The sequence below is a fragment of the Netta rufina genome (genome assembly GCF_964035555.1).
Source record: "Netta rufina genome assembly, chromosome: 2".
Lineage (NCBI taxonomy): Eukaryota > Metazoa > Chordata > Aves > Anseriformes > Anatidae > Netta > Netta rufina.
Genome location: NC_140124.1, coordinates 38,815,569 through 38,959,747, shown reverse-complemented (window position 1 = coordinate 38,959,747; position 144,179 = coordinate 38,815,569). Strand labels below are relative to the sequence as shown.

Below are 144,179 nucleotides of genomic sequence, written 5' to 3'. Positions count from 1 at the left end.
AACCAGGAAGAAAGCAGTCCATTGATTTATTAATGGCTTAACATCTAAATAACAACTAAACATTCAAGATCAGCAATACAGCACATAAACCACAATATTAGACACTTCCAGAATATTAATACCAACAAGTTTCTAACCATGTATCTATTAGTAATCTCAGATTTCCACCCCCCAACAACACCCTCACACACACACACTCACAGCTGCATACACCATCCTCTTACAGGGTTTGAGGGTTACAAGCCCTCACCACTCTCCTCTGGGAGTACAGATTCTCCTCCTTGCACACACATCTTGCTGGAAATGCAGGTGCTTCAGCTTTTTGTGAACCCATACTGCCATCTACAAATGCGCTTGTGGTTGAGAAACAATCCCATGAGTTCACATTCACATGTCTTTACTTTTGTACCCTGTCCCGTGAGTCTGATGCACAGACCACAGGCTGTTCATGGCCTCTGACAGGGAGGATGCTCTGTTAGGCCTGGACAATGGTCATGTTGCCAGTCAATGACTTGTGGCAGTATCAAACTAGGTTTTGTCTGCTGCTCTGCTCTCAGTACACTCTTCTCACCCCTCTCATACTTTATTTTTCATGCTTCTTTTATACATCTTTCCAAGCTGATTCCTCCATTTATTTCAAGTTTCCTGGTTAGAGATGGGTCTGTGTGGATACCCTCACAAGGGTATACCAATTGGTCCGGGTGGAGAAGGATGATGAAGGCAGTGATGAAGCTCTTCTTTTGAGAAAGGATTTGACATGTTTCTACCTCATGCATTTAAACAGCATCTAGTCAGAGAGAGCTCAAACTCGATCTGTTCAAAGTATGCAGCAAGCTCAACACTGACAGTACCTGACTGAGGAGATGGTGGCTTGTATTGCTACCAAACTGTGCCTAATGGATTCCATTCTCCCTACTTGGACTGGGCGTCTGGGAAAGTGCCATTTATCCTTCTGCTCTGGCTCTTGCTTTAATTACTCCTCAAACTGCCTCAATATTTAGACATACAAATTACAAGGATCTTGTTGTGCTAAGGCAGCTAGCCCTTAGGAATATAACCTCCATATATCCTCTAGAAGTACAAACTTTACTTTAGAAGTAGGTAAACACTGAGGAATGGAAGCTGCTCTCTTTTTGTGAGAGCAAGTATGCCACTCTCTAATTAAGATATAATTATATAAGTCCTGAGCACATCAAGTGCCATCAGAGGCCTCCTAAGAGATTTCTGTGTAATAGGCCAATTAGTAGTCCCTAGATCCTTATCCTAGAATTTGAAAAAAAGTGAGAGGATCCAAGAAAGATCGATTCTGACACTATTAGTAAAACAGACCACATACTCATCTTCATGCATGATCATCAGTAACCACTATGCTGATGATACTTGTACAACATCTGTCTGAGAAGTTCGATTTCAGCAGGCTTTTCATAAAGCATAATTAGATGAATTAAACTGTTCCTGGTAAGTCTGCAGGCTTCAGAATGCCACTGTATGGTTAATTTAAATGTCTTAGTTCTAGTTCCATTTTCATCATTTTTCTATTTTCTAATTCAATCTGTGTAATTGTCTATAAACATGAATATAGTCCTGGCATAATTGGGGGGGAAAAAGCATCAAAATAGAAAAAAGTTTCTGCTGTCACATCAAGGAATACCTTCATCTCAGGATGGTGTCTCACAGCAATTTGTCTGCAGAGGATGGAAGCAGCTAGGAGAACCAAGCAGCCTCTAAATGTTGCTTTTGTACTCCATACTATGGCCAGGGAGCAGAAGATGCAAATTAACACTTTGATCCTCTTCACCAAAGATTTAAATCTGGATACTTTTACTATAAAGTGCTACTGCAGGTTTTTTGTTTGTCTGGTTGTCCACCCACCCATCAGAGCCATGGTCCTCATAACAGTGAAACAGAGTGGGAACACAGCAAAGATCAAAAGCCTCACAGGTCAGTATAATTAATACTAAATATTTCATCAAGTCAATTAAAATGGATATTGTTGCAAATCATCAGGCATAAGAAGAGGAAAGTTCATTTAACAGAAGAGAATTGTAAAATAATTTTCAGAATCTGATTTTGTAAGCAGAGTAACCAAGCATCAGAGACTAGCCAACCCTTTGTTCCCCCCCCCCCATTCTCTTTAGGTATGTTTCTACTCACATTCAAGATTAGCACAAACCCACCCATACCAATATGAAATCACCTATTTGTCACCTTCTTGGACAACATTCTGCCCACAATCCCCCACAAGCATTAACACACTACCTCTAATTTAAGTCCTGTTTCTTACAATAGCAAGTAGTGTGATCCCAGAATCACTTTGTGAAGTTACGGACTACTAATACTGGTAAAAACTAATTGAAGAAAAGCTTTCATTAAAAAATAAACTACCTAGCTAGACAATCAGCTATCTAAAACAAGTATTTACCATAACTAAAAGAGCATAAGACTCTTGAAATTGAAGGACTATAAGTAGAAGCATAGAGAAGTGCAGAATTACTAACAAATCTCATGAAAAAAAACTACATGCAGATTCTGAAATGCCCAGCTGTTGTCAGTGAAGCTGAAAGAACCATTCCCTAATAAAAAAAAAAAGAAATAAATATACAGGGTATTTAAGAAAGAAGTGACCAGACAGAACAGAATGATGTTTAGGAATCACCTGAGTACATCTCAACCTCACAAAAATTATCAGCATTTAATTCTGTATTGAAATATCTTGTTTACACCAATTAAAACACAATTTACACAGTGCAGAAATTATTTTAAGTTACAAGTCATCATAAAACTCTTCCTTTCTGTGAGGTGATGAATTCTACAAACACTAAAATCTGCCTAGTTCTTCAAGCATGTGATTCAGCTGGAATTTCAAACTTAAGCTCCAGTTTCAAATATGTTGCCAAAAACTCCTGGCCAGCAACCTTGAAAATAAAACATGCTATGCACTGATTCAATTGCACTCTTACTGTGAGTTGGAACAAACCACTTGTTGGTAGTTCAGGCAGAGTTTGTGAGCCTAACCCAACAGGCTATTTCATCGGCTCAGAAGAAAGTGTTGTTAATATAGCAGTCCATGTGGCAGCATAACTTGTTTTGATCCTGTTTGCATAGACAAGATCAAAACACTCAGCTTGCTGTGGTGTTTGGAAGCCAACCAAAACTTGCATGTCTGATTACTGTGTGCAAAACATGAACAAATCATGTTTTAAGAATGTTTCTGAAAATGCCAGATTTTCTTTCGGACCAGAGAGGGAAATACATAAACAATGTTGTGGACATCTAATCTGAGTAATATTAACCAGATAAGCAATTTATAGGGCTCAGAAGAATAAAAATTAATAGCATTTAATAAAAGCACGATTTCTATCTTACCAATATAATCTTAACATGTGGGTTTCTAACTACATTCAGGTGACACTTACTGAAAGAGAAGGCACTTTCTTGCACTCTGTCATTATTTAGTGATGGACACTTAACAACCTAGCTAATCTGATGTGCATTAATGAGACACTAAAATGTTTTAAGGAATAAAGTAGATTTTAAGATTTCTTTGATACATTGTATTAATTTAAAGATAATTCATTTAAAGTTTGCTGGTCCTCTTGATAGGCATATAAAAAGGTTTGCTATACAGAGATTTTACTCATTATTCATCTTCAGAGTTCATTTACAGAATTCATTTATTAATTCAAGCAGGCTTCGCTGTTCTCAGAAAAGGAAAAAAGGGTGTTTCATACAGCTTTGCACATTTATGGTGGATTAGCAAAGAAAAAGACAGGATATAGAAGAACAATTCATAACCCCAGAAGAACAATGTACTTTATCTATATTGCTCATTTTTCAGTTTCCTCTAATTTTTCTATCCCATAACAATGATGTATCTAAGGGCTGAATCCAGAATTCTTCAGAAAAGAGAGTTTCCACTCCATTCAGTGTCCAAGGTGATTTCTTAGAACTGGCCATATCTTTTCCAGTGATAACTTTGTTTCAGTGAATGGTGAACAGTTTTCAATGAATCAGTTCATTAACTGAAATTCAGCGAGATTTTTCTTTAGCACAAAATAACAAGAGGGTTGCTTTATTTCCTAAACAAACAAGCAGAAGTTATGAAACTGAATTAACTGCTCTTAAAGAAGATAAGAAAGAATTAAGTAAAACTCTGAACACTTATCAGCTAGAGAAAGAAAGAAGCATTAAGAGTTGGCAAGCAACAACAGCAAAAAAGTCTGAGTTGCAACTGCTTGCCTTACCTATATTTAGAGAAATATTACAAATGGAGGTACAAAGTTAGGGAGGTTTTCTGGAAGGGATCCTTAAAGTCTAGATGCTTAGGCTCATAGATAGTATCATACAGTTTCTTTTTTAACCTTGAGAGTTCCACTTCAAGGCCCCTATAGAGTTGTGCTTGCCTCACTGTCATAGGCATTTATAAGCTTCATCCCTCCTTTTCTTTCTGGGCAGATTTTATTCATGTGCCTTTATATTAATGTTAGCACTTATCACTCTTTTTCCTTTATTTTTTATTTTATTTTTCTATGATGTATCTAAACTCACAAGTTTTATCTCCAGTCATTTTTTATTCTAGTGAACTACAATACAAGGTTTACTGAGATGCAGAAATCACTATCTTGGCAACAGCTGACCACAAACAATATAACTGCATCAAGATTGTATTGCTGCTGAGGCAATTAGCCCTGCTGAGAAACACTGCTCATTAGCCCAGGAATTCAGCTAACATACCCGTGCTGCCTCAAGACAAACTCTGATCCTTGGCAAAGTAGGCAGATATTGAGAGTTACAGAACAGGTGTAATACTATGCTTACTTTTTTATGTCAGGCATCTGGAAAACCAAGCTAATAAATTTTTCTGAGGGAAATATTGGAACATGTGGACTATTGGTTGGGCTAGTAAGTTAGATGAGTCTGGCTCTTCCTCTATTTTCCCCTCCTCTGGCCAGCCTTTCTGTAGTGACAGCAACTTAGCCATTTCATCTTAGCCTTCAGATGACAGAATTAAATTTAGCCCACAATGATGAGAACCCTTGAGCTAGCACTAACACTGCCTTTAAGATCAGTACTGTTCTGTCTGCACACCACTGTGATGGACTGTTGCATTCTGCTATTTCTGGGATCTGCTGACATATCCCTAGTTTCTTTTTGTATAACAAACTTTCCACGGAACATGCCAAAATCTGACTTGGCTAACTTATCCAACAGGAAAACCATCACACCTCTGTCAAACTATATAAAGGACAGAACAAGAGCAGACATTAAACATAGATAGGCCAAGAATATTCCTTTCTTTAAATATGAGTTATTGATGTATTGGGTTGTGTACTGTTTCAGGGTAGAATTGCATGACTGAGTTCCGTCCAGAAATGAATCTCCTAATGTTTTACTTGCTTGACTTTTATTGGTTGCAATTTTCTATTTGTAGCTTACTACACTGGAACAAAAAGCAGAAGAGGGCATGGGCAGTGGTTACTTTTTCATCATTGTTACCTTTATTTGGTAGGGATTGTCAGAGGCTTTTTTTTCAAATAATAATTGTTGCTTTGAGAAGATAGTCAAATAATAATCCTCTGGTCATGTCATAAATCTTTTTTGTTAGGCTAAGTTCTACCATTAGCATTTGGCCTTCCTATGCAATTACAGTTTATCAGGCATTAAAAAAAAAAAAAAAAAAAGTATTTGTTAGTCTATTAATTTTCTACTGGAATTCTCCATTATTGCTCACTTGAGTGTGGAGTGTGAGCTTCGTTGGGATCCAGCTGGTAGTGACCACTGACAGTAAAGAGAAATTCCAACCTTTGGTCAACCCTCCCCTTCTTCGGTGCCTCCTAACTTTCTCAGAAAAATCTATCAAGCCAAAAATGTCTGTGATTGTTTTCAGCCCAGTGCTGAATTATTTTGGAAAGCATGAGTAATACCAATGCAGTCACTTGAGTTAAACTAGCATGAAAAATAAACTGCACTTTCACCATATGTCCTGATTGAAATTTTCAAGCATGGAAATCTTAAAAATGGCTAATTCTCCACACATCGGTCCAGGTTGTTTTATAAATCCTCTTAGAGGAAGGAAAAATTATTCATGGCTAATGAAAAATGGTTCAGTAATTGTAAACTTATGAGCATTTAAAGTCACACATTTGTCTAAATTTTTCCTGAAATAAGGAGAGAGTTAAAAGTGTTTGAGTTTAGAACTAATCAATTACCAGTAATGCTTCCTTGGTGAAGTCTGTTTCAGCATACAATTAAAGTGTGGTTGCATCATATTTTTTAAATATTTTTCTTTAAAAAAATACAATAAATAACACTGACACAACGTTAATGAAGCAAGGTTTCCCCCAAAATATGGTTCTTCTTCCAGTATGAGCTCTGTTATTCAAAACATACAGTACTTACACTCATTTTCCTGCACTGTGTGAATCTCAAAGTACTACTTTTTTTTCCTGTTGTTTAAATTGTCAGCTTGCATACAATATACAGAAATAATACAGTGGCCAAAACAGAAAAATGACTTTACTTACGACATATCAGGGATGGTTATAGGCCCCATCTTCACAGGGAGAGAGGAAGAAGGTCTAAACATTCACACAAAATGACCGACTTACCTACCAGTCAGGGTATACCAAGCTCAGGAGTCACTGATTAGGGAGGAAGGAGGAGAAAGCAGCTTTCGACCCCCCTCCCTTTCACAGTAAGTTGACATTTGCTTATACAATGCAGGAGCCAAAGTTTCCCTAGGACTCCATAGAAACAAATGGAAGAAAAGTCTTGCTTTGAGACCTTTTATCTTTGAAGATAACTGCAAGCAAGGGAAAAGGACTTATTGCATAAGTGGATTGTTCAGTGTGTGACAGTGCCCATCCTGTCCTCCTGGATATACTTTGTTTAAAGGCTGGAGGTAAAGTCAAGAGTTATGGCTGGTATTGTGTTAAAGCAGCCAAAGTATAAAAATAAAAGTATGTTAAAAAATAATTAGATGAAGCACACGAAAATACGTATGGTGGAGTATATAATAGGAGGTTAGAAAATCAACACTCTTTCAAGGAAATACCACTACATAAAATACAAATCAGTGGAGAGTATAGAGCTAAAGGTTATTTTTCTCTCCCAGTTTCCTAACCAATCTCTCTGATGAAAGCTTGATCCATCTAGGATCAAGGAGCAAATGGAGCAAGAATTTTATAAAAATGAAGCATATATTTCTGGATTTGGCCTCTAGCATTTTCATCTGACCTATTTTTCACATTATCACTAGCAAGCTACAGCTTTAGGTTAGAAAGGTAAAGCATCTGGGTAGTAGTAGTCAATACTGTTCTCATTAAGTCTAATTAACGTTCTTAGAATTGCTTGAAACACTTTATTTGCCATACCAGCAAGGTCAAAGACTTGCAGAAGTAAATTAATTGTAGCAGTGTTTGTCCTACTTGAAAACACCTGCAGCTACTCTTGAGACCAGGTGGTCAATGCCACTAACCTAATCCAGAAAGCAAAGATATGAAAGTTAATGATCTTGATAGAGAAATGATCTTGTTGCTTTTAAAGTTGAAGATTAAAATGTGAAAATAAGACTCACAACCTCTACAATAATTTTTTAGCTTAAGTAGTAACACAGAAAAGTCTCTGTAGAATGAACATCATGGGATCTGTATGTCCAATGGTGCGTTATCACCTACATTTATTCTTTTATGTTTCCTTTGTTTATTTGAGTTGCATGTGCTCAACTGCATTAAATATTCAAGTGTTCAACAGCTCTATATTTACATTACAAGCAGTGTTAGCTGAGCTTTCCATATAGGTCTGCTCACAGATCTATTGAATCTGACCACAGCATAGGTTGTTTCTGCATAACAGCATCCAAATGCTTTTGTAACCATTCATGTTATAGTTGAACTTGGTCATGATCTCAGTCTGTATGATATAGAGCTAATTGTTAGTCAATCATGAAACGTTTCTCAATGTGTATATATATGTGCTGCCTCAGACTATGTTTCAGACAATTTAAAATCAGGTACAATATTAGTTTTTTTATGACGTTATATACATTCTTACTTTTTTTCCCTGAATGTTCTTATAGCCAATAAAAATAAATGATATATTTTAACAGTTTTTATATTTTTGCCTAATTTAATGTCATCCTGACAAGTAACTACTTCCTGTGAAAGTCAACACATACACACACACAAAATCATCTTGTTAATAGTGTGAACAGATACTAATAGTAGTGAATGCTTCTATCTTTAGCAGAGCAAACATTGCTGAGTAGATCAGTCTGTCACATGAGAAACTTGGGGTAGGAAACTTGGCATATATCTTCCCTGTGTGACTTGCTTTAGCAGGGATTCACTGAGAGGTCTTACTGCACAGGATGTTGCATCAACACATAGCAGCTGCCTCTTTTCAGTTTAAGTGGTTTTATTATGGCCCTATTTTTCTTTCAGGGAGGAGGAGAGTGGGATGCAGTTTTCTTTTACTTTAGGGGATTAAGACTCGCATTGCCAGGAAATGTAGTCACTTGCCTACAGGTTACTCAAGGGGAAAGGAGATATTCTGCACTCTTGGTGTGGTTGCACCACTGTGCAGCAGAGAACAAAGATTCCTTGTGGCAATATTTCAGCAAAACTCTTGCTAAGGGTTAAAGTTTCTCACTTAGGGATTACTTTGTCTATTTAATTAGCTGGATTGCCAGTTCTCCTACTGAGAATAGATTCACTTTTTTTAACTCACCTCATACTTTCCCAGTATGACCTTTACAGGATGGCAACCAAACAGCTTCTAGAACAGGTTGCACTCTGCTGCCGTGGTCCATCACCCAGCAGCATATGGCTACCAACAGTACTTTCTTAAAGACATATTCATCATATGTCCAAGTAGCACCCATGCCTGATAACCCTATGTATCAAATTTCCTGGAATGTGACATGACTGGTTTAGCTGAAATGCAATTAGTGAATCTAAATCTAGCTTTTAATTTGTGGAGCTATAAATATTGTTTGAATATCTAGATCCTCTCTATTGGGGACTTGAGAGTCTCACTCAACACAAGGATTCAAAATATCCTTGCTGTGGTGTCTTTTCAGAACTCTAAAGATGAAAACAGAAGAACACACGGGGATCTTTCAATTAATTGCACATATTTACTTAAATGTAAACATTCATTCTGTCATCCTTTCTGTTAATTCAACCCTTCAGCTCCAACACTGCAACTCAGTATCAGATCTAGAAATTATAAAGCACTGCTGCCATCTTACAAATACATTTGTATATCCTGAGAACAGACTGCGCTGTTTATATCAGATACCTTATATTTAATAAATAACTTGTATTTAACATTAAACCTACTTGTGCTTCTGATGTAGTTGCCTAGTAGCAAATTCAATGTCAGGTATTTTTATCTTGTGCAAGCTATGCTTCCATGAGCAATTATAATCTAATTAAAGTCATTAATGTTTATGCCCTAGGGAAACATTCAGTTATTTGTAGGCATCTGAGTTTTTCCTGTCTTCCAATCCTTGTTGTAATTTATGCTCTGTTGAGCACTTCTAAATATCCACAAGTTATTTCACTGCCACCCCAAAGCAATGCCACCCTGTAGCCTATGGCATTGTTTTCAGTGCTCCTATTTAGGGTTAAATTGAATAAACATGAGTAATATAACTATTAAATTTTCAGGACTGGAGCTACGGCTTTGGAAGGCAGATTTTATAAAGTTTTCCTGTACACCAAAGGATGCTCAAGCTTTTCAGATCATAAATCATGCCTTAATCAGTGTTAAGAACTCTCTCTTTCAAATGCAAGCAGGTATACAGGAGTGCCCAAAAGAATACACTGGTGATTTCAAAACCTAAAGCAAATATATGAGATGCTACAAGGCAATATAGGCATTATTTTGGAGCTAGGAGGAGCACCTAGCAAAGTATCAGTAAGGTAAAGATTTTAAGATAGTATTGGAATTTTTCCTGTAATTTCCCAATTATATGCCCAATCTTTTCATCACCAAATGAATAATGTTTTATAAAGCAATAAGGTTTTCTTTCCAGAGTTCTACAAGGACTTGGTCTATAGACATTAAAGACAATATAAAAAATCCCACTGATAGAAGTAATATGTGGAGCAAATTTCTGCATCTCTTAAAGCCAGTACACTCGGATTATGAGACAGAAGAAGAAAAGGTGGCATCATTACCGAAGGGTAATGATAGCTTCCCAGGTTTGAACCTTTCCTTCTTGGAACTGAGAATGTTTGGGTGCTAGATGAAACAGCTGGCGAAACAGCACATGATTTCATTTCAAGCAATCTAATTCAATTACTACAAAGGGTGAGGGAAGTGGTCTGTGCATATCATTGCTGTCAGCCAGAGGAAGGATCATTGCTGATGGCCTGTGACAAGCAGAACATTTTCTCAACTGTGTCTGTACTAGTCTACCATCAAAATGTTCCCTATCACTGCAGAGAACAATCTATTTCAACTACAGCAATGAAAAAGTATTTTTGCATCCAGTGTAATTCTAGTTTTCAAACATTTTTCACTCCTTGGTGATGTGGAGTACCCTGAAAGTTTTCACAAAGAGAAAGCATGCTTTCCCTGGCATTCCCTGATCAGGTTCAGCACGTTCTACAACCTGGTCTAAACAAGGGATGTAAGACTAGGCCTTTTTCTAGTGTATCCATGTTAGGGTGGATTTTATTCTCCAACATTAAAGCTGTTACACATGTATGCTAGCTACAAACACTCAAACATTTCACTCCAGGTAGGACTTGATACCAGTAGAGTTTATGAATTATAATTGTTCTGGTTTGGGACTAGAACTATTTGTCCATCTTTATGGTTCTTCTGTGTGGGGCCAACATAACTGTCCCAAACTAAGCTCAATGTACTTCAGTTTGAAAACTAGTTGTTTTATGACTAAAGCAGTTTTAGTAATTCCCAATCAGTGGCAAAAATGCTTCTTTTGGAACAGTTTCTACATGGAATTCAGCATGTCAAGCTGACCTTGTTTGGAATCTGCTAGGAAGAGTTTTAATTAACACAATATTAGAAAGCCAGAAAACTACCAAATGTTTTCCCTCTTCTGACCAACTTTTGAAACATTTGAAAAAAAAATAAATGGGTAAAATTTGCAATAAAAGTTCTTTTTTTTTTTTTTTCCTTTCCCTACCTGCTTCCAGAATGACTTCATTTAAAATTACTCATTAAGAAAAACAAACAAACAAACAAACAAAAAAAACAAACACAGATTTATGTAGTAAGAATTTCAACTATTCTGTGACAGGGTCAGTGGATGAAATACCTCTTCCCCCAAACTATTTACGACTCCCATTGAGTTTACTAGAATAAACTTCTTACATAATTTCAATTAGCTGTGCATAATCCGAAGTCATTCTGGAATCACACACACACCCTGCTTTATTCAAATAGAGGAATATTCAAGTCCCACAGACTTACATGGCCTGTATTCTCCACAGACAATTTTTTTAATCTGAAATGCTTTTTAGTAGGGGTCTAATGCCCATAGCCCCATGATCAAAGCAGCCCTTAATTGTGTCTTTAACAAGAAATGAGTGGTACTTAAGCACATATTGTTATGTACCAGTTGTTCTAAGTATGGATAAAGACCTCAGTGTTCCTTGGGAGTTACTTTTAATATGAGTAGAATTCAGAAATGCAAACAGATTTTCCATGGGGCTTTAGTCCCAATAATGTATATATCAATTTATCTTCAATGTTTTAAAGCTGATTTGGGAACATGTATAGAAGTTACACTATTTTTGCATGCTGGTCCATTTCCCATCCTGGAGGAAAAAAACAAAAGCTAAAACTTGGTTGTTTTTTTTTTTTTTTTATTTTTGTTTTTGTTTTTATATATATTTTCAAAATAGGAACGTATCAAACAATTCTGAACAGCTGAATTGCTTATATTACTCAGCAGAAATGCTTGTCAACACTGAAATATGTAAAGAACACAGATTTTAGGTTCCTTCAGCCTACGTTGTTCAGTGTGCATGTCAGTAAGGACACCATAAGTTTAAGCGCTATGCTGAGAAGATTTAATTATCTGCTTTTTCCATTACATATCTCTAACCCACACTTTATTGTCCAAGCTATTAAATGAAAATTTGGAATACATCTAAAGATGAAAATGGATTTATTTGATTAATGTGTGTATACAAGTGCGGGTTCTCTTGTGAACTATTCAAGTGTTGAATTTAATTGAGCTACAGCTGGTGCTGACTATGTTGTCAGAGAGTAGGGATTTACTGACTGATTGACTGTCTCTCCCTTTTAACATGGAAGAAGATGCATTCAGTAAGAAGTGAAATTTCCTGATGATACAAAACCACAGGGATAATAGTAAAAAAGAGAAGAACAATGCATTGAGCAGAAATAAGGGCACATAAAATCAGGTAGCTTATACAGAAAGAGAGAAACTAGGCATACCAGTTAGAAAGTACATTAAATTGGGGATTTTATCTGTAAATCTCCAACTTGAAAACAAACAAACAAACAAACAACAACAACAACAACAACAAAACAACAACAAACAAGCAAGAGCTGCTGTTTTAATTATGATGCAAGTCTCCTTTGCAGAGGCAGAATTAATTAAATTGATAAACTTTTAAAACCCTTCAGCTAAGAACACCTCTCCATTGTTGTCAGAGTTGGATACAGTCGTTCAAACGGCATCACAGAAAAAAAGCTAAGGAAATCAGAATCATAAAAAGGAAGAGAGTAAATATTGGTGTCCCCTGTTCATGCAGGTCAAATGTCCTATATGACCTGAGGTAACTAAAGTACTGCTTATCATGAGAAAAAGGGATGTAACCCAATGCAAATTTCCAGAGTGCCAATGAAAGTATAAAATAAAATAAAATAAAATAAAATAAAATAAAATAAAATAAAATAAAATAAAATAAAATAAAATAAAATAAAATAAAACAAAACAATAAAACCATCTACATATCTACAATAAAAATAAAAAATAAAAAAAGCACTCAAGCAGCCTTCACTGTCTAGAATATAAATAATAGTCTAATAAAATAATCCCACACTTAACCCTTATAACCATTTCGGCTGAACAACAGTAGTTCAGGACAATCATCCAGAAATAGGCCAACGCAGGGCCTCTTCCCAGCTATTCAGGGTATACAGAACCTATGCTTTATTTTCATCCTGCCCCTACTGTATTTTCCAACAATATTAAGAGAGTCCATAGTGTCTTTCTTCATGTGTGAAAATCATTTATTTATTTCATGTGGTCTCATCAAGATCTCTTTTTGTTCTTATTTACCAGTAATTCCTTTCATGTCTTTCTATAAACTGTGATCTGTTCTTTACATGCAGGTTTAATATACTCCTTTTTTTTTTTTTCCCTCTCTTGCAAGGGAATAATACTGTACTTTTAAATTCTAACTAATATACAAATCTTATTGCTGTACAAAGTAATAAATCAAGATGTTCTACAAATATAATTTGCTTTCATGATTTATGTTTTTATTCAGTTGGAAAGAATGGGTCCTACAGAGAAATAATTGGGGAAATGTAATTGTTTACGATATCTTAGTAGTTTTGAGCGATGTCCTTAATATGCTTTTATATGCAGAATCCCGGATGCACCAGAATTTCCTGTTCTTCCTCACTTTTTCCATATAACAGAAGAGGAACAGTTTCAAGTAGACTCTGTGTCAGGTTTGCCAGTACCTCGAGGGCATGAAAGATGCACTTCTCAATGGACATGATAGAGTTGTGAATCAAGGCATTTGGAACTAGGATGCTATTATGCCACTGGGCATTTTGTCTTCTAAGCTGTTTTTTCAAGAACAAACCTCTCTACCTGGCAAATCCTAAGCTACACTCCCTTGATTTTCTGTCTCCTCCCTATTCTACAACCCTTATTAATAATCTGTCAACAGCTGTCTGATTGGGCCAACCAGCTTCTTCTGGCGCATGGGGTCACCAACCAGCAAAGAGCTTTCTCCACCGTGTATATACATTATATATAAAAATATATTATGAATAAAAATATAAGGGTGGAGCCCATCTGACTGAATCCATTACCAATAAATTCTCATTTAGTATTAAGAATATATGCAAAGTATAAGACTTCATTCATGTGCTAATCCTTTCACCTCTTCAAAAATATCTATCCTTACCGCTCTGTCTTGAAGCAATTCAATGAAAAGAAATACTAAGCCACAGGAAAAAAAAAATATATATATATATTTATATATATTCTATTATTTGATCACTGAATATCAAGATGGCAGAAAGAGCCCTAAATTCTTTGATTCCTTTGTTGCAGTGTGCTCAACAAATACAATGCAGAATCAGTGGGAGCTTCTGCCACTGACATTTCTCTAAATAGTGTCTCTTATGTCTGGATAGAAAAGAAAAGAAACAAATTGTGAAGAATATTCTCAGCAGAATATAGAGAAGTTGTTTATAGTTTTGTGTCCTCCCCCTTTTTTTTCCTCTTAGGATGTTCTATACACTACACTAGAAATTAAATGTGTGTCCTTCTGGATTTTACATAGAATATTTAAAAGTTAGATACTAAAATGGCATGAATTAAAAAATATTGGTAGTAAAAAACAAAAATAAAGAAAAAAAATCGTAAACTGTTAACAAATTTAGCATTAACAATCTGAATTTATTTAAATTGTACCAATAAAAGAATGACAGCTATCACCTGATCCTCACACATTTGCACATACATTACCAAATGTATCTACTGTGTGTTTCCATTTTATTCCAACAAAAGGAGATACACGTAGTCTTTGCTTCAGCCAGCAAGTCCTTTATTTCTCCTGTGTTAGAGTAATTAACAGCAAAGCTGTAAAACTTCTGATTCCTCCAAGGATTTATTGAAATCCTGCAATTTTTGATTATCTTTCTCCAATGCACTATTTATAAATCCTGCCTTTGAGACCTTTTATGCAAGCTATTTGTAAAGCATGTTCAATTTGTAGAGTGATCTGGCTCCACCAAGTGACAACTGCTGTTATTGCTAGTCTAAAACTGGACCTAAAATTACACAACTGGGTGCTAAATATTAATCTGGTAATGTCAGGATTTTGTTGGAGAGCTTTCAACACTAGTAAAGTCTGCATTTTAAGCAGATTAGGTTGATGCACTGTAGATGATAATTGAAAACACTGAAACAATGGAAAAAATTTATTTGCCCCATTTATACTGGATTATGTTGAAATCTGGTTTTACAAGTGTCCACACTATTAGTAACTGCAACACTAACACTTATGAGAATAATAATAGTAGGGTAGAAACAAGGCAGGAGAGCAAATTATCTCCTTGAAATTCATTCATTCCACAGTCTTCTGGATGCTGGACAGGTAGATAAAAGAGAAAGGCTCCTGGAATATGAGGAATGTGTGTAAATGAGTTTACTATACAGACTTTAATATAAAGGTCTGAAAGGAGATGCTTTGGAAGGCTCAAAACAAAGTGCTGAAAATCACAGTTTTAAGGAAGGCTATTTGTGTATACTATTTTGAAATGACAGGATATTCTGAAAGGAAACATTTTTAAAGCACTCCAGAATGAGGAGGCTGAAGGCCAGGAACAAGCCACACACAGACAATGAAACTGAGATTGCTTTGGATGCTGTCTGCATCAGTTCTGCGTGCCCACACAGAGATCCTGGACTTAGCTTTTGCAAGCTCACAGGAACATGAAAAAGTAGAACTGCTTAAACCTGACACTACCTAAGGTATTTGCTACATTTCAGATTTCCTTTATTATTATTACTACTCGCAGGTTTGTGTGTGTGTGTGATTTTGTTTTGTTTTGTTTTGCTGAGAGAGACTATTGAAAGACTGAACAAGTTTTCTTTTGCCTAGTTCAAAGTTCTACTTCAATCAATTATTGCCAGAAACACCAATAAAGTGAGTCAGCAGCTACTGGAAACTATCATGAACCCATGCACACAGATAGGCACATACCCAGAGAACATAAACTATTTGAAATAAAATTAGTATCTTTGGCATTATAGTTCTCTCTGCCACTGTTTCTCTCTATAGCGGAGTATACAGGATATGGGGTAACACAGATAGTATTTGTTTTACTTGTGTTCATTTGAGAAGACCAGAGGAGGAGGAAGAACCCAGAAGCACTGTCACAGGCGAGAACATTAGAGAGATCACAGGAAGGAATAGACAGGAGATTCGCAACAAAGAACAAACAGCCTGTGTCCAGAAAGAATGGAAAGAAATTCCTAGATAGGACTACACTGAGATTGTGGCTACACAGCAGCAGAAATCCAGGAACAGCCTACAAAGTCATGGTGGGTGAGAAGGGAACAGTACACAGATCTTATTTCTGCCCTGTCATCTCAAATTGCCTTAAATTTTCTTAAGTAAAAATGCAACTTTTTATTTAAATTAAGCATGGCTTCTTTTTGGTTTAGATTTTTTTTTTGGTCTTTTGGGAGAGCTCATTATAAGATTAAAGTCTGAGGCATTTCCACATCAAAACTGTACTAGACTCTGTATCTTGTCACAGGAGGGAACAGACAAACTTGCAGACCAATAGAAGCTGTTAGTGTCCTCAATCCTAGTATTATTCTGAAGAAGGACAGCAGGCTGTGAATAAAATAACAGGGAAAATCACCTTTGGGTATGAACTGATTCTTTTTGAAGAACAGATTGAAGTACTTTTGTATATATTCTTTGTCATCTTGTGTTAATCTGTCATTGAATATAAATAAAAAGTAAAAAGAAAGAATGAATCTTACTCTCCTTGTTGAAGATCAGGAAATATATATATATATATATATATATATATATATATATATATATATAAAATTTGTTTACTTTTTTTCTCCAGAATTCTGTCCTTGGCTTTCTCAGATTTTATTCCTTTGGAGTTACATACTTAAGTACCATTTATATATGTGTATCAATGGCACATAAGAGAACACCAATTCCAGGGTTAAAATCCTGTTTATCCCAAACTATACGATGACTATTGAGCAAAGAGCAGCTTAATCAGGCAGCAGAAAGGAAGAGAATAGGCAGGTAGAACACGGTACAAATAAAAAGAAAGTGTAAAGTACACCAGTAAAACCTGTCCTGAAAGTCACACTGAAAGAAAGAAATAGTGAGTTGAAATGTTTGGGGAATAACCAATACCACAGCAGAGAAAACATCCTTAGCAAAGGACTGAGGCAAATGCAGTCTCTATCTCTACTTGCTCGATAATAAATACTTCCTGCTTATCTACAGAAGACAACTGAGTAAGACCTGAGCCTTTTTACTATCAAATAATGAATAATTTGATACATTAAATAAAAATAACATTAAAAATGGGTTGGCAGATGGGTAAAATATAGTAGTTCAACCTACAGGCAAGCATATAAAACATGATGTGCACATTAAGCTTCTATACTTTTTGTAAAAGTACCATTCTCCTACATCTGGGACTTCTGTATTTCACCTGTTTTGCCCAAAATGGCCCACTTTAGCCATCATTTCTCAGCTAGTGTAAGTTGACAAAAAGTGTGTGCATCTTTCTTTCCATTTCTGATTGGAGGAGCAGCATCCAGCATATCTGATGCAAGACAGACAGTATCCATAGGAATGAAACCAGGAAAGCCGGAAAGAAGTAGTTTTACCTAAATGAATATAATAAGAAACTAGACAGACTCTCCTGTGGCAGTTTGCACCTACTGTTTCGAAAACAAAAATGACAGTAGAGAAATGTAGGGAGGTGACAGAACACTGAGTGGACCCAGTCTCTGCATTTTCATTTTCTCTGCACCACAGACGCAGAAAACTGTCATCTTAGAAACTCAGTTTAAATAGTTTTGTGTTTGTTTCTCAGCAAACAATTACTCAATTCTAATTAATTTCACAATATTTCTATAACATTGCTTTGTATTGCAGCATTTTGAAAGTTTTCTAATAGATTTTCCAGCCTGTTTATACCAGAAATTGCTGGCTCACCTGCAGTAAAAAACTGTGAACATTCATTACATCCAAATTTGTGGCAAAATAGGTTAATTAACTTTTGTATTAATATTTAATTATTTGTATTCTTTTTAATTATTTTTAATTAATTATTTTAATTATTTAATTACTCTTTGTATTAATATTTAAATATTTCACAATGATTTTGTAATGTCAAATGCTATGCTCCATTCCAGTTGAACATTAAGATCAAATCAAATTTGGTCAAAATATCTAATTTTTCAAATGTTCCTAAATTTTAAAATACTTCTCAAGTCACACAAAATGAACCAAAAGAACCATGAAACAAACTTTAAAGCACACTCTCTTTTTCAGTATGCTGCTTCTATGCTTCCTCTTTCTTAATGTAATCTCTAGTTCCTACTAGCATATCTGCATATAAATATAAAATAACAATATTGATATTCATAGAATCATAGACGCATAGAATGGCTAAAGTTGGAAGGGACCTTAAAGATCAGCCAGTTCCAAACCCTCTGCCATGGGCAGGGATGACACGCACTAGGTCAGGTTACCCAGGGCCTCACCCAACCTGGCCCTGAACACCTCCAGGGATGGGGCATCCACAGCTTCTCTGGGCAACCTGTGCCAGTGCCTCACCACCGAGTGAATAATTTTCTCCTAACATCTCCTCTCTTTTAGTTGAGTGGAGAGAATATACTGAAAAAATAACAGCAACAGCAACAAAAGACATTGCAGGGAATTAAAAACTGTAATAATACAGTTCTACAGGTCTCTATAATACAGTTATACTGGTCTCTATAATACAGTTGCAAAGTAAGAGAATGATAGAGAAGTAGAGAGGTTAAAATTGGCAGAAGTAGAAAGAAGTGCAAAGATAAGAGAGCTTGGAGAATTCTGCCACTGTTCAGCTTTTCTGTCAGTCAAAAATCATGTCATGTTTGAAGTCCACATCAGCTGCAGTTCAGCTGCCTTTCCACATCTCTTTACCACTGCCATGCCACTTACAGCTTTCTCTGGTGACAGATTTGCTTTAACTTTTAAATAAAGATCAGAGTGTTACTGGCAGGCTAAGCTGCAGAACCAAAACAACCCCAACACTTATAAGCTATTTTAACGCAAAACTTTGTAAAGTCCTTTTGGCCATATAGTTATTACTCATGTTTATCCTCACAACCTCACAAGTGCTAGTCTTTCAAGTCCGTTATTTTTACAAAAAAAAAAAAAAAAAGTCTTAGCATGGGCTGAGATACATTATCAACAGAAGCTCCAAATGAAGGTTAGGGTATATTGCTTGTTTATAACACTGACCATTAACTTTTCACCTCTACTTTTGGTTTTATATTACCCACAGCATTTCCTAGAAATTTGCTTAAGTAATTTAAACAAATAAATAAATAATAAATAAACAAACAAACCTTCTTATGTTAATATGGGCAGAGTACCTAGAGCAGGCCTGAATTGACTGGGTAACAACATTTGCTTCCTTGTATGTCCTTAGTTATAAACTATGCCTAATCTTTTCCCCATTATTCTCTGTGGTGGAGGGAAGTCATTAAAAAGTGCTTGTGTGGGACCTGTTGTGAGAGAACAAAGTGTCAATCTATATCTATGTCTTCTACCTACGAACAATGATTTGCTCTTTGAAAACCATTCACCCATGACCAAACCTCTGAGAGCTGACTGCAGCAACACAACCCCAGCAGGAAGGAAAATTGCTTTTCCACACTTCATAAAAATCTTCCTTAACTGAGTATTCTGATCTAGAAACAGAGCTGATTGTCCACACATTTTTCCCCGCCTGATGACAGTGTGCTGTAGTCAATGCACATGCAGTGATGTTTTTAATTATTTTTGTCCTTCATTTTGTTTTTCAGTGGCTTTAGGATTGTACAGTACCTATTGCTACAGACCTCAAAAAAAATACTTGCATTTGATGTCTACTAGAGTAGTCATGTTTAAAGAGAAAGCTAAAAGAGATCATTTTTAATCCGAGGTTTGCCCATATAAATCCAGATCCTTTCCACTGACATCACAGTCCAGGGAGGGGATAGAGGCATACAGCAGCAGGCTGCTGGTGGCACTCTGCTTCACCAGCACCCAGGGGTTCTGCACACATTACTCACCTCTGATTATGACAAGTGTGTTAGCATTAAAAAAGCTACACCAAGGTACTCTATTGTATCCAGGAATGAGTTTCTTTCCATTATGTTAGACAGCATCATCATAATCAAGATGCAAATTGCATATAAGAGCAAATTTTTGCCTTTGTCTTTTTGTGTCACCATTCTACTAGTGTATCTAAGCTATTTAATCATTCACCAGGTAAGGAAAAAAGGGTCATAATTAGTGGAAAGCAACATATTTATACAAACACTATAAAGAAAACCAGTTTTGTCAGTCAATATTCCATTCAACATATACCAAAAAAAAAAAAAAAAAAAACTTTGAAAACATTTTTTAAAAGCTTACTTCCTGAAAAATACCTGGAAACTCAGAACCAGTGCTAAGTCTTGCTTCATTCATGTCAGGCAGATATTGGTACAAGTTTTGGGGGTAGAGAAATTGTGGTGGGAGTGGTTGTTTCTGACTGCATGCTCTGCAACTGCTGCATGCTAGAGAAAGTCAGGGTTCTAGTCAACCGACAGGTGGCAAAATGAAATTAAGACATATATTCAAAGGAAATATTGAGAAAATGTTAAATGTTGATGAACACCTTATTGCCTCGTAATTCCTCCTTTGCTCATTATATAATGTGTTTCAAGATTTCAGGCTGTTACTTACATTGTTGTAACAGGATTAAGACATCCATCTGGGAGTCTGGATTTTCCCTGGCACTGAAAGTAAAGATTTTGTGGCAAATCAGGCCAGTATATATTACAGTTTTTTTATACAAATTATGTCTGTAGTAAAAGGGACAGTTGTATCTGACCCATATAATAATCATTGCATATATTTTCATCTCTGGAATCTCTCTCATAAATGGATTGAGATCCTTATTAAGCTTTCACATCCTCATTTATATTAAACTGATGAGTAATTGAAAACATTTTAGAATATATATGTACATCAAAAAGACATTGACATAATTAATACAGCTACGATGATTTATAGCTTCTTAATTTTAGCTTAATGAAACACATGTTGTCTCACTCTTCAGTTAGCTCATGCTTGTTTTCCTCATCCTGTATGCTGTTCTAAATGTAAGTAGGGCAAAGTATTTTAGAGAAAGAAAAAGATACAAGAATTCTTATTAGGAAATGGTTAGGGATATTTTGGACAGAATCAGGAATATACTACTAACAACATATTCCAAAATAGAATTGGTTTGAATTTTAGCACCATATGGGCCTAATTTGATAAATCCTTCTAAAATGTGAAAATAATAGAACACTAGGACACATATTAAAAAAAAAAAAAAAAAAAAAAAAAAAAAAAAAAGATGACACCGGGATGACATGTAATTCTTTTCATTCTTGTTGAAGGATAAATATCAAATGGCTGGCCGTCAAGATCATTTTGGCTCATTATTTCTATGGGATTTCCACCCAAACTTGGTCAAGTTAGTACAACTAACTTCTTAGTATAACAATTTTTGCTCAGATATGTCTGTGCCAGCTTCTTCAAAAAATGTTTGCTGCTTATTCTGATTTGGGAAGCAGTGGGTGCGTGTAGCTCTCACGTACTAAATAGACTCCTTACACGACACTTTCAAGCTGATGATATCTACACATGTCCTACTCAAAACTGATTAGACCTGAACAGTGTGAAGGCGTTTCACAAAGAAGTCATCTGACAATCAAGGAAAAAAGCGCTGTGAAGAAGAATGGGTGGAGTGTGCCAGTCACAAGACTTGAGGACACAGCTGAGTCAGGAAGCCAGTGGTGCTAAAATGATCCTCCACAACTCCACAGGTAATGGAAAGCATGACAGTGCTGCGTGCCTCTGATCGGGTTCACCCTCCATCTGAAGGAGGGAAGTACTAGCACTATGTGAGAGCCACTTCAAAGGTTGTCTTAACAGAGAACACTGCAGTGTTAATCAATTTTATGTTACACATAAAAACATACTGTATATATATTTTGTCTTCCCAGTCAGTACTGTGTTGCATACATTGTATTTTCCATGCCAAAATCTCGCTGTCACTCAACAGAACATGGCTGCTGTTCAGTTCCAGTCATTCCCTACATGGCCAATGAGAATGATGTTGAGTTATTTTTGAGTTAAAAATGACTCAAAAAGAGGAGTCTAATCATCTGTCCTTATAGAGACATACATTTTATCTTGTTACTGAAATCAATAGGAGTTTTGAAGATGTTTTCCAGCAAGGGCTGGATAATCTATACCTCTCATAAGCACCCACTAACAATGTTAAGATTCCTTTTATTTGAAGACTTCGATGTAGGTAGCAATAAAAGCAACTAATTAACATTGTATAAGATATTTCATGTCCAATTGCCTGTTCAGATGGTGAAGACAACTATGTATGAGCCCTTTACATAGATCACTAACAAAAGTGTTGTATGACAGGATATAACACTATACTCAGAGTTGAGCTCTGACAACATGCATCAAGAACACTGCCAGAATCACAGCTCTGATTCCTTTAATTTGCCGTAAATATATGAGATAAGTCTTTCCTTTTAGTGTAAGTCAGTAAAGCTAAGATGAAAGAACATCTTTTAATTCTGCACCAACTTTAGTAACAGTAGCAGCTGTTTTGCCACATAAGTACATCCGCTAGAATTAAACTAATCTAGTGCATCGCTGACATCAATCATAGCATCAGTCTTCATAGAGGAAATTGTTTAGAGCAAGAAGAATCAGTTGAGCAAGAAAAAAATCTCTACTAGAGTGTCATAAATTCACTACTGATGCTATTAATACTATGAAATAACATGGAGGGTGCAACCTGCCAATAATCTCATAAAAATAGACATTACTGGAGAATAATATAGAAATAAGTATACATTGGCAGTAGTTAAAAGCAGATTATCGGGATATGTAATTTGGGCATTAAAATAAATAAATAAATAAAAATAAAAAGAGAGAACCTGGAGAAACATCTCTAAGTGTTTCTGAAATAAATGTAAAAAGCTTAAGTAACATTAAATACAATAGGAAAAAAAAAAAGTGATGAGAGGTTCTTTAATTTTGATACAGGCATACTCAAGGAAAAAAAAAAAAATAAGTAATCAAGAGTAACAAACGTAGATAGCAATGAGGAAAGCATTCTTTTTCAATCAAAGTATGGTTCATTTAATCACAGTCAGTGTATTTGTGCCAAGCAGATGAATGACTAATGGTTAAAAGACCTTACCAGCATTGTTGGAAACCACTTTGCATTGCTGGTTGGGCAAATGCAAAACAGGTTTTAGCTATACATGAAGCAAAGCTTGTAGGAAAAGGAATTACTTTTGGTCAGACTAGTTGGTGCTGATATGAAAAACAAACAAATAACAACAAAAAAAAAATGGAAGCTGAGTTCAATTAGATAATTCCATCCAACACTTGGAGAGAGCTGCTTGCAAGGGTCCTGATAAGGCTGTTAGCCACTGTTGAGCAGGTATGCCTAATTATTGCCCATAAAACTGTGAGAGGCCTGTAGGAAATAGATGAGGGATTAATTGCACAATATCAGAAAACCAGTATTTCTATTACATGATTTTCAATATTTGATACATTTCTCCCCCAAGCCTATGACAGTTTTTGTTTAATTTTGGGAGGTTTGCTTGGGGGCTGGAAGGACAGGTCGATAAGTATTTGGTAGACTAAGCAAGCAGAAAGAAAGGAGAAAAACATTGTAAAGAGAAGCTAAAATTGTGTTGTTCTGACCTTGTGTGACCCCATGAACTCAAAAAGAGGGCCTAAGGCATTTAGCCTGCTAATAACTTCTCACGCTAGCTCCTAAAGAAATTATGAGTCTTTTGTCTCAAAAGGGGGAACTTCTTTCCTGACAGGAAATGCGAACACAACTCTATTGGTATCTATTGATGAAATAAGAGAGGAAGGTGAGCAAAGTTTATTTACATTAATATAAAAACTACATAGATGAGGCGGGAGAAACAAAAAATATAAAATCTTCCAAGATGTAGGAAAGGCTATGTGTGTGCATCATGGACTATGGTTTGACATAATCTATGAGAATTTTTCCAGTTTGAAATCAGCTTGCCACACTACATCTAAACAGTAATGAATAAAATCAAGTAGGCAAGAAAGGCTGTTTTTAAAAAGTGCAGGAGCTATGAAATGCTCATTTCTCAGATACAAGAACACCAATTATTTCACTGTTAATAAGCTGCAGCTTAGCTGATTTATTTTTCTCCTATAATAGAGTGAGTTTAATCAAAGTTCAGCAGTCCATGTTCAATGAGCTTAAGCGTATAATCAGCCAGTGCAGTCTATGCAAAATGACACAGCTGAGGAAAATGCTCCCCTGATCAGGTGGATCAGGAGAAGTGATATATCCCCGTACCTGGCTTCAAGCCTGATGCTCCCTAGCGAAGGCTGCTATCCGGGTCAGGCTGCTAGCCTAGGGCAGACTTTGTGCTACGTTTAATGGCCTCTCCCCACATAAATCTCATGTTATGGTGGTTTCCATCTTATCGATGCTCTTTTTGAACAGTTCCTTTCATAAAACAAGTCTTTGAGAAGAGGTTTTCCTCAGCAGCCCGTACGGTACTTTCATTTCGAGCTGTGGTGTCTGGGATGGGGACCATGACCCAGAAAGCCTGGGAAGGGCTCACCTCAACAGCGAGCGCAAAATACGTGCAAGAGACAGTTTCTTTAAGTAAAACGCACAGCTCTAACGCTAGCTTTCCCCCCTAGCTTTGCTGATTAATAAACACCTCGCGTTCCGCCCCCGTTGAAGCCCAACCCCACGGGGCAGCGCCGCCGCCCACCGCCTCAGCGCCGAGCGCCCCCCAGCGGCCACAGCGGGCGCGAGCCACCACAGCGCCAACGGCCGCAACGGCTGCGCGAGCCGCGGGAGCCGCGGGAGGGAGGGGGCGGAGCTTCGAGCGGCCTCGTCGGCCAATGGGAGAGCGCGGCGCTGCAGTTTGAACGCCGAGGACGCGGCGTTAACGGTCGGGTCGCGCGCGGGGCTGCTCCCGTCACCCAGCGGGCGGGCGGTGGCGGCGGCTGGCGCCGGGCTCAGGCAAGTGGGGCGCGGCCTCCGCTGGGGGGAATGGGGGGAGCGTGTGGGGTCCCTGCCCGGCACCTCTGTGGGGGGAGGCGGCCCCTCGGCCCCCGTCCCGTCCCCCTGGGGCCGGTTCTGAGGCGCTGAGGCTCCCTGCAGCCGGCCTCAGAGCGGGCATCGTGCGGCTCCCAGGCCGGAGGGGCGTCGTGGCGGTGGGCACGCAGCCCAAAGCGGGTGGCAAAGGGGCACTTCTGGGTGCCCTTCGCAACTGTGGGGCTCTTATGTGGCGCTTATGTGTGCGTGCTGATTAAAAACGCCTCAAGTTTTACTCGTATTTCTCTGTTCCTTTTCTGTTGGCGTTGGGGAGCGCTGCGGAGCACTAGCTTAATGAGCGAGCTCGTTGCCCTTTATGTTTTTAAAGGTAGAAGATGGCCGAACGCTTGAAAAAGCCCTTCAAAGACAGCCTGAGCGACATAAAAGAACGAATGAAAGAGAAGAGAAATCAGAAATGGATAAGGTTGGGTAAAACTAGCCAGATCACGACTATAAAGTGCAAAAGACCAAGTAAGATGCTTGAATATCCTAATTCATAGTTTTTTATTTATTTATTTTTTTTAACCAAGTTGAAATACACACTGTTCCCTTGTAGCCAACAGCTCTGTGCAAATGAAGAGCATCCAAGCAAACAACAAAGCTCTGGCTCAGGCTTTGCAAGAGGAAAAGCTCAAACTGAGGGATGCCCAAACTACCATTCTTCATTTAAGGAAAGAGTATCAAGATCTGAAGTTTCGAATGTTTGCCTTGCAAAGAAATCTTTACTTCAAGCAAGCACAAGAACTTGTTGAGGTATTTTTAATAGTATTTTATAATTCTGTGAAGCTGACCATTAGAATTTGCACCAGATATTCCAATGATATCTTTATGAACTTAAGTGTTTCATAAAAATTAACTTTTTTTTTTTAATCAAAGCTGAAGATACCTAGTAGAAGTGTCTTCTGATACAGTTATCTATAGTTATTCATAATATTGGTGAGAGTATATTACGTTGGTAGTTAATACCTAAATTTAACAGCAACGATGTTGTGGGCTTTTTTTTGTTGTTGTTGTTCATTAGACTAAGCTGTCAGCCTTGAGTGAGATAATCTCAAAAGTTTCTAAGAACTTACTGGAGTCAGTTGATCTCCTTGGCCCAGCAAAGGACTTCTGTGCCATAGGTGGTGTAGTAAGTACCTCTTGCTCTCTATTTGTATGATTGGGGTAGTTATTACTGTTTTGATGGAGCTGAGCATGTGAGATTTCACCGCGTTTTGTGTTAGCCAGCCACTAAAAAAATAAAAGCAGCAAAGGGTCTCTCTGGCCCTTCTGTGTGTAACTGGTCTATTGTCTAAGATGTGGGTATGGGTCAAGCTTGTTTCGGCTGTTTAGTTACAGTAAGACTTATTTTCTTGACAGAACCAGAGAGTGCTTTCTTCAGTGCTTGAAAATAATTCCAGTGTCATAAGAAAAATAAGTTCTGTGTAAGTATCTTTTGCAGATATGTATTTATATTTGAAAATCCTGTTACAGTAAACTTATTACAGAAATACAGTATAAGAGAAGTAGTTCATATTGTTATAAAGTATATTGCTATTCAGTAAATACCACCTTTGGTATTTTCTTTAGAGAGCTTCCACAGTGTGCTGACGGAGATGATCAAGTACTTCCAAGTAGAATGATGGCTGATAGTGAAACAAACGAGCCGGCTCATTCTGTGACAGATACTCGTCAGTTACCTGACAATGCCATTTCTTCAGTCAAAATAATTCTAGACAAAGGTAATTAGATGAAAGCATCTGATGTTATTTTATTCAGAAAAAGGGGAAAATTGTGTAAACGTAAGTTTAAAGCAGAATTACTGCTTTTGAAGTAATTGTGAAATCATTTTCGTTTGTTGTAAAGCTTAGGTATTAATATTGGCAATTGGCAAATCTTTTGAATGAAGACTCATAACAATAGGGGAGCAATTTGAAAATGTAATGCAATCTAATTTCATTTATCTACCAAATTGTTAATCGGGGTAAATTAATCTTGAGTCATGCGTTATTTAAGAAATTAACAACTGTTAACAGATTAAAACATTTAAAATAAATGACCTGGGGATAACCTCTCCAAACAAAACAGTTTAAAGGAAAATCCTGGTGTAGTGTAGTATAACTGCTTTCTGTCTGGAGACTGTAGTAAACATCACTTATCAAATCTCTGGAGAAAATTCTAAGATGGTCTTAATTTTTGGCACATTTAGAACTTGGAAAAATTCTACAAATTATTATTACTCGTTATTAATATGGTTTCCCTTTCAATTACAAGGGCAAACGTCTGATTTTGATGTGGACAACATAGTGTCAGAGCTGGAAAGTGATTCTTCAAATGGAGATGGATTTAGTACCGTGTTAACAAAAAATGTGTCCACCAGGCGTCGCTGTTCAAAGATGAGAAATCAAGATGAACTTCGCATGGGTGTCTTGGGCTGCTTGGAAGCACTTGATTCAACAAGAATGCCTTCTAAACAGGATGAAATTGGACTTGAAAGTCTGTATACATGTACTGTAGAAAACATAAATTCAGATATTTCTCACGTAAATGAGGTAGATTCTGAGCTGGTGTTAAGGCAGTTGGATTCTGAAACTGCAAAAGTCAATTCAGACAACGGTGCTGATCTTAAGCAACATAAATATAAAAGTAGAGAAGCCTCTCAACTAGTAAGAGAGAAGCATCAGAAGGTAAAAGTGGAAGGGACTAAAAATACTTCCAGACCAAGACAAAAGAAAAGACAGGGTAAAGAGAATTCCAAAGTAAAACTGGATTTCTTGGGTGGCTCCAATGATGCTTATGACTTCAATTTTGAAGAGAGTGTCCATGTTACACCTTTTCGACAAAATAAGGTCAATGACACAGATGATGTTGTGGATAACAAAGAAAATTCATCTGAAACTAATACCATCAAGTCAAGTGATAGTGAAGAAGATTTAGACGATAGCCTTTATGTACCTTATAAAAAATCCAAAAAAAGGAAAAGCTCAATGGACAAGACAGATATGTCACCAGTCCCTGTAAGGCCAAGGTCTAAAAGATGTTTGGTACAGCGTGATCAGAAACTCTACAATGAAAAAGAGACTGAAAGCAATAAATCAAGTGAGAAGTCTGTTAGTAAGTATGGAAAGTGTTCTGTAATTATTTCATTTATATAAATCATTGTGGTGTCTTTTTTTTTTTTTTTGGTAGGGGGGTAGGCTTTCTTCATTTTTCTTTTTGCAACATTATGCTGTTTCTATGTATTAAAAAATTTGTTTGGTTCATTCTACCTTTTTTTCCTCACAACTGAAGCAGGAATTAAAGATTTATTTATTTTAAGAAACTGCTCGACAATTAGCCAATACTGTATTTCAGATGTGTTTCAAGATGTATTGAAGCTGGGGGAGGAAGCAAGATCAAAAGTATAATTTGAAAGAAATGAAAAGGATGGAGATAATAATTATAGCTGAGAGTTGCTTCATATCTAGTACATTCATTGACATTCCCTTTTAGTTCCCTTTTAGGACATGTTTGTCTGAGTTGTCTTGAGCAACTATTGATATAGTATGCCTCACTTTTTTTTTTTTTTTTTTTTCCAGAGCAATCTTCTGAGCTGTCTCGTGCTCATCTCTGTGATGTTACCAATACTGCTTCATCACTCCCTAGCACTGGGAGTGCACCTATTATCCCTGAAGGTGAAAGACCACCATCTCCAAAACACAAGCGTAGCTGTACTCTTATTAGGAGCTATAAAGAACCAAGTATTTCAGGGTAGGTGTCTTACTTTCTAGGATGATATCAAGTTTATGATCAAATGAGGGGTTTGAAAGGATTACTTAAATATTGGAAGTAAGTTCTTATTAAAACATTAAAAGAGAAGTCCTGATTAGTAATAGTTAAATAGTTTGTGTGACATTGAAACATTGAATTTACTACTTAGAAGATAATGTTTTTAATAAAGGAGGGAAGTTATGTGCTTTTTTTTTTTTTTTTTTTTTTTTTACAGGAAACTTAGAAGAGGAGATCCGTTTACAGATGTGTATTTCCTGAATTCTCCAATTTTCAAGCAGAAAAAAGATTCTAGAAGATGCTCTATTAGGAAGAGATCTCTATCAAAATACAATGAGAAATTTGTTGGTTGTTGAGATTTCTTGTCATGCTCACAGAATTATGAACAAAGGAAGTCTTTCATCCAAGAAACTATTATACTATGCAATTATGTCTAGTTATCTAGTGAGAGTATAGAACAAAGTGTTTTTTGGTTTTAATCCAATAACTTTGTTTTTAATGACATACGAGACATGACATTAAATGGAATCACCTCAGTTACCCCAGGTAAACTCTTTGGGGAGGAAACATTCCTACATCCTAAATTTATGATTTTATCAGAAACATGATGGAAAAGATGGGTGAGTGAAATTTTATGACTTATAGGCTTCATCTGACTGGCTGGCACAGGTGAACTTCAGGCACTGAAGATCTAACTTTTTTTTTTAATAAGCGTGTTTGTACAGATCTTATTTATGTAATGGTTGTAGTTTCATATTGAAGCTCATAATAAATGCATTTCTATTGGAAAGTCAGAATTGGCTGTTCTTCTTGCAGGGTTTCCATAGTTGGTAGTAGAGTCAGCTTGGGCATGCTGTGAGCCAAGGTACTACTCATCTTACACAGTATAAGCATGATTAGAAGCAAGATTGTCAGTTGTAATCTGATTATGTAGCTAGGACTCTCAAAAGTATCAATTAGGGTTGGCTGGCATAGCTATGAGCATAAACTTAACTTGCTTTGCTCCTATCTAGTTAACTTATCTGTGAATGGTGTAAAGATTGCTCAGTTGTGGGGACTGAGGAAGTAAACTGCAAACAGTTCTTGACCTCTTTGCTGTTAGGGGCTTCATAATTCTGGACTTAATGCGCAAGTGCCTTTACAAGAGGAATACCTGCCACATCTGATACCACTTAGTACAAAACAGTTGGCAGTGAGCTAGAAAAAACACTATTAGAAACCCTCCAATAAGATTTCAAGGTTGCATAGCACTTAAACTGACACTTTGTATTTCACTTCAGAAACAGAAGTGTTAATGCATGCATAGCAAGAGGAAAACTGCATTCACGATAAATGGGGAAGTACAGAAACAGAGGTTGCTCATTTGTTTTGCAAGACTGCCTGTCTCACCTGTCCTACTTCAATAAGTGTAAGAGCTCTTTTCTATAATAAAAACGTAATGGTTTACTGGTAACTTTAGGTGACTGGCACAGTAGTTCTAAAAAAAAAAAACTGCATCTACTTCCGCTTTGAGAACATCTAGTAAACTTTGAGAACATCCAGTAAAAATCCAGTAATAAACAGCCTTTGGAGGCTAGAATTAAAATTTAACCTCCTACTGATACTCTAAAATTCTAGTTCTTGGCATTACCATTGGCATTCTGAAATTGCCATTATCGAAACTTAAGCAGAATGTCAGGTGTTGTTTGTTTTTTTGTTTTATTTTTTAGCAAATGTCTGCAACAGCTGTTTATCAGGCATTAAAAAAGTGATAGGCTGAACAGCCCAAAGCAAACACATTTATTTTTGGGTAAGTTTGAGGAATCACAACTGTAGGAAGGATTCTGAGTCTAGCTCCAATCTGTTAACTAATACTCCTGGAAGTCCCTAAGAAAAAGATTATGCCTTTTTTGAATGCTACTTTCTGCCCTCTGGACCGTACACTTTTTGACATGGCACAGGACTAAATCTTACTGGATAGAAAAAAAATCATTTTCTAATTGTTTGTCAAATTGTAGACAGGTGCAGGTTTTAATTACAATGTGCAAAATTATACCCTCTGAGTAAACTAATGATCTCAGTAGGTAAGTACAAGTTCAAAACAGACTGTTTGCTTTTGTGTGTACTGTATGTTGGTAATAAAAGGCTCTAGTGGATAAAAACTAAGCAAAGGGCATTCAGACTTTGGGGGAAAAAAGTTTTTGAACAGATAAATCCCCGAATTGCTTGAGTTGTTAAGGAGACTGGAAAAACAGCACTTTTGCTCAATTAACATGAAGATGGGACTGCTTGCAATGTTTGGAATCTTCACAGCTTTCCCTACTTTGCCAGCTCAGTGTGGTACACCATAGTCAGTTAAATGCTCCCAATGAACTTATGGAATAATTTCAACGGTGCGTGGAAAATGCATTGATTGCAGTCTTACAGCTTGGTTGTGCTCCATTGTGAAATTATTTGAGTGTATAATGGAAGAATTAATGGGAAAAAAAAAAAAGAGACCAAAATAAGGTAGGGTTTTGTACATATATAATTTAAAACTATTCTGTACCAATACAATATATTAATTTTACAAATGTAAAATTCATCAGCTGTTAAAGCATTTGCAAAACCACATATCCTACTGTAACTTTATTGCACAGTATCTATGAAAATATTAATTCTTAAATTAGAAAACATGTTTCAATATAGAAGAGACAATCTGATTGAAAGACAATAAGAAAATCTACTCTGAAAATAACAAAATTTCACAGGATACCAAGCTTAACAGGTGCATCTGTAGGCCCAATCTACAAAAAAAGGATCATAGCATCTGGTACTGGCTATTAAAGAAGGAATAAACTCACTGTACCTTAGTTATAGATCCAAATGTAGGTCAGACTAATCTCATGTGAAACACTTGAAGTTCTAGTGTTAATATTTTTGAATACCTTATATACCACATTTACTACTTCCAGGTAGTTTCCGACATCTACTCACTGTATTGATTTATGACTTAACATTGCACAGGCCTTTTGCAGGAATAAATTCCTTGATGCAGCATAGGATGTTCTGTTTTTCAGCCTTATAACTATTGAGTTTTACCAGTGTATCATCTGTAAATATAAAACACCAAGAATGAGAATTGAATTTGTTTTTCACAAAAACAGTTATAGGTTATAGTTACAAACTCTAATTAGAAAACGTCAAGTGACAACTTTTTGGCCTATACTGATGATCTTCATTAGGAAGTTAGGTGTACCTCTTAAAATGTAGTGTAAGCAGCAAAATATATATATTATATATATATATATAATGTGCCCAATTTGAAGATATGCTAACATGAATTGTAAAATGTTAATATGCTCCTGGGTCTAAATAATCACAGTTAATAAGTATTTACAATAAAGCTTGGTAGAAAATCCAGTTTACCACAGAAGCAAGTATATAGGATAGAAGCTGTCATATGTTGACTTTTGTGTACAATAGGCTTATCTCTGTTGAATAACCTACAGAATTTATCAGTGAAGAGTAGTAAATGGGGTGGATCATGAAGTGCATCAAAATCTAAATCTTATTAAACCAATTAAAATCAAATCTAGTATAACTAAATTGGAGTCTCTGAAGTTATTTTGCGTACTTATGTCCTGCATAAGCCAAGTCATCATGACATTACATATCTAGCCAGATATTTTTACTTTTTTAAATAGTGGTTATGAGATTACAATTTGCAGGTTATATATTTATCAAAAAAGAAAAAAAAGAAATAGAAAAACTTGCATCTATCAAAGGTTATTTTTTTCAGAACTGGCTGCTTTTATCTCACAGCTTCTCAACCAGCTGAGTATTTTATTTTAAAAAATAATATATTATAAAAAGACTCTATAATGAAAAGAGTGTTTCAGATGCTCCCTCCCCTCCCCCCACTGTTGTTCTTTCTGACTGTTTTCTTTTTACTGGAAAAAAAAAATAAAACTTTTCAAATAGGTACTGCATTAGGTAGGCTGTAACATTAATTGCCTGGAATTTTCTTCATATTTCCAAACATATGCAATTTCCCATACTTTGGGTTTTTTTTCTGAGGCTGTGGCTGGTAAACATATGAACATATGATAATGGGAACACAAAAAAAAATCAAAAATTAAATACATTAAAAAGCATTTTAATAAAATAATTTTTGTAACTTCAGTATAATACATGTTTGCAAAACTGAAAGGGTTTTTAAAAGTGCTAATTATTGAACAGAAGTTTTTTGAAACGTTATAGTCCCACAACTGACATATAATGGTTTCCTCTGCCCATGATGTAGGCACACTGATTAGTTGTAAAAAAAAAAGAAAAAAAAAAAAAAAAAACAGTGTCACTTGTCAATTAATCCAGCTTCTTTAATTTTTGTATAGAAGAATTTCTCCAGTATATTGGCACATTTGTAGTATTCACTCTCGGGGGGGTTGTACTCTCTGCAATTTGTAAAGACTCGCTGCAAGTCTGCCATGAATAATTTCTTAGACACGTAGTACCTATTCTTGAGTCGCTCACTCATTGTTTTGAGATCTGTACGGGAAAAAAATAGATTAACAATGTTTGATTCAAATATTCTTGTATGCAATATCCCTTTATATTGATTTGTCATTTGACATAAAATGGCAAAGCCATGGTTTAGAATTTCTAATTGCTTTAATGGTTTAGTCACTGGTTTAGCTTCAAAAACATCAGTTGGGCCCCTGAAACTAAGTAATATTTTACTGTAAAAATGATTTTGTGTAGAGCTCATTTTTCCTTCTTTAAAAGATGAAAAGACTCATTCTCTTCTGTTCTCATATTTGTCTTGAGTTTCCTGTGGGTATCAGGTGTCCCTAACTCTCCTCTAACTGCTTTGTGAGGCAAAGCTGCTGTGAACTCTGCTGGAGGAGGCCTGAAGAATATATGAGTTAAGAATTTAGACATCACAAAACATGTGTTAACTTAAAACTCTTATTTCTGTGTGAACATAGGAGAGAACAGACATCTGTCTGTACTACAAGCAGTACAGAAACAGCTGAAACAGAGAATTTCTGCCAACGAGTACTGCTAAGAAGCAGAGACTAAAGACCTCCAGTGCAAAGGACCTTACAACTTACTACAGTTACAAAAGCGGTCTATTGAGTTATTGTGACATCCTGTTTATTTCCCGTGAGGTGTGGTTTTGTTTTTTTTAAAAAGAGATTTCACTTTGGTAAAATAGAGAAAACCCTGTCATACTGACAAAAGAGCTTGCTGGATGCTCTCCAATACCTCTGACAAAAGAGTTTTTATAAAAAAGTTTGCTGAATGCTTTCAGATAGCTCTTTAAATGAGTAACTTGTAAACTAGTAACTTGCCACTTACTAGTGATGCAAAAGCAAGGTTGTTTTTTTTTTTGCAAAAGCAAGGGTTTAATCAGCTGCCATTAAGTCTGAAATGTAGGTGCCTACATCTAAACTGTATGCCCATAGTCTTGAACCAAAAAGGCTGGTCAGTCCACCCTAAAGCAGACATTGCCTGGCTGATCAGTTACACCACTCTCCTCTACAGTAAAAGTATGGCTCCTCCTCTTAAATCAATCATACAACTTTGGTATTGCAGATGTGCAGATGGACAAGTAAAAAAAAAAAAAAAAAAAAAAAACAGTACTTATTGAAAATAAGCAGTCAAAAGAACACTTAAATACAGTGTGTTTTTTGTTTGTTTGTTTTTGTATTTGAAATTATGTCTGTGATTTTTACATAATATCTGTATGCTGGCAGTGAGAGCAAAAAGAAAGCAGAAGTTGATCATCAATCAAAATGCAGGTTGTGCTGGGTTCCTTTGCTGGAAAAGAAACAAAGGAAAACTAAACCCAAAGACCTCAACTTAATTCTAAAATGAGACCTGCTTCCCCCACAGGCAATGTAATAAATTTGAGCCAGAATAGGATAGATAGCATTCCTACTTCAAATTTATCAACCCAGGCAGCAATTTTTTTGTATTTTTTCCAGTGGTTACTGAAAGATACATTCAGATTAAATTGTCATCTAGATCTAGTCTCTGCTCAGGAAAGCAGAGAAAGAAAACTCTGCCAAGGGATGGTAATCAACATTCTTTTTCTTCATTGCTAGAAAATATGTTTGTGTCAGGGATACAGGAAGCCAACTGCTATTTTATGAAGTACATAAATTGGCATATGCAAGGTAGGAGTCTATACAAAGCAACGTGAACACTCCTTCACAAAATAGGTTGACAGAAGTCAGCAATGAACTTGTGTTTCCTTCTTTAATAACATTTAAAGCAATCAGAAAGATGGAGGTATTTTATAAACAATGCAGGTGCACCAGGATTCAGTTTTAAATCTGCTGCAATACCAATTAAAACAAGTATCTGTTCAGAACAGCACTGAATTGTTATAGAAATTACATGACAGACATCAAAAGCAAAGAAAAACGCTATCAGCATTTGTGTACCTCCCTTAGCAAGTAACCTTGCATAAAAAAATAGCTGTATGAAAAAAAAAAAAAGAAGAAAAAAAAAGAATACAGACAACTTTGGCATATCTAAAATACAAAGATAAAAGTTACAAGAAATGATTCATATAATCTGTTGAATAAAATATTCTTCCTAAAGTTAAATTGAAGCAAGACCTTTGTTAAGGGTTAAATAGAAAATCCTGGTACTTTTGAAAAGGTCTTCTTTATGTGATTTGGAAAGTTTTAATCTATTTTTCAAAGCAATTCAAACACTCAGATGTTCCTGAAAGTTTGCCAAGAGACTTTTTAACATACCAGTAGTTAACGCAATCACCAGTTACCACACATATTCATACAACTCATAAACCAGATAAATACCAGAGGGTTTGAGCTGACCACATCATTTAAGAGCTCACTTCCTAGGGTATACTGAGATTTCACATGTATACACCAAGAACGCTTCACAAAGGTCACTAGTCATAAATTTTCAAATGACAGCATTGTACTCTTGGCACTTCAGAGCTGCAAGCTACCCAGCTGCAAGTAATATATCTTTTAACATAAAACAATGAGACTACAATTTGACTGCTATGTCTCTAGTTATAAAGATTTTTAAACTCTATACTTAAAAAATGTTAATGCAATTACCCATGGGAAACCTTATAACTTCATAATATCCAGGAGCTTCTGTTCTCTTCACGGGTTCCATGAAGGGCCAAGCGCTTTGATGGCTCTTTGGTAAAGAAAAAAGTAAGGTATCTAATATGGAAACTCTATATTAGAAATCATTTTAAAATCTTTACAGAAGATAAACCAGAACACTCACCTTCACTTGTTGCAGGATAGTTTTTAATGTGCTGTAAAGTTGGTCAGGATCCTTGGGCTCTTTACTTGAAAGAAAATATTAATACAAAAAGATTAGCTTGAACCCCTCATCTTCATTCCTGTGAAATACATCTTAACTAAAAGCAATTCCATAACTCAAGCATTTCATGGAAAAAAAAAAAAAGAAATAAACAAAACACTTAAGAACACATCCATGGCAGACTGTATATCTATTTTCCAACAGATGGAAGGAAATTTCATATGACTTTGTTTAACAACTTTTCTCAAAAGAATCTCAAGTCCGCTTCACCATTTTTCACTGTTCAGCACTTACCCTCTTTCTTTTCCACTTGGTTTCCAGCCAGTCTCTCCTGTATACCAACAGCATGAGAGATTACATGAGAACTACAGTAGGCCAAAACACTGAGTTATAGCAGCTCTAAAAATACAAGCCATTTCAGCATTGATAAAGTAAAATGGGTTTGTTTTCATAAAAGCTATTCCTAATAAAAAACACTACAATCTAGCTTACAGCCCCATTCAATTTCCTGCATGGCCCTCCCTCCAGACTGCAGAAAAGTTTCTAAAATATTATTATATGAAACACCCATTTTTAAAAGTAATTCAACATGTATTGTACCACAACCTCTATAAAGAATAAAGATGGCAAAGTTATTCTGTTACTCTGTTTGATTCCCTAGGGACACAGAATAAACTGCAGAAAAACACAGCTGAGGGGAAAAAAAAAAAAAAAAGAAAAAAAAAGATACTTAGATGTTCTAATTCTGTTTTGTCCTGTTCTACGTCCATGTTTAGCACATCCTTGTACAGGAGTGCTGCACATCAGTGGTGACAGAGGGAAATTGATGACTATATTGTGATACAAATCAAAGAGGGATCTGATGTAAATAAAATTCAACACATGTACATAAAGAATCATCACCCTGGGATGCCTAGAGGAGTACTGAAGACAGTACTTGTGATGGAAATGCAACAATCTTCATAAGTATCAAATTAACAGACTAAAAAACAACTACATATTAATGAAAAATAAATGAATGACTATATTAGTATTTCTATTTTTAACCTTTCTTGGATTGTTCTGCTTCTGTTCTACATTAAAAGAGGTTGATACATACTTATTCCAGGAATGCTTTCTATAGGAATCTGTCGTACTCCATCTTTGAAGCAAGAAAGGCCAGGATAAACTTTTCGAATCTGAGCTTGTTTCCTTTCTATGAGCTTTTTAATGATCTGTAATAAAGCAGCAGAGAAAACACAAAGGAGTTGATTTGTTCAGAAGCAACTCAGAGGATTAAAACAAAACTCTAATGGAAAACATTCGCTTCCCAAACTTATGGTCCCGTATAAATACCAAGCTGGTAACAGGGGCAAACCACCTGGCCAAACACCGATTCTGTAGGTGAGGTAAGCAAGTCTCCCTAGGTAGGCACAGATCAGGAAGAAAAGGAGTCATGGCTTGCTGTACTGATCACAAGCTGCAGGTGCCAGCAGATGTAGGGAAGGAAATTTCCTGAAAGCAATTTGGGGAACTGGCTTTAATTGCAACAGCTGATACTTTTGGACTGCTTCTGCACCTCCTGGTCAGAAGTTTCAAGGTACATACTAAATGCACATATTTCAATAAATATATGCTCATATTGTGAAGTTTTAGAAATACCTGTTGGTTTCAAAGCCTCCATATAACTGTAGGAGCTGTTTAGATATCGGTCAGAGATGCTCTTACTGAAGATTTTATCTTTAGAAAGTCAAAACTGATGCCACTCTTTGTAACCAATATTCTACTCTAGTTGTAAATGACAGAAAAGGCTTCCCCAGTCCTGAGGTAAACTCTGTTCGGCTCTGCAATCTCTTTACCTCAATTTTAAGCAATTTGAGGTGGTGCTTTTGATATACACTTAGACATCTACCTAAGTTTTGTGTATCCTGAATACGTCATTTTCAATATTGCTTACTTTAAAACTGGGTAAACAAATGCAAAATTGTCTAGACCACCATAGAGTCTAAGAGAATTCTTTCTTTGAAAATAGTAAAGATGGATGTATTTTTTATTGTTAAGCACCTTTACCTGTATACACATAGTATATTCTCTCAAAGAAGATGAAAAGAAAAAATCAGACTTTCAATAGAAGTACCAGATTAAGGGCCTACAGTATACAGCAGCACCATGGCCACATTCTAGCATAACACAAAAATACCTTCAAACTAGTTGTGAAATGCACCTTAAACTCATTTTATAATTTAAGAACTCCTGGCTCTTCCTGATTAAAATGAGCTGTTCAGTCAGTAACATCAATTATTTAAAAGTCAGCAGGTCACAAAGCTTTGTGTAAAGGGATTTTTCATATTTTTCAGAACGAATGTAAATTAGCTACAAATCAGACAGGGCAGACTAACCAATGGCAGCCATAGCAGCCATAGGCATATACTCTAATTCTTTAAATAAAAGCTTAGAACCCATTAAAAGTTTGATTTTTAAAATAGACATGACTAATAAAGTCATGTCAGACTAATGTCCAGTACTGGCCAATACCAGCAACCAAACAAATCAATCTATAATCCAGATTGGGAACATTAAAAACTTTACGTATGTCCACAAACCATCTTCATTGCTTTTGATATGACCAGAAAGGCAAACATTGAGAAAACTGCAGACTATGAGGGCTATTTCTAAGTTTCCTTGGAACAGAAAGAATAATAAAGCCTCATCTGTATTTTGAGTATCAAACAAGCAATTCTAAAATACAATTCACAGGACTGTATATTTATTCTCAGAGAAGATACAATGGCAGTAATAGACCACTGTATAATAACAGCTTGCTTTCTGATAATGGTAGACATGGGATGTCCAGAGGTTCAAGGCACTTCATCTCCAAGGAGAATGTCTCCAACTGATTGGGACAACATGGAATGCACACCAAATAAGAGAGTGAAGAATGTGTTGTAACTTCAAAACTAACTTTTGGAAGCTACATGCTTCCACTGCCACTAGGTGTGCCTCAGACAAGCCACTTTAGAAGACTAATAGTCCACTACATGCCCACCCCAACAGCATCCTATCCCTGAAGGGAAGGTGATAGATCTGTAAGATGACTGGGATCTGAAGAGTAACCCAACCAAGCAGAAATGAGAGGTAAAAATTGGCTAAAATCATGATCTGTGCTATATGGGCTTTAGTTTTAAAGCCTTCCTAATAAGTGGAGTTTAAAAAAAAAACACTTGTAAACTAAAATCATTGAACATCCTGAGTTGAAAGGGACACATCAGGATCATCAAGTCCAACTCCTGGCTCAACACAGGACAACCTTAACATTAAACCATATTTCTAAGAGCACTGTCCAAACACTATTTGAACTCTGGCAAGCTCAGTGCCATGATCACTTCCCTAGAAAGCCTGTTCCAATGCCTGACCACCTTCTCAATGAAGGATCTTGTCCTAATATCCAGTGTGAACTTCCACAAATACAGCTTCATGCCATTCCATTGGGTCCTAGCCCTCAGATACTTTTTTTGTGCTAGCAAGGGTTGAGTAGTTCTACTGGACCATGACTAAAATAAGCATTTTAACAGGAAAGAAAAAAAAATATGAATTTTAATAACCTTTGAAAGAATAAAGTTAAACTTGTAATTTCAAATTTCTTTAAATATCCAAGAAGGTATCTAAATAGGAAGGTATCTAAACACAACTGGAAATGTCTTAATTATTTTGCTAGAAAAAAATGTGTTATTATATGAAAAATTATGATAGAATAACTAAAAGACAGCCCACATTAGCTGTGATTCAGAGGGTCAGTGGACAGGAAGAAGTCAACAATATCAGAAAGCTGCAAAACAAATTAAGTCTCAGAAAAAATCTGTTATCTGTAACTAATAAAATTAGCTATTAAATACTACTCAAAATATCATTACTTTTCAACATTTCTTACCCCAAGCTAGTAAGGTAGAATTTAATTCCTAAACTACAAAATTATGGCACTGAGACTTGATTAAAAGTATTTCTCAAATTTAAAATATGCACTCCAATATTTAAAGCACCTAAGAGAAGAACAGAGAAAACTTGATGCTAGCTAAACTGTTTCTAAACAATAGTTCTAAACATCTAAACAGATTATTATGTTCAGTGCTTCATTTCAGCCTTTACCTCCTTTTGCTTTTTAATAATAACAGAAAATTCTGTGTAGGGGATCCTTGGATTTAGTTCACATCCCATTAATGTGGCACCTTCATAATCCTTGATGTAGCCAACATATTTTGCTTTTGGTACTTTAATATCTTTGGAGAAACCCTAAAGAAGAGATAAACTTAAGTTATTATTATGCCATTTTCTTTTTTTTTTCTTTCTTTCTTTTTTTTTTTTTTAATTAGAAAGCTATGATGATTTAGAACTAAATTCATCATAACGTTAAAATAAAATACAGATAATACAATGGAAAGAGTTACAGATCAAGGCTCACAGTGCTTCAAACACCTTCTTATGGAAGTTACTTTATACAAGAACAGTTAATTGCTTATATATATACACATATATATAAGAAGAAGAGGGAGGTATGGGAGATAAAGAGATGGAGGAAAAGATTTTTACTGCAGACACATTTTCAAAAGTTTGGCATTTTAATATTAAAGTATGACAGTCCTGTAAGTCATTAAGCAAGAAAAGTCAGTGTTGAAGTCAATGAAACCTTTGTCCAAAGATTACAGTAACTTCAGAGTGTCAGACAAAAATATAAAAAAGTATATAATGTGTATATATATATATATATAATTTTAACTTTTCACTTTCACCATTTCAAATGGAAAAAAACAACATATCCTATTAAAAATTCCAAAGTTACATTATAGTCTTCATACAATTCTAAGTTGAAAGGATAAGAAACTGACAAGTGTTAATCAAGACACTAAAATACAGGGTAAGACTCACTCTTATTCTTCTGTTGCAGTGATATCTATGAAACCTTCATTCATAATAATAATAACAATAATGATAATATAACAATAATGATAATAATATAACAATCATAATAATAAACAGGAACACAAACAGGATTTCTGCCTCACCATTTATAATCAGAGGCTTCTGACTTACTCAGAGACTACGCAACTTCAAATTTCTGAAGGTACATTTCAGAAGTGAAAAGGAGTCTGTCTGCACAGGTATGATAATAGAATTACAAACTCAACCTTTAATTTATGTTGAATGTGTAAACAATGAATTGTACCAGTTTTGTGAATAGAATCATAGAATTGCTCAGACTGGAAGGGACTTGTGGAGGTCATCTAGCCCCGCTCCTGGTCAGAGCAGGTCTCATCAGATTTGCTTGCTCAGGTCTGTGTTCAGTTTTGAAAACTTCCCAAGAATGGAAGTTCCACAACCTCTCTAGGCAGAATTTTCTATTTCACCATCCTCATGGTATAAAAGGTAAGGATAAAAATCCTTATTTCTAGTTGGAATTTCCCACGATCCATCTTGTGTCTGTTGCCTCTAGTCCTATTGCTGTAAGATTTTCTCTCTGAGAAAAATCTTACTCCAACTTTACTTTATCCTCTGACTAGATAGTTGATGCTTAGTTATCTATCAAAACTATTTGACAGATTAGACATCACAATCTTTCTTGCACATCATGAACATCTTGAACATAATGCTTCATTTCAGCAGAAGCAGCTATGAGCATGAGTTCAGGTAAATCCTAGTTTGTTGAGAGTATGTATGGTCCTTCTTTATACTTCTAGAATCAGTGAAGAAAGTGAATGAAGTCCAGAAGCAGCTAATCTGTATCTGACTGTTTTTAAGACTTGACAAATGGTAGGCTACATCATGTAGTGATATAATACTCTTATATTCAGATGATTCCTTCAAATTAAAGTGCATTAAATACCAATATCATTATAAAAAATGAGCACAAAGTACATTTTACAGATTTAAAATATACATTTAAAACCACACTATGCATTTTTAATCAACTACTTTACTATATCTATTTGTTCAGTTCAATCACTGATAGATGTTGACTTCTTGTGCCAAGTAATTTCTTAGATTGACTTACTTGTTTTTTGAAGTAGCCAATAGCATATTCATCTGCATATGTGAGGAAGTTGAGGATGTTATGTTTGATGTGGTACTCCTTCAGATGGTTCATTAAGTGAGTTCCATAACCCTATGTGAAACATATGAGCAAAAAGCCATTATGAAACCTTTGAAGACTGCACATATTAGAAAGCGTGGACCAAGAGTTATTACAGACTGGTTTTCAAAATGCAGTACTTCCCCTAGATCCTGTTTTAAAGATTTTATCATAAGTAACATGGTAAGCTATACTCAAGATCAAACTGTTTTCAGCCTTGTAAACGTATCTTTGTGACCCAACAAGGAACAAAATATCACAGCTTCTGCTGCCTGATTCACTTTTAATAAGAGAGACCAAAACCTAGACACTCTCTAGGGGTAAAGTGTGCATCTAAAGCAATACGTTGTCCTGGGAGGTGCAACTCAAGGTGCATAATTTTTTTCTTAGTTAGTTATCATCTACTAATAGACATATTTCACCAATAACAAGACTGTGTATGTTGTAATAACAAGGCATTCTTTCTTTGCCACATCACTTCAAATTTGCAAAGCAGTGGGACTGTCAGAATGGCTCCTTTTAGGGGAACCCATTCTGACATGAGGCCTCTATTTTTCTGAGTTCTGTGCACCTGCAGAAAAAGCTTCTGCCTCAAAGATTTCATCATCTGATTAGATCATAGGGTATAAAATGAAATTGTGAAAAAGTTATTACCATAATAAGCAGCAGAAAATTACTGAGTCCCCAATCAAATAAATAGCTATGCCTTCTGACTGTACACAAGAATAACTTCCGTTTTCATTCAACCCAAAGTAAACAAAAGGTTCCTTTTATTCACAGTTCCAAGTAAGCTATAGTCTTGCCCTTCTGTTATGTGTTAAGAAATGTATAACAGACAGGAAAATGCATAATAATGTGTTGTTCTTGCATATATTCAAATTTTAACATCATGGAGAATGACTGGATATTTATACAAATATACATGGAATGTTTTGGTGTACTCCGTTCTTGAAGAAATTTTTATTTCTGTACGTAAAACAGGAAAAATAAATTAGAAAATACATGCTTCCAAATAATAATTTAATAGCCTCAAACATGGAAACAGCCAGATAAAAGCAAGTTAGTTAAATGCTGAAGATCAGTACAAAAATTTCATAATGACATGTTCTTGAAAAGCCTAACTCTTGGTACAAAATTAGTGCGTTAATCCAGGTAGTGTCTGGAAGGTGTGGTATTCAGACCTCATATTCAAAATGAAGCCTCGTGTGTATAAAAATAAGTTCTTCTGAATTTGAGGAAGTTCTTACAGTCATATGCTCATTTGTTAAAGTGGCAGACATCATGCATCAAATACAAAGAGGTGTTTTGATGACTGACGACATGTTAAATGGCACAGCATTTCTTAGAACTCAGAAGTGCTCAAGACAATGAAGAGGCTTTCTAATTGCAAATTTGAGAACTCAAAGAGGACGAAGTCTGAATGAAAAAAATTAATGAAAAATGTTTTCCTTAAATGCAAGTACCTGAACCATCCAAGCATTTCACTTCCCTTCTCATCAACAGTATGAAAGGAACAGTGTATGAGACTGACATTTTATTTACACCTGAGCCATTGCAATTTATTTCAATAATTCTAAGACAGCTAAGCTCTAACAGCAAACGTCATATTTTTACCTCTAAGAAATTCCAGCAATTACAATGACAATTAACTCAAATATTTTCAGCTGATCTATTATTTCCACAGCCTTCCCAGGATTTATTCATTCTCACAAATGCTTGCCAAAAATCTAAGAATTCTAAAGGGAAACTAAGTCAGGTACAGTAAAATTTAAAACAATTTTATAACATAATATCAGACTTTCTCAAAACCAATTTGACTTTTAATGATCACATATAAAGCAAAACTTTATCTGTATTTCTTGCTCCAGACTCAAAATAAATTAAAATATGAGTTTATTTTTCCCAAGAGTTTGCAGTGACACCCATGGATGAACACTTTTATTTGTTTTGTTGTTCTTTCCTGTTTTCTGCTGGCGGGGGTTGTCTTGCTCAGGAAGGAATGTAGGAAGGCCAATTCAGAAGTAATCAGCTGAACTTCACAAACGATGAGGCACCCAAAAGGTAACAGAAGAAATTGTGCATTATGTGTGCATCTGCAACCTAGTCAGGCGCTCTGAGGATTCAGAATATAATGGAACAAAAAATCTGATAAGTTAGCCCTTGAGAATCAAAATATAGCTTTGGCAGCTTAACTTGTGTAGCATGTTTAGTTGTTTAAATTTAATGAAAATACCTTTTACAAATTATTTAAGCATTGAATAAACACACCTAAAGCAAGATCTGTTATTGTTCATATTTGCTAAAACACTTCAAATATTTTTATGACAGGTGACTGCTATGTACATGGGAATGTTCCTTTCTAACACTAGGGTTGTATAAAATCATATATAACCCAAGAACTAAAAGTTGTCACAGGCTTGCACAGTTTCCACCTTTTCAAGTGCTACAAACTCTAAATTAATCCACATCTCAGCTGTAACAGTTTCAACTGAAAAACATGTAGCTACAGCACCATCTAAAGGCAAAATCCTCAATTAGATACTTACAGTAGATCTACCTGTAGCCCTAGGGAAAGGGAGTTTAATCTCTTATATATTTATAGTGTTCTACATTCTTTCAACGTAACAGCAAATGCTCAGCTCTGAGAATATTTTGTAAAATTGACTCAAAAAAGGGCCTACAGAATAGTGTGGTTTTATTTTGAGATGCATAACTATACCTAATTTCTTTGATATATCACATTTTCATTGAAGTTGTGTAACACAACAAAGTGACTGAACATAAATTACAACCACATACAAACCGTACTTATTTCAGCCAACCATAAGTGTTATTCTACACTGAGAGACAATTGCTGAAGAAAAAGGAGTGAATAATTTTTCTCCCATTCTTGGACTAACACTATTTCTGTTTTGAGGAAGATTTTATTTGTATTATTTCTTAGCAAATAATCCTACTATTATTGTAATGATTCTAAATCTGCGTGTTGGTTTAGGTTTTCCATAGTATTTTCAAAATCACTATATCTTTCAAATCCTACTTCTGTTTGGTAGCTCAGTATATCCAATGTGACTAGCAAAATTCAGAGAATATGCAGTGGTGAATGGAACTCAAATGTATTTAATAAACTGTAGTGGAGAGTTATTATTACCTTAACTTGTTCATTGGAAGTCACAGCACAGAAAACGATCTCTGTAAATCCTTGGGAGGGGAACATTCGGAAGCAGATACCACCAATAACACGACCATCTTTTATTAATGCAAGGGTCTTGTGTTTCCTGAGTAGACAAAAATAACAGTCTCTTTAATTCATGTACATAGTACATCATGTGCCATTACACTCCTTTTTTTTCAGACACTTGATTCACTTCTTTCCATGATGATACTGTAATTGTATATGCCACCTTTAGGTTAGCTGTTTGTATCTAAAAAAGAATTTCTATTTTAATATCACACTTTGAATTTACCATAAAATTCATCATTCATGTAGCAAGGTCCCCTAGCCTTGCCAAGTACTGCTAGGTACTAGGATAATGCCAATAAATATGAGTTGCATTGCTTTCATTGGCTTTATTCCTGACAGTTGTGCCATTGAGCTGTTCTCAGGATGATTTTTAGCCTGACTAAATTAGAAATTAATGGAGTTACAGGACAGTAAGTCCTTTCTAAGGGATTCTTGTTTCCTTGCATGAAGTCTGTATAGCCAAGCTATCAGTTTCTAACACAGCTAATCAAGCAAGAAATTATATTTAATTTTTCTAATCACCCATTCCTAGTGGAATCAAGACCAGAATAAATATCCATTTCTGTTGCACTTACACTTACTACCAGGAAAGATACAACGTGCAATCTGAACTCTTATGTCAAGGGTCAAGAATTTTAGTGTCATCTTTAAGGTCTGGAAAGATTTACATGGCACCTGTTATCTAGCTTATTCAAGACACAGTACACGGTATCATATAAATTATATAATCAATACAGCAAATTTAGAGAAGACATCTTGGGGGGGGGGGGATGTTGGCAGCAAAAAACAGTAGTCTAAAAAGTAGTTATATTTTCAACATTATGCCACTGTTGAAGTAGATTTTATACACTGTAGACATTCTTTTTGTACTTATTTAGTGCTTTTTATCTGTGGAATGAAAGCAGCAATATAGTGGCTTGTGCTTTTAATTTAGTTTCTTCCTGTTTTAATTTTTATGTAGTAAGATTCAGTAAGGATGGCCACTTTAGAAATAAGAACAAAGGCAATAGTAAGTACACTAACAACTGATAATAAAATATAATTATTATAATATATAATAGAATAATAGTATGTAACAAAATATATAATAAGTAATAAATAAGAAGATACAGTAATAAATGCAGTAATTAAGTAATTAGAAGTAAATAATAAATAATAGGTAATAAATAATAAGCACATTAAATTGGGAAGAGAACTGCTGGACTCCACTACCTCCTACCTGATGCAGGTTTGTGTGTACCCACTAGTTAGTGTAGGTCTCCAACATGTGTCCCCGAACATCTTGGAAGATAATGGGTTTCCAAGGTGTCCAGGCTATGTGCTTTGCTTCCTTTGGGTCAACTGTTCAGCAAAGGCACATATGGATATTGCTAAAGCAAGAAAATGCCCTCTTTCTCAAGCACAGACTGCTCTCCAGACATATCTGTACTGAAGAGCACTTTAATTGCCAGTAGTTCATCTCAGCCTACGGGAAGAGTCTTTCCCAATAAAAGAGATAGAGAAACATGGGGGAAGGTCATGGCTCAACAACACTACTTCACAATTTGTCTTGATATTTAGTTATTGGGAAACCTGTCGTCTTCGACCAGTTGCCTCTGCTCAAGATCCCGGTGCTAATAAGATTCCTAAACTAAGATCCCAGTGCTCTCTCTGCCTCACAGCTGAGCAACACTTACCCCAACATAGGAGAGGGGAAAAGATTGGTGCTGGCCCTCACAAGGACTATGCTGTTTCTGTCTGAAGAGCCCAGAAGGCCCTTCTGTGCTTGGAGACTGAAGTCCTGGCCAACAGTCCCCAGCACTAGGCTTCAAGGACTGCATGGAGCCTGCAGCAGCAGTTTGTTGGCATTGAGAGAGTAATGCAGAGGGAAATGCTATCAAGCCTAAAAGTAGAGAAAATGGTTCCAGAAATGTTTTCATAACTGCTGCAGCTACAATATTGGGCACAGAGAGAGCAGCTGACATCACTGGTGGCTGGCTCTACCACCAACCAGGCTGGGCAGCTGGCTGAGATCAGCTCAGGCAGAGCTCCTCTTGAGGTGTCTGCCGACATACGACAATGAGCCTACAGGCATGCTCCGGTGCAAAGTGCTGCAGTCAGCACAGCAGGCACCTTAGCTATTGTTGGACATGGATAACTCACACTCAGAAATCTTGAGAAAACAAACTGGCTGGGAGTAAGTAGTCGTAGGCTCTCCAAGAAACACAATAGTGAAAAAGTGGATACTTGTGAAGAGAAGATGAAGTAAACAACAGGGCAAGAAAGATCCTCAGTGTGCTGAGCAAAAAGAAGAGGATTGATACCTGACAGTCCTGAGACTACAAACGGTTAAAATCAATAGCAAAAGGATGTTGTAAACAGAAGAAAGAAAAAAAAAAAAAAAAAACACGAGGCAAATCTTCCCATTCCTGCTTGAGCACAATTCATCAGGACACTGGGGTGGGTGAAGGACCACATGCAACCTGTGGATACTGCTACAGTCAATGCATCTCTTTTCAAGTGCCTGTGGTGTAGAGCTGTACCCAAAGCAAGACGGGAAGCTTGCACTAATAAATAGAAAAGCAAACCACTTTTGTGAGAAGTGATTCTAATCTTTCTCCCATCTTGACATAAATGATGTTTTTCATAAATCCCTTAAATTCTTCTCATTGAAAAGCCTTCAATCTCTCTGTCATTTGGTTCACAATCTCGAAAGACAGAGGATGGAGAGTCTGGCAAATTAGTATGGACTCAGAAACCACTAATGAACACCATAATTATTTTCTGACTTTCAGTTCTAACGTTCATAAGCACAACATATGTAGGAGTCCACTTTCCATGACACACCGCTTGTCATTAATACAGCCACCAAAATGGTGTTTAGGGATCAACTAGACTGGCCATTTACGGTGGCTTGAAGAGGTGGGAAAAATGTAATAGGGCAAGAGATCCACATCACCTAGACTGGCCTGTTCCTACATTGCTGCCTGCAACAAACACTGTGCTCTCTCCATCTCACCCACAAAACTCCTCTCCAGTGCTACTCACGGATCAAAGACCAAGCGCGTGATGTACTCCTTCGGCATTCGAGGCAGCTGATGGGAAAATACATTCTGCAAACCAACCAGCCACATCATGATCTTCTTGTTTGGCTTCTGGTTCAGGGAGTTCCCAACCACGTGGAACTCTATCACTCCCCTGCGCTCCTCCAGTCTCGCTGCCTCATCCCGGGCCGAATGTGCTGAGAGGAAGTTGGTCTATACGACATGAAAGAGGAACACAATCACATTTTGTAGATTTCACATCCTCTCGTGGACCAGCCTTAAGGAACAAACAAAGCCCCTCTTTTCCCAAGCCATCTTTTTACAAAAATAGAGCTGCCAACGAGTACTTTTTCTTTTCCTTTTTTTTTAGCAGCAGAAGTAACACCACCAAATAAGTGTGATATAAAGTCTTCACTACAGTATACAAAGGCTTATTTGAGCTTCTTTTCAAGATTATGTAGCAAAAGTGATGGTTATATCTCAACAAGTTCCAAAACTTGATGGGGGAGAGAACTCATCTAGTTGAAGCCTATGCTACTATGTCTTCACATTTTCTTTAGCCTAGTTAGCTTGGACAGAAGTAGTAATGGACTTGCCTACACATATTGCAAATCACAGATTTTAACAGCAGTGCAGGCACAGTATTACCTTTTCATTTTAGCAGAGCTTTCCACTACCTACACCACTGTCATAAGAACAACAACAACAAAAAGGAACATTTTCATTCCTACTGATCTTGTTGTAACATATTTGGCAATTACATATGTATATTTGCATGGAGATTAAATTCATACAGACAATTTATTTAACATTTTTTTCAAGATCCTTTTAGAATGCCAAAACATCTCCGCATGCACATACTGTTTACTTTTTAGAGCAAAGTTTGTCTGCTGGGTTTCTAGTCACTGCCAGTCTCAACATCCAGACTGGCATAGCACTTGTAAATATGCAGAGCCATAAGTCACGGTATATAGTTTGAGCAAGAAATGTAGGTGGATCCAAATCTTCATCACACTCTAGCTAAACCTTGGCAAATAAGAGCTGCTGGCAAAACAGTCTGGCGAAGGGAACAGAAGGAGGAAAAGCCAGCCAAAAAAAAAAAAAAAGCAAGCAATTCTGTACATGGCGCAATTCTGTTTTTCTCTTCCAGCAGAAAAAAAAGAGCAACTGTGGAAGAAAGAGCAAAGAACTGTTTCACTTGGCTCTCCCACACTAAACAGCAGATTTAAATTGGTGTCTTTCATTCTTCTGCAAGATTTGAACCTAACTTACCTTGTCTGATGAGCTACATCTATGATTAACAACAAAAAGCATATTCTAGAATTGTCCTGCAACAAAAGTACCTTACAGAATAAACTGGGATCAGCTTGCTCATTATCACTAGTTTCCAAGTCTCTTTAAAAACAGTGACAAAGCATTACAAAAATGTAGAATTATTCTTCATGTTAATGATACATTTCATCAATACTTCTTTCTTACCTAAACATATCCTCTCAAAGTCTGTATTTTTCTTACTGACACCATGGTAAGTTTTGTGGACTTTTAGCTTTTCATGTTTTATTCACATTGAACGTTTATTAAAGAAAGACCATTTACAGACAGACCAGATCTCTGCATTCCTCACCTCTGGCCCAAGCATTGCTGCTGGATCTGTAATTGTTGACATGACTTCATTGATTAACTCAATAGGAATATCTCCTACAATTCTTGGTCTTTTTGAATCCTCCAGAGAATAAGGTTCATTATTTTTTCTTTTTTCCCCTATAAAACAAAACCAGGACAAATTAGAAATGACCAAACTGTCACAGACAGCTTAATCATTGTGTTCGTGAAACCAGCAATGAGGAAGCAGAGCACAACCGTGGACCAGTTTAGATGTTCTCAGATACAAGTAGAAGGTTAATTGCTTTCCTAATGAATTGTTTTCTGATAAGGAGCTAGGATTTACAGTTCTTTTCTATGGGTAGGAGAGAAATTTGCATCTTAAATACTAATATGCCAGGAAGTCTGCTAGTACGTATCTGCAGAACACCTGAACAGCATCGGGTGTTCAAAGTCTTAAACAAGGCAAGCATCATGGGTGAAGAAGTACTGGGCTAAGCAATACATAAGTTATTTCAGACTCCATTTCTTTGTTGTGATGAATGCTGGCACAAGATCAATGTTACTGCTGCACACACAATACAGAAAGCCTTTGCCTTTCCATCAAACTGCCCTATATTAATAAAGTGTCATCCTTCTACTGTTACCTTGAGCGTTATAATATATAACTAGCTACTGATAACACTTTGAACTCCACACATGCATAACATAGTCTATCAGGCAAAATTAGCATTGGAAGATCATGGATCAATACATATTACAGCACGTACTTTCAGATAATACAAAATCCCATTTTGTGATTCACTGGAATTAAGTATCCATTATAGGGGTTTTTTTCATCATTTTTGTAAAACAAGCAGCATATACAGTCTGACATGTCATACATGTTTGACTTAGAAAATCCATATGAAGTTTCCAAATCAAAATATACTGTGTTAATTATTAACTGCACTACAAACTGCAAACCAACATGTAATATAGCAAAAGCAACTAACTAAACAAATTTGTGAAAAACATCCACCAAGGAACAATTGATACAATAATACTGAAAAAGACATCTACTAGCTCAAGATTTACCCAAGCAGCAGACCATCAAGTATTAGAAAAGCAAGCAAACAGGAGTATCACTTTACAAGGTTACCTTTTTCCTCATTTTTTTCCCCTAAAGATCTGCTACTGGTCCTTGTCAGAGCCAGAACACATAATTTTGAGTTTGTGAACAGCACTTCATGAGCTATTTTGTAGTTTTCTCCTAAGCAAAATCCAAAATAATGTTGAGATCTCCTTTCTGAAACAGCCAGATAATTTAGGGCCCACTATTTTTCAGATATTGTACAGACTGTTTTGCAACAGGTATAGTGCTTTAAGTCCATGAGGATCAGGTTTTTCACTCCCCTTTTCACTTTCAAGCAGTATTTTCTTAGTGATATAATTTTATCGTTAACCGCCTTTCATTGTGGAAACTTTAATTCCTATAATTTCCTACTTTTTAAACAATTATTCATTTGAATGAACTTCTCTTAATTTTCCTAACAGAATAATTTATTGTCTCAAATCAGATTATCAGATTTATTTATTTTAAGTAATTCATCAAAAGCTTTCTGGAAATCCAGGTACACAGGGTCATTCAAAACACTTTCCAAATGCTCACCAATTCCTTCACAGATACGTACAATTCATGAGTTCTGCAAAATGCATACTGAATTTCCACATCATATTACTCACATATTATCATCTCTTCTAACTGTTTGAAATAGGAGTTTTACAATTTACAGTTTCCTGCATTCTCTTGGAAGGTCTTTAAAAAAACAATTTTGCATCTGTGGTGTTTCAATTCTGTAGTACTGAGGGCAAATCAAATGACAGTTCAGCTGCACAATTTAATTTGTTTGCTAATTGCATATTTCATTTCACAAAATGAAAATAATATATATATATAAATATATTATTCTTTTTCAGGTGACTACTTACTACTCATTTTACTGATCTGTAATAGAAAAATCTTCTCATTCCCACTTTTAAGGCCATTTCCCAACTTGTCCTTCAGAAAGGAAGCTGCAGTTCAGGAGCCTCTTTAAGTTCCTCTGTAGTAAACACTGAGGCTAACAATTCATTTAGCTTCTTCAGCTTCCTTAAGGACTTACTTTACATGAGCTCACGATCATCCCTCTGACCTACAAACTCTTGACAGGCTCATTAATCCTGAGGTGTTTGAAAAAGGAGAATTTATGCATTCATCATCTTTTATTTTTTTCCCCCCCTCAGAAAAATTTTTCTAATCTGACCTCATTCAGGTCTTGTGTTTAACCTTGTGTGTGTGTGTTCTTTATTTTAGCACTCATTTGCTATTTCAGTACCTTGAAAGATCAAAGAAAATAAAGAAACAAATAAATAAATAAATAATGAAAAAGCAGTGGCCCCTTCTACTCTGCTTTTTCTGTTTAAATAAAACCTTTCTTAATGGGTTGTAATACACGTACTCCAAGTAAAGCCAAGTATTTTCAACAACCTCCGTCACCTATAGAACTCTTCTAATTTTGAATAGAATTTAAACATACAGATTGTTGTTGTTGTTTGTTTTCCAAATACAATTGCAATTTCTGCTAGTTAAACATTACCATAGTGGAGAAAAACTTTGTGTGTCTGCATGTATGTGTCTTTTAGTAATAACACCTCAAGTTCACTATTGCAGGATGGTCATCATCTACTACAACTATTGATAACATCAGTGAAAGAAAAAAAGCGAGTCTCCCTCTTCATTACCTAGGTTTGGGTCAAGGACAGAAGAAACTTTGCAAGCAGGACTCATGTTTCCACTGTTGGGTTGCTCCAGAGATGAAGGACTTGCACTGTACGAAACAGATCTTGCAACAGGAGGAGGATTAATAACTGCAATGGTATAAAAGACACAAACATATGCACACACAAATAAAAAAATAAATCAGGACATCAGGACATAAATTCATTATGGTGCTGACCAAATGACTGTCATGATGCCAGACCCAGCTTCACAGTGACCTACCTGCAAAATAACACTAGCAACATGCAAAAGACCAATGACACTGGTGGGCAAGCAGAGGCGTTAGAACTTTACCTCAACATATTTTTCTAAACTTCTCCTTAATGAGGAACTGTATCAATGCTGGATGACAGCATTAGTTTTACTTCACTGCAAATATCAGGCTTTATTATTCCGCAGTGCTGAGCATGAGTTAAGAAAACAAGCTTCCTTCACATACCTGCCAAGGCTGCTGGCATTCAGCCTCATGAAAAGGCTTTTTGTAGGGGTCTATTGAAAAGTAAAAACTCATCATTCAACTTCAGCTGTCCACTCTAACAGCATTCAAAGGCTGGTTGGACAAATCAAACTCAGTGAAGGGAGAACTTGTTGCACCAGTTTAGAGAATGAAACCACTCTTTCAGAAAACCACAGACTAACCTCTCTCTAAATGAAATATAAAAATAAAAAATACCACAGCCAACAACAAAAAAAAAGCATCCGTGTCAAATCACTCAACGTTCATCTGTGTCAGGATTTTTGGCAGAAAAGCCAACAAGGGAGGGGGAAGGGGGAATGAGGTGCCAGCTCATAGTCTGGACACCTGCAGTCTCTCTCTCTGCATGCCTTTATCCTGGTGTCATCACCAGCAGCAGCTCTTTTGTGCCATATTCATGCCAAGAATCCAGTGCTTAAGAGGTGCAAATTAAAACGAAGCACTGCGGAAATGTACATGACAGAATGAACTCTGAGACCAAGACGATTTTAGGTTTGTAATGAACTTGTGCCTAAGGCATAATTCTCCAGTTCATGAAGCAAACTAGGAATTTCTGACCAGAAAAAAATAAAAATAAAAATCTGCCTCTGTCACAGTGGAATTTTCCCTATTACTCTCAGAAATTCATTATCAGATTCTGATAACACGATGGTCTCATCAACTGATAATCAGCAATGGTTACAAAATACTGAATTAAATAACTCCAGTCTTCACTTCCTAAAAAAACTGAAAATTCAAATCAACCCCTAAACTGCATAAACAGATTTTAAATAGTGTTGAGCAGAAAGGAGTGGGAGAAGGGGAAAGGGAAAGAAAACTGTCTATGTCTTCCTGTAATTTTAAGGGACCTCTGAGGCACCCTAACAGAAAATAAGTGCATAAAGCTGCAGAACAGCTGATTGGCCACATTAAAATGAAACAAAGCAAGGAAAAGCTATACAAAACCCTGAAAATCATGGGTATATGTGCAAAGGCAATGGGACATCTGATGCAGAAGGTAAGATATTGCTAAGGAGCCAGAGGACTGGTGCAGGGTCCTCATGCAAGCGGACAGCTGTCCTGCAGCCATTTACCCACAGACCATTCATACTCACTCATCATGAGAGCACTTCTGCCACTTGCATACCCAGGAGATAATGCCTCAGCAGCCAGCCTGCTCCACAGGCACCTTGGACTAGCCAGATTCCATCATCAGGATGGGATATTTATATGAAGAAGCACGAGAGAGTCAAACACCTGTGCTTACTCGAGGCAGACTGATTTTGGTATAGCCTGCTATTGATAAAACTGCATATCTGATTATGACTGTTTAGAATTCATCGCTTGCACGAGTATATTGTACTTTATACCAGGTGCTGCCTAATCCCATCACTAAATGCATCTTACCTGTCTGGATTCCCAGTTGGCCAGTTCTGGAAGTAGACACAATGAAATCCTGATCCCAAATAGGCGAATTTGGGCTATATACTTCTTCTTCCAGCATTGACAGAAACCTAGGCACAAAAACAGACAAAATATTAAGTTAATAGGAGCATTCAAAACACGTTACTTTTCAGAATAAGCATTTGCAACTTTTTAAAATTAAAAGCATTTAATGATTCTGTAAGAAAATACTGGCCAACTCCTTTAAACCACACACACAGTCACAAACCATAACAGACATTAAGTATCTTAATCCATTAGAGAGATTTTACCTATGAAAATTTATGTTTAATTATAAACAATATGCATATAATTTGAAAATGCAGAATGAAACAGGAGGAAAGTATTTTTCCAGAACAAAATTAAGCACTAATAAAAAAATAAGTAGATAGATTCTAAGATATTGATGTTATACAGTGATGACAAACTACGCCTAGCTTGATAAACTGGTGTTTCGCAGAAGCACTTACCTCCTGCCTCATACAGATTTATAAAAATCCCAGTGTTAATTACTAACAATGCTTTTAGGAAGACATTTCCATTTCTCTAAGTGTGTTACTGAAACATTTAATTGCACGTTTGTGCTTTCATAACAGTATTTTTGATCTTACTTCAGTATGCTTATAGAAATGATGCAACTTCAAACCTCTCTCAGTACTACTGCAAGAGATAAAATTCCACAGAGCATAGTACCCAGCAATCCTGCCTTCACGTAGCTGATACATCAATTCCCTTTCTGAAGCAAGATAGCCACTTATCCTATCTTGCACAAAATGGTTTTCAGACCAGAAGTTTACCTGACACTTTTTTACTCTGCATATAAAGAAACTGTCCAGCTGAAAGCAACAGGACTGCTGAGTAAGACTTTCTTGAACAGAGTGAGGATTTTCAGTTTCAAATCCTGCTGATGTGTCTTATATGTAGCACATTTATATCTAAGCACAGCAATATATGGTGCTAGCTGCTATCTATACAGCTGATAACGGCTAAAAAGCTACTTGACCATCCGTGACAGAGCAGAAGCACAAATTACACTTCAGCAAAGGTTGCATTTACAAGGAGCACAGCAACTCTGCACTCAGCCCCTGTGTTGACTGTTTCCTAGGCTCATACAGACACAGCCTGCGTGTGCTCACATCAGCATTGTGCCAAAGGGACTCAGAAAACTGCAGTCCTGGAAAGCCTCCTCAGTTAACATTTCTCATTCTTATTTATTGGCTGCTGGTCACCTGCACACTTACAGCTGTGTCATAACACAAGTTCCTAAAAATATTTATTTTGAACCCCAGCTGCTCAACTTTCCGGCAAGCAAGGAAGACACTTTGGAGGTGCTCCATGCTGCATAACATCAGCCATCGGAGAGACAAATGCTTGAGATAAGTACAGCCTGTAAAAAATTTAAAACACTATTTGTGTTTCACACAGGCCATCAGTAAACAGTGTTTTTCTTCCTTCTTTTTCAGAGCTGAATATTAAGAGGAAATAAAGTGAATAATAATGCTGTCCAAATTACTTTTCTAGGCTGCAGAAGGCAGTGGAAATGTAGGGCTGTAAGCACAGCATTCTTCTCCATATATCTTCTCCTTGTACCAATGTGGTGTTAAATCCTTTTTACACCTATTTCAGGGCCAGATCATGAGCTTATTCTCAAATGTACCCAAGCACTCCTGTAACAGTCTAACCCAGAGACAATTTACACTCTTCAGAGCAGTAAAAGGCACTACTAAAAATAGTAGGGGCCAAAAAAAAAAAATGGATCTACCCAGGTTTGGAAAGCTCATGTTGTTTTTCATTCCCCTGAGCACTAAACTTCTTAAGCCCCAGACAGTAGCCTGCACACCATCAGTGTCACCAGCCTGCTGGTATATTCAGCTTCTTTTTTGTAAAAGGAAGGACAGGATTTTCAAATATGGGATGCAGATCCAAGCCAACCTTGGTAGAATAAGGATGATTTTAAAGTGATACATTATTTTATCAGGAAGCATACAATGAATGATCCAGAAACCACCACCCTTAACCACCAGTAAAACTTCTCAAATGGACTAAAAAGCTCATTTGAAACGGACCAAAAAAGGACTAGCAAAGTTGAGCGTGCTTCAGGAAAACTCATTCTCCCACATACACCTAAATCCAATTGTTGTTTAATTATAAGAGATTATCATCAATACTCCAGTACAGGAACAAGTGATCAATATTAAATTTATGAGTTTAAGATTCACTGATGCAGCTTCACATTGACTACCATCTGCTTTTTTTTTTTTTTTAATATTTCATCATTTATCTTTTCATCTCTTCTGAAGGTGGGGTGACTACTTTCTTCCCTGCTACTATCTTGCATTAAACCGAAATGCTTAACTGTAAATAAACTCCAGTGCCACACCCCATTTTTTTTCTGCTCCATCACAAAAGCAGAGGCAAGCATGTGTTTTTGGAGAGCTTGACCTATGTTGTTTCCAAGGTCTACAGAAAATAAGGTAAGTGACCAATACTAAATTCTAATACATTTCAGTCCCCTGGCTAGATGAATAATCCTACTTAAAAAGAAAAGTCCTAGAACAAACTAAAGCAAATTGTTGTGTAAATAAAATACACTAGTTTGAGCTATGGCAGAAAAAAAGCTGCAGTATCTATTTGTTACTGAATAAAAGAATGAATGATTTTAAGCTACAGATAAGAAACCTATTCACACTTTTCCATTTCCATGTCAAAGTTGCATGATAGCAGTTAGCCTTGAACACAGTTAAATTATGACCCCTTACTTTGGGAAATGGGTGAGGATTAGTGTTCGTTTTTCTTGAGGAAGCTTGTCTTTTTCTTGCCTGGCCTGCTCCAGCAGCTGCCGTCTCATTACAGTAAAAACGGAGCGAAGCAACGTCCTACCGAAAACCTGTGTGGTTTCATACCGAGGTAGACTGTCACAGAACTGAGGGACATTGCAATAACAAAGCCACCTGTGAGGGGGAAAAAGACAGATAATTACCACCATCTAACATATGAATTAATAACTTAATGCAATAAAAGCACTACCTACATCATTTATAATGCATCTGAGAGCTATATGAAAGTATCAATCAGTTCCAAATCAAGTCTGGACAGAGTTAAGTGGCATTTGTATTGCCTTTTCTTTTTCTTTTTTCTTTTTTTCCTTTTTTATTTAAGAAAAATGGCAAGCAAGTCCTTTTAAGTCTCCATATATTCTTTTTGTCTGTGCCCCAGTTTCCACAAAGTGCTTGTGCCAGACAATACCCATATATCACATAAAATTTGTGTTGATGTCAGGGATTCTCTCCATGAGTCATTAATGAAACCTCTTGCATCTCTTGCCTGTGAGTCCAAAGATTTCACCGTTACCCTGTCCCATTTTCCCTTCTTTAAACTTCTACATTTCCCTACATATACACAAAAGAAGTGACATTTCTAACCAGTTCCACCCCAAACCAACTGCACTTGCATCCTGGTCTCCCACCAGCTGGCTTCTTTGCACTAGCCCTGACTCAATGCTCTCATTTACCAGTAACTCTCTCCATAAAGAGTTTTGTATTAAGAAGTACGTACTAAAATATAGCTTGTCATGTTACTGTTCTTGGAAAAAGGGATTATGGTACTGAAAAGGTAATTAAGGAGCACATCCACTATGTAGGTCATGATTTTATAATTTTAATTTTATGATTAAGGTTTCAGTATCCGCGTGTAAGTGAGCAGAGCCAGTTGTATCTGTACCTTTAAGAGAATCAGACCACAGCCATTATGAAAACTCCAACAACAAAAACAGAAAAGTCAAGAACTGGATATATGGACATAAATACATTGCGCTGGCTTCTACACTGCTTGTCTCATTCTCTAAAGTACAGCTTCTTGCAAAACCCTCTGCCAAGATCTCATATCTTAGTCAGACTGAGAATAAGTTTGCAAACATAAGAGATGCAAAAGCGTTGTTAGATAGAGTTGTCCACATGCCTCTGCTCTATGCCCATGGCTGATAAAGCACTCTTCTCAAAGCACAAGGACGTGTAAAACTTATAAAGGTACACTAAAATCATCCAGGTTTCAATTCAGTGCAGGAATTCACACTGTGTGCCTTTGGTGTACAGGTTCTGCTTGCTCAGCACCCATAGCACTGTCTCTAGTGACAGGGCAGGGAGTGAGCCGAGAGGAAGGAAGAAGCTTAATCTGAGAAGTTGGAACTAGATGGAAAGAGGCATCACTTTTGGTCTGAGAAAGCCTTAGGGACTGTGGACAGGAAGGGTTGAGAAACTGCAGTTAACAAAACGATTAACAACACAAGTCACCAACCAGAGCCAATGCTAGATATTGATTCCTGAAAATGTTGACTCCAGCCAACCATGGTTACTACATCTTTATCAGACACAAACTGAGGGTGAAGATGTGCCAAATGAAGAGCCCCATGGACCATCAGCTCCTCTGCTTTATGACTTTAGGTAGTCTTTCAAGGAGACAAGTCTGTAAATTGCCAAGTCTCCCAGTGGCACAGGTGCGATCTGGGCAAAATAATGTCTCAGTCAAACCAACCAGGATGCTGTGCTACTAAATGGAAGGCAACTTCATGTTGCAGTGCATGGACAAATCTTGATGAGACAACTCTTCATGGACAGGCTTTATGGCAGGTTAGGGTCTACCAGTTGTGACATAACACCTGCTAGTAAACAATTAAAACCCTTCCATTTTTGTGGAAGAGGTGTGAACTGGCAGAGGGACAGCATATGGATCAGTGCCCTGCCTCACACGATCTCAGGACTTGTCATGTGAAAGCATCACAGTAAGACACAAAGCAGCATCACCAGCCACAGTCTGAACTTACATGGGTTTTTACTCTTCTCTTTTATGGAGCTGAGGTTTTTCAGGGAAAAAAAAAAAAAAAAAAAAAATGAATAACAATTTGCCTGAATTTTTAGTACACAAAATAAGGAACTTATAGAAGGCTCTTATCTTAATCAGACTGAGAGCAACTTTGCAAATACAAGAGTTGTAAAAGGGTTGTTAGATATATCTGCTCAGAGGTCACTAATCCCTGTTCTTGGCTGATAAAGCACTCCTTTCTAAACACAATGATGTGTATGCAACTCTGATATGATTTCTCTAAAGTCATCATGTTTTCAATAAGCTTAGACTGCAGGAATGGTGCACCTACGATGTACATATGCTGTGTGTACATGATGTTTTTGTAAGCAAGTCATTAAACAAACAAAAGCACAATTACCTGGTGTAATTCACTTTATATCCTGCAATATCATCATTGGGTGATCGTAGTCTCCGCTGAGAAGGCGTCTCCAGGTGCCAGTAGTTAATGCGGTTCAGAAACATTTTAGCCAGTTCCACTATTGTCTGCCTTTCCTTTGAAGGTAAGTGGCTAAATTTGTACTGCACAAAATTATTCACACCCTTGAAACAGGAGAAGAATGTTTAATTATTTACCCTTTTTTGTTTGTTTTTTTTTTTTTTGTAGAATTGTCCTGGAACACTTATCACTTCAAGTTTGTTAACCATGGACAAGAGAAAAGATACAGGAAAGAAAACAAATACCAGAGACCATGAACTCCTTGCAAGTCACATGTCACAAACTGATTCTCCTGTGCAAAGAATCAGGTACATCCAAGTGTTTTTATTCTATTGCTCTACAGCAGCTGACTTGTTGACTTAGAAGGAGACGAGGAAATTTATTTTTTCCTTGTTTTTCAAAGTTAAAAAAAAAAAAAAAAAGTCAGGGAACAGAGAAAGATCAAGAGAGCTTTCTTCTATTTCTTAATACATGCACAATTTTGCTGATAACCATATTGCATGATTTATGTATTTCCTCTATAAAAAAGTATGTATTTCTTCATCACCTAAAATAGTAAAATTGGGCTTGAGGACTTCTATTCAAGTTTTGGTCTACATGGCATATTATTTCTTCAAGAAATGTCAGCATTTCACATGTATGTCACTTCAGTGCACTTCGTATACCTGTCTACTTTTTAAAAAATATATTGAGAATAGTCAAAATGTGTGACTATAACTGCTGCAATACATATATACTAAAAATCAATTATAATACTGTTGTTTAGCAAATAATTGTGTGATTGAGCTGAACTGCTAGGAACAAATCGTGTGATTGAGCTGCACTGCTAGGAACAAAAAGGTGAAATTATTGGTCTATTTTAAGGGAAAGTTCTTTCAAAATAAGCTGGAAAAAGAGTTACTGTGCTTTACCTTCTTAAGCAAATTGAATAGTACGAAGAATGCGAAAAAAATACATTGTACAAAACCTTTTTAGTAGCTTACTTAAAGGTCTAGTAGTGTATGTATCTTACATATGCTTATTCTTGTTTATATTCAAACTAAAGGAGAACCTAAGGTGAAGTCTTCCAAGAAATTCAACAATGAAGAACTCTGACTTTACTAAACTGTAAAAAGCAAGAGTTGTAAGGAAGTACTTACTTCAAATAATGCTCTTCACATTTAAAATGTCCTGTTTAACAATAGAGCAGCCATTCATCCACCAGTGGGAACACATTCAGCTCCTGATTGAGTGAGGTATGTAAGCTTCTGCATAGTCTCACTGGAGTTAATGGGCCCACTTTTGTGCCAAAAGTTCATTCTGAGGAGCTTGCTAAACCAAAATCTGAATTTGTCATATGTTCTTTATCCACTAAGAATTACAAAAGCCTCAGTTATTCTTTGTTTTGGGCTGTTTTTTGTTGTGTGCCCTTTGAAAGAGAAGACTATGATCTCACTGAATTGGATCGTAACATTTTCATTGATTTACTGAAGACAAAAGTCATTTTAATATTGGATTTCAAAACTTTGACAGTATTTTTCATCACTCAAGACAGAGAAAGATTAGAACTGCCACACATAAAAGTAGTATTTTAAGTTTCATTCTCTAAACCCACAAAAAAACCTGTCAGTTTCAGTAAAGCATAAGATGAATGATGAGAGAAGTTAAATAATGTAGCTATTATACCAATGCTAAAGGAGAAGAAGCTGCAGAAGTATCCTACAGATTCAGCCCTTCTCCTAAAGTAATACACAGAAGCATTTGTAAACTGCCTGAAATGCCAGAGTTTCAAAGAAGTCTCTGTGTTTACAAAAGAAATAAAATAAAAAGTTGATTGTTTACCTGTTCAATGCTAGGTTTCTCAAATGGGGGACTTTCCAAAGATCCTTCTACTACAGGTTTTCCCATCTGTAATATGCACTTCCTCAAAAGCTGTTAAAACATAAATTTAAGAAAATTAATAAATTTGCATATTTACATAGTGTCAATGGAACTCACTGGAACACAAAACGGCACAAGCAGTGTTGAAAATCCTCTGGCTGTGTATGTGCTTACTCAGTCATCTAAATTTATAGCTACTTAACTTCACTGTGAATTGCTTCGTATCTTCTTTGAAACACAAATAAAAAGCTTCTCTGACTATGTGTAGGCAGAGAACTATGTGTAGTTAGCATTTATGTCAGCTGCCTTTTCCCAATGTGTAAGTGAAGACTGTTAGAATTGCAGGTGGAAGCAGTTTATAGATGGGAGTTGGGGTCAGCTCCTGAATCATCTAGATGACTTTTGGAATAAGACATGATACACTGTAAGCACTGCAGATTCTAGCACAGTTGGCCTGTAATGCATCATGCCAAAAAAAAAAAACAGAAAACTTCTCACCAGGTAAAGTCAATACATGCGTGAGTAGCATTTTAAACAATGAAACTGGCTTGCGTGAGAGTGAAAAAAAAAAAAAAAAAGACAAAATCCTACATAAATTCAGCTTACTTTGAACAAGTAGAAATAAACTTGCTTGGTGTCTGCATCTTCTTCTTTGTGGACACAGGTGAACAGATACTCCACATCCAGTACAATCCCCAGTAGCCTATTCATTTCTTCTTCAGACACATTCTCCAGGTGAGAAACATGAGCAGCTAAATGAAATAAAAATCCAAACCTGTGAAAAGCCTATCGAGAGACAGCAAAAGTACTCCCCAAGATGTCTCAAACTACGCTTTGCTTGTGAAGGCAAAGATCCTGCAATAACCTTATTTAAACAGAACCTCTTATCAGAGCTTACTGAAATATAGGCCACATCGGAGCCCCCCACTGGCAATTCCCACAAGCAAAGGGAAGACAGCTGTGTGGAATCAGTCTGTGTTAGTACTTAAAACAGACCACACAAGTCCTGTCTGTCTGTATTAATATGTTGCAATATAGAAGTATTACATACATTTTTGTCCAAGAACTGTACTTTTGAGAAAGTTTCATGAGAAAATATCCTTAAATTAGCTAATCAGTGTTGATACAGATAGCACCTTATTTTGTGAAGATAAAAAGGTATCGGCTCCATAAATAGTTTTTTTTTGTTTGTTTGTTTTAAACTGCATATTACTGCTCAAGTCTCATAACTTTATATCAAGTAAATTCAAGCTGTTTTGTGTGCACTGTATTAACAAAGCTTTTGCAGATTGTACATGCTCATTTGTTCAGAAGTGTACAAAAAGACACCTTTCAACATCATAATCTTCAAGTGACAAAATTCCTTTATCAGCTCCAAAGGTAAATATAGTTCCACATTTGTAATTTTCAAAAGCTGGAGGTTTGTATGTGTAAAGTGAGACAATCATGTAAAGCAGGTTTAAACAACTGGCTCCAGGAAGAGAGAAGGCAATTTAAAACAAAAAGTCGATTCCCCAAAAAGAAGGTATTTGCATTACAAAAAGCAACAATCTTAGCTGACTCCAGGCCAATGTACCTGAAAGGTATGCATATCCTTTACTCTGAAAGGACAAGAAGATATCTTTCAAAAGAAAAAGAAAACCATTTGAAATGTTGAGCATATTTTTTAGCCTTTTAGTAACTTTTGTCAATATTTACTTATCGGACTGGTAGGAAATTCTGAACGTAAATCCAATACCTTAAGGAGAGAGGAAGTGGGCAGAAATAACACTTGACTCAAAACCGATCATATTTATTGGCCACCAAGCAAAGTTGTAGTTCAGTATGACAGCTGTCAAAACATTTAAATTCAACAAATTTGTGCAGCTTCAAGTAAAAAGGACACCTTGGCTCAGAACATTTAAAAGATGCCAGCATTCATTTCCACTTAAATGAACATTTATAATAGAGTGTCTTAAGTTCTGAGCAAAGTCTAACTAAAGGTGAGGTGGCCACCACAGGCTTTCTCCAAGGAACAACATTCAGCAACCTAGGTAGAATAAAGGGATTTCATTTCTGTCCTTGAGCCAGATGCAATAGTATGGTATTCGCAGATGTCTGTTCTGATCTTGTAAAAGAAACAAGTTCTCTCCTAGATGAGCACTGTATTAGAAATTGATAACTGAATAAAGAAATTTCAGGCTCAACTACTAAACAGAATAAAGAAAATCAGCATAAGAAGCCATTTCAGGGACAGTACCAAAAGTCTTATTGACTACTTAGGATTTGAAAATGTTATTATATTACAGAACTATTACCCATACATTGAACTTAAAAAGGAACTTCGGATTGTATTTACTGTAGTATATCATTTACTACAGAATCATCCAATGTTTGTACATCAATCCAGCCAACAGTCTGGATGTTCAACAGCCTGTTCACAAATTCTTGTGGCCAATAGTAAAAATAGTTTTAAAATAGTTTAAAAATCAAAGCTTTAGTACACTGACACCAAATTCTGTGTTTCTCCTGACTAGAGTTTTATAGTCCCATTCATTTGCATTACCCTACTGGTACCTCAGTTGCTATTATGCTTACAAAAAAAAAAGAAAAAACATCATGACTATATGATGCTACAGCACATGAGAAGAAAGCAAACAGAAAAAACAAGGCCAATGTAATGATTTCAATGATTTGAAGATGTGAAAAATAACAAGTTAATTAAATTAGTTGTGCAAATTCATTAAGAAAATACACAAGTGTATGAATTAGAAGCTGTCAGAAAACAGACTAAGGAGGAATATGTTTACAGTCTATCTCAAAATCAATGTTTATCTAAAAACACAAGTGATGTATATAAGACAGGCAAACCAAGAAATATCCAAATACATTACGGTAAATAGAAGGAACTAAAGACAAGACTGGGAAAAAAGGGTTCCTGATTGCGTATATAGTGTACTAACACATTATTTAATCAGTTTTAAAAGTGCATTACTCTCAAGACACAAAATGTTTACCAACAGGAAAATACACTGTTACATGGGAGAAACCAATTAAGTTTAAAAGAGAAGAGAGGATCTGACTACATAACACCTGCTCTTGAAGCTGGTGGACAGTGAAGTCTCCTGGCACACAATTCAGTCACGAGTTCACAGTTTTACATCAGTGACCCAACACATTGCCCAAACAAAAGAAATATTCATTAAAAATCCAGGCATGAGCCAAGCTGAGTGGCTGAGCCAGTTCCAACCCTGAATAAAGGGAAATGAGAAGCAGAGTGGCTGGTGGCAAACCATGGCACACCAAAGCAAAAAGTGTAGATGAGGGTCAGGGTGAGTCAGACAAGGTGAAGAACAACAGCACAATGGCAAATCAGCAGCCAAAATATTTTGATGCCATGACAAATTTGAAGCCCTAAGTCAGAAGTAGGACTGGTACTTGTGGACAATGCAACAGGAGATGTACATCTAAACCATTTTAGCTGCTTCGGTGAAAACAAAAAAAAATACATGCTGTAGGTAAATAGATAGAAATAACCATAAATTAAACCACTTACTGTCAAACAGATTGTGCACCAAAATCTGCACTGGTTTAAAGACTGAATACCCTCCCCCCCACACACACACTTCACCCCACCCCTCCAAAAAAAAAAAAAAAAAAGCCTGAAACATAGGAGATTATCCTAATGCCTAGGATAATCTTCTGAAAGAAAGAAAATGGAAAAAAAAAAAAAAAAAAACATAATAAATAAAAAATGCATCTTAGATCAGGTATGGCTTTAACCAACAGAGTAATTTATACATTGCTATTTCAACAGCTCCCTGAGGAAAAGAAAATGCAAGGCAGATGATAATCTGAAGCCTGCACATCTTGTGGTCAGTCTGGTTTTAAAGGCATTCAGCAAGAACACGCTAATTTAGAGGAGATGAATAGGAAAATTATCTTGGAAAACACCATTGAAAGACAGATTTTGACTAGTGGTCTGAGGAAGCAGACAGCAACTCATTTCAGTTATTTCAAATGAAACATTGTCCTCATTAGCTGCAGCTAGCAGAAAAAAAAAAAAAAAAAAGAAAAAGAAAAAAAAGAAAAAAAACTTTACCTTTTCTAAAAACAGTAATAAATAAAAATATACTTCATTTCATAAAGTACCTGTCACTGGTACTGGTTTTACAGTTTTCCCTGGCTCCCTAGTTAATGAGCAATTTAAGATTTTTAAAAGACCAAAATCAAGCTCAGCCTTTGGAAAGCTGAGTTTTTCTACAAAATACATAGCTTCCACAAATTCCAGTGAAGAATAGGGAACTGACAGGCACAACATCTCAAAAGATTCAAAAAAAATTAAAAAAAATGAAAAGCCTCTTTCTTCAGGTGGAATGAAAGGGATGGGTAACATAAGCTACCCTGGCTGCATAACCAAAGTTGGCACAAATAAGCAGGGTGATGAAAGGTTGAAACTAACTTGGCTAAGGAGACCAAAAGTTCTGTGATACCACGCTAAACTTCTCCTGCAAATAAAACCAGAGATTGGGGGTATCAGGAAAGGAATATGTTGGAAAGCCTAGAAATAGATCAGAGTAACGAAGACATAAAAAGGGAGCAGAAAAAAAAATATGCCACCGCTGCCCCCCCCAACAAAAAAAAAAGTGTTCCATACAAAGTACTATATTATTCCCCAAAATAAATAAATGATTAATTGTGAAGGTTTTAGATTTCCTTTTTCGTATTACAATTTTCTCTGTTATGCATCACACCAACCAAAATTTAAAAACAACTGCTTTTTTTTAGTTTGTTCTGAACTTTATTATAGCTCATTTTTTATTATCCGGCTTTCAGTTTAGATAAGCATAATTTTTAAAATAAAAATTAGTGCTTCATGCCTTTTTTCGGGAGGTGTGTGTAAAAAATAATTATCTATTTGCAGAAAAAAAATATTTAACACTGGATTTTATATATATATATATATATATATATATATATATACACACATGAGCTATATATCAGATGTACAGCTCCAGTATTATTTTGTGTGTCAGAAGGCAAGGTTATTTTTGTAGGAAAGATTTTCCACTTTAACAATGTTCAAGAATACTTTACAGCTTATTTAATTGTAAGAAAGTCTCATTCATGTTGTAGCTAAGGCTGCTGAAAGATAAAACAATGCGATATTAATTCATATGTTATATAAAGTATTAAAATTATTATGAGTAGTTTAAAAATGCTTTTGTATTTTAACAAAATAAAATGTCTAGATTATTAGAAGTCGTGCCTCATTCAATTCCTTTGAAATTCATTTTGGGGAACTTCTAACATATTTTCATCTAAGTTAACTGACATTTACGTCCGACTGTAACGCCATTCCTAGCATAGCATCTTGAATTTCATCTTGCAAGAGTGCAGACTTCTGGGTATAAGCACGTGGATTCTAGGAGAAAGCTAAAATCTTACCTAGTGTATGGCTGCAGCTGCGGCATGGTTCAGTAAGGCTGACAACTGTCTGCTGCAGATCTGCCCGGGGGGGAGTGGGAGGTGGGTTGGGGTTCTTCCAGCCATTGCATTTACAAGATTCCTCAGCCTGAAACCAAAGTAAAGGAATATCAATCAGTAGCGTGAACAACAACCAACAAAACCACAGCAATTTACTGAATCTGCCATATTTCAAAGGCAATAAGAAGTAGTCTTATTAACAAGCGGTTGATTTTTATTTGTTTATTTTTAAATCTACCACACTGCTAGAGCTTATTTTCTAGATATGATCAGAAATAGAATAATACTGCAAATAGAAAGATTATCCTGGTTCTGGTATGCAAGCTGTGCTCAGAAAAAAATAAATACACAAAGTCTGGCTAATTCTTTTACAGAAAGCTGTAGGTCCTGTATGAAAGAAGCATTCAGACATTTATATCAAGACATACAGGTCCTATCAACACGTACAGATCCACCAAGACAGTTTTAATGATTTAAACACAAACAGGCCATCTAATGGGCAATGTGTTTATCACTACCTTATCAGCTACACTTGCAACAAGAAATCACGCAACTAAAAATAAGCACACGTCCAGCCAAGCGGGGTTAACCAAACACTGAAATAAGCAAACAGTAACTGCATTGCTCAAGAAAGTTGTCCAAAGCAAGGCTTGGCCACATCACCAACAGCAGTGAATGCCAAAGACAGCGACCCTGCCAACAGAAACCTGTCACATAGCATGGAAAATGTAGTTATAGTCACTGACAGAGAAACAAACCAATGGTTTACAGCTAACAGGGATGACCATGAAGGGGGAGGTGGTGACCCAGGTAATCCAATTTCAAATCATTTAGAAGTTCAAAGTACCAGTTCCAGTTATCCAAAGAACAGCTTTATAGGAGGGAGATTTTTTTCTGCACATCCATAAGTTCTGTTATTTTGATGGCAAATTTCTGATTAGATCTTCAAATGAGAATATGAATGCTGTTAGAAGAAAAGCGTACTTTTCTGCTATTCAGAGATATCTGTGCACTGGGCGGTAATGAGATACTCATGAATTTGCAGTGCCAAGACCTCTGTGAGGAAAGTATGCCAACTGCTGCATAATATTTACAACAGAAACAACCTTAGTAGGAAAAATGTGGTGTTAATATATCCAGCACTAATGTGTCATTTTTTCAAACTGATTCTGAATATATTTAATGCAATCTATTTCAGGAACCTATTTCATTTTCCTTTTATGTTTCCAAATCTCATCTCACCTACGGAAGAAGCACCCAAGAGAGGCTGAAAAGATCACAGCTTGACAGTGCCTATGATTGACAGCTTCGTAGATTGATGGTAAATTGTTCTTCCACTCTAATTTCAATATTCAGCAACCTGAGCACTGCGACAACTGCTGCCTGCATTTTGCTGAGTGCCACATGATGCTTTTACCATCTCTTCTGCTGAAGTGTTTATCCAGCTGGACTCCCGGCCATGGGGTCAGGCGGCATTCGGGGCAGTCTGGCATGCTGGAAGGGGCAAGTGGTGTTTTCAGCAGCCAAAACCACCAGGATGACTCAGAAACCCACCTGCAAGCTCCCAGCAAAACCACTTCCATGTGCACTTCCCTTGGGAAGGGGGCCAGCTGCATCCCCTGGGCCCACCGGGTCTCCACGCACCGTGTGGGTGTAGGCCGCTATGCTGGGGGTGTCTACCACAACATGTGTCTGTAGGGTAGCACCAGGTAGATTTCTATATGAAACATGGGAAATCTGGGGAAGATTTATATATATACAGTCTCAGAAAATGCAACCTGGAGGGACTTACAGTGAATTTCATCTTTCTATCTACATTTTTCTATCATGTTTTCTATGAGTAATATGACTGGCAGAGAAGTCAAGCAGGCCCGATGTTATTTTGCAGTAGAAACTGTCTCTTACAATTTCACAGGCATTGAGCCAGTTTTATTTTTGTTTGTTATCCAAACCTACAGGACCTACTAAGGTTTGTTGACTAGAAAGAGAAGCCAGTGATTAGTGGCACCTACGAACCAAGGACTGCCCTGTTGTGAAGACTGCGGACATCTGCAAGACAATTTGACCTCAAGCTAGACAAAAACAACGCCAAATAAGCTATTCACAATTGCTTCATAGAAGAGAGAATGTTGCCATGAGAGCTTTTGCAGTTAAAACAAGAAGAGACTGTCAGAAAGTGAGATTATTGCCAAAGAAAATTCAAGACAGAATCGTAAAGAAGTTCTTGAACAGCAACAGCAAGAAAATAACTGACTATAAGGTTAGGGAATCAGGGTCTGATTCTTCCCACTCAGTCGTCTGGACAAATGTTCAACTTTGTAAATTACTGACATAACATAATGCTTCTTATTAATTGCCTTAAATCATACCACAGTGGAAAATGACAAAAAAAAAATAAAATAAAATAAACTAGGCCAAAAGCATTTAGAGAATATTTTTCTCTGAGTGGAACCAGCATTTCACAGAAGCTCACCACACAATGTTTACGATCAAGCCTAAAAAGCTATAAACAGTGAGTAACTACACAAACTTTCGTGTCACACAATAATTAACAGCAAAGATGCAAACAAACAGATGTATGAATTGTGATAACAGCTCGATTCAACTGCCAAAAATAAATATCAACCCACCCACAGCAGAATAAAAACAGTGTGTTCAGTGGCAGATTTTTGTCAGCCCTCGGTAGTACTTGCTTGCCAGATCTTTTTGAAGCAGATGTTAATTTGTATTGTTCGTAATATTCTAGAGACCTTTCTCAAGCAACTATCAAGGGTGGGCCTTTTTTTTTTTTTTTTTAATTCTTTCTATAAAACACCAGAATCAGCACAAAAGTTCTGTTAACCAAGGGGAAACACAGCCCGAAAAGGTCCTCTTCAAAACTGAGCTTTCATTGTCGATGTTGATAGTGCAATTATTTTGTGCTGAATGTGCAATGTGCATTACTCAGTGCCTTAAATTGCTTACTTGTTACAAGTCTTCCACTGTCTTTGTTTTGTTCAGTCAGTCCTTTCCTTGGCCATCTTCAGCTTTTTCCTTTCTTTCTTTCTTTCTTTCTTTCTTTCTTTCTTTCTTTCTTTCCTTTTCTTTTTTTTTTTTTTTTTTAAAAATGTCAGTCATCTGCTTTTCATTAGAAAATAAAATATGACTTCACCTCCACAAAAACGTAGTTTAAGTTCAAAACAGTTTGGAGGGGAGGAAGGAAAAGAAGCATTTAAACTAGCACATCCAGTCCTTGGGGTCTTGTTTTCTGGGACATCTGCGGAGGTTTGATAAAGCCACTGCAGAAAGCTGGGGACTTCTGCTTTATTGAACCCTGCAAAGCCACAAATGCCATCTTTCCAGGCCCAAAGATCACAGACATTGTATCTTAAAGGATGTTTTTTTTTAATAAAACTGATGAGTGTAATGTAATCAAACAACAATTACACACCAATGCCTAGTCTCCCCTCAAAAACAATGCAAAAATTACATACAATCTGCACCGCATGATATATTTTTGATCAAATTTTTGGCACCTTCCATGTATTACATGTAGGGTACTACCGTGTAATAACAGCACATTTTAACATACATTTTTATTTATATTTATGCCACTTAAGTGGGTTTCAGGTCTAAATTATAATGGCTAAGTAAATATTGTTAAAATGTTATACTGCCTAAACCATTCCTTCCCCTTTCTGGTGGTGAAATAGGCATAGGAACAGGTAAGTTTCAACCCAACTTGATTACAAAGCAAAAGACCAAAACAAACTTAAAGCTGAGTTTCAGAACAGCTGCTGTACTGGGCTCTTTTCAACTCAAAGCCATACAGTCTGCCCTGTCTCATAACTGCAATGCCAAGCAGACTCAACAGATTATAGACACACAACACCACTTGTTTCCAACAAGTGTAATTACTCCAGAAAAATTACTTTCCCTCCCAACAGAAAAGCCAAGTAAAATACCCTACTGTAAAGCTTTCTCCTGCAAGCAATAATCTCAAAATGATGCTTTTAACAAAGAACATCAAACAAAGCATAACAAAAACATTGATGAATTTAAAATGTGTGTTTTTCCTACTCAAACACCCAGTACCCAGCAACCAGGCAGTCAGATGCTGCTTGGAGATCTACTCGTATGTACCAGGAAGGGATCATTTGTCTTTAACAATATGAAATCAATTTAATGTTCAGCTCAAGGGACATGTTCTTCCTTTGTTAGTCAATCCAAGTATTGTATTTCCCCTACCCCACCCCACCCCCAGGTTTCTCTCAACTACAGAATAGATGTAGGCTACAGTATAATATTTGTTATTAAAAGCAGGGATCGCATTCCCACCTTGTGAGGTTAATGGTAGATTTCTTATTAAATTTAAAGAAAGATGTCTTAATTAGACCTGCAATACATAGCATAACAGATTCACCCCACTATGAAAATGATCATAAGAAAGGTTTAATGTCCTGTATGACTCCTATATACCTCCTCAATTTCTCCAGAAAACATTCATACATTTTCAGTGGAGCTTCAAGGAGCTGTAATCCTACAATACAGAATTTAGACAAGTAATGCAGTCAAGTCTGCCTCATCTTAATCTGCCTTATAAAAGTCAGGGGGGAAAAAAAAAGTAATTATGAAAACCACAGTACATAATCTTACCACAAACTATTTTTAATGTGTGGGAGCAGGAAAACACTACAGGGTTCACTGCTGGATCAGATGTGGGGGAAAATGCCTGTAGCAAGGGTCAGCAGCTGCTCTGCAGCCTGGGAGACCCAGATTTTACTTCAGACTCTGCCACTCACCTGCCGTGGGGTCTCAGCCAAACCTTCTCATCTAGCCCTGCTCATGATGTTTGTTTTGGTTATTTAAAGCATGGGGTCTTCAAGGAGGTGTTATTCTCCACTACTTGTACAAATGCCTTAAGCTACAGGGCTCAAATTACATTTACAGGCATCCAGGAATTACTGTAACACATACAGTTAGAAACAAGCAATTTTATGGAAAAATTTGTGTACTAAAATAGTACATATTTCAACATAATTTTTAAGAAGAACTCCCAATGAGCTGGAGAGAGAGTTGTATTTTCACATACTGTAAATCAGTAGGGAGAAAAAAAAAGCCTAGAAGACTTACACACATAAATGTATTTAATGAAGATGGAGGATGAAGTCACACAGTGCTGCTTTTATATTGAAGTGCGGCACGCTCATATGCCTAATGCTCAATTTCACACTGGACAAAACCAAAACGATGTATGCAGCCATTCATACACACACAACTGTAAGTGCCAAAAACAAAACACTACACAAATACAGCATTACTGTGTACTTCTGAAAATCGTGAAAACTGCGCCAGCTCCTAATATATATCTTATTGTTCAGAACGTGCATTCCCCACACACAAACCCAGGAGTTTAAAAGGCTGTTTTAAGCAGAAGAGCCTGCTCTTGCCCTTCCACCCCTTTTTTATTTAATAGGAGAAATAGCCAAGTGTTGTAGGTCCAGAGTGACAAGTCTTCTGCCTCAATTCTCTACCAGAAAAACAAAACCAAACCATTAAAAAACACAAGTACATGTATTTCTTTAGTCCCAGGCCAGGGCAAGAGCTCCTTAAACTCAGCTCTCATCCTGCTTACAATATGTGCACACTGAAGACGTCTTTGCCCATATTTCCCAAGGGGTGAAGCAGAGGGAGGGCTGAAAAAGGACCAGAGTGTTCCCTCTTGGGGACTGGGTGTCCTACCGCAGAGCAGTGCCTCACACCCCTTTCTGCTCAGCAGTGTCCTCTCCAGCACAGCATATTTTTGCTGTCACCAGATGGACCTGCAGTCTACACAGCCTCTGACTTCTGCTCTTCAGCCCTAGCAAACCCCTGCTCTCTGCCTCTACTACTCCCAGCATCTCTGAGGTTAAGTTTCCAATAAGGTCTGTGTGCTGAAGCAGTAGGATTTTGCGGTGAATTTTATATGGGAAAAAGTTATCAGCACTGCAGGATATCATCACGTATTTTCTGCACTCCAACTTGTACAGCTCTACGTGGATCTACACAAGATTAACATATGGCTGCCACTTGAATGAAAACAGAAGCCCCCTTTGGAGACGGTGCAAGCGTTTGAGCTCTCACACTCACATACACAAAACAAATGGCACAGAAGTTGCAACCCAGAGTAAGAAAAAGTTCAAAGTTCTCTGCACTGCTACAGCTCCTTGCACACTGCTAATGTTCCGACCCAAGCAGAGTAGTTTTGGAGCTCCTGCCAGGTGCTCAGGAAGAAGTATAGCACATCCTTCCACCCAGCTGCATCCTTCCGCCATACCCCACAGGAGACAGCACTTGATTAGCTTACAAGGATGTCCACTTGGTGATGTTTTGAGACCTGAAAGAATGCTGCCTGCCACTGAATTACTTAAGAAAAATCAGGTAGAAAAGGTTGGTTTTGCATTTTAATCTGCACATGGAGCAGCACTGAGTGCGGTGGCTGCGTCTTGCTCCTGGCGGGGAAGGAGGATGAAGCCCCGCGGTGCCCCCAGCCATATGTCTGAGTCCATCCATCACTGGAGTGCCAAAAGGGACACAGCCAGCTGGGACTCCCTGCAGAAGAGCAGGACCTCGAGGGCCGACAAGGACACCCCAGCAGGGCACAGGCAGCACGAGCTGTCACCACGCTGCGCCCCACCACCGGAGTCCTGCGGGAGGGACAGAAGGGCTAGCGGCAGGCTGCCTCCCCTCCCTCACGGCTCTCACCTCCCTGCCACCAAGCACCCATGCCAGTGCATGTCTGGGACTGCCAAGTCCCCAAAAAAGCAGAGTGGTTCTGTAGAGACAAGGCTGCCTGTGCTCCTTCGTGGTGCGGCCACCTCTGCGGGGCAAAGCACCTGAAGAAAAGGCTTCAACCCTCGTGAAGATCAGCTGGAGGTACGTCAAGGGAAGGAAAAAGAACTAAACAGGGAAGAAAAAAGTGATTCATACACAGAGGCACATCTGTGAAGACTTCACACGCCCCACATCCAGCATCATTTAACAGCATGTCTTAGTAGCAATAAAATATTGGGGATGCAAAGTGGAATCAGCACTAGGAAAGCTTAAAACCTCATCACGCAGCCTTCAACAAGAGCCATCAGCTTCATGTGCACTAGCTGCTCTTTTATCTTCCTGACACTTGTGTAATCTTGCACATCCCACAAGTGCAACAAAGCTGAAACAGAGATGCCTGCACATTTGTAAACAGCAAGGAAACCGAAGCGTGCAGCTTCCTTAACTTGCCCTCACATGACGGCATTGCGACATGCCTTCAGCAGACGGTTCAAGCTCCTCACATCACCAGAAAGGGCTACGGACCCAAACTAGGATGCCGCCTCATGTGTGCGAGCTTTTAGCTCCAACTTGGACCCAACGTGTGCCTTTTTGGGGGTTCCAAAGCAAGGGAACAGAGGGAATAAAAACCACTTTTCTCACAAACAGCCCAGTTACTTCCAATGCCGAGAGCATTGCTAGAGGGTTTTACTCAGCGCTGCCAGCCTGAACCTGTCGGCCTCCCCGTGCATCCAGGAGTCACCCAGGCAGCTGCAGGAGCGCGTCCCAAGCTCTGACCACACGCACCCTGCCCCGCACGTGGACACGCACGGACGACACCAGCGCCTGTCACCAGCCCCCGAGGGCAGGAGCAGCCGCCCTGACCGCGCTCCCTCCACCTCCAAATCCACCGGGGGCGAGCCCTGAGCATCCCACCCGGCGGCGAGCTGCAGGTGGAGGGCAGGAGCGTGGAAAAGGAGGGATGGCCGGGGCAGGAGCGTGCAGAGGGAGGGATGCCCGGGGCAGGGCGAGGCAGGCAGTCACAGCTACGTGACCGGCGAGGCCGGGGCTTGCCGGAGCCCGGAGGCCGCGCCCCGCCGGGGCGGCTGCTGCCAGCCGGGGCTGCCGCTGTGCCGCGGGCACCGCAGGGGGCGACACCGGGGGTGGGGGCGCCCCGTCCATCGGCAGGCTCAGGGTTTATCCCCGCGACCCGCGGCTGGAGAGCCCCGGGGAGGGGGGAAAGCAGCCGCCACTTCCGCGGGGAGCAGCGGGCCGCCCTCCCTTCCCTTTCCCCTTCCCCTTCCCGGCTCGGCTCGGCTCGGTTCGCCCCGGCACGGCCCTTCCCCTCGCCGCCGTCAATCCCCACCCTCCGTGGGCGGGTGGGCGCCGCGGCCGGGTACCTTGCAGGCGGAGTAGACGCCCAGCTTCTCCAGCTTCTTGGCCCGCGGCGCGGCGCGCAGCTGCGCCTTCTTCCCGGCCGTGCGCGCCGAGCCGGGCCCCGCGGGGCTGTCGGCGGCGGTACGGGCCGGACCCGCGGCGGCCGCCACCCCCCCGGCGGCCGGGGAGCCCTGCTGCGGGCCGCCCCCCGCCGCCCCGGGCCCGGCCCCGGCTCCGGCTCCGGGTCCGGCGCCGCCGCCGCCAGGCTCCGCCATGCCCGCGGCGCGGCGGCAGCCGCCCGTCCGGCCGGCCGGCGCCCTGCGCCCGGCCCTAGGCCCTCCCCTCCGCCGCGCCGCCGCCGCCGGCTGCTCCCCGGGGGGGGAGGCGGGAGGAGGGCCCCGGCGCTCCGCGGGCGGCTCCGGCCCCGCCGGCAGGGGGGGAGCCGGCACCCGCCTCCCTCCCGCCCGCCCGCCCGCGCCGGGTGAGGGGGGCGAAGCGGTGCGGGCGGCGCCCTGAGCGCCCGCGGGAGGCAGCCGGGCTGTGAGGGGGACAGAGGGGTGCCGGAGCCGCCTCAGCACCCTGGTAGTGCCGGCGGTGTTGAACGGCTCGGGGTTTTTTAGGTGGTTTCTGGTGGAGGCAGCGTAAAAATGTCAGATTTAAATACAGGGTAACTCGTGGGAAGGCTGCTCGATCCTTCACCTCGTCCCGGAGCGAGTGGTGGCAGCAGTCGGTTTGTGTCTCGCAGGGGTCGCCTTCTAACCCAGGGCACAAATTGAAGCCAATGGTCCCAGCGCAGCAGCCCCGTGGATGTGCGGCTCGGGGGAAGCTGCGCTCTGCTGCACACATGTAAAAATGCGGCCGAGCTGTGAGAAACCACAAATGGCAGTTCTATAGCAGGGCACCGCGCTTTAAGAGGTTGGGCGTTCGTGTGGGATCCGCAGCTCTTTGATGTGTAAAGCCGAGGCAGCAATATGAAGAGTGAGGGGAATCCCAGGGCATGAGGAGCTCCTGCAGCGGCAAGGCCTCGGCGCCTTGCACGGGGCAGCCAAAAATGACTCCGGACTTCTGCAAAGTTAAGAGAGATATATATGGGGGTACATAAGGCAGAGGAGGAGTGAGAAAACGCTTTCCCTGTGTTCTCCTTCTTCCCTTTCCCCCATTTCCCCAGCTACTGGTGATATTCTCATGCATTAGGTTATATGGTGAGGTGACGTTTTTGTTAAATGCGGGAAGACAAAAAAATAAAACAAACAACAAAACCTGGAGGACACACCAAGCTCCCTTTCAGAATGAAACACTGGGATATTTATTGTGGGAAAGGGGGATTCTTAAATCATCATTATTAGTGGCTGAGCTTTTAAAATCAACAAAAGATTGATGGGGGCCATCCTGTTCCCTCATCTGCTTTAGGAAAACATGAAGGGGGGGGGGGCACAGCACCTGCCCCCGCCCCATCCCCGGCCTCCCCGTGGGGACCCCGGCTCTAGGGAGGCTGTGGCGGAGGCTGGGGCCGGTGCAGGGCTCCCGAGCAGCTGTGACAGTGACCCATAAGATGGCTGCTGCCATCCCCGTGCCTTAAGACGGACTGTTAAGGTGGAGGAGCCGCTGCCCTGGGAGGCGGCGGGGAGCACAACCCTGCCTCAGCCGCCGGCTGTGCGAGAATTAGCGGCATGGGGATAGGATAATCGAGTTTCCTTTACATTTGCTTAGCGATCTCTTTAGTATTATTCGTGGAAGTGGCAGGATGACGCTTTGGAACAGCAGATAGCCGCCGTGTGGTAACCACCACCGTGTAAGAATAATGCTCTGCACCTCTGCGCTTGCAGTGCTTTGTGCCGGGGAGGCTTCCACTTTCCTGCCGGACCTGAAAACGAAACTGTAATCACTTGGTTTCACTTTCAGCTTTCCCACCGCACCGCTTCGGCAGCGAATGTTACCAGCGAATAGCTCATCTGCAACAGTGTATGGGCTCCTAGGGTGTCCCATCTCGGGCACAGGCTCCTGGCTTTGCTGGCAGCTCCTGTAGCCATTCTGTTCTCCTATTGTGTCGATTTTCTTTCTCTCTTTATATATATATATAAAGAAAATCGACACAATATATATATATATATATATATATATATATATATATATATATAAAATCACCAGCCCCAAATAGGTAAATTATTTAAAGGTAAATAATTACCTCTAAACGGCAGGCTAATGCTATTTAACCACACATCACTTGCACACCTATATACAAACGAATTACAAGTTTCAGTGCTGAAAACACTGTTATTATTTTTACATGGCTAAGTAACCCCACTGATGTTTATTAGGGCCACTCTGTGCTCTTTTATGTCTGCAACTGCACGGGCAGAGTTCACAGGATTGTGCTCTAGGCAAACAACCTTATTCTTCCACCTTGTATTCTTCCAGGTCCTTAAGAGCCTGAAAAGTTTTTACTTCCACTAAAATAAAACATTTCATGGTGTGTTTATGAGGGTCTAATGTGAAAACCACTGCCATTGCACAAAGCAGCACGCTGGTTACTGTAAAGGCAAAAAACACTTCTCCAACACTTCCCTCTAGAAGCCTCAAGATCGTGGCTGTCTTACAATCCTCTCTCTTCTCTTTGCTTTTTACCTTGCTGCTCACTAGGTAGCCAGAACAGTAACTCTGCCAGCCTGTGGCTACGGATACAGTTACTATAGTAACATTTATAAACACTAATTTCACTCCAAATGCAGTACTGCCTGCTATCACGGAGGAACAACTTAAAAAGAAATCACTCAACCTGAAGATAGGTAAGACTTTCTCTTTTTTATTTTATTTTATTTTATTTTTTTTTATGTTTATGTTCTTAGCATGTTTAAAATCATTGTTCTTGTTTCAACTTGTATTATTTTATCATTTAAAACAAAACAAATCCCAAGGATTTACTTTGTCTGAAACCACTCCAGTGACAGCTAAAATATCACATTTGCACTTTTGGCAAGAATAAACAAGGAATAGTTCATTTGCTGGCCAGAAACTCACGACTATAACTTGGGTTGTGTTGACTTGTGGTAGCTTCAGTGAATTTAATTTGGCCATTACAGGTTGTACTACATTAGGAAAGCAGAAAAATATGACTCTGTAGATGACATTCTCAGCTTCATATAGTTAAACAGAGTTTTTCTTTTGGCTGAATTTACAAGCTAGCTTGTATTCATTTTCTCATTGTAATGTATGCATAACTCAATTTGAGCACAACAGAATCACTCCAGTGCTCATTTTCCATCATTAAGTATGCATTATGAAGATGTTAAATTAGAATCAAACTCAACGCATTGTCTGAAAAGCCCTCACCACATCTTTCAGTTTCTGTCCTTCGGGGCATGTCACTGGGTTTGCACAAGAACTGAGTCTGAAAGTGGTGCTTAGTGAGCACTGAGGGTGAATCCAGCTGCCTCCTGCCCTGCTGCTTGGCTCCTGAGCTCAGGTGAGCAGCCTCTGATCCCAGGAAGGCTTCTCATCTGCCTCACAGTCAGCCAGGAGCTCATGAGACATCGTGCCAGCTCCTGTGCTTCTCAGGTCTCTCTCAGGCTGCTGGTGGCCTCGATGAGGCTGCTGTTTGCAGCTGGTGCTCCCAGAAGCCACCATGTCCAGGTTTGCTGCCATCGCCTGAATTCACCCCAAACACCAGGCAAGCTTAAATGCAAAAACCTGCACATTATTCCAGCAAAGGAGGCAGTTGCACTTGATGCAACAAAGGAGGAAAATTAAAATGCAATTTAGGGTGTGTCTGGTGTCTGCTTATTACCCAGTTGTCATCTGGAGCTCTTGGGGCCTATCTCGGCCACACAATGAGTGACTCAGCTAATAACAGCCTGACGCTGAACAACGCTGCCTCTCCGAGAGCAGCCTCCCTGCCTGGTGCCCAGCTCCACAAGCCCATCCGACCCCATCTCTCAACCCAGGCAGGGCTCTGTGTCCAACCCCACGCCTCTCTCCCTCTCCTTTTGTTCAAGACAGGACTCTTCCTGCTCTCCCACCTGTTTTTATTCATGCCATTCAATGCAAATGGAGAAAGCAGAGCTCTTCCCCCCTCTGGGGAATTTCTCCAAGTATAAAATCCCATTGTGTTCTTTCATTAGCACATTCCTTGTGGGTTAAGTGGCCTCCCTCTTGGCCACCAGGCATTCAGAGCTGCTATCAATATTTTATGAACTACTGGAAGTATTAAGAGCACAAAAGTTTTGTTCCTTATGCTCTCTCTAGCACCTTGTTAGTTTCCCATGCTGCTTACATGGAACATTAGTAATGTAGATTGCAAACCTTACCAGGAGGCCTTTGTTACAGGGAATCTCATACTCCAGACACCCCATTTTTAAAGGAAAAAAAAAATAAAAAAGAGAAAATGTCATTACAACACTCAAGACCGTTGTAGCAACACAAGTATCTTGCAAGTGCCAAAGCAATTTGCCATTTTTTTCATTTCCTACCCCGAGCATGCTCATTATGACTGCAGTCACAGTTTTGGGGGACCAAAACCCAGTGAGAAGCTGGTGGCTGGACTCAGGCAGCAGAGGCGTTTTACTGCCTTCACCAATACAACACAAAGCACGTGAAATAAGTTCAGAAGCTGCTTGCTGATGTTGTTTACTCACCCGCAGTCACCGTGCACCCTTACACTGTAGTTTCGAGGTGGTGAGAGCTCTCCGTTGCTTCATGTAGACATAGCACATATCACCTATTTCTCACTTACCTCCTCTTCCTTGTGCCTCCCCAGTGTTTCTGTACTCCATCCTCTGACATCTGCATCCCCACAGTTCTCTGGGACCCCACTCGGCATACTTCAATCATACAGGGAGGGTTTTTCACAGCCCCAGCGGCAGCAGGTGGGTGCCCAGCAGCCTCACACCTCCTAGCTGTGCTCAAGCCATCGGCAACCCACACGCTTGATACCACATCGATTTAGAAAATAAAGCCACAGGAAAAAAAAAAAAAAAAAAAAAAAAAAAAACTTTTATTTCTGTAAGACGACCACCCCACACAGGCCCTCGATGGGTTCCAAACCAGTGCCTCTGCCCCACCACACAGACTCAGCAACCGGCACCAGGTGCAAAATAGTTATGATGTAGGAAGACTTATTTTGCCTTTTTTTTTTTTTTTTTTTTTTTTGGCTGCTGTATCCCAGTTCAAGTGCTTCTTCTTGGTTAAGGAGCTGTGCCTCTTTTCAGGTGGACAGTGTCACAAATTACAGTTCTGATTAAGACGACCTAATGACAGAGACGATTTCAAGATGACATGAAACCAATGGGCCAGGAATCTCATGATTCCAGTTTTGAACAACGCTTAGGAAGATAAATGAGAAGGCTAATTACCTTAAATTATTCTGTAATTATTTTAATTATTAATCAGTTCCTCCTTCCTTGCCTATTATCAGGCCAGTGCTGGGAGTGTTCCTAAGTCCTGGAGGCAGGTGCTGCCCCCGGCACAGCTCGTGACTCACCGGGTTCACCTGTATCTCTTCCCACACCTTTCGCAACAGGACTTCCTTGCAGCTGTGTTGTTGCTGCTGGGAATACAGTAAGTCAGGTGCTATGCTGACCTAGGCTGACTCACCTGGGAGAAGATGTCAAGCTCCTTCTGCAACATCCTCTCTGCAGGTGGGTTGGGAGGTCCAGCACTCCTAGAAAACAGTAGAAGGCACTGGCCACCCATGCCTGCTGCTTGGCAGGGACCTGCAGCACGAGGCACATCACACTAAGGGAAGGGCAATGCCAGCAACGCTGAGTCCCTGTCACCTTTTCTGTATACAGGTATGACGCATTTGCTTGTTCAGCAAGAATTTGCAGTAGTGCAGCCTGTTCATGCCTATTAACTGATAATATTGTGATGGGAAGATCAGTGAGACTGTGACCTCCATTTTACATCACTCAGCCCTTCTCTGCCTCCTCCTGTCACCCTCAGGCAGGCGGGCACCTTTCCTGGTGCTGCTCTCAGCATTTCAAACAGTGAGTTTTCTGAGACCACTAACATGTAGCAAATACTGATAATACAAAGCTCAAGGAGGAAGGTATTCTGGACTTGAGATTGTACAATTTAATTGCTGACTGACAAAGGTAAGAGAGGAAGAAGCAAGCTCTGGGTGGAGACAGGAATGGCATGTGTCAGAGGGAGAAGAAGGCATGTGGGACGTCTGTTTCGCCACAAATCAAATCCTGGATCATTAAAACTCCATGAGTGGCATCTTCACTACTTAAAAAACAAAACAAAAACATATTGTAAAGACAAACTGCAGAAACAGAAAATAACCCCTCCTTGCTATATGAACAGCAAGCAGTACCAAGTGCCAGAGATACAAGATTTACTGAGATAATGGTATTCTCAGCCACACCAGCCCCTGGCCCACAGCCCTGTGGTCTGCCTCTGTTGTGCTGCTCTCACAAGTAGGGCAGCGGGTGGGCACAGCAGAACAGCAGGGCAGCCTCCCTTCCAGGCAGCCTCTCTTCCATAGGAGCAAGGTTGAGAGGTGACCAAACAGCTCTTTGCTGGGATAAAAGGAGTAAATAAGATTCTTTACCCTTGAAAACACACGTAATCTCAAATGGTGGTTCCCTCCCCATTCTTCTCCAACTTTTTTTTTCTCCTCACTGCACCTCTATTTTTAACTCAGAACATTAAACAGTGCCAGGTTTAGGCTCCCTAAATAGGCACAAGGAAATTGCAGTGAGCTAGAAAGCTGCATTTTCTCTTTCCCTTTCTGAGAGCTTTGGCTTCTTATATTGTGATGGCAATATCTCACTGTTATCCTTAAACCCTACAGCAAAACACTTGCAAGTCTTTACTTGTTCCTGATGAGGGAGATGCAAGGAGAGAAGGAAATACAAACTAATCTTTCAATTCATAAAAAATTAACAAAGGGATTTTTTTTTAATTTCATTTTTACCATGTTTTCAGCTTGTAAAATATATGAAGTACGCACAAATAATGAATGCATACTATACACAAATCTAACATCAAGGCTGTCCTTTTAACAATTATGAGCAAAACGATTTCAACTGAAGAATTGTAGCATATCTTGTTATTCTACATGAATTATTATATACATCATCCTGGTTATTTACAAGTTGTAATAAACTAGGACCATTTTTGTCCTCCAAAATAGTGATTTATTAACACTTACACCCACTTACAAATATATATACATCTACAGAGTGTGCAAGTGTTAAGAATTAAGTTTCCTGAGGCCAAATTAACATTTTGTTGAAAACTTTCAACTTCCTGGCTGTAATTCTAAGGGCTTTTATACACACCACATGTAAAATGGGTTTATATTTAAAAGGCTGACTGAAAACAGCTTGCCAGATTTTCTGTATATATTAGCCCTAACTCTTCTCAGACATGAATGTGTCATTACGAAGACAGCAGTGAAAAGGCTTGTGCTCAGATTCAGACTGCAAAATAAAGGAAGAGAGACAAGCTGTGCAAGCTTGTCTTCTGCTGATAGTTCAACCATACACCTACTCATTTTGCGCCACTGAATGGTGCAGCACATCTGGAGGATTTCTGATGCTCGCCTCTAGTTGAGAGAAGGACTTTCCTCTAAACTGGCCCTACATCAGATTGAGAGCTGTAGCTGCTTGCAAGTCCACCTCAGTAAGGACAATGTATAGGATGGCATCAAAAGTTGTGTTTTTTGTTGTTTTTAAATAGCTCTACTTCAGCAGGTATCACTCTCTACAGAAGAGATTTTCCTCTTTATAATTTTATATTGTTCTACCTCAGCTGCTCACAGGTATTTGGATTCTTTAAGATTCTGAAAGCCCACAGGTAATGGAAGTGAGTTCTCCACAGAAGGAGTGAGAAAGAAGGAAGCATCCTTCCCAGCTGAAGTCCTTGAAGAGGCAACAGTTGCAGAGGAACTGCTTTAAGGTGTGTCTGTATCAAGTTTAAAGACAGAGTCTCAGAAAATGGACAAGGTCAAAGCAGGATGGACTTGCCACATTTCAATGCAGCTGTCAGAAATCACCACCACTAAACTACCACTGTTCGTCCTGGTGGTGGATTAGCAGGAGTTTACAAAGCCTAACAAAGTCAGAAATCTATAAAGAGATTATGATAAACCCTATAACAAGTACATTTTTTCCTATTGTTTTTCATCTGTAAATACTGAACTAAATAACCAAACTCCAGGAGCAGGTGTGTTACCCAGAGATCTAAAATCTCAAACACTGCTTGGCCCACTTGATATTTTTGCTCTTCCTTATGCTTTCTTAATGTAGAAACTGACACTTTCAAAGAGCATCCCACATTAAAATAACATTAACATTGCTAAGCCTTGCTCTTGTGAGAAAAACAAATTACATATATGTGGACAATATTTTATTGTCTTATAAAATCTTTCTTTTTCCAGTTGACTTCTAAATTCATCACAACCAAAACTGCTGCCAATAAGTGTGATTGATTAAAGAGATATACCAATGCTACAGGCCCATGCAAAATTTGAAGTTTTTTAATACTAATCTCAAATATATATATACATATATATATATTAAATACAGAGCCACTACACTGCTGTGTCTGGAAAGTGATGAATAGATACAGAAAAGCTGATGAAGTACTACTTCATACTTGCAGTTTTTAACAGTGCGAAGGCACAGGGCTATGCATGAAGTCACAAGGAGGAAACAAAGAACTGACCTAGACCTGAGCAAGTATAAATCTAAATTGTTACTCATTTTATATTTCAAAACTTTTCAGTTCTTGCATTTGTTGTATTACTAATTTTTAAACATAGTTCTCACACCTTTTATGTAATTTCATATATAAACAGGGGTCCCAGTATACAGTGACGTAGTTTAGAGCTTATAAAAAAGTGAAAAGAAGACCTAATATCAGAGTGTAAATTCATTGCATATTGAACTCTTATAGAATGACATGGAAGAAAAATCACAAGACAAATCAAACCCATCTCATTTTGAACTTTGCACAGATGAGGAAGATCATCTGGAGGAGGTCACAATTGCACCTGAGAATGAGGATGCTGAGTGCATTTCAGTATTTTGCTCAGCATGTCAACAAGCAGTATATCCGAACCATCTTTTTTACCATAATAAAAAACACAAAGCCCTAACTTTGCTGGGCTACAATAGCTCACAAACAGAGATGGACAATGAAACACTTTTAGCTCAGAGACAGAAGCTAATTTCAAAATTGACCAAGCTTCCTAAATATTCTGAAAGACATAGGCAGAAGATTGATTATTCATTTGAGTTCCTTATCAATGATCACACTCCTACATCATATTGTGATCTCAACACCAGTCCTGGTATTCTTAAAAAAATAAAAAATCCTTCAATAAAAGCATTATCAGTTTGCCAAGATAAAAATTCCACGTGGCAGGGAGACATGGAAGACAGATTTTTTGTAGTGGACAACTATGGAAATAGGTCAGATACGTGTTTTCTGGGGCTAGTCGATGGCTATCATGGTGTGACAGCTGCAGAAATGGTTGCAGCAGAGCTTCCACTTTTATTTCTTGATCAGCTTGCTCAAACAGATTCTTCCTACAAAAAGACTGAGGAGGAACAGCAAATTCTGAATTCTTTTGCCACAGTAATTGAGGCAGACTACAAGAAAAAGGAGATGACTTTTTCTGATAAACAGGACAACGATGAGACCAACAAGACCAATAATTACGAATGGATTCACAAAGCATACGCCAAGTCCTTCTGGAGAATGGACAGACTTTTACGACTAGGAAGGAATGAAGTTTCCAAAGTTCGCTGGAGCGGCTGCTCAGCTGTTACCTGTTTGATAGAAAGACTCAACAGCAAAAATACAGATGGTAATGAAGAAGAAAGAACACACTTTGAAACCAGAGCACATAGTCCATTAACCAGGACAGCTGAGGATGTTGCTGGGTTACTGCACATTGCTAACATAGGTATGTACATCTCACATTGGATTTTTTTTCTCCACCCAATAAAGAGAGAAAAACAAGCTAATTCAGAGGCTTACTGGCAGTAAAGATTTGGAAATACAAAGCTGCAATTGCTTTAACTTGTCAGTGTGAAGGAGGCACAATAAATTCCCTTGTAATTGATACCAGCATCAGACAATAAGTACCAACCTTATTGGATGAGAACCCTCACGACGATATTTTAGTTAAGGTGGTAAATTTACTAACAGGAAAGACAATTAGGAAACGCTGCATATTATGCAAGTAATCTGTGTAAAAGTAGTAACTTTTATTTATTTAAAGTCAATAGGAGGCTAAGATGTCATCATTTTAAGGGCAGGCAATCATAAACTTTATTCTAGATCCGATAAATTCCTCATGTCACTGGAACATGCTTAAAATGCTTTCTGTTCTTTTCAATCAGACTTAAGCACCACTATATTTTGCCACAAAGATTAACAGGAAAGTGACAATGTTTTGAGATGCGTCTCTTCTTCAGGAGGCAAAAAAATCCACGTTTGGATAAAACTGATCCCATATTTTAAAAATATAGCAAATATACGCGATTCTCCACAAATCTATGGATTTAAAACAACTTGAACCTGCACTGACACTGAAATATGTAACTGCAGTTGACCCCCCTTTCCTCTCCTCATTTCTCCCACTTGTTGCTATATCCATACTTTTTCTACCTTCAACAAGCATTTTTTGCTGTCACCTGCATTTCACTGTTACTTGTAATAAAACTGTAATCTAGTGCCAGATCACATTCTTGCAGGAGATGCAATCCTACCTTTAACCAAGTACAGCAGCAACTCAGATAAAAGTTGTAATGTTTTCAGATTTAACAAACGCATGTTTTCATACCAAGGAAGACACTTCCCTGCCCCCCCCCCCCCCCCCTTTTTCTTTCAATAAGCTTGAGACATAGGATGAACGTTAAGAAAAAATATTAGAGAATTTTCCCAACTTAAGTTTTCTAGCTGTAATTACCTGCCTGCATCCTGCCCTCCCAGGTGAAGTTTTATGCTGGCCTCATTTAAAGATGCTGTAAGCTCAAGCCCTGTAAATGAGGTAAGGCATGAAATTGATCAGAGATGCTTCAAGCCTTTTTGAACCACTTCTAAATGTATATTCATTTAAACTAATACATTAATTTCCCACCTGATTCATTACATTGAAGAAAAAAAGATTTGCATAAGCTTCATTTTTCACCCCAGGTATGTGTTCTTACAGCAGCATAAACATGTTCCTTCAGAAACAGATGAGGAACTGAAGAGAATGATCAGATATGCAGAGCAGGAGATGGCAGCATTGCTTTATTTCATACCATATAAATAGGTCAGCTGGTTCTTGTTGACTTTTCTGCCCTGTCTCTGGTTTGCAGATGAACTTGCATCATCCAAAAGCAAACTAGATTTTACTCTTCCTTGCAAACTGTTTCACTTATCACACCCTTTGTTAGGGTTTCAGCTGGGGGTCTTATTCTGAGGGATCAAAGGAAGTTTTAGACAATCAACTCGCTCTCCATGGAAATCATAGTAAGGGGGAGGGAACAAGAATACATTCACACTGCAGATAACTTAAGATATTTACATTATATAATCAATAAAAAAGATATTCTTCAGTTCAATGCTGTGAGTCACCTTCTAGAGAATCTGCCTTCACATGAACTATACTTGGAGCTGTCCCCTACACTAGATAACACCAATACTTCCCAAAGAATGCAACTGTTTAAGCACTGCCTACTTACAAACACTTTTCAAAGTAGATCTGTGCCCTACTCTAGTCAGAAAATATTAATTACACCATATAAATGAACACACTGTAGCCAGCCTAGCAAAGCAACCATCCCACTCAAGCTCTCTTTATACAAGGATCTGGTATAGTCTTATGGATACTGGGAGAAAGATACCACAGAAAACTTTGCTGTAAAATGGAACTGGATTGATAGTCATATTGCTACCTATGATTGTAGAAATAGAACAATCTCAGCTTTTTTTTTTTCCTCCCTCCCCTAGTCCTTAGCAAAATACTAATCATTGATGTAACAGCATCAAAAAAACGGTGTGCTATAACTCAAAGTATTTATTTCACTTTTAGGGAATGTGCATGCAGTTTTATGTAAAAATGGCAAGAGTTATTGCCTCTCAGAAGATCACAGCACATCTAATGTACGTGAGAGAAAACGCATACTTCAGAATGGTGGAAACATCAGCACTAATGAACTAGATGGATTAGTAGAGGGTCACCTTAAAACTACAAGGGGTCTTGGACACCATGGAGATCCAGTACTGAAAAAATCTGTTATACCTGTACCTCACAGCATCTCTGTCCCTATTGATAATACTTGCCAATTTCTTGTTTTAGCTTCTAATGGGCTTTGGGAGGTTTTGGATTACAGTCAAGTATGTGCAGTAACATTAACAACATTCACTCATTATTTGAGAATGTATGAAAACGTTCACCAAAACGGGGCCTCTCTGTATAAATGTCAGTATTTGATGACCCTCTCTGAAGAGGACTTAAACGACTCAGAGGCTACTAATGGTCTGCAAGATGGAATAGAGATGCTGTACTCCAATATTTTTCCTAGTGGCTCAAAAGGCAACTTCACACAAAGCAAGCCAAAATGTTCTAGGAGTAGCTATTTGCAAAGTGAAGACAAAGTTCGTAAGGAAACAAATGACCACAAAACCCAAGCTGATCCAGAGCTGTCTCTCTTCAGTAATGATGAAAAAGGTCAACTGAACAGAGGGATAAAACAGTCTGATATTACACAAGGTGACTCTGAAGAACTGACACAGTCAGAGGACAGAAGAATTTGTCAATATAAGAGTTTTCAGCCACGTTCACAGAACGCAGCTCAAGAAGAAACAGACACTGACACTTTTTGTGCAACCAGTTCAAGCCACATCCATGAACAGCTGCAAAAGAATGCACTGACAATAGGATCTACAGACACGGAACAGCCTCAGAAAGATACAGAAGCACACCTATCTGACTCATGCCCACACCTGGCAGAAAAAATGGACTCCAAGATACTCTGTGACGAACCTGCAAGTTATACCAGCCAGCAAGTGTTGAAGACCACATTGCCAGTGGATTGTAAAGCCCCAACAGATTTTGAACAGGACACAAAAATGTATCTGTCTGATTGTGAATCACAAGCTGCAGGAAGAGGCTGGGTCGCCTCTGAGAGGCTCTATGAGAAAGCAGCAAGCTACATCAGTGAACAACTGGTAAAGACTGCATTAGCTGCAGGTTCAAGAGATAATATTACTATTCTGATTGTACTTCTAAGTGGATGTGATAAGATACCTAACTACCTCAACATTTGAAAATTTATCATACGGTAAGTGGAGTTCCACAGTACATACAGCACAAGCTTACATTTAGCTGAGCCACAAAGTTACACAAAATCATTTTAACTGCTGACCAGGGAAGTTAATCATACATCTTCTCTTAAACTCTACTAATGCAATAAAAGCTTCTGAAATTCACGGTAAAAGAGAGTAATCACAATTTCTTTTTTAACCACTTTATTCAAACCTGAGCACCTCAATATAAAACTAAACACTGGTGAACTGTCATTTTCCTTGCTAAACCCAGATTACTGCAAATTTAAAATCTGCACAGGTAAGTTTCTGCTATCAGTTCAACATTTAAATAGACTAATTCATCTCTTCTGACACACTTGGTAGATTTCATATAATGAAAATAACTAAAAGAATTAGTGCAATATACTGGACAGATCAAAATAAAATGTACTTTGGAAAACAAAGTTGCAAAGTTCATTACTGACAGACAGCAGTACTTATGTTACAGATACAGGAGCATCATTTATTACTGTTCTAGCCGTAAAGGAAGAACTTAGAACCCCCTTTGATTAGAGAGGAAAAAAGTTAGCTTTAAGTAACTGTACATTCTGTATACCTTTAAGCAACTCTTAAATATTACAGAAAGTATTAAACAAATGTAGACTACAATGCAGAGTACCTATTTACAGTACATTAATATCCAAATTCAAAATCAAGTTGAATGTCCATAATTGTTAGTGCACTATTTTTTCCTTAGGGGAAAAAACAAAACTGTAATGGCCAGCAATGATCAAAACAAGAAAGAAGTCACAGACACCAAGTTTGTTGTGGTTTTACTTGAAGAGCTCTTTACAGTTTGCAAAGGAAAAAAAATCCTATGTTGCAAAGTTGAATTTACTGGTTTGTACCTTCTGAACAGATTAGAAATGAAGTTAAACTTGATTTATCACTATTCGCTTTAGACAACTAACTGGGTTGATATAATTTACATACAGTGTACCAACTAAAACTCCACTTTCCTGCAAGCATAGGGTTCTTAAAATTGTTAATGCAAGTATTTGTAATTAAATTATTAAACTATGGAATGTATAACTAAACAGTAGATACCTGCAGAAACAACTGGTTGCATCAATACTGTGAATAAGTTTAATTTTTAGACCCTGTTTCTAAAACTGTTTTAAAGCACAATTGAGAATTATGAAAAGATCAAATTCTATTCATTTTAACAGTAATCAGTATTGAAGCTACAGGAACTGGCCAATTAGGTCCATCGAAAGTAGTTCTTCTATATCCCTACTGGTGAGTGATTTTTAAAACCTTTCAACTGAAGGAAGTTTATTCCGCTTCCATCACTCCTCTACTGCTGAAACATTACAGACAGTGGCAGATACATGCATGTTAAAATTTTAGGTCAAAAGGAAATTCTGTATCATAAACTTGACTATTATTGTAAGTCTCTTCGCTGTTTGGAAGCTGTATTGGGCCAGGTTAAGCACTCCAATTCCATGGTTATTAACAGTTAGGAAGCAGAAGAATATTCAGAACAGTTTAAAGCAATTGATGTTTTAGTTACTACAACATTGACTCTTGGGTTGTTGTGTGGGTTCAGTAAGGTCTACTCCTCTTCCTCGGGCAGAGTTGGCTCCTGTACTCTGTGGTTCATTCTTTGGCAATTTTTTTGCTATAAAATCAACAAGAAATAATAGGTAAAACTGAGATTGTTCTGATGTTAAATCACTTGAGTACACAAATAATCAGCACTTTATTACTCTATAAGCATATCAATATAATCACTATAAAATCTGATTTGATTCAGCATTTTGGTAATAAAAGAAGTTAAGACACTTAACTTCTTAATGATTAACTACCTTATCTGAGATTTAGAAGTGAAATGCTTTAGTACCTTGAGCAGTAAAAAGTATTTGCCCAGGTATTCAATGCCAGTAAACAATGACTCTTGCTTTAAGATCAGGATGTTAGGGCTAAAAGATACAGAAAGACTGAAAAGTGATAAAACAGACAGAAATTGGTCAACCTACTGCCCAGATAACTAGACAGAGTAAGTATTGCTTACAACGTAAGTAATCCTCAGCACTAGACCAAGTTATGTTCCCTCTTCTCCTGATACACCCCCCCCCCAAGCTGTACCCTATCTTCTGTTCTTAGGAGTCAGTTGACTGTGGCAACTTCTTTTCTGTCCTTGTAGCTCAAGTGCACCTTCCCAATTAGTCATGAAAAGTATCACTGACAAGCACTACCCTTATGAGCAGCAGGTCTTTCTAGCTTTCTGTCAGAAAACTGCTAAGTTTTACTTAAAAGGACTTAAATGGGGCTGTTTTGCCCATGTTATCAGGACCCAATCACCATCCCTGTTCTATAATTTGGCTGTGGCCAGCTTTTTAAAGAACAACTTTTTCCTAAAAGTAATGAAATACAACTACAAGAACGGGCAGCAAGAATAAAGTTAGCACATCAAGTGAGATAAACTCAGTTGACAGAACACAAAAGTTCATGTGATATTAAGCTGCAAAGACAGTATGCAGACATGGCATCAGTAGAAAAATGCCTTCACAACACAGCAGCATTAGATTCCAGCTTCCAGATTCAATTATCACTGTCTCATAAGAGATATGTTACTCTAAGTTCCACACCTTCCCAAGGCATCTGCACAAACTGTAACATTACAAGGCATGTACATTTATATATTCGCTCTTACATTCCTATACTAATTTGTTAAACAAATCCTAGGTACATTTTATGATTAAGATGAAGTATTTGAAACTTTCAGTGGTTAAGTATACCACGAGAAAGGCATACTTGGCTTCCTTTTTTGTCTGCAGTTGCAACTACATCTTAATTTTGCTCAAATTTGAAGCAGTACCATCAATTGCGGAGTCAAGACAGTTATATGAATCTTGCTGACAGAATTAAAGTTATTGTAACATTGCTTAGCTATTACAAGTTAATCCAAATGTTTAGGTGCTTGACAGAAGACCTCTGCAAACATGCTTCAAGTAAATTGTTCTGACATATCAGCAGGAGCTGAAGGGGACTAAGGAAACTTCAGTAACACAAAAAAATTATTTACATGGATAACTGAAGGAGCTTGTGAGTATACAAATCTCAAGAAAACAATTCCCTTAAATTCTCAGTATGTTCATAAACTCACCAATTGCCATAAATATTTCATTTACATTCATAGATGTTTTGGCAGATGTCTCCATGAACAATAAACTGTTGTCATCTGCATAAGCCTGTGCTTCCTGAAAGATAAAATAAGAATCATAGAATAATTAAGTTTGGAAAAGACCTCCAAGATCCTGGTCCAACTGTCCCCCTGCCACCAATATTACCCACTAAACCATAAACCACGTCCCTTTCTTTAAACACCCCAAGGGACGGTGACACCACCATCTCCCTGGGAAACCTGTTCCAACCTCTCTCTGAGAAGAAATTTATCCTAATCTCCAGCCTGCACACCCCTCCCCTCCCCCCAGTGCAGCTTGAATACATTCCCTCTTGTCCTAACACTAGTTATTTGCGAGAAAAGGCTGACCCCCAACTCGCCACAACTTCCTTAACAGTGGATGTAGAAAGAATGCATTAGTTAATTTTAAAAACGAAAAACTAAACTCAGTTATTACACTGTACTTTTACTTCTAATAAGGGACAATTTCTATTCCGTTTTGAAAGAAGGTTTGTTGAAACACGACAAATTTATTCATTAGCTACGAAGAAGTTATGACTCCATCAAGCAGTTAAGCATTTAGAAATGCAATCTTAAAAAACCCTACTTGTCTTAAAAATATCCCAGACTAAACCTATCACAAAACATAATACTAGAAGTATTTATTAAAAAGACAGCCCTGATTCAAGAAACTAGCTGTGATAGCAAGAATGAACAAGCTCTTCACATTTGATGGCCCATCTTAGAAGTCTCTTACCACCCCTAGAAAAAACGTAGTTTCTGAAGCATCTTGAATCTTTCAGCTGAGGCAGATTGATCAGAACAGTTTCATTAACCTGACAGAAATTCACTATAATAAAACAAGTTTGAAATGTCAAGTGTCTTGCCACGTTATCTCTTTCTCTAGTCTGATTTTCATCTACTCACTCTGTACTTCAGTTCCCTATTTTTGCCACTTCCTGTTAGCCAGTTCAACTATGAATCCCTAGCGTCTTTTCATTATGTAATTGCCTTTGAATTCATCATGATATCTGTAAAAAGCCAAACTAGAATACCTATGAAGAAAAAAGAAAAAAAACATCTGCAGGGTTCTATATTCAATTAAGTAAAATCTGTTAAGACGCAAGTAGCTGTATCTGAAGTAACACATTGACCAATACCTAGAAATCTGCATTGTGTCATGCAGTTAGAAAAGGCTATCAAGCCCATGAGAAGACGACGAATCCATGTTAACAAAAAAACCCTAACATTCAAAAAACATTAAGAATGCAACTGTAAGAACAAAAAACAGTAAAGGTAGTTCTATGTTGGTAACTAAATTTGATTAGTTTTTTTTTTGACAGTACACATATATGATTTGTTACATACCACAATTTTTCACTGATTTTTTTCCATGATTTAGTCTTATGGTACAATTGACATGGAAGCATAAAATTAGAAAACCTAAATGTTAAACTCTGGCCAAAAAAACAAAACTAAAATTGCTGCTAATCTTCATTAATAATAATTCTAAAGTTACGAAACAATTCATTACTGTACACAGCAGTATCTCACACAATGACACCAAATAAGGATTAAAACAGTAAGAGAATTAATGACTAATAAATATGATCTTAAGAAAATTGGTTCAAATTCAACCAGCCATGAATAAAACAGAACATCTCTAGTGAGTTTTTATTTGCTTTGGAAGCCATTTTCTGATGGCTTAGTTAAACTTTTTAGAAAACAAATATGGAAGAGAGCACAGCTATAACAAAAAAGAATACCATGGAAAGCACAATTAGAAGTTGAAACACTGCTTCAATGATATGCCTTAAACAAGTTAAGTGTGTCAATCACCTTTATATCATACAATAATCAAAATTCCCCCGCTGACAAGCCACAGAGAATCGTTTTGCACATAGAGTTTGTTCCTAATCTCATCCACTGACACTCTATTTACTGGTGATTTTAGATAGAAGGCAGGAGAATAGAAATTCAACTACCCCTTAAAGATATGTAGATAAATTAGTTATTCCTCAAAAATTAAACTTTATTTTTATTACTTATTCTTCTGAATAAGTAAATAAGTAAATAAGAATAAGAATTGGTACATATCACTCGTACAGAAATAAGACTTTCCAATAGCATGTAGAATTCAATTAGTCTCAGCTGATGCTTATATTTAACAGCATGACCTCCGTAACAACTAGCTAGCCTATGCAAATAAGCTTCTCAGTAGACTTATTTACTTTCCACTCCAACAAAATGCTATTTCTATAAACACAAGTTCCATACATACCTGAAAATCCACAGCTCTTTTGTTAGCTAGATCAGCTTTGTTTCCTGCTAAAGCTATTACAATGTTAGGACTTGCTTGTCGCTGAAGTTCCTTGACCCAATTTTTCGCTCTGGCAAAGGACTCCTGTAAATGATTGCAAAATGATGTAACTTGAGTATTATCATCCTTTTGTACTCACCCATTATCCTAATCTGTTATCTCTACTTCCAGTGAAATGCCAATTGATGCAAGGCTACCACCTTTGTCCAAATTGGCAAACTCCAATCTGCCAACAGTCTAACACTTTTTTTTTTTTTTTTTTTTTTAAAAAAAGATACATTTCTAGCTTAGTTCTAAAATATGCTTAGATGGGACAATGCTGAAAAAATAAGTAAAGATAGGAAGATTTATGTAGCCCAAGTAAGGAAAGCCAGAAAATAGGAATTTTAATTCCTCCTCTGAAAGAATCAAGTTTATGAATATATTTGAAGAGTCTCAAATATTTTCTAACTAATAAGCACTGGCTAATACAACATAAGGATGCCAGGTTTTTGAGGGTTTCATTTTTTTAAGTCTCTTTTTACCAAAAGCAAATGAAGCTTATCTGATCTAAGTCCAGATAAAAAGAAATCAAATAATGTGAGGTTATGGTCTCAATGGTTTGTGCTGCCTTTCCAATCCTTACATATTACTTGCCAGAATAATACATTAAAACTTTTTCCACCATCACAAATAAATTGTCACTAGCATTGTGGTGAGTGTAACAGTTCGAGTCAGATGAAGTGAAGTAAAAGTGGGTTTAAAAAACCTCTGCAAGTGATTTTTTTTTTAAATTTAAAAATGCTAGAAATGGTCTTTTGGCAAGAAAAATTTCCAGACACAATTTAACATTACATAGCCCAACATTACATGATCAACTGATACAGACAAGTCAGTTAAAAAAACAAAGACAAACTCAAGACCACTGAACTTCCAGATCCCTCTCATACCTCTTTATATTGTACTTACCTCATTTGTAATGTCGTATACAACTATAGCTGCTTGTGCTCCTCTGTAGTACATGGGTGCTAAACTGTGATACCGCTCTTGCCCAGCTGTATCCCAAATTTCAAATTTTACCGTTGTATCATCAAGACACACAGTCTGTGTTAGAAAAGCAGCTACAAAAAAAATAGAGGTGCTGAAACCAGAAACCTGCTTCTATCTACATATTCATATAAAATTATATTACTCACAGAGATGCATCAGGCATGATTTCCTTGACAGTTCAAGCCTATTATTAAAATATAACAGGTCTGAAGCTGGTAGATTGGAACTGATCAACAGAGAACAGTTCCTTAAACAACCAGTCTTTCTTCACATTAAAGACATAAGAAAGCAATAATTGGAAAGATTTTTTTTCTAATAGCAAATCTGAGTAACCATGACTTCTCTCACATCTACTAGTAATATTTCATCTTGATACAACAGACAGCACTCCTTCATGATATACTCCAACAGCTCAGATATTTACAGTTCTACACTCCATTTACATTATTTGAATAGCATGTTAAAGCCTTGATTTGCAGCTCCTGGCAACTCCACCTTTGCTAATGATTGTGGAAACAAATCACTTCTCAGAAGTCCTTGTTCGTAAAGCAGCCATACAGGTGCATTTTTCACCAAGCCACCTCAAGAACTGCTTTCAAAGCACAATTTTCACAGCCTTCAGTTTCAGGGAAACTTATATCCATTGCCACTACAGCTGAATATATCTGCATACCTAAAAGCTGGATCTATCATTGCCCCTAAATAATGATCTTCTATTTACAGAAAACACTATGTAATTGATAGCAACTCTTCAAGCAGTTACTCCTAGCAGTATTTTCCATTCAGATTACAGTTACATATTACAAATACAAGGGTGAATACACATATGCTACAGAAACCACATTAACAAAATTAAGCTCAACAAAACACTAAGGGAAGCCCCCTACTTGGCAGGAACAGTGGACTCATCAGTGACCAAACTCAGGTTAAACCAAACACCTGAAGTGGCACAGACCAACAGATGTTAGCCTGTCCTAATTACTCCAAGACATTGTAGCCTATGAACCACTCCTGAACTGCTGCAACTTTTGACTAACTTATTACAGTAAAACAAAAGCAAGTCAACCTTGCTCCACAAAGGACACAGTAACTACCATAGCGAAGCTGACCTGTCAGTGGTCAGATGTTCCTGCTTCAGGGGTATTAGCATCCACTGGAGATGAGCAAGCAGGTTGGAGAAGGGAAAGGTTTTGATGTTCCAATGTTAAATCACTAAGTTTCTAAGGGCTAAATATCCAAGCACTGGTAAAACAGGCTCCGCTTGGTAGCTCCCCAAGCAGCCTAGAACCAGAAGACAGACCAAAAAAACACAAAACACTCTGCACCATACTAAGGGTTTCCTCCTCAACCAGCTTAAGGTTATATTTCTCCAAGACAGAGACAGGAATACTAAATGAGTGAAATTTGACATTCTTACAGATATTCTCTTCAACATAAGAATGTACTTACACTCCATAAATGAAGGGATATATTCAGGAAGAGAATTAAAACAACGGTTTTATTCTGGGCCACCCTCTCGCTTTTGTTGAAAGGAAGCTTTCAACCACAACAAAAAAAATTAATTTCAGCAAACAAGGTACCTTTCTTCTGTATTGCAAGGCCATACTTAATTGATAATCAACCATGTTAAGGATGATAGACTTTCAAGATAATTAACATCAATACTTTTATCTTAAGCAACTAACAGGCACTGCTGCACTAGTCTGAAGTAGAGAAGTCCAGTTATCAAACATGACCACCATCCAACATGTCTGCCTTGAACTGCACTCTTTCAGAAGTTCTTATTCAGACTCTCAATGCACATAATCCTCCCTTTGTTAAAAGCCCCCTCTGTATACAAAGGAAACTACGCCTAAAGCAAATACAGGCTACAGTTGCACAGCTTTCTCTACAGAAAACTTTCAGAATCCCAAAGTTGATGCACTTAATATTTCTCAGCTGTATTATACAGCATTTCCTTGCTTCTGTTTAGCGCAGAAGAGGAATAAGTTAATATAAAATTACACTAACGTGCACATATTTCAGCTTGGAGTTAAGTCTTCTTTAACCTTTGTATAGCTTTTAAACAGTTAAATAGAATTTGAGTTCTCTCTAATTCTACCAAGACTCTGAAACAAGAGAAAACAAAAAGGAGGTTAAATGAATTAAACATTACTGAACTTTAACAATGAATTTCACTGAATTTAGTGTCGTTTATTTTTTCCTTTTAAAAAAGCAGATATAGTGAATTAGCTTGTCAATGTATCACTGGGAATGTTGTCTATATTATCACATAACGTATGTAATAATACATAAATCTTCGACACTAACACCTATCCCAAAACCATTATAATAAGTACAAAGACAAAAATGAGCATTAGTTAGGTGTTAAAGGAGAAAAAAGTGGTTCTCCATTTATGCTGACAGATATACAAAATAAATACATCTAACACCTAGAAACAGGGTAAAAAGGTGATGTAGTGAGATTTAGCTTACCTTCACTTTTGTAAGCTTAGTAGATTTTTACGTCTTGTCAACTGTTCATATGTAAAGACATGGATGACTAGAAGGGCTTGCCATAAATATAGTGAAACAACCTGATTCATGCAAGCAGCAGAAGGGGCTACGGGACAATACTAATCAATCCATATCTTGTTTTAGTCTGTATGCCATTATACTGTTTTAAGAAAGTGTTTAGGTTTATTCAAGGAAGCTCAGTAAGCACAAACAATTTCAATACGCAAGCTAGCAGAAGAAAACGGGGGGAAAAATGAAAACGTGTCATAGTTAAACTGAATTTTTTTTGACTTCTTACAGTCAACACAAAATTTTTCTCATGTCACAAAACGTAAAAATAGTATATTAAATATCATGATTAATGACAAAGGAAGTGCATGCAGACATAGCAAGTTCTCCCAATTCAAAAGCAGAGCCAGGCTGCATAAATACCACCACAACCTTGTGAAAAAAATGCATACAGCATGATTAAAAGAGACACACACACACCTACGAACAAAATTCAACATAAAGTCCACTTCTCAAAACTATGCAGTTCAAGCACGTTTACTTTCTCCACTTTGACATGCATGTTTCCTACAGCCTCGTGCCAACTACAGTTTTCATCTTACTAAGTTACAGTTCTCAAATAGAGAGATGTAGGGCTCAGATTTGATCCTTGCTGTCAATGACCCATTCTCAAAGTGCCATCACATTCAAGGTTATCAATTCCAAGAACATAAATTCAATGTGAAATAAATAAAAAAGGTAAATTTTCTCACCTCCAATTGTACTTTCTTGAAACTCATGAAACTGTCCTTTTACAAAACGAAGCACCAAACTTGATTTACCAACTGCAGACTCTCCTAGAAGTACTAATTTGAATTGGCAAATTTTATTTCCAGCATTTGGCCCATTGGGTCTTGTTGCTCCTCGATTAGCCATGCCCAAACTAGAAAGAAGTCCTTTGTTTCAAGTTCTTGAAAGAAAGTCCAGGATTCAGAACTCAGGGGTGCTTCTGCTGGTAACAGCCTGGTTATGAAAAGACAGTGGGTGGTGTTAGCAAGCAAGAAAAATCTAATTCACCAATGCACCATGGATTACATATGATTTATTTTACTAATGCTAAGTAATACTCAGAAGTCAGTAACAATAAAGAATGCAAAAAAAAATTGAGGAGACTTATGGAAATCCCAATCACCGCATCAAGTTCTCTGCAAGTACACTTTATCAATTCATATTTATAATTTATAACAAATGCAGTTTCCTTATATAATGCTTTGTACATCAAGATCTGTACTTTTTAATGCCTTTCCTAGTTAAAAATGTACTTTTAGAAATAAAACCACAAAGCTTTGCACATGTAGAAAAATTTAGTCTTTTGACCACTAAGAAATCCAGATCACTTTGTGCAAGCCAGAGAATTATCAAATGGTAATAAACTGAAATTTCCAGATCTAATTTCTACATCCTAGCCAATCGATACATATAAGAGACCTTTGTTAAGAAGATGTGTTAACAGTGTATTCCTTGGTATATCTACTCTTCTTGTAAGCTTCTTCAAAAAAAAAAAAATCACAATGTTTATTCATATGGACAAAGAAGCCTTTAGTCTCTGCTATTCTCACTTCCAAGCCAAACACACACGGTTTTACACACTTAATAGTGGAGATTAGTGTCTACATGTGAAAAGATTTAACATATGAAAGACTGGAATAATATTTTCTATATTCCCTTTCTTCTTACTTCCCAAAACAAAATTCCAAGCAAGTCTGCAGGAAGAATACCCAAGTGATGGTTACTCAACTCTCAGGAAAAAAAAAAGAAAAAGCTTGGCCTACAAGCCTAAAAACCCCTTGGCCTACAACTTTGTCCTACTGCAGATGGTTACATATTTGAATTAGATACACATGTTGAAGATAGAGTTTTTCTAGCATCTAGGATACAAACAAGTTAGCTTAGAGCATATTCTCCAAGTGAAGAGAATGGTTTTAATACTGCAAAATGAAGCAAATTTACTACCTTCAAAAAAAGTCTTGCTCTTTCTTTGTTATGGTAAAGCTACTACAATTTGAACCAAGTAGTAGCCTTAGCTATCTTCCCATTTCAAAACATCAAGGACAGCTAAAATAATCATATAGCAGGCAGCTGAGGATTCCAGTTTGCTATACACCTGCCTCAGACAATAAGCCTTCATTCTCCTTCCTAACTCTCCTTCTGTAAACTCAGGACAATTTCTGAACAGACTGCTTCACAGCTCTAGCAGAACCCCATCCTCCACTAAATACTCCCTTATACTCAAGTTTCACAAGCATTATGTAAGAAATCAAAGCATTAGATAAAAGTGGATCAGTAACAAGGAGTTAATCTCTCCCAAATTACGTACAAGAGGAAGCAGCAAGGCATGGCCAACAAATAGGTAGCCCAGAATCCTGTTAGTGATTTGTTTATCCTTTCTTTTGGAAAAGTGATGAAAACAATTAAGTATTTTCTGTTTTAAAAATGCAACAACTGTTTGCACTGTAGCATTCTAGTATGTTTAGGTAACTATGAAATAATTTTAAATCTTTACTCTTAATTTATGTTTTATAGACTCTGGAGCATTAAGACATAAGGGCTAAATCCAGTGACCAACTATTTATCTTTTAACTATTTATCTTACACTTACAAAGCAGTTTTTACTACCCCTTGCAAAACTCTTTCAGGACCTAGAGATGAAAGAAGTTGTCAAGGCAAATACTGAATTTTTATGAATGTTCAACCAGAAATCTTCAAAGTTCACACACCTCTCCCTCCTTTATCAGAAATCATTCTGGACACTCAGGTATTGTGCAAAAATAACCACTTGTCAAGCTGACAGACATCACACTACTTCCAACGCCATTGAGTCCTGAAAACATACTGCAAACATTCTTCATTCAATAGGTGCATCCATATGTCTAGTAACTTAACCATAAAACCTACCTACCACAGTTGTACCACACAGTTCTTATGAACTTAGGATAAAAAAAAAAAAAAAAAAAAAGACTAAAAATCTGACAGAGAATACCCAACTGCCTTCAATATATAAAAGTCACTATCATCTTCTATAGGAATGCATGGAAGTCATCATCTTTTAAAGTTTCAAATTATATTGAAATTGTTCAGTAAATTCAAAATCATCAAACACGAAAAATGAGGAATACTTCCTTAATCTGAAGAGACATGGCCCAGGTATGACATAGCCATTACAGAATGATGTTGAACTTTCTTTTTAGACTGGTGTGCTGAATGTACTAGGAAATAGGATGTAAAAGTAGACTTCAATACTACAGACCCCACATATGCTCCAAGCCTCAGGCCACACTTATTTTCCAGTTCTTTAAGTCGTCTGTAAAATACTGGCTTTGAGAACCAAAAAAAAACACCACGCAGAAGACAGGAACACTACTTTCAGTACCCTACAAACACAAGTTTAATTCTTTTTTGACAAATTGCTTTCAAGGCAACTCTGAACACTTTCTTCAAGAGCTCGGCAGCTGTACCTATTTCTTACTCTTAGCTTGAGTCAAAGTCTCCAAGAACAGATCCCACCAAACTGCCCCATTCAACCCTGCCCCTGCTAGCTTTGTGTACCGAGTAAATTTTGTCATCTACTGATGTGTTTGGAATACCTGAAAAAAGACAACCTTAAGACATTTTCATTCATCTACACAAAAAGAAGTATACAACAGTTTCACTTAAACCAACTTCTTAAACTGGTACATATGGATGTGAAGTTACTTTTATGTAAGTATCTGCTGAGGAAAATACTATGAAAATTTTTAAGTGTGTACATCCTCATATGAATAGAAATGGAACAGATTGTCCTACTTGTATGGAGTTTAATGCGAGAACTCCATCATATACTATCAGGCAAGGACCATTTTGCAGTCATGGGTACTACAAATATATAGCTCCTTCTGGGGAGTAGGAACTTCCACTCTTCTCCTGAATATCCCCAGTGGGATAGCATCTCCGTGATGAAATGTCAGAATAACAAAGTTTACAGCATACCGTTAGGAACGTACTTCTGTTACCAAGTATTCCTACTAAGCAATTTACCAGATGTTGTGTACTCTCATCCCTTCAGAAATTTCTATTCTGCTAGGTAATCCTTCCTTGTTAATGATTTTTATTTATTGGAAGGAGAGAAGAATCATAATTATATTCATAGAACTTCCCATAAAATTTCTTATGTTTGAGTCTGTGAGCAGAATTCCATCAGTCCTAACCAATATCTACAAACTCACAACTTAATGGAATAATTCACAGCTATTTAAGTGTTCAGATCAGTGCCTATTTTAAACAACAAGAAAGCTGATAGAGACTAATAGAGAAGTATCAAAATAACACTTGTGTCAAAAGCCAACCTACTAAAGGGATTAAGACAGCTAACACCATTCCTACAATAAATGCGATTAAGTGCATAATCAAACACAAAGACCACAAGAAAAAAAATGATAGATTTAAAACTGGAACATTCAACCACTTGAAAAGACTTCACATTTCAAAGCAAATAACATTTCTTATCATAAGTAATATTGTAGTAATTTCTAATTCATGAACAGAGGAAGACTGGTGTAACAGGGAGTTTGCAGCCATTATCTAATTTCTTTATAATGACTACCTTCACTGTTTTAAAAAAAACAATATCTAGATCAAGTTATTTATTAAGCACTCACACTAATAAAGTTTTCTATTATTCCCTTCCAGGGTTGACAGAATTAACATGGCATCTTACTGCAACATTCAAGATAGCCGTGCATGTCACTATCTAAATATTTGTTGCATTTAAAACAGTTTATATTGAAACATAGTGAGACAGTAAAGTTACAGAACTGAACCAACAGTCGCTGCAAGAAGATCATGGCTTTCCAATTAAATGTAATAGCCATCTCATCAGCTCATATGAATGAAGTATAGTACTGATTGCTTTGTGATAAACTGGTTTATCATACAGGAAACATAAGCAATGATGACTGTACTATCATTGTTTCTAGTCACCTTACTTTAGCTAGTATTTACCTTTTACTGACATCTCTTATTACAGGATAAAAATACCATCTAGGTAGGCCATCTATCCTGCCTGCAACGCTGAGAAATCACCACCAAATTAGAAAAAAAAAATGAAGATGCCATGCTTTTTATTCAGTCTTAATAGTGTGTGGAAGGAGCTCTGTAATTTCAGTTTAGCTAGCAGTTCAGCCTGGGGATGGAAGACAAACCATGAAAGAGACAAAGGTAGGGAAAAAAAAAAACCATGGAAAACGTTGAGAGAATAATGGCCTTTTATGGGCCTATTGTTTGGAGCAACATTTTGATAGTCCTTAAACAATTCAGCTCTCCTGGAAAACGCATAAGGACAGAGGTACGATGCCTTCATCTCCAGCTAAGCCGCAGGCAGCGCACACGCTGTACACCAGGCCCGCCGGTGTCCCCGGGATGGCGACGCGCTGTCTTCGCCTTCCCACCTCACCCATCGCCCCCTTCTCCATGCACAAGCGAAAGGGAAAGCGAGGGCGCTACCACCCCACCTCCCGCCGCACACCGCCCGAGGGCCTGGCGGGACACGACCCTGCCCTGGCAGGCAGCCCGCGGCCGAGGAGCCCCCTCCCCGCCCCTCGGGGCCCTGCCGCCGCCTCCCCTCCCCCGCGGCTCCCTTCCAGGCACGGGAATAAGGGGAAGTGGGAGAACCGGGGGCGCCATTTTGAGGCGGCGAGGCGCCTCCGACACAGCGGCCTCCGCAGGCCCGCACCTCAGCGGCCCGGCCTCCCCGCGGCTCCTCACGGCGGCGGGGGGGGGGGGGCGCCCTCGGAGCCCAGCCCAGCCCAGCCCAGCCCAGCCCGGCCTGCCCCACCTCACCCGGCCACACACGGCGTCTGTCCGCCCGTCCCTCTGTCCCTCTGTCTGTCCGGCCGGGCTGCAGGAGGAGGAGGAGGAGGAGGAGGGCAGGGGGAGGCGGCCCCGCGGTGGGGGCGAGGGGCGGGGGCGCAGCCGGGCCTCACCCAGAGGCCGCCGCCGACTTCCGCCGCCTCCTGCGCCCCGACCCAAACACCCGCACGCACACACACACACACACACGTATTTCCGCCGCCGCCTCCACGTCACGGCCCGCACGCCGCGTGCGCTTCCGGCTCGCGGCGCGTGCCGTGGCCCCTCCCCCCCCCCTCCCCTCTCTCCCCCCCCCTTCCTCCATTTTCTCGCCCCCTCCCCGCTCAGGGGCTGGGCACGCCCCGGCCCTGCCTCCCTGCCAGCGGGGGCGTCCCTCAGCCCAAGGGGGAATTCAGCTCCTCTAAACTGAGCCCTCCGCAGTAAAGCCTCACAAATCGCCTCAGTATCGAGTGCCAACGCAGCACGTCTCCCCTGCTAGTAGCAGGCACGCCCTGCTCTACAAGGCACTGGGCACAGTCATCCACGTTCCGTGCCACTGGGGCGTCGTGGCAGCCCCACGTGCCTGTCCAGTGTCTAGCCCAAGAGGAATGTGGAAAGGTTAGGAGGTGATGCCTGTAGGAATGGCAAAAATGACTGGAAGACCTGCCTCACAGCAGAAGAGGCGAAGACCTGCTGACCCCGTAAAAGAGAAGGGTGTGGGTGGTGTGGTGCCACGCGTGGGACCGAGAAGTGGTCCGTGTTAGAAGCAAAACAGCAGCAAGAAATATTCCTCAATCAACTATATTCAACGAAAGCCAACCGTGAGATCTTGAAGGAAATTCAAAGCAGAATCCATAAGATGTTTAACATCAAAAATTGTACCCATGATTAAGCATCATTAAACGAAAGTTGCCTAGATAATCCATCGCTGGAATATTGAATCAAAATTTGATACTGTTGTCCTCTTAAAATACACTTCAGTTCAACAACATGAGAAAAGGTTATTTCCATCCTAGCCAGATCCAGCTTGCACAAAAACATCTTTAGATGAAAACAAATTAAAATATTACACAGTAAATCTTTAGAATGACGTGAACTTAAATAGAATTTAGAGAGCAAATACTTATGTGGCTGCAGGTGCCTGCTGGATAACCCTATGACTGTAACACAGAGCTACAGTCTCCCTCCTGCTCTATGAAACTCCAAATCACTCACAGCTGGTTGAAACTGACAGCAGGAATTGCTGTCAACCAGCTGGTCAGAAAACAGCAGAGGTTCACTGTGAATGTATGAAATAGAGGCAGGAGAGCATGCAGCAGTAATTAAATGAGTAAGTTTCATTTACTATATTTCAGGCTCAGTGAGTCTGTGAATGTTAGCAGTGAAGATGAGTTTCTTCTGTTGTAGTCTGGATTAATAGCCATGTAACAAAAGGCCTGAAATCACCAGGATAGCCATTCCAGTGATCATGTTTTCATATTTTTTGACATCTAGGGTCATATGTCATTGTTAAACTAAAGTGAAACTTTGGGAGATGTTAAAAAATATGTAAGTAGATCATGATTTCACCAGATGGAGTTCTGTATTTTTCAGCATTTCTCATAGAATTTAATAATATGTTCTGTTTGATCTCTTCGTATTTAAATCTAAATATAGATGTGTAATAATAAATGAGGCTGTCTTTAGAAGATGTGCATAATCTCTTTATTCTGTTTGAATTTTCTTCTTGGTTTCACTTCTCCATTTTTTTTTCCCTTCATGCATCCATCTGTTCCAATATCCTCCTTTTTGTCTTTCCTCTATCGCTATTTGTGTGCATTTTCTTTAATCATATTATCCATTGGTTTGGCCATATCATAGCATATAGAATGTGTGCAGCACACAAAAAGCCATATTTTTTTATCTGTAAATGAGTTGAATAAAAGCAAATAAACTGAAAGTAACCATGCAGTAACAACAGCAAAGGATATCAGCACAGTTAGTGTCCATCAAGAGTTTCACAAAACTTAAAGCATTTTACATCAAGTTCTCTGGTCTTCAGAGACTTCAAAGAATTTACAAACTTAGAGTGTACTGTGATGGCCATCTCCATCAGGAGCACAGAATGAGAACTGTGTTGCAGAACTTTGGCTCTTTGTGCTTCATAAAGAAAGTGAAATACACATTTTATGTGGTTTCCATTCCTTTGTTTCAGCCAGTGCAAGATGGCACTGTACTGCGGGTATTGGATGTCAGCAAACATCCAAACATCCATAGCAGTAACGTTCAGATGACAAACACTTCTTGATAAATAGTACTTCTGTAGAAAGGAATATTTTTCAACTTTCTTTTAAAACAGTTCCCTGGAGATCAGATTTTTTTTTTTTCCTTAACACAGGAGATGACAACTTCACACTGAAACTAATTTGACTCAAGAAAGATTTAATCTTTTTTCCCTAAAAAGGAGCATTTTTTTGTTTGTTTGTTAATTTGTTAGCTTGTCTTTAAAAATTATAGATCTTTCCTACCCTGCAAGTGTTCTTCCTACACACCAATTAACTTTCAATCTATGAAAGTATGAATGTGACACTGATTCCTAAAATAAGCAGAATTATAGGGAGAAGGGGCACCCCTTTTATTGGATACATCTGAATAAATTTTGAATTCACGGTTTGTATCTGCATAATGAATGAAAATACAGGTTAAAAAACAAACAAAACACACTTTAAAAAAATATCTTTCTCCTATTGTGTATCTACTCATAATTTACAGCATATTATGCAGAGAATGCGCTCAACCTGGCTTCTACCAGGATGAATCTTGAGTTAATTTCATATGAAAGCAAACTGTCTCCATATTCATCTAGTACTATTTTGGTTACCTCAAGGTTCACATTTTAAAGAACCTTGAGTAGGTTTCCTAACAGGGAATGAAAATATCTATGCACTTATTTCAACTTAATAGTTGGAGTTTCTTTTAGTGGTAGGAGGTGAAAGGGATGTATTCATCTCTACCTTTTTAGAAGCAAGTTTTCTATAGTATTGACTCTTCTATAATAATTTATGATAGAAGCAGCTCCTGCAGATAAAAACGTTTTCCTGCTTTCATTGGCAACTGGTTGTATCTCTATGGAAAACAGTCAGTGAGGCATCATCCTCTTCCACAAATTGGCTAGCAAGAGCATTTTTAAGATCAGGTAAGATAGCTCAGCGAAGCATGTGTATTGCTAGTTGGTTTCAAATTGATTCATAGAAACCCTCATCTCTGTTGAAAAACACAGGGGAACAAAACAGAAAAAGCTCTACTTGTTACTGCTTTCATATTGCCAGGTGCTGTTTTTCTGACTTTGATACAACCCACTCCAGCAGGGCTGAGTGGATTCTTTCAATTAGCAAGTGTGGCCACCTACTGGGGGAAAACACTAAAATAAAGTCACAAATAACAACGTACAAAGTGGTATACCTTGAGTACAGGAAAATAGCTAGGTAGAAATGCAACAAACAAGACAATAAAAGTTTAAGTCCTGGCTTCAGCTTTATTTGATTCCCTCCCCTTGCCATATATTTTTTGTAATATTACACTGCTCTTCCTCTGAAGTAGTTTACTGGCAGCTTTGCCTATGCCAAATTAGTCCTTTCAATCGTATCAAATTTGTGCCTGGTTTCTATCACCTGCAGTTTTGTTCACCTAACAATTTAGCCTTTCCAAGACAGAATTGTACCTGACAGAATAACAGGTCTCAAGCAAAGACATAGCCAATCGCGTTCTTTCACTTAATGGATTACAAATAATTACTATATTATTTGGCAGAAGCACTCTAAATTTAAAGGTAGCAACAAAAATGATTGAAGGAAGTATAAATGAATGAAATGTTTTAAGAATTTGCTAAAGCTTATTCCCCAAATGGTTGCGTATGTTCTATGTTAGTGGTTTCTATTCATGAAAAAGGGCACCGGCAATGGTCAGAGCTAAATAAGAGCCAAAGATAATGTATGTTACCTGGTGAAGATAACACTATTCTCACATGTGCAAGCTGATCACACTGCGGGCATGTAATGCTGATGTCCCTGACCATCGGAGCAGGTTGTCAACTGTCCCTGATGTCTGGCTGGGGGCTCACCAGAGAGCAGTCATTGCTGGTCTCTAATCTTGAGCTTGTAGGGCAGGCTCCAGAGAGCCCAGCAGTCATTGAGCCACCTTCCTGTAAAATCCTTGTCAAACAAATGTTAGAGCTGGGACTATAATGGCAACAGCTGGCAATGTTTGTTAATTAATTATGGGTAAGGTCTGTATGTTTACCGAAAAATCAGCTTTGCCATCAAAGGAGGATGGAGAATGGAACATGGATGGATGGAGAATGGAACAGGATGCGATTACATCTAGATGTCTCGCTGGGAGGAAAGCGAGCGTTCACTAAGCGTCACCTGAGAGCGAGCTAGGCTTACTGAAAGGAGCTGGGCTTGTAAGCAGCAGTGAAAGTTGGTCGGGTTTACCAAAGCTGCTTTTCTGAGCTAATCCCTGCCCGTTTCCACAAGGCAAATTAACGCCCGCATTAGTGTTCCTCCCGAGGGGCTGCGGCCAGGAGGCCACCGGCGGGCGCTGGCCGTGAGGGAGGCTCGGCAGGAGCCGGCGGTGCCGCCCGGGGCGCGGCCGTTACCAGGCCAGCGGTGAGGGCCCCGCGCCGCCATGGCGGGGCCGCTGCGGCCGGTGTACGAGGGGCGGTTCACAGACAGGTTCCCACACATCTCGGCCGTGAGTGCCAGCGCTGGGCTGGGGGGGACCCTAGGTGCTGCCCGCCCGCTTTCTGCACCTTCCCAGCACCGCGGTCTGGCTGTGGGCTGAGGGAAAAGGCTGCAGCGGGGGCAGCCGGTGGGCTGCACTCACTGCGATCCCGCCTTGCCCCCAAAATAAAGCTGTGGGCTCCGTTGTGTCATCGTGTGGACGGTTCGACAACACCTCGCGTGAGGTGTTACAACCCAGTTTGACCAGTTTGACTTGGTTACACCTTATTTTTCGGTTGTGTTGCATAGGCTGGGAAGTTGCTTTCTACCGGCGATACGGCTGCGCGTTGCCTCACTGAGATTGTACCCAGGGTGAGTTTTCAGATGCTCCTTGTTAAGCTTCTGTGATAATTTCGTATGACTGATTGTGCCTATATGATAGACAGGCCCAAAATATATTTCTTCTGTTCATGCCGTTTTTATAAATAATTGGTGAAACCTTGGCAATTTTTTCCCATCTATTTAGAAACTGCTAACTTCAATTTTTTAGATATTAATAGTTTTTATTTAAAGGAAAGAAGCTACTAGCTAAAGAAGCTACTAGGATTCTAAGATGTTTCTGATAGTTATTTTTCCATCTGCGTGTTTTACAAAATTCAACATGCCTCCTTAGGCAGGATTAAAGAGAATTATTTTACTGTTTTTTTTTTTTGCTGTTGATACAATTATAGTGATTATTATGACTTCTGATGGAGGACCTTCTACTTTATTGAGGCTGCCCTGTTTGAGTTGTGATCCCTGCTGGCCCTTCCCGGTGTTCCTGAAGAGGCAGAGGCCTTTGAAACGCAAGAATCCCCTCAGTGTCGTCTATCCTTTTAAATGTGCTTAATAAACAAAACGGTGGTTAAAGCCATTTCTGAAACTGACACACTGATGAGGGACTTGTTGTGAATTATGCTGAATGTTTCTGAAGCTTGTAACATAACACACGTAAAGAAGCTGTAGTTCATCTTAAAGCCTAAACCAGAAATGTGAAATCTAGGCATTCTCTCGTGACTTCTGTTGGTGGTGTGATTAAATTTAAGCTGGGCTGTGTAGGCCTTGCGTTCAGAACGTTAAGATCTGCAGGAATGCAGGCATGTTTTATTGTCTTAAAATGTCTTTCTCTTTTGCTCTTACATTTGTGGAGTCACACTGAATTGGCTGTGGTATGTTTTCTTTTCATTAATATTTTATGGAAAAATGCTGTAAAACTGTTTTTTCTTTGCCTTATATATAGCCTGTTACTCCAACTATTGTGCGAAAGTTTCGAAATACGACAAATCCAGCTCCCGGTGCTGAAAGAATATTCTATGGCAGAGCAGATGATCCTGACATTGCAGCTCACTTGACACATGGCATACAGTCACGTTCTTCACTTGGTGTAAGGATGTGTTTTGTTTCCTTTTGTTTAAGAATGAACTGCTTAAGAATGTACTTAGTAAAAGCAACTGATTTCTTCGTGATCAGGGATAAAAGTTTGTAGCTGAATGATAGCTTTGTGGCATTTCACTGCTGCTGTGAATTATGTGAAGTCTGAGGTCAATTCATAAGATTTAGTTAGTATAATTGAAATTGGAAAGTAGTTGAAGTTCAATCACTTCTGTTGAATAACTTTTGCAATGACTACTGAATTATTCATTTCATTTCAACATTTAACTGTCTTCTACCCACAAATTTTTCTGCTTTTCTCTTTCCTAACAACAGAGGTAAAATCTGTTGAGCTCTTAACAAGAGAACTATAATCTGAGAATATACTCATATTCTCAGCATAATTTTTCTGTATTCTCTAACTTTTGAGTTGGAAATGATTTTATTAGATAAAAAATGCTATTTTGGATATGGCAGCCTGTTTTGTGTGTAGTCCTCACAACTTATTTTTCTAAGATGTAATCAAACAACCAAAGAGCTCATTGATGACTATTGTTCATAACTATTGTTCAAATAATTCATCTCTAAAAATAACAATTGTGTTAGTAAATACAGTTTGCTCATTCATTTTGGCAGCAGGTCAATAATAAGCCCTCTTTTGGATTACCTTGATGGGTAGTCTGAAAAATAAAATGACTTGAGAAGATCAAAGTTCCCTGTTTTGACATTTTTAAACATTTTTTTTTTTTTTTTTTTCTGAGAGGCTGCAGTCTGGAATTTTGTTTATCAACAAGTGGAAAAAACTTGCATAAATTTAAAAAGTTCTGTTTTATAATATGTATTTTATTTCTGGAGATTTAACATACCATTGATTATTAGTGACCTTATCTCACAATGCAGTTGTGTTTTGCAACTTGGTAGATAAACTTAGGTCACTCTGATCATCTAAGATCTCATTGCAACTCATACCATCAAACTGCTGTTCTTGTGTGTGTTTGAGGAGGTAGCCGTATTGATGTGTGAATGATTAAAATTTGTTTGTTTTTCTGCCTTTTGTGTTGTTTGTGACCTCTTTAGGCAGCTTCATTGATAAATCCACTTCCTAAAACTAATTTTCAACAAAAAATACAAGATAGAAAAGAAGCAATCTACTTTAGTAACCGTGAAGCACCCTTGGGCAAATCACATGATCAATCTCCTATGTTACCGCAGGGCTTAGATATAACTAATACTACATTTGGAACAAAAATCATCCAAGGTAGGAAAACTTAGTGTTAAAAATGGTTCTCCTACGTATGAGATAACCTGTAACTTAACATTTAGCATATATTGTATGCTTCCAACAGTTCTGGTTTAATAGAAAACTTATTATAATGGGTATTGAAATGGATAAAAATATACTAGTATCTTTCAGTAATGATGAAAAAACAGGCACCTGAAACGTTTTGTAGCTACTAGGGCTTTTTTTTAAGGGTCTAATAAAAGATATTGCCTTGACCTGTGAATCTATCCTCCACAGATAGGAGCTAGTAACATATGTGTTGACAATGTAATCTACTTGCAACAATTAGGCTCATCTCAGTTTCTCTGACTTAGTCCCATATTATCATGCTGTGAGATTCATACTGCTTTTCTAGTTTGGTGGAAGCATCGTACTTCCACATTATTAGCATCTTCTCTAACAGGATATTGTTTAAAATTTAAAAACAAGCAAACCCATATATATGTTCCTTGCTTTTCAGATGCACCAGCTGGAGAGCTTATAAATCCACCAAAAACATTTGAGGAAGTAGATGAAGAAACCAGAAAAGGACATGATCTGTACGTTGTGTCGCACAATGATTATTATGCAGGTATGTTTAAGGCTAGTAAGAAGTCCTATAAAAAGACCTAATGTGAATAATGTTAATTGAACCTCTTTGTGTCTTCAAAACTTACTGGGAATTACTTTTTTTTTTTTTTTTTTTAGATATAAGCTATTACTTTTTACTTTTACTTCTTTTTACATCTTTACTATTACTATATTACTATTATTTACTTCATTACTAATATTATTTTAAAAAGTAAAGATGTGAAAAAAATCAGATATACAGCTGAAAGAACACTTATTATAACACCTATAATGGTAGGTCACTTCGTTATGGGTGTAGTAGGTAGTGTAAGAGATTATTAATGGAATTGAAAGACTGATTTCTTTTGGATGCAATTTGAAAAGCAGGCTACTTTCAAAAAGGAAAAAACTCTATGCTCTAGTTGGTTAGTGAGTTTGCCATTGTCTATGCCTTTGAGAGCAATCAGGTTTAGATCACACACTGTAAGCCTAACTCATCCTATTACTTTATACCTTTGTGTTTTATTAGGATCTAAACAAAATTTCAGGTCATCTAGACTTGTTGACAGGAAGCTCAACATCAAGCTCTCTTTACATCAAGGAATTTCAGGCTGCTGCCTGTCTCTCTGGAATGCAAGTTCCTCAGCTTGCAGTGCCTGCACGTCTGTCCTGCAGTCTTGGTCTCTGCCCTTCCAGTGGGCTTTACAAAGTCTGAAGAATTGCTTCAGACTTTGGAGGCTATACTTACTTAAAGTGGTCTGCTCACTGTAGGTTACCCTTTATCTCGTACATGGTAACAGTGACAAATATGCAGGACGTGTTACTTTTGCTGCCCCTTCTCTTTTTTCCACTTACACTGTGAGACTTACGTTGCTGGTCTATAAAATTAGCATTACAATAATTACCCATTACAATTACAATAATTACCCATTGTGCTATTACCAATAATTTTGTAGGTGGAGGCCCAACCTGTAAGAAACTGTGATATAAATATTTCAGTTGTAATAATGTAAACTTCATATGGATACTCTTATGGAGAAGTGAAATTATGGTACATTGTTCTCTCACTGAGAAACTCTGCTTGTGCAGAATATGGTGCTATTGCTCTAAATTGGTGAAACTTGTAATGTTATTTCCCCTCCTCCCTAACTTTATTAGGTGTTCTAGTGGAATTATCTGTTTCTGTCTCTTTCATAACTTCTATGCACAAGATCATGGAGAGGTCAAGCCAACTGAGCAGCTAGAAGACTGTTTATGTAGAAGGAATAAAAAAACTCAACTATGTGTTCCAGTTTTGAACAATAACACAAAAATTCCATGCTGAAATACAGACAGAAGAAGCCTTTCTTAAAAAGCGTGCATGAACAATGTTTTTTGAAAGTTTTAATTGCAATTCTTTTCCAAAGGTGATTGAAAGTGCAGGAAAAATAAATACTTTGTGTAAGCAAACTACAAGCATGTGACGTTCTAGTATGTGAAACTTCATTTTACAGGCAAAGCTGTATTAATAGCTGTAATAAAAAGTAGGGCAACATCGTGTTTACTGTGAAGTCAGTGGAAATATTCCTATTGAAATCAATATAGCAAGAGTATATCTAAAAGTGCAGCAGATCAAAATATTTTTTACTTTTTAGTATTTTTTTTTAACAATAAATTTGATGGTATTTGATGTATGTTTTTGCCTGAGTACAGACATAAGGTGTTTTTGTTTGCATGATTAAGCAATCTGGTGTTTTTTCATTAATTCTGTTGGACTTGTCTTTACCCCTTCTTTTACTTCTGAATAAAGGGTAATGGATATCCAGCTATTTTATAACTTGGATAGTTTGAGGCTTTTTTGTTGCCTTTTGTGCTCTCTTTTGACAGTGAAATTAATCTTAATTACTTAATAAGTAGTGCATGTGTTACACAAGTTTTATGTCTTTGAAAAGAATTGTTAATTAGTTATTTGCTTTTATTTACTGTTTTATGAATGAAGGTACCTATTTTAGTGTGTTAGTATATTTCTCTTGCTGAAGTATTTTAAACAAATCAAAATTTGTTTAAAAACAACCTTCCCACCTCCCCTCACTGCAGGAGAAGCAATAAATAGAAAGTATGACTCACCAAACTTCAACAAGTCTTTTGCATATGGAATAGAAACCCCTCACTTCAAAGATGGACGAAATGTATCCAAATCCTTAAATTGGCTCTGTGATCTGCAATGGTAAGTTGCCATGAGTTAACTAATTAAAGGCGTGAGTTTTAAAGAATAGTCTTCATATTTGAATATAATTTTACATCTTGCAATCCTGTCCTTTGGCTTGTTAGACTTATTGAACTGAATAGAAAATGCAAGAAGTATTTTTCAGAATAATGTATCCAAATCAGTTCTACCATAGTATGGCAGCACAATGCTTGGCATTTCTTCAACATTACTTTTAAGTTGGGCCTCTTTATTAATTTTTTAACTTTTTTTTTTTTTTTTTAAAGGTAAGGCCTCTGATTTTTGAAATAGCAAAACTTATCAATTACTCAATTTGGTTTTCATGTGAAAGAGTGTCTGTTTTCTTCTAGCATATAGTATTTTTGAATGTTATTGAGCAGTTATTGAATACTATTAAACAACTGTTTGAGAATTATATTCAAATTTTATAGGAAAAAAGCAGCAAAAATTGTATCTAAAAGAAGCGATGATTTCAAGGAAAAATTTCAACCTCAAGTTGGAAAAGTCCTTGATCCGTAAGTAAGCAAAGATACCTTCCAAGAACAAAATTTCACTCCCATATGCCAAGTCTCCAATGTCTTGTTTTAGATCACCTGTATTCATATAGAAAAGGACATGACACTAAATTGTAACATTATCTAGCAGCATGTCTTAATCTCAGTTGAGGCATTACAATGCTTCATGAACTGGTGATCTGTAACAGTTTTTTAAGTTCACAAAACAATGTTTATGGAGCATTGCAGTTGTCTTAAGGCAAATAGTGGTCAGGATCCAGCAATGCTGTAAGTCTGAGGTTCCTGAATGTATACTGTCTGTCTATATCCATACTGCTGAATATATACTGAATGTATACAAAGGCTGTCTTTGCAGTTGTATTTCTGTATAGTTGGAGACCCACAAACAACATTATTGACTTTGGTAGCCAAATTTAATTTTAAGCTCAAGATCACAGGCTTAAGTGACTCTGGAGACTATGCCCTTGGTACCTATGTACCTTGGTGAATGTTTCTCCTTTCTGTAGGGAGAGTCACTTTCTCCTGTGTCCTTCATGGTGTGCTTACTGTCAAGGAGATCTGGATTGTGAGCAACATGAGGCAGTGTAATTAGTCAGGGAATCTAGGTTGCAGTGCAAGCTCAAATTCAGCACTAATATTACCAGTTAGAAACAAAGCTCAGTTTCTTTTGTGAATTTTACATCATCCCAATCCTGTTTGTTATAGGAAAATGATTAGAGAAAATTGCACCTAGTAGTATTTAGATTACTGTGCTTCCATCTCTCAGTAGGATTTTTCTTTTCTTGCTTAGAAAAAAAAAAAAACAACAAAAAACTCTTTTCAAATTCGATGGTGTTTTCTGATTCATGTAACAAAGCTTTAATTATTAAACATGCAGAAAAATTAATGTTGAATCTTTTTCAAATTAAGGAATAAATTTTTAATGTTAACAACATCATCTTAATTTTCTGTTTAAAAAAATGGGGCCAAATTTTCTAGAGGAAATTGGCTTGGTTACTATTCTTTGTAGATACAGCCTTGCTTATGAAAAAGCAGAGATGTGATTAAACCTTCACACTGTAGCCAAAAGTAGTTTATTCAGAGGCATTGCTTCAGTTGGAGATCTGGTTTGTCCAAAAATTAAACATTATTAATATCTGACAGGTGCGCTGTAAGGGTTTTTGCTCACTTATTTCTGTCATTTTCATAGAGAAACTATTTTAGCAGTAGAATGTTTTTTTGTTTGTTTTTGCTTTTTACCTTTTTAAACATTTCTAATTAATAACGTTTACATTTGGTTGTGTTTAGCGGCAAATGTTCTAAGTAGGTTTATAAAGGGATGCTTTTCTGCCGTTGCAACTTCAAGTAGTGATGAAAAATTTCAGGTTAACTATATGTGTCATTCCTAATTATATGACAGATGATCACATTTCTTTACTAATAGCTTAAGGTTTATTTTTACTGTTAATAAACTACTTTACAATTAACAAAGAAATGTGCATATTGGCAGTATAGCAGAAACTATGAATGTTCCCCCAGGCCATACGTTTGGAATGTTACTCCATCCAGATGAATGTGGTAAGTCTTGTAGCAGCAGAATAAAATCCTATCTTGTTGATGAAATGAATTTGAAGTAGTTACTGTTAATTGTGTAGTGAATAATTTTCTTATAATCTTAGAGATAATACTAACTTTTTTGAGGGGCAATTTGAGAAAGAATAAAGAAAATTTGGTTTGGCAATTTTTGCTTTTTAAGCCCCTGTATCTGAATGGAAATGAAATAGGAAGCAAAGAAGAAGGCAGGAAGCTCATACTGACATTTAAGTGACAAAGTTAAATTGTGTCTTTCCTCATAATGATTTTTCTAGTATTTCTACAAAAAGAGTAAAAATAACAAGCAATAGATGATTAAAATAAGAATTAATTGAAGGTGGTAGACAAAACAATAAAAACTTTTCATTATGGTGAAATTTTGAAAGCTACCCCACTTAAATAGCAGTTGTTGGAATTGATGATATTTTAATGTAACTACTAATGGTTTGGAAATGCAGTGAATAATTAAGAAGCAAACTATGTAAGTGGCTCAAAATTATTTAATTGGTCAAGACCAGAGAACTTTGTTTAAATTCTACATAAGCCCGTGATATAAAGCATTCTACATGCTTTACTATGCAAGGTAATAAAGTTAAATATATTGAATGTGTAGGTATGGTTGTCCTATAAGAAACTTCAGAAGAACTGGTCAAACAAAGTTAAAAGAAGGCAGAATGACAGATAAATCATTCTTAACAAGTAGAGAATTATGCATGCATGCTTCTGTTTGCATGGGATTAGATGAACTACTACTGTATAATAGCTGGACTCTGAATTAACTTCTTGTGCTCCAGAAAGTGACTTCAATGTAATGGTGAGGACTTGAATGAAAACTGTAGATCAGTGTATCAAAGTGTTTGAAACCTACCTAACAGTGTTAGTATACATAAGAAATGGTAAGAATAACACAAAAATAGTACTTTGTCTTTTTAGAAATCACTGATATAAAGGTACTTGAAATATTTACATTGAATATTCCATTGATTCCTGCAAATATCTTGTAACATGACAGATTTGAAATGATAGATTAATAATATATATATTTTTTTGCTCTCAACTACCTGGACATAGAATAACTCTTATTTCTCTCAGAAACTTTTGGAAGCAATGAATAGATTTGTGAAGCTATATTAAAATGTTTCAAAATGTTCAATGTTAACTGCATGTGAGTAGTGAAATCATCAAGTGGACCATTTAATCTTTGGATGGCTATATCAAACGTTCAGTAGTGCTGAAAATCAGCATCTTGAAACTGAAGTTCTTCTCAGGTCTCTAAGCCATTTTTTAAAATGTCCATTTTCTGTATGTGTGCAACTAATTGGTGAAGTATTTATTTTTTATAGGAGTTGGTGATCTTCTTCACTGTAGGGCTCCAAGTGAGTTCCTCCGTGGTAAAGACAGAGAAAGAGCTGTGCTAGCTGCAGTTCGGCAAAGTTTGAAGAAAGCTAACTATGAAAATTTTGATATGTTGCTAGAAGCATTTAGGCATTATGATAAGGTTAGTGCTTTAAAAAAAAAAGTTTGATGTTAGCTCTTCTGTGTCATGGAGATACAGACATGAAGAAACATAGTAATAATGGAATGGTTGATGCATGACTTTCAAAAGGAATCTTGGTTTTGCCTCAAGATGTATGATTAGATTGCTGAGCACAAAAAGAAACCATGAGTAAATTTAAATTCAAAATCTGAACACAAGAATAGTTAATAATTTTCAATGCAAATAGTGATTTGAGATTTAAAAAAAAGTGTGTCAATATAAAAAAAACAACATTATTCTTCTAAATTAATATAGCTGAATATACATGTTGGTACATTTTTATAATAGCTGTTGTAACAACTGTTTTATTTATAATAGAATGGTGATGGAAAGATAGACAAAGATGACCTGCGGAAGTCCTGTTTTCAGCTTAATCTGAACCTAGATGATGAGCTCTTGGATTCCTTATTTGACTATTGTGATTTGGATAAAGATGGTCTGATCAGTTATCTGGAGTTTGCAAACTTTCTTAACTGGAAAGACAAAATGGCTGTTAAAGAATTTGAAGAAAAAATAATTACAGAAGGTAGGTGAGTTAATACTGGAAAACTGTGTGGATGATCTTGTTACTACAACAGCTATTGAAAGGACCCTGCTGAAGCAGAGTAGGTGCTTCTTTAGAAGAACAGGATGTTGAGAGTCCTTTCCTGCCAGCCAGTGGTAGCAGGAGATGGGAGAACCTTAGATATAAATGTATTTCAGAACCCAGGAGTTTTGTTCCATTTGGAGAAAGTAAAAATTTCAAAGAATCATTATAAAATATGCAGATTAATTATTCTATGTCATCTACCTTATAGTTTCTCAAGGATTCAAACAATGATTTTTTTATTTTTATTATTATTTGTTTGTTTTTACCTCTTGCTTTATAATGTGGTGATAATAAATCCTGGTTGTTCCATAATTTTTGCTTACAGGGAAAAAAATGAATGTTCCTGCTCTGTCTGGCACAAATACAGATGATGAACCACTGCTGAAGCAGGAAGATCTTGTATTAAAAGAACCAGGAAGCTCAGAAAAGACACCAAAAACACTCACAAGACCAACAGACAGTGTATTTGCAGATTATCAAACAACTTCTTCTCAGTATAATGCTGTAGTAGGTGGTCTCCCAACAACCTGTAAGTACAGTGGACTGTACCACTCACTTCTAAGCATTATTTAAGTCAAAATCGGAAACAGGTTTGAAGAATACGCTGGTGCTGATACTACTAATGCACGATAGTGAAATAATTTATCTAATCTAGGTTTGTTTAGGATTGTGGCTTGGAAGTTGCCATGGCCTGTATGTTTAGCATGGATAATCCATTCAAACTTTGAAATTTAGTCTAGATGTGCAAAACCTTTGACATTGTCCCACATGACATCTTTGTCTCTACATGTATGTTGGAGAGACATGGGTTTGGTGGATAGAAGGCTCAGTGGATAAAAAATTGCTGAGGTGGTCACATTCAAAGAGATGCAGTCGACAACTCTGTCCAGGTGGAGACCAGAGACACGTAGTCTTCCTAAAGGATCAGTACTGGGACCAGTATTATTTAACATCTTTGTTGGTGACAAGGACAGTGGGATTTAGAGCTTTGACAGGCTTGAGAAGTGGGCCCATATGAACCTTATGCAGGACATTTTACTTGGCCTTCTTGAACTTCACCTGGGTCAGGGCAATCCCAAGCACAAGAACAGGCGTGGCAATGAATGAGTTGAGAGCAGCCTGGCAGAAAAGGACTTTAGGGTGTTGACGATTGAAAAACTGAATGTGAGCTGGTAATGTATGCTTGCAGCCAACTGTATATTGAGCTGCATCAGAAGTGTGGCCATTAGGTCATGGGAAGTGATTCTTCCCTTCTACTCTGCTCTTATAAGACCTCACCTGGAGTATTGTGTTCGGTTCTGGGGCCCCCAATGTAAGAAAGACGTAGACCTGTTTGAGCAAGTCCAGAGGACGGTCACAAAGATAGGAGAGGTGCTCCAGCCCTCTGATCATGAAGACAGGCTGAAGGAGCTGGGGGTGTTCAGCCTAGAGAAGAGAAGGCTCTGGGGAGATCTTATAGCAGCCTTCCACTACCCAAAGCTAGCCTATAGGAAAGATGGGGAGAGTAGTGATAGGACAATGGGTAATGGCTTTAAACTAAAAGTGGTAGATTTAGATTAGACATTAGGAAGAAACTCTCTACTATAAGGGTGGTGAAGTATTGGAACAGGCTGCCTGGAGACATTGTGGATGCCCCATCCCTGGAGGTGTTCAAGGCCAGGTTGGATGAAGTTTTGAGCAGCCTGATTTAGGAGATTGTGCCTCTGCCCATGGTGTGTATGTGTGGAATTAGATGATCTTTAAACTCCTTTCCAACTCAAACCATTCCATGGTTCTATGCTCTTGAGAAATTAAGGTGGTAATTTTAGGGTAAGATCATCTTGGAATCATCTAAAAATGTTTCTCACTGAAGTACTCTGACATTATTGCAGTATTTCCTGTTCTCAAGCTACATGATGTAGATTGGGATAGGAATTCTAAAAATAAGAAAAAAAGAGAAGGGGAGGAAATTCTTGAAGCTGTGTAGACAAAAAATCAAATTTGCTCTCATCTAATGCAAAATGTTATATCCTCCCTGGCAGTATTTTTACAGATAGGCTTTTCCATATTAGCTATTGATTGATTTCCACAGATTATCCAGTGTGTGGCATTCCAACTATTCGTTCAGATATTCCTGCTCCTCGAATTCGCCGCATCAGTGACAGAACTAACTATGGTGATGAGGCCAATGCTTATGCATTATTGTTCCCTTCTGTCTTCAGTCAAAAGGGAGTGTATGAAAATGACTTTTTTAAAACAAGACCAAAGGCAGAGGTATGGTACTTTTCTTCGGAACATTCTTCCAAGACAAATGTAATATGTGGGAGTGGAAAACTGTATTATTTAGTAAGTTGTAAAATTCGTTGTTCCAACATTGCCATCTTTCTTTATACCCATTCAGACACTTGAAAAGTATATAGTCTTCACATTCAAAGTTCTTCATAAAGATGGTTGATCTTCATTTTATTGAGATCTGACTTCCTTAAGTAATAGAAGGAAGTATGTTGAGTTGTTACTCACATGCTCACATGCTGTATTGAATGAGGGCTGGTAATTAATCTAGGGCTTTGCAGTCTGTCTTCCTAGTTTCTGCAATGTGAGAAGAACAGAGCAGCTGTGATATTTCCATCCTTGAATATATTCAAATTTCTGAGCAATGACCTAGGTAATATAGTTTAATGGTGAAGTTAGTCCTGCTTTGATAATATGGTTAGACAGATTAACTCCAGAAATCTCTTTCAACAGACATTATTGTATGGTTCTGTAAGTAGATAGAATACATAGTCTTAAAAAAACAAAACAAAAAAGCCCCAAAGGAAGAATTTTACGCCTGTATAAAACTAGTTTCTATCACACAGGAATGTTCAATGGAAAATTTTACCCAGGCTGTCTTCCCTCAAACTCCCAGATTTTGTTAATAGCAAATTACTAAAATTTTTTACGTCTGATATCTCTGTGGGTTGCTACCACTCTTATCTCACAGCTCAGAGTTCTTCAATCATAAGTGGAAGGTGCTTTGCTTCTTATTCAGTATTGTTTACTGTTTGGCTTCTTTATAATTCTATGCTTTTTTAATGAAAAAATACTAATAGATCATTATTTGAAGAGATACAATATTTATAAGATTCATCATTTAAAATATGACTTATGAGACAATGCTAAAAAAATAAATAAATTCCAATCTAAAATGAAAAAAGAAGCTGTGACAACCTCTCCATTAGTCACTTTATTAGATAAAGATTCAGTCAAAAAAAATGGGTCTGAAACTTGTGTATATGTTTTACAGAAAAAGGTGTTGCTAATTAGTGGCTGGAGAAGTAAAACTGCTAAGTATAAAAGTCTATTGTCATGTTCTATAAATATCCATAAAATGGCTTGTCAGAATGTCGTGAACATGAGCACTTACCATTTTATAACCCAGCTCTGAAGCAGGAAATCCATGCATGCAGAATATAGCTAACAGTAAATAGAATTCATGCTTCATTGAGAAGCCCATTATACCTGTCAAGCATTAGATAGAGCTCTTCTCTAAAGTTATAATGTGGCCTGAGATGTCATACTCTATTGTAGGTTATATAGGCTATACAGCGTGCACTACTGAACCATCTTTGAGTGTGTTAAATCATCCAATACTTGTGAAATAGATTAAATCAAGAGACTATCACTGACGCTGCAGTATTTTGATATGGAATATTAATATTTTCAAAAGTGTAGTAGCTAACCTAATGTTTTCAAATGTGTAATAGCTAACTAAAGTATTTGAAAACCCAGAGTCATGTCATACTATTAGTTTTTGAAATGACCTGTAGAAATGAATGAGAACTCTCTTTTGTGTTATGAAGAGATACTCTATAGTCAGAGTGCTTAAAGAGTGCTTTATAGTCAGGGTGTCTGTAGGGCCTTCTATTTTCTTCAGTGGAATTCATCATTTAAGAGAATAGAAGTTATTTAACTTAGTAGTAGCATGTAATTTATATTCAACATGATCATGTTGACAATAGGTAAGGGCCAGATTAACCTGTCTGTGAACTCAATCGTCAGTGATTATTTTACAGCTGTTGATGAGCTAAGACAGAATAGTATTTTAATATGACGAGTTACAAGAACATGCAGTTCTTTATGGTCCCTACAGTGTCAGCTATATTTGATTTTTCAATGTTGAAGTTGTTTCAATATTATTAAGTGAAGTCAGTTTTGTATATAGTACAGCTTTCATCCCAATAAGATTGTTTCACTTAAATTGGGGGAACTTCTTTTTTTTAAGGATGCAGGATGTGGTCTGTAGTTTTAATTAAAAGAGGAAAAATATTCTTTGGCAAATAGATTGCCACCATATGTAAGAGCTGGACTCTATAGTTTAAAGAAAATGCCAACCAGAATTACTTGAGTTGTATTATTTTGTAGGTTGCACAAATTCTCCGCAACAGTGGTATGAACATTTCAGATGAAAGATTTGAAGAGATATGGAAGCAAGCCTGTATGAAACAACAGGAAGAAGAGGTTTGTGTACAAAATGTCAGGAATATACTGGATGAGATAAATGCAACGCCCGAAGACTAGAATTAGCAATTGTTTTGTGTGTATGTGATGCATATATTTAAATTGACATCAGTCATAATTCTGGTGCTGAATACAATAAAGATTTAAAATAAGATGTTTTTATATAACTAGAGTTCACTGTTTATTGTCTTTCTGAATACTGTATTTACCACAAATTTATATAAATGTTTCTGCCCTAGTTGCAGTTACTAGGAACCGATGTCCATATGAAGAAAAGAGGATACATGTACAATGTTTGTGAAAGGAATTCAAATTTTTATCTTACGTTCTTTATTCTATCATATTTTTTTTTTTTACATAATACTTTAGAAATGGACACTTGTGCATTTAGGATTTTTTTTCTCTCTGCAAGACCTCTTAAAGATAATTATCATAGAAAAACATCTAGCCTTGTTTCTAATGTTCTATAACTCCTTGTTAGTAAAATGGTAGCAAACAGAGAACTGACTAGGGTGCTATTTGATGCTTTTAAAAATCCATGCGACAAAGTACTTTACAGTAAGATAGTCGTGTGTGTGGGGTCTAATGCATTCTCATGAAGCAGACATCATAGTAATCAATCTATTAAGTGCAAAAATAAATGCCCAATTGTGTGGCAGAGGGCTCATATTCTATATCCCAGCTTATGGCTATTAGGTACTAGTTTTGAATTTTCACAATAAAAAAGAATGGGCTTTTAGAAGAATATGTGCATGTTACATAAAAATACAGACTAAGTAGTCAGAGAAGTTTGGGAGGTCTTTCAGAGTGCTAACTGTTCACCTTTGGCTAGTGCAATTTCTTGGGAATAGTGATCATAGACAAACCCTTGTGAATCACTGTGGAAATCTCAATGAATATATTATGAAGTAAAGTAAGAATAAACAATGCAAAGTAAATAATAGTAAAATCTGCAACTGTGAATTGAATTGTTCATTCTTTACCTACTTTACTGAGTTTGGTATGAAACAAATGGAAAGTGTTTGGTATTGGCAGTGAGAATAATTGCTTTTAGAATTTTTTTCTTTTTAATTGAAAAAAAATTGAAAAGAAAAATCCTTGCCCAATATGATAGTAGAATACAGGATTTCAGGAATGATATTGCTTTCTCACTTATCAGTGAGAAAATCTTCCAATATGTTACAATATGTTACAATAGCAAGATTTAAAGGATTATTGAATGTTGGTGGCCAAAATTGTTACCAAGTTCTAAAATGTAAGCAAAAGTTCTATTTATTTTAAATACTAACAATGAATGTGTAATGTCAGTTTAAAGTTTAGTTGTGTTGCTTTGTTTCACGTGGCACTTGTGATTGTTGAGCTTACTCCTTCACAGACTTTCTAGGAGCTTGTAATTTATTGGTTTGTACAAAAACATCTCCCTTCTGGATCACGTAACAACAGAAAATGCTGAGTCAAGTAATTCAGAGGTTTTAGCAACAAAGGGTTCAGTGACTCATCTTTTTAATCATCATTGCAGCATTTTAATAGTAGCTGTCTTGCATCAAGTAGAAAGAATGTGCTTTCTGCACCAGGGAGCAGTTGGTGGAAATCTTTCCTGCTGTGAATGAAAGTTGTTCTGTGCTTTTGTTGCCTTGCCTTCTGGATCTCCCTGCATGCACCGGGAAGTGCGCAGAAAGCAGACTGACGGTATGAAGTGAAATCATGACAGAAAGATGAATGTACTGCTAATTTAAAATTGCATTTATTGCGTCAGGATTTAACCACCTCAGTGCAATTCCCTAAAGCTCCTCTGCTCATACAAGGTGGGAAGAAAGAAACTTTTACCTTCATGTGGTCCAATTCCAAAAGCATCAAACAGAATTACTGTTAAAGAACATATTGCTGTTCTTGTTCAACAGAAAATTTTGGGTGAAAGGTTTAAGCTAACTTCAGAGAAAAATGGGGAAAAAAATCAGATGTGAATATTCATAGAAGAGACTTGTGTTTGTTCAGCAGCTAAAATCCGTATACCATATTTTTGAATCTACTGTAAAAATACCCACTTTCATTTCTTTACTTTCAGTAGAATATTTTCCTTTGTCAGTAAAACAGATTTAACATTGTTCTTGGGCAGTCAGCTAAATAAATGTATAATAATAAAAAAAGACCAGTTTGGGCTTTTTTTGCAACTATGTTTCTAACTGCATGCTAAAGGTTTCCTTTTGAGTTTGTGTTTTATATGAACTTGAAGTGCCGTTCCCCTAAACTTGACTCTTTTGAAGAATAAAGGCTTAATCACTGCACAGAGCTGTAAATTCTACTTAACGGGTTCTTGTTTTCCATTACATGCTTATGAGACCTCTGAAAGATTTAATTTCTGTGATACAGTCAGTTAATTCTGTGGAGTTCCTGAATCCTGTTGTTTTCTTTTGTTAAATGCTTTATGCACAGAGACTTGGTGAAGATTCTTATATTTCATTTTTGTCTTTACAACGTGTATGAATTCAAAGATACATTTATAAGCTTTTAAAGCTCCAAGTTGTGTTCATGACTTTGTGGTTACTGTGGGCCGTATCCAAGGCAAGGTTTTCTGGAAATGGTCAGCAAAACAACCTTCACTATGACTTAAAAACCACACATTCTAAGAACAAACACACAAATTTAGCACTCAGGTCGATTTATTTTGTTAACAGCTACATTACAAAATCACAGGGATTATATGTATGTTGACTTTGTAGACATAACAAGTAAACAGAAAATCCTGATAAAGATATATGTTTGGATAAAAAAAATCTGTGTGGCCAAATTTTGTTCATAGAAGAGTGCCTACTTAAAAGTAGGCACTGGCTAAAATACACAGCACATTCAGATGTTAATATGCTCTTTCCCCTTTCATTTTACCTATGTGTCACCACAAAGAGTAGTTCAAAGAACAGCAGATTTAATAAATAATGCATTTTTAATTGGTTTTGTCAAGTGAATTCTTATTTTAGAGCAAATGTGTTGTTTTCCAGTGACAGAGAGTTTTTCCTTCTATAGAGCAATTTCTTTCCCTAAAAACCCATGCCAGAAATACTGACTTTCAATAGTGGAAAATACTAACCTGTAAAAGATAAGGCTGAAGATTTGCATGTGCCAAAAATATTTGTTATTTTTATATTTCTGACTTTTAATCTCTAAGTGTGAATATTAGCATAGATAAGCCTACAGTTAATGTGGCATTTGGCAGTGACTTCTGCTATCTAAAGCAGCTGCTGGACTCAATTATTCTCTTTATTGTTGTCTAATGGAAAAAATCCTACTGTGCAATGGCTCATGTTTGGTATGCTGGAAAATCCAATCCACTGTTTCACAGAAATCTACAAGTAAGTGTAGTTCTTGCCTCAATACCATTACTATGTAACATATGTCTTACAAGGATTAAAAACTTCAAAGTTTTTTTTTCCTCCCATAAGTAAAATTACTGAGGATTGCCAGTTTCAGTGATATACCTGACTTAAGTAAATTTCCTAGTCCTGGAACTCATTTTCATGAGTGAAAGGCCTTTTTTTTTTTTTTTTTTTTTTTTTTTTTTTTTTTTTTCTCTCTGAATACTTTAAAGTATTCTCTAAGCAGAAAATTGGTTATCAGGGCAAAGTGCTCAGAAATACAATTTAAGTCTTTGTCTTGCTAACAAATGTGAATAGGTAGGATGTTTTTGTAATGACTTGTATGGCTTAATTAGTTGGTGTTTTGCATTAGGAGGTGTTTCTTTAGAAAGTGGTTATTTATGTTTGACAGTGTATTCTTGGGTACCATCTGCCCGTGTGGTTTTACCTTGCTGAATGGCCAGAATGCTTCTCTAACAGATGGGTAGGATTTGGAGCATGGCAAAGAACCACTAAATGCAATGTGGTAGGGATAGGATGTGTATTTCTTTATTACTGTTTAAAATTGTATTAATTTTTGAAAATGCCAACACAGATTATGCAAACCTGCAGGAAAGATTTTGGCTTCTTTGACCAGTGTTAATCTGCACAGGGAAAGGTTAAAACAGTCTTCTTTGTTTTCCAGTTTGCTAAGAGATGTTCTTGTTGACTTCTGCCAAATGCATGTGGTATCTCTGAGCATCTTGGAGTAGCTAGAAAACTTGTATATTCTAGGTCCAGGTTCCTGTGATTTCCAAATAGCTTGTCACATGCATAGAAAATACATATTCCTCAGATTTTAAGTATATGCAGGTGTGAATTGAAATTATACTGTAGATTAGGTGGCAAATTCTATGGTACCTAAATAGTAAATCTTGGAGGTATTGCACATGTTTTCAAAGCTCACTCCTCATTCCAGTAGCTAAATGGAAATTAAAACAATAAAAATAAGACCTTATCTGAAAGAAGAGGAAGGAATAATTTCACTGAAAAATTACATTCACGTAGCTTTTGTAAGTCAAGTATTTCTTCCTTTATTTAGAGGGATTGTACATTCTGCATCTTAAAATAAATCTTGCTTGAGGTCTGTACTTACTAGGAAAGGTTTTACAACACAACCAGAACAAGAGCAAGCAGTGGAGTATCTTAGGAACATCTAAGATACAGTGGAGTGTCTTATAGAAAATGACTTTTCTATAAGCCTTCAAATTTTCTGTAGATTTAGACAATGTCAGATATTGATTTGACTTTGAGGTGAAGCAAAGGACTGAAATAAGAGCAGAAGGGTTTTCAAAAGATAACAGTAAATCACAAGTGATTTTTTTTTTTTCCCCAGCAGTATTCAAGAGATTGTAGAAAGAAGCATGTGCAATCCCCTGTAATACTTGACTAGAAGTGTGTTTCCCTGCCTTTCCCCCTCATCCTCAGGAGAGCGACAAGGCTGAATGCATAACAAAATTTAGGGCTAACTTTTTGCTAGTAAGTAATGAATATTACAGAATATAAAGAATAGCTGTACCATGCAGCCCAAAAGTTCTGTCTAGCTCAGTGATCAAAAACACAGCTATGGGGAAGTAGCAGTTCAGGACAAAAATGCTATTTCTAGTAATCTCCCAGTGCTTCAAACACTTGAACTTCCAGAGGCTTTTGGAAAAGGATGTATTTTCTTTATATTCAGTAATTTTCAACAGACTTGTCTTAATGAACTTACCCAGTCTGCTGTTGGAACTGTGATGCTCCGTCCTCTCCAACACATTTTGGTAAGGAATTTGATAGCTTTAGCAATATACTAAACAGAAAATATAGCTCCTTTCTGTGTTTTAAAATGAGGGTTTACCATGATGTAAAATATTTATTCTATTTGAAGAAACAATAAACAGTTTGTAAACACTGCCAACGGCGCTCTTGATTTTATAGGGTATCATATATCGTTTCACAGTCGAGGGACTGTTTGCTTAATGATTTCTTGTATACAGAGTATTTCAAAATCTTCATTTGGCATATTACTTTTCTCTAAAGCTTTCATGTTTCTGCGGTACCTTTTCTGAAGTCCAGCGAACAGGGATTTAAAAGTGGCATAAGGGAACTTTCTCCTGTCTTGTCAGCTTATTTCCCCTGATAATTCTGAGTAATGACTACTACATTTTGAGCATGGAGGCAAGGGTAGTTGCAGGAATGTTTTGTACAATTACAGGGTGGTTTGTATAGACTGAGTAAAGCACTACTTAGTGCAGCACCCTTGTGAAACACAGGGTGAAACCCCTATGACCTGCTTTTCTGCTGCAAATACACTGAGTCAGATGGATTTGATTCCAGTTTGTGAGTTGTGAAAACGGGATTTGGTTCAGTTAACACACCTAGACAGTCAGTCCATTTTCTTTTGAAAAGTGCTTTTGGGCTGTTGGATGGAAGATGAAGCTGATCATCAAACTGGTTTTGCTTTAATAAATGCTCTGTTCAAATGTCACTATGGTACACAAAGCAAGGCAGTTTAAAACTGCTAGTGAGAGGTGTTTATCATATTGAGATGTAATTCTTTCTCTGCGTAAATTCAGCAAGAAGATCTAGCTATCTCTTACAGCAACAATAGGACCAGATTAGTGCACAAACTTGTGCTGACCCTGTGAAAATAAAGGTCAGGTTCAGTCTGTTCGCTTTTTTTAAATGGCAGGTCTCTTGATCTGGGGCCAAAGCTGATGCTATCTCCCAGCACTTCTTTTGTTGTTGAATCACAGTGGGAGTGTAGAATGATGCTCTCTCTGTATTTTTTTTTTTTTTTTTTTTGGTTGTCTTATTCCAATGGATTTATATGGGTAACAAAACACAGCATTTGTAGGATGACTTGCTCAAAGCACAGTACCACTAAAAGCCAAATGTGAATGGATGCCAGACTTCTGAAATAAGCTTCTCTTTTGTGTCTTTAGAACAGAAAGCAGTATAAAAATTTTCTAAGAAAAGAACAAGCTAATGATTGTCACCTCATTTGAACTGGACTTAAATTACAGTGAAAATAGTAATATGACTCATAGCTTTTTCTAAGTCTGCTTTTGTCCTTGTTCTACAGACAGGGAGACAAAGGCTTACATTTCCATTTTTTTTTAGGACAGGTTTTAAATGCATTTGTAGCAGTGCAGCCCTCAACTTAAAACAGTAGGCAACTGTCCCTGCATGCATACAGGCATGTAATTACCTATCACAGATCTTTTTTCTGAAGTTAATCACACAGGTGGTAAGTAAACCAGTTAACCCTTGTTAAACTATCATCAATGTTTAATTCATCATTGCTTAAGTACACAATTCATCTGTAATGCTGCTTTAATATGAAACCTAATACCAGTAACACAGGGAGAAGATCAGAAGCAAAAGCTCAGGTATCATAACAAGTATTTCCCATATGAATAATAAAGTTTTTTTTTTTTTTTTTTTTTTTAATTGCCGGAAACAATAGCATTAGCTGGGGCATGTTGTCACAAAAAGTACTTTTACTTTGTTACTGACTCAATTTTGCTTAATTTCCCACCATTTATTGTGTTTATCAGCTTTTCCAGTTCAGATAATTTACTTAGTGATAATACTGAGGACAGTAGGAACACACAGCCTATAATAGTGTTTACGGTGGTCAGAGACGTGCTAACAGTACTCCAATGCCATGGTTATCAGTCTTATTTGAGAACAAAAGAAATGAGATATTGAATTAAACGCAACATGGCAAACATTTGTTCATAAAACTGGGCACGGCTCGGGTGAGTGCTGATTACCTCCCTTATTACTGCTTCTTCATTCACAAGCAGAGTGCTATTCAGAGCAGAGCTTTGCATGAATTGAAGAACTCTGAGCCCAGGGGCTTGAAAGAAAGGGGCTCAAAAGTCATTTAATATTCTCCTTCTGGTTAACTAGTTACTAGAATTGATGGAGGCAACTGTTTGGAATGAAAAGAAAAGCAACTAAAATTTTGTGTGCTGTTTCTGTGGGTTTTTCCTTCAGTGGAAAAAAAAAAAAAAAGTAGGTAGGGAAGTGCTCTCTATTGCTTGTCTTTGCTCCACTGAAAAAAAAAAAAAAAAAAAAAAAAGGAGAAAAATAATAAGAAAACAAGGGTGTGAATATTAGAACTATGTAATACATGAAAATGAATACTTTTTCTTTTCCAGTAGAAGAAAAAACTTGCATCAAAATGACTTTGAAGAAATGTGCTGCACTTTTTTCAAAAGACTTATACAGGATGGTTATATATCATAGTTGTTTCATGTCTAGCTATGCTTCTAATAACCATAACTACAATTATAAATTGGTGTAGTGAAACAAAATAATCAGAGTTTAGAAGTATCTAGAAGTAATAGATGTGTTATATATCGCACATATTTCTTAAAATTATTTCATTATTATAACTTTAGTTACCTAGCAGCTTTTAAACTGAAAAGCAAGTCCAGAATTTCAGTATTGCAATTTCCAAATAGAAAGTGCTCATTTCTAACATAGAAGACACATGAGATATTCAGACAATATTTTATCCCAAAAGGCATGGGAGGAATCATTCTGTGTTAGGCAAGTTATTATTTTGTGGAGAAAATTGGATGAAATGAGGGAAGGAGAAAGAAGAATAGGGAGTAAGGAAATTTCTACAAAATGTGTTTCATCCTTACATCCTCCCTCCCCCATATTAAATCATGCAAGAATTTTCCATACAAGAGATTTAATTCTGTCAGTCACCTAATTAGTTAAAGACAAGTGAAGGCAATAAAATGACTGTCTCCTTATATTGTTCTTACTTTTTCTTGATATGTTGAAGAAATATTGTCAAGACCCAGAGTACTTCTTTATATGACTCATTATGAACTACAGTAATTTATTCTGCTGATTCTTTATCTTGAATGAATATAGAAATTTGCTCATAAATCATTATTCTTCACTAAGTTAGCTGTGCAATAACTACAGTATTTTGATCTTCTTAACTGGGAATTGTCACTATATTGATTTTTGCCTTGCTCTGCTGATAGGGTGATGTGGAAATATTTTGTAGTGTTCCATACAAGTTGGAGGATACATTGTATTACTTTAACTCAATTTTCCTGGAATTGTAACAGCTTCTTGCATTTCTGACAAGCAACCAAGTTTTGTGAATTTCTAGATATGTCACATCCTTAATTCCAGGGTAATGTTACCTGGGAATTATGAGTAGTCCAAAATGTTTTCATCCATCATTGAAGAATATATTGAATTTTTAATTATAAATGTGCTGATGGAAATATATTTATGAAATAAGATAGTTGGTGATGTTAAGCACAAAGTCTGTATTCCTGTAGCTTAATTGTAGACAATTTTTTGAAGGACTAGTTTGCCTAGGCACCCTTTATATTAAATGGAAAAAAAAATAAAAATGTGAACTTCTATGGCAGTTCAGTTTTGAAGTATGTTTCCTGATTTTCAAAGACCAAGGAAAGGTTAACAACCCTTTCGGTGCATCAGATGAGCACATGAGCTTGGTGGGATGTTTCCATGCTCCGCACTTTAATTTACCTTCTGTCCTCAGCCTTCATTTGTGCATTCCATGTATGCATAAATCAGATTACAACAATAAAGAAAATATTTTTCCTCAAGTTTAATTTACTTGTGAGTTTGATGTAAGACTTTTTTTTTTTTTCTTTCCTACTTTGTAGCAAGTATTGGGTTAACATTTGCTCTTGAGTTGTGATTCAAAGCTGTCTGAAGTATGATTAAATATTATTTTTACGAGGTGGTAGTAGAAGTACTGGGAAGCAAAGGCGAAAAATCCCTTTTTCCTGAAATAAAATTTAAAATTTAGAAACTTAAAACCTGTAATTATCCACTGCTGTAACTTTTTGTTTGTTTGTTTGAATATTACTTTGGCTGAAAATAATATAGTATTTTATTTTTATTTTTATTTTTATTTTTATTTTTATTTTTATTTTTATTTTTATTTTTATTTTTATTTTTATTTTTATTTTTATTTTTATTTTTATTTTTATTTTTATTTTTATTTTTATTTTTATTTTATTTATTTTTTTTGTTGAGTGGTCCCTTTGTAACATCCCTTCTGAATTAAGCAAAATTCAGAAGAAAAAAAGCTTTGGCAAAAACAGTGATAATTTCATCAGTAGGGGGCATTCTCGTCTTTCCACAACAAGAAAGAAATACAGCTCCTGGGTTGTTCAGCTGTGTCGGATAGCGTGTGCAGAGCAACAGCATCCAGCAGAGAAAGACTTCAGAATAGAAATAGTAGATGTTAACTGAAGGATAAAACAGCTTAACACTGTGTTTTCTGAATAATGTCAAGAGATATATGCATAGTTCATTTCTATTGAATGATAGAAGTAAATTGAATAATAGAGTATATTATGTCCCTTTCCCTGTACTAAATTTTAAAAGAGAACATTAATTTGGGATTGTTTAATATTGTGAGTTCATGTAACCTTGTTCTCTGACAGAAACAAATTTTTCAAGTATTTTAATGTGTAAATAAATGCATTATCATGCTTTTTAACCTTCCATACAGATGATTACTAATCATCTTTTTAGAGTATTCATATGATTTGAGTCCCATTGAGATTTTACTGTACAAATTTAAACATGTTGCAGATTTTCAGTCAAGTTCAATAAGTTTTAAACCAGCATGGAACTGCTTATGCAGATGGAGCTGGAAATATTTTTGTCTTTGAGGGTTAGCGTTTTCATATCTGTAGTAGTTTACAGCTCAGGGATGTTCAGGGAATATCGCATTTCATTATTGATACAAACAATAGTGGAAATTTATATTAAAAAAAAAAAGTCCTTTTAATGGTAAGTTTGTAAGCTGACATATGTAGCAGCCATGGTGAATGCTTAGTGTGGCATTTAAAAAAGAAAAATAGAAAAAACCTTAAAGGACCTCCAAAAGCCACATGATGTTAGTATTGCAAAAATGGTTAGAAACAACCTAACAATTATGGGGGAAAAATCATTAGATTAGAGAAATATTCAAACAAAAATCTTTTTTTTTTTTTTTTTTTTTTTTTAAATTTTATTGAAGTAGCTAAAATATAAACCACTTTTGGACTAAAAGAATGGAAAAATGACTTTTAAAAAATTAGAATCATTAATCATATTTTACTACTGATACCCTGGTAACAAATGTGTTTAGTTAATCATTTGGCTGTGTAAAGCTTAAGTACAGGATTTTCAGTAACTAAAATTTCAGTAACAAGTGAGTGACTCTATTGCTTGAACATCTGGTAACATCTTTTCTGTTTGATTCTCATATCTTCTCAATGCTAAACTTACTTCACAGTAAAATATTCTCAATTTCACCCAATAACAGACTAAATACTAAATAATAAATACTTACTCCTAAGAATTGTCGCAGAACAGGGGAACAGACCTGGGAAATGTTGCAATTCCACCTCATATGTTTCAGCTATATTAAAACCTATCTGTCTTCCTCTGTAGGAAGCAAAATGAAAACAAAACAAATTGAGCTGAAAATCAATGAAATTGTTCCTTTATTAAGCAAAATCTTATAGTATTTTTTTTCTTTTAAATCCTCAACTGACAAATTTATTTTGCAAATAAAACCATAACTCTAAGCCAAAAGAAATCCCCTAAAACCATAGAGATGAGAGAATGAAGTATAAAAACTGTCCTGTGTTCAAATTCACTTGAGTTACTTCTTTTAAAAGGTCTGGTATTTCAAAGGATAGGCTATCAGCATTTTCTAAAAGTAAAGGCCATTACATTTCCTGACAGAGTAACTAGAAATGTAGGCACTCAAAGGCAAGAGATATTTCAAGTAATGTAAGGTCTTCATATTATTTTACTCATATTCTTTCAGTGATTCATGCTGTAACTCTAGTGCAGGGCTCCTGAATTTAACTTCTGCTTTAAAAGTAGTGAAGAGGAAGCAAGGCCAAGAATGTCATAACCAATTTTGGACAAGAAATTGAGCCAACATCTGAATTCTTTGAGTGTCACATTTTATGATTAATATAGGGAAAAATAAAGTCCCAGTCCTGAAGTTACCATGTTGGCTGCTGTTTTGCCACTTTTTTTTTTTTTTTTTTTTTTTTTTTCTAAAGGTCAGTGAAAAATTTAAAATTTCAGCTGAAAGAGCAACTTAAACTGGATGAGTATTTTGTCTTTGTTTGGATCTACCCTCGGGGGGTGAATGGCAAACATGCTTTTCTTGCAAAAGCATATCCTCTCCAGTGCCATCCAACAGCAAAATATTGCAACCCTTGCACGGAAGTCTCCATATTATTAAGAGTTCTTGCCTCCAGCAGTGCTGCAGAAAATCATGGTAGTGACACAGAAGTGGCTCAGAGGCTGACACTGCATATTAATCTGTGAAGAAATGCTTCATGGTCAGACCATTGTGCAAGTCATCTGAGCCATGTTCTATGCTTTTTGTGCAACTTTGTATGTGGAAAAGAGATTATTTAATTAAGGGCTAGTCACCTATCCACTGTTTTCTTGCGGCAGTTTAAAATTATTTCTGATGGTCTCTTTAGCTTAAACTGAAATTATTTTATTGGAACTAGCAAAATTACTTCTTTCACTAACTTATGCTGTTGAATTCATTCACTGCCAAGGCTGTCATCTCTGACTCTAATCTTAAAACTCTGAATTTATACTAAATTTCTTAATTCCTCCCACTTTCTGTAAACTCATTTCTGACATCTATCCCAAAGTTCCTACTACTAGCTCTATCTCTTGATGAAGGCTCCTTTTTTTTTTTTTTTTTTTTTTACAAGTCTTTCAAACTACTCTTGTACCCTCACTTTGCTTTTTCTCCTAGAGCCACAGTCTTACTGTCTTACTATAGGCTTTTCTCCTTCTTTCCCTGAGTCTGCCTTGCATCAGATTCCTTTATATTATCCTCTGAAAGTATTCTAAAGCCTCTTTCCACTTTTCTCAGCTGTTTTAACATAATCTTCTTTATCTTCCACCATATCATCTCCTCACCTCCTGTTCCATTTTAAATGATGCAAATAAAATCATTGTGCAATCATTGTACAATGAACAATGTCCCATTGTTCTTTTTCATGTCTGTCTCTAATTCCTTTGATCTTTTCTGTGAGCTTTAAGTGTATCTTATTGTCAGTGAGGCTAACCTAGTCTGGTATTTTGCTCATTTTACCTCTCTCTCATTCTTATTTCCCTTTACCCCTTCCTTTACTTGTGTTAGCATGTTGCCTAAGGCTGTGACTACTCCTGCTACTATTTTTATGCCTTTCCCCATCGCACTCTCCAGGGGCAGAAGGGGGAAAAGCTATCTTAATATGTTCAAAATAGATTCCTTTCCTGTATTTGGATATTTCCTTCCTTAAAATTCAAGTAGTGTGCCAGATGGGACAGCAAACCCTAGCTCTCAATAATCACAAATGTTCCAGTTAGGGGAAAGCAGGAGTTGGAGATGCTGTCAACTACTTCTGGAAGAAACAATATTTCCCAGCTCTATCTATCTGTCTGAATAATGTTGAATTTGGAAAAGTACAGTTTAGCTAGACTTGCTAGCCTGAAAAAAAAAAAAAAAAAAAGTCAAATTCTGGCACTGTTTGCCTTAGACAAAATTTGAAATACAGGATATTAATGGAGACAAGGCATTTCTTTGCATTTTGCAAATATGTGTATGTCCTTTTCTAAAAGATGAAACAGAAATAATTATCTTACTGCTAGTGCTGACAGTGCTATCAGTACATCCTTTCAGGACAAGGAAGCAAAATAGGGTGATGTTTTATGTGATTATGTGAAGACAAATACCAGTTGTAAGTTATAATAATGGTAGGGCATAGATCTTGAAATTTCTACCGTTACTGAAAGTTTTCTCCTTGCTACTTGGGACAGTGGATTGGTATGTATATACAGGTTGGTGAATAAAATTGAAACTGTTTGGTGCATCATATCATTACTTCTGTTACCTGCTGCTTCCAGCATCTCCTGTTTTTGAAATTGGAGTAAGATAATGCAGAAGTGATTTTTTTTTGCCATTGCCTAGGTTTCCAGATTCTGATTGTGCTGAATCAAGCTATTCCAATTTGTTGGGGATAATGAACAGTAATTCACTGCATGGGCTGTGGGGCTCCTGCCATTGCGTATTGACCTCTAACTCAATATCACTTTTATAGGCATAAAGCAGAAAAAAATCCATGTAGATACAAAAATGGATAACTAGTGAAAGGAGAAACAGACCCCACATTCAGATCTGAAATAAATATTTGTATAACTAGTGCTGAAACCTGAGGAAATATACTTTTAAATATGTAGATAATTACATATGAGTCAAGTGAAACTTCTCCACAGATAGGGAGAAATGCCTGCTCCAGCACTACTTACTGTGGCCTTTGGACTGAATACAATGGACTGATAAAATTGAGTAAAAGGTGTTGTATTTGGATGCTGAAACTGGATACCAAAACAATGAAGTAACTGAGATCATGCTTTTGTGGGGACTGCTGGGGTGACCAATGCTTCTGTTTTCAAGGCGTTTTAAACTCTGTGCAGCATGAGGGCCTCACTGGTCCTGCTTTGTGAAGAATGTATCTGCTTTGTCTAATACTCTCAGACATATTTCACGTGTGATTTGACAGATAATAAAAAGTGAATAAGCCAGACATCTGTGCCCAAGACAGAAAAAAAAAGAAAAAAGGAGAGATGATTATTTTTCAAAATGATTTGTGGCTAATTTCCCCAAAGGAGGGGGAAAAAAAAAAAAAAAGAAACCCCAGAAACCCTATGAAAGCTGCCTTTTTTTTGTTGTTGTTTCATCTCCATTAAAAAAGAACAGCTGCTCTTGAGATCTCTGCACGGCAATTCCTTTAGGTTTTGATTACCCAAACACAGCAAAATAACGTTGATAGATATAGTAGACTAAAATAAGTATTAATCCACAGGTGTAAGTGCTGTTCCAGAGACAGACTTGGAAAGTATTTTGTATTCATATTCATTTCGTTTCAAAGGTAACAACAATATCACTTCTTTATTTGTAGCTTTCCAATCAACATTTACTAATTTTATTTTAGAAATCTGTTGTTAAATAAATTTATGGGCTAGCAGCAATTTATAATGCTGTGTCTAACCACCTCCATTTTTACTGTCCTCTTATTTACTTTCACGGTTTTTCAAAGCTACATGTTTAAACTCAAATGCAACATGTTTCTGTACTTGAATTATTAATTAAATTGCTAGATAAAGTAAAATTGTCAGGAAATATTCTTCGGTAAGTATGAGTTCTTTGTATTTTAAAATAAAAACTGGAAGTTAATGCTAAATATCTTTGTCACTCAAAATGATAAACAAAAGCTGTAGTTGCTGTAATTACCCCTTAGAGCCTTACCAAAAATATAGTTATTGGTCCATATGTCAGGGGCTGATTCATGTCCAAGAGGCGAAAAAAAAATCTGTAAATATTTTTAGTATTTCAAACCTGCTAAGGCATATTAGATGAAGAGTCTAGAAACGGTATACTAGATTAGAGTCTAGAAAAAAAAAAAGGTTACTCAAATTTCATAAATACAGAACAAAGACTAACAGAGAGAAAAAATAGTTTTCATTATAACTTGGTGTAATGAAGCTCTGGATTTTATTTTTAGTGTTTTTATTATATCAAGATAAATTTATCTTTGTATTCATGAATAGGTAACTTTCCTATAAAATTTATCTAAACTCCAAGGACAATTTTATAGAAAGCTGTATTTTTTCAGACAGAACAGTGCTTTCCATAACAAAAATTGTATTAAGATATTACTTGTTACCATCCAATGGAATACAATGAGATTATATTTTATGTGAAATATAGTAATAGAATAGAAAATAATGAAAACATAATGAAAATTATGAAAACAGGAATGGAGAACTGATTCAGTCCTCCTTTTCACAGTTGTCATACATTACCTAACAGCCACAAAAGCCAAATGTATTTCAGCTATATCTCTCTTTCTCATACTAGTTTAGGGAAATGGAGACCAAGAATGGGCCGTGTTTGGCAAGCTTTAGTAGATGAAGACTCCAAAACAAAAGTGCAGCTATTTTGCATGTTTTTTGCAGTTATTTACAACTTCCAAAGTAAACCAACCTAGTCTTTTTTTTTTTTTTTTTTTTTTTGGTAGAGGAAGCAGCCCAAGTAACAGAAATTATTGAATATTTTAACTGTTTTCAGCTCATCTGAAAATCGTTTCCTCTAAAAACCTCTATTCATCTCCAGTCTCTCATGGTGCTTCTACCAGATACGTGTATTTTAACTGCACTAGAACACTGTGTCAAGTTTGAATAGCCTCCCCTCAGCCTGGAAGGGAGCATGTCAATGTCTTCCACATGGGAAGAGCCACACGTTTGCACTAGCAAAGCAACACTCAGAAGACAAGATAAATACAAAAGAGAGGCTTCCCCCTTCCCACCCCGCCAGTCTCTTCTATATCTTTTCTCCACTGCATGATTAGGTTGGGAATTTATTCAGGTGTTGTTAATATCTCCTATTCTGGTTTGATGGAGGAAAGGGTGAGGAGTCGAATACTCGAATACTCTCATGTTATGGCATAATTAGGCTTCTGCTTTCCCTTAGTCTGCAGATTTTTTTTTTTTTTTTTGTAGATTATTGCTAAAGCTGCGGTAGTTTCACGTTAAGAAGGAATAAGAAGACATAGGTAACAGTCTTCTCAGTGCTGTTAGCTGCTGTGATACCTGTGTAGTCTGCTTTTGTTCAAGTTTCAGTCCTGGAGCTAAGTGAAAGTACTACTTCTAGCTTTTTTTCTTTTTCAATTCTTACATTTTTAAATAAATATCTGAAAGTGTGACTAGAATCTACTGTATGGATAAAAATTTGAGCTATTTTTCCTAATTCCTAGGAATAGTTATTGAGGTCTTTGTAAGATATACTACTAAGTTTTATTCAAATTGGACAAATTACCCTTGGAACTAGAATATGTAGGTGAGTTAAGGGCCTGAAACACAAGTTTGGAGCTTGAGTACTTCTATTTCTCCTTTCCTGCTGGGCCCTAAGAAGCTGCTGTAGCAAAAAGTTCAAAACAAGCTTTATCAAAATGTATTTGTTTGTTCTTCTCAGAAGTTTTATTTGTTTACTGTCAATGTTTTTGGACCTCTTGTCTCAATAAGTGACTCTGCAACCTCACGCCCCCAGTGGCTATACAAAATGCTACCATCTGGCTTTCATAACACTTTTATCTGTCTCATCTAATAACTCACATCTGTGAAAATATGATGATCAGCACCATGCAGGGAAGGACCTTTTTGTATCTGAAACTGCTGTCATATAAAGTGCAGTAAGATAACATGAATTTTCAATGTGTAAGTTTTTTGCTTTAAGTTATCTCTGCAGATATTCCTAGTGTGTGTATTTAAAAAAATGGATGCTTTCTGTCTGAAAATAAAGCAATTTTAGACTCTAGGAGTAACTTGTAACTTGCCAGTGAAGCACAGTACACAGTAGTGCAGTGTAACTTCAACATTCCCCTGCACTAGATATCTTCTCTACCTCTGTGGGTGACAGAGCCAAATAATAACCACGTAGTTGTTGGCCCTGTCCCTTCTAAACTGAGAAAGCAATGCTGGTAGCAATCCATTGGAGACATATCATCGATAACTGCTGAGTTACAAATCAATCGTCTGCACTTCAGTACTGTCCAGATCAAGAATTTTGTTGTGTTTCTAATAGTGCCAATTATAAACAAGCTATAAATGTTCTTTAAAAAAATCAGAATCTCAGATAAGAGCAAGGAGAATCTTCAAATCTAGCAAAAAAAACATAAATGAGAAAAGCATAATGCAAATGCTGATTGTGGCTTAGTTGGTGTAAAATCAGGCAATAGTGCTGTTCTCAGTGGTATTATAGATATAGGATTCATCTGTTCATATGTCTAGGTGTTTTGAGCATGTTTCAGCTTAAGGGTGGGGGGCAGAGGAGGTGGGGTCAAAAACCAGAACACTAATTGTTGAATAGAATGGCCAACTGGATTTCTACAGACTGTTGAGAACATTCAAATCAAGAAAACAGTGAGTCAGTAATGAATAAACATATAGAGCAGAAGGTGCTCCATTTTTTATTTATTTATTTATTTATTTTCTTTTTTGGATAGTAATGATGAGGAAACAGAAAGCACATAAATAAGAAGTGATTGCAGAACATTCTGTTGATGTGGTAGCAGAACTTCAGCTGGAATGGTTTCCAAATATTTTAATTTTGTTCTTATTAACAGCAGACATGTTTTACAAAGAATAAATGTTTTTGATAATGTCACTAACTGCCTCCAGTGTGAAATCCATACGTACTGAACATTTTCCCCTCTTTTGGTCTAAAGGAAAGGATAGTATAACTATTGGTTTCTTTAGATTAAAAACACTATAGAAGATGCTTTTTATTGGTTTGTACCTCCTGTACCTTCTCCCTGTACCCACAACAAACAAAGTTTTATTTCTTTTAAATAAAGAGAAAGGGGGCTGGGGGGAGCAAAAGTGTTTGATTCCCAAACCCTCAGTGTTAAGTGTTCTACCTGTTTTTATAACAAGCTTTTCAAAATGAAACAATTGTAACTCACTACTTTGTCTTCTGATTGTTGTATTATTCTCAGAAGAAAGAGATAAGGAATCACATGTTCTCATTTTATTTGGGTGAATTTTGTTCTTGATTTTTGGCTATTGTTAGATATTTTCGTTTGATGCTTCAGAGGAAAAATATAATGCTGCAAAAAGTCTTGTTTGATGGTGCTTTCTCTGAGTCCTGTGAGATAGAAGAGAAGAGGATGAAGTGGCTTATTCCCATTTCTTTGCACATAGGTGCAAAGCTGGCTGTTACTTCATGCAAAGAAACCTGTCCTAAAGGCAGGGCTGATGCACTTTGTCCATCAAGAAATAATTTCTCTGTCCTCTCTACAAGCATGTTAGTCATGCACAGTGACTCTTCTACCTAAGGACTGTGTCTTCTAAACCATATTCAATGCCTAGTGTCTTTTACAAGCATTTCTTGCATGAATGAAATTGGAGAACACTGACTATAACTTTTTTTTTTTTTTTTTTTTCCACAGAACTATTGTCTGATTAAAAACTGCATGCAGTTTACTAAAAAAGCTAGCAAAATGCATTGCTCCTTTAAAATGGAGGAGGTTGTACAGATAGAAAAGTGTTGTTGACTGTGTTGCTTAAACGGGGTTATCAGGTATGTTTTTTATTAGATACATATTGGGTATTTCAACTGTCACTATTCAGTAATTAAACTTCTGACATCTACAGGTATTTATCTGTCTTTAAAGCCTGGAATCAGAGGTACTGATTTCCTCCTTAATCCTCCTAGATCTTTCATTCCCCCAGTGACTTGTCCAAGGTCACATGAAGCAGTGTGTGATAATCCAGGGAGTTCATTCTGGGATCTTCTGAAGTATAGCTCAGAGTCCAGGTTGCTGAGCCATCCTCTTTTATTGCAAAAAGGAGAACTATTGGATGAGTTAAGTATTGAGATAGTCCTGAAAGTAAATGTCAGTGTTTTTACGTTCATATTCAGGAATGAAATTTGTCTAATGTTTCGAAGGTGGAAGCAGTCCTGGGGATTTTAACAGTACTATCGCAGCAGTAATTAAAATGTTGCTGAAAAAATATTCAGAAACTTTGTTTCATGAAACTGTATTATGTTGCTTGTCTGAAAATAATTTAGTGAGAAGAAAACTATGAGCTCCATGTGGGGTTTTCAGAGTAATCAAATGATTGATCAACTATACTTCAAGGTACTGAAATCACCTCTCTTTTTCAATTATCTTTCTTTAGATGGAAGATTGGTGCAGTAAGAGAATGAACTGATCCAGTTCAGATGACAAATTGTTTTTGTTTTGAAGCTTTTAACAACAAAAAGAGCAACTACAAAGCAATAATCTACTGCCATTGTGAAAATGAGGAGAAGAAAAAAAGAATAATCTGGGCTTGACTCCCCTGATGAGCTCAGCAATACCGGTTGTTCTCTGGATACCCAGTACCCAGAGCTGGTGGAAGGGGATGGGGAGCAGGATGTGGCCCTCACTATCCATGAAGAACTGGTTGGTGACCTGCTACGGCACTTGGATGTGCACAAGTTGATGGGGCCGGATGGGATCCACCCAAGGGTACTGAGAAAACTGGCAGAGGAGCTGGCCAAGCCACTTACCATCATTTATCAACAGTCCTGGCTATCGGGGGAGGTCCCAGTTGACTGGTGGCTAGCAAACGTGACGCCCATCTACAAGAAGGGCCGGAGGACTGACCCAGGAAACTACAGGCCTGCCAGTTTGACCTCAGTACCAGGGAACTTGAGAGTCATCTCGCAGCACTTGCAGGGCAAGCAGGCGATCAGGCCCAGTCAGCATGGGTTTATGAAAGGCAGATCCTGCTTGACGAACCTGATCTCCTTCTATGACAAAGTGACACGCTGGGTGGATGAGGGAAAGGCTGTGGATGTGGTCTAGCTTGACTTCAGCAAGGCTTTTGACACCGTCTCCCACAGCATTCTCCTCAAGAAACTGGCTGCTCTTGGCTTGGACTGGCACACGCTTCGTTGGGTTAGAAACTGGCTGGATAGTTGGGCCCAAAGAGTCGTGGTAAATGGAGCCAAGTCCAGTTGGAGGCCAATCACTAGTGACGTTCCCCAGGGCTCAGTGCTGGGGCCGGTCCTCTTTAATATCTTCATTGATAATCTGGATGAGGGGATTGAGTGCACCCTCAGTAAGTTCGCAGATGACACCAAGCTAGGTGCGTGTGTCGATCTGCTCGAGGGTAGGAAGGCTCTGCAGGAGGATCTGGATAGGCTGCACCGATGGGCTGAGGTCAACTGCATGAAGTTTAACAAGGCCAAGTGCCGGGTCCTGCACCTGGGGCACAATAACCCCAAGCAGAGCTACAGGCTGGGAGATGAGTGGTTGGAGAGCTGCCAGGCAGAGAAGAACCTGGGAGTGATGGTTGATAGTCGGCTGAATATGAGCCAGCAGTGTGCTCAGGTGGCCAAGAAGGCCAACAGCATCCTGGCTTATATAAGAAACAGTGTGGCCAGCAGGGCTAGGGAGGTGATCGTCCCCCTGTACTCGGCTCTGGTGAGGCCGCACCTTGAGTACTGTGTTCAGTTTTGGGCCCCTCGCTACAAGAAGGACATCGAGGTGCTTGAGCGGGTCCAGAGAAGGGCGATGAAGCTGGTGAGGGGCCTGGAGAACAAGTCCTATGAGGAGCGGCTGAGGGAGCTGGGCTTGTTCAGCCTGGAGAAGAGGCTCAGGGGCGGAGGTTGGACTCGATGACCTTGAGGTCTCTTCCAACCTAGAAAATTCTGTGATTCTGTGATTCTGCTCTCTACAGTTACCTTAAAGGAGGCTGTAGTGAGGTGGGGGTTGGTCTGTTCTCCCATGTGCCTGGTGACAGGACGAGGGGGAATGGGCTTAAGTTGCACCAGGGGAGTTTTAGGTTGGATCTTAGGAAGAACTTCTTTACCGAAAGGGTTTTTAGATTTTTACTTAGATCAACTCTTGAGCCACAAAATTATTATTATAATTGATTTACCATAGAACAGGACTTGAAGTCCAGAATATGTCAGTGAAAAACTGTTTAGATATTTGTTCTTGGGGAAAGCAGAGGAGGGGAAATAAGTAATTTGCTGCTGTATGAATGACAGAGAAAAAACTCAGAATATTATTCAAATTACTGTTTTGCCTTGGACACTTGTAATAATTTCTCAAGATAAGCATAAATGCTTTAAATGTTCAGTAAAAAGTTTATCTGCTCCAAAGTATTGTTTGTTTACATATATGTCCCTCCAAGTGCTTTAAGAACTTTAGAGAGAGCTAATTAGGAAACTTCCTTGATTCTCAGAGCTCCAGAGCTTCCATGCTCTGATGGCTGTGCCTTCTTGTCAAAGATGCGGACCTGTATGCTTTCTTGTGAATTGTGAGTGTGTAGTAATGGTGAGGGGGTCAATAGGTTTGTCGTGCAGAAGTGGTTTTTGGGTGGCCTTGTTTTCTGGTCAGCAGGCCTTGAGAGAGAGATTGGCTTCTTAGGTTTCTGTGTACTGCTGCTTATCCAAGAGGATGCAGGTGGTAGAAAATGCAAAATCCTGGTGTGAGACTGTGGTGGTTTATCTCTAGTTTATATTTGTTTCCCTATTTCTCTTTCTTCCATATAGTGTTATCTGTCACTGGAAAAATAACTTATACAAGAT

The 144,179-nt window shown here is 37.5% G+C and overlaps 5 protein-coding genes across 5 annotated transcripts; 3 read left to right on the top strand and 2 right to left on the bottom strand.

Annotated features, from left to right (window-relative positions):
• Positions 1-25,508: 25,508 nt before the first annotated feature.
• On the top strand, positions 25,509-29,276 carry SGO1 (shugoshin 1; the record flags this gene model as incomplete). Its single annotated transcript, XM_084281606.1, has 8 exons — positions 25,509-25,644; positions 25,730-25,926; positions 26,195-26,299; positions 26,533-26,597; positions 26,743-26,894; positions 27,427-28,266; positions 28,731-28,902; positions 29,138-29,276. 8 exons carry the CDS (start codon positions 25,509-25,511, stop codon positions 29,274-29,276), a joined length of 1,806 nt encoding a protein of 601 aa, XP_084137732.1.
• Positions 29,277-31,408: 2,132 nt separating this feature from the next.
• KAT2B (lysine acetyltransferase 2B) lies at positions 31,409-80,453 on the bottom strand (the record flags this gene model as incomplete). The annotated part of the gene is made up of 20 exons (XM_084281605.1): positions 31,409-33,429; positions 35,985-36,069; positions 36,163-36,226; positions 36,496-36,532; positions 37,301-37,415; positions 40,324-40,467; positions 42,224-42,334; positions 45,453-45,579; positions 48,573-48,781; positions 50,193-50,329; positions 52,934-53,059; positions 54,832-54,938; positions 57,627-57,818; positions 60,086-60,267; positions 61,985-62,074; positions 62,630-62,775; positions 67,451-67,577; positions 75,661-76,264; positions 77,338-77,501; positions 80,367-80,453. The coding sequence occupies 20 exons, from the start codon at positions 80,451-80,453 to the stop codon at positions 33,236-33,238; spliced, it is 3,048 nt and encodes a 1,015-aa protein (XP_084137731.1). The 3' UTR covers positions 31,409-33,235.
• A 3,722-nt stretch (positions 80,454-84,175) lies between these two features.
• PP2D1 (protein phosphatase 2C like domain containing 1) lies at positions 84,176-88,909 on the top strand (the record flags this gene model as incomplete). The annotated part of the gene is made up of 2 exons (XM_084281468.1): positions 84,176-85,553; positions 87,672-88,909. Exons 1-2 carry the CDS (start codon positions 84,545-84,547, stop codon positions 88,907-88,909), a joined length of 2,247 nt encoding a protein of 748 aa, XP_084137594.1. The 5' UTR covers positions 84,176-84,544.
• A 795-nt stretch (positions 88,910-89,704) lies between these two features.
• On the bottom strand, positions 89,705-103,988 carry RAB5A (RAB5A, member RAS oncogene family). The gene is made up of 6 exons (XM_084281271.1): positions 103,783-103,988; positions 98,682-98,931; positions 95,344-95,495; positions 94,357-94,479; positions 92,058-92,151; positions 89,705-90,569 (listed from the first exon to the last, which is right to left on the bottom strand). The coding sequence occupies exons 2-6, from the start codon at positions 98,842-98,844 to the stop codon at positions 90,454-90,456; spliced, it is 648 nt and encodes a 215-aa protein (XP_084137397.1). The 5' UTR covers positions 98,845-98,931; positions 103,783-103,988; the 3' UTR covers positions 89,705-90,453.
• Positions 103,989-108,456: 4,468 nt separating this feature from the next.
• On the top strand, positions 108,457-122,690 carry EFHB (EF-hand domain family member B; the record flags this gene model as incomplete). The annotated part of the gene is made up of 13 exons (XM_084281604.1): positions 108,457-108,522; positions 108,801-108,863; positions 109,771-109,914; positions 110,979-111,159; positions 111,644-111,754; positions 113,809-113,938; positions 114,370-114,453; positions 115,943-116,010; positions 117,369-117,523; positions 117,881-118,088; positions 118,477-118,680; positions 120,223-120,404; positions 122,535-122,690. 13 exons carry the CDS (start codon positions 108,457-108,459, stop codon positions 122,688-122,690), a joined length of 1,752 nt encoding a protein of 583 aa, XP_084137730.1.
• Between the last annotated feature and the right edge of the window lie 21,489 nt (positions 122,691-144,179).

What these genes read in the sequence shown, in the direction of transcription:
- RAB5A (XM_084281271.1), bottom strand. Translation starts at nt 98,844, where the DNA reads ATGGCTAATCGAGGAGCAACAAGACCCAATGGGCCAAATGCTGGAAAT. An exon ending in TCAAGAAAGTACAATTGGAG is followed by an intron (nt 95,496 to 98,681) that starts GTGAGAAAATTT and finishes TTTTTTTTGTAG; the next exon opens with CTGCTTTTCTAACACAGACT. An exon ending in AAAGAGCTGTGGATTTTCAG is followed by an intron (nt 92,152 to 94,356) that starts GTATGTATGGAA and finishes TTTATCTTTCAG; the next exon opens with GAAGCACAGGCTTATGCAGA.